The sequence below is a fragment of the Anomaloglossus baeobatrachus genome, chromosome 6, assembly GCF_048569485.1.
Source record: "Anomaloglossus baeobatrachus isolate aAnoBae1 chromosome 6, aAnoBae1.hap1, whole genome shotgun sequence".
In the NCBI taxonomy this organism is placed as follows: Eukaryota; Metazoa; Chordata; class Amphibia; order Anura; family Aromobatidae; genus Anomaloglossus; species Anomaloglossus baeobatrachus.
Window position 1 is genome coordinate 75,819,466 of NC_134358.1, and position 144,179 is coordinate 75,963,644.

A 144,179-nucleotide genomic window follows, 5' to 3' on the forward strand; every position below is an offset into this window, starting at 1 on the left:
AGATGTACTGCCTCCAAGGGGGGTGGATCTTCGCACTCTGCAATTGGTGTTGGCCATGCCAGATTGTGAAGGGATTCTCTATTTCCAAGGAGAAGTGGAGCAGAACAATCTATATAACTGAAACAAACATGGCTTGTGTTCTTGTTTTTATATGAAGAGTTCAATATCTGCTGTGTGGTTTACTGGGGGAATGTATTTGCAGTGCAAAATAAAGTAACTTTTCTTTAAAAAAAAAACCCATAGCCAGTTTTGAAATGCATGAAAATAGTAAAGCTGATATAGCTTGTCTCTAATTTGGTGCAGACTACTCAGTCCACAAAAAACAGAACTTGCATGTGTGACGCCCTGGCGAAACCAGGTAGTCACACATTAGGCCCCCGCATAACACAATCCCTCACCTAGGTGACATACAGCTGACCTGAAACCCTAGTCACCCCCTCAGGGCAAGACAGGCACACCAGTGGATGGGACCAGGCGGTTGGACATGCCCACCTAGGGGGTCTAGACAGCTTGGGGCGGGAAAACAAAGAGTCTAGTCTGTAGTTCAAGTTGAGAGGAGTGTGAGCTGGAGCTAGGTGTAGCTACAGCAGAGGAAGTTCAAGTTGGACGGTGCCAGGGTCGGAGTCCTGGTACATTGGCTAGGTGGCAGACTGGTCTCCGTCAGCAGGAGACGGGAAGACAGATCCAAGACGGACTGGAGCAGGGTTGGAGCCCGCTGGTACAGACACCGGAGACCCGACCGGAAACCGTGCACAGAGGAGGTACCAGGACTGGAACAAACTGCCTAGCTAATCAATTAATTGGTTGGGACAGGACCTGTAATCCTGCCCTCAAAGTCCCAAAAGCAGACAACCACCCACAGATAAGGATAGGGCGACCGCCAGGGCCCATAGATCCCTCAGGTCAGCGGGAACGGCTCCTCAGGCACACAAAGCTGGGAGCGGGCTCCAGTGTTCCACACCGGAAGTACAAACGCACAACCACAACTAGTGCAGAGGAAGAGACGGCGATCACCAGCCCGGGTTTGGGACCAGAGTACAACTGGCTGCGGCGGCTGGCCACCAGCACCTTGGTTTACTAAAAGACTTGTGTGATTCATTCAACTGTGAGTAACCAAACATCCCTTGCTACGTCCGGGCCGTGCAGGCCCCTGCCACTGTCATACACCCCCTCCCTGCCCCACCCACCTTCCCGGGCATCCCACAACAGCAGCGGTGGTGTCCCACTTCACCACACACCGTGGGTGGCGTCACGAACCAAATATGGTCAAGGCCGTACAACGATGTCCCCCTTTTCATTTGGCGTGTCTGCGTGACCCCTGGGTCCGGAGGATCCCTCGAGCCACGCAGCGGGTCTGGATCCGAGCAGCACCGGCTGCTGGCACAGGGGCAGCGCATGTGTGACGTGTGGGGCAGAGGTCTTCTCTGTCTACATCAGTCAAAAAGGTGCTATGGAGAGGCCAGTGCAATAGGGTCTTAACCTATAAACACATTAGAAGTAGGTGCACTCACCTAAAGGGGTTGTGTAACTCCCAACTTCTGTAATAGCGTGTTAGCTGAAATGGAGCAGCCGCAGCCCTGGAGAATCAAGTAAAAATTAGTCTGCGAAAGAATCGGGTATCTTACTGTGCTAGTTGCCATACAGACAGATGTAAATTTTATTCCATGTCTTAAATATTGCCAATTACAGGGCAGATGTTTCCTCTAATGTCTAAATCGCATGCACAATCACTAAGGTAAAATATGCTGCTGTTAACATTTTCACACCCGAGCCTGAATTTTGCCTTCGTAACCATTTCTGACCAGTGTCATTCTGACAGGTTATAACTCTGGAACGCTTAAACGGATCCCAGTGATTCTGTGACAATACAAGCCATTTTGTATGCTAAAGGAACTATCTTGTCTTATAACTGAATGTTATAGGATTCAACTTGGATTGATGGACAGAGAAGTTACACATTTCTGCACACACCCCTGCTGCTTATTGGTGCATGGTAATTTCTTTCTGTAAGGTACTATATATCAGCTGGTCACATGATGTAATAAACCAGAATTGCTCGGTACACCATGCTGTGCTGCATTGATCTCTCACTGCGCTTTTAAAACGAATCTTATTAATTTGAAGTTCCAATGGGTACAGAAGCAGAGTATTTTGCTCACAATTCTGAGGTGTGTGAGTGTGTATGTATTATATATTTATTTTTTAGGTCCTACATGGGATTTTAAGTTAGGTCTTGAACCAAAACAAAGTCCTGGAACCTTGTTATGTGTTAAAGAAATCAGTATATTGTATCTGTTTTATGATCATTCAGGACATGGCTTTTACTTGGTCTTGAAAACTAATGGTATTGAAAATTTTTTTTTCTTTTTCTTTCTATACATTGATTTAAGCCTGTTGGGTAAGGGAGGGATGTAGACTTGTTTTGTGTGAATGGGAGAAAGTCAGATTTCTGGGAAGAACCTGTCCCCAAGAACCTAAGGTTTGATTTTTCAACTTTTGAACTGGTAACTTTGCATAAGGGATGGATTGATTTGAAAGTCTGTTTGGTAGATGGTGCTTCTATCCCACAGTCAACTTGTGTTGTGACATCATGGCCAACCCGAGAAATTCTGACCTGCCTAGTAAAGATGTATTTATTTATCCATTGGAGAACCTGAACGCTGATCCAGACTTCAATCAAGATTTCTGGAGAAAGTCGTACCTCTGCTGAAAGATGCTATTCCATGAGCGATTGTACTCCAAGAAGGAGGTGCTCAAAGAGATTACAGATTGTGACACCTGGAAAGTCCCATCATGCCAGATGTACCCAAGGTCCTGTAGAAGCAAGCTGCAGTAAAAGTAAAGAAATGCTGGCAGGTTAAGGGATGTATAAAATGTGAGCCCTCCTATGGACTGTTAAAGTGAAGCCACTCCAACGTCTGACCAGTCAAGTTTGGAAGAAGACTATTTTGGAATAGGTGGATATCTTTAGACAAGATAGCAGTGAACAGACAACAAAAGCTTCATTCCTGAGCCAAGAAAGAGCAAGAAAATCCAGAAAGACAGACTATATTCTGTGTATAGAATAGATTCCGGTGAACGGCAGGAAAGAGATGCGATAGGTGATGTCTATATACCAAAGTGCGATATTTGAATTCATTCCATCCTGAACTGTTATCAGTGTTAAGTTGAGTAGACAAATATATTCTTACACTTCCCTCATATGATACATTGTTGGGTCACAAATACCAACAGGGGGATTGTAGAGGGAAGTGTCACTCAATAATATTAAAATATATATATATATATATATATATATATATATAATTATAAATTTCATTCAGTACCTTGCAAAAGTATTTGGCCCCCTTTTGAATTTTTCAACCTTTTCCTACATTTCAGGCTTCAAACATAAAGATAAAAATTTTAATGTTATGGTGAAGTGGGACACAATTGTGAAGTTGAACAAAATTTATTGCTTATTTTAAACTTGTTTTTAAAAAAAAAAAAACCCTGAAAATTGGGGTGTGCAATGTTAGTCGTCCCCTAAGTTAATACTTTGCTGCGATTACAACTACAAGTCGCTTGGGGTATGTGTCTCTCAGTTTTGAACATCGAGAGACTGAAATTCTTGCCCATTTTTTTTTCCTTTGCAAACAGCTGGAGCTGAGTGAGGTTGGATGGAGAGCGTTTGTGAACAGCAGTTTTCAGCTCTTTCCACAGATTCTCGATTGGATTCAGGTCTGGACTGTGACTTGGCCATTCTAACACCTGGATACGTTTATTTGTGAACCACTCCATTGTAGATTTTGCTTTATGTTTTGGATCGTTGTCTTGTTGGAAGACAAATCTCCGTCCCAGTCTCAGGTCTTTAGCAGACTCCAACAGGTTTTCTTCAAGAATGGTCCTGTATTTGGCTCCATCCATCTTCCCATCAATTTTAACCACCTTCCCTGTCCCTGTTGAAGAAAAGCAGGCCCAAACCATGATGCTGCCACCACCATGTTTGACAGTGGGGATGGTGTGTTCAGGGTGATGAGCTGTGTTGTTTTTACACCAAACATATCATTTGGCATTGTGCCCAAAAAGTTCGATTTTTGGTTTTATCTGACCAGAGCACCTTCTTCCACATTTGGTGTCTCCCAGGTGGCTTGTGGCAAACTTTAATAGACTCTTTTTATGAATATCTTTGAGAAATGGCTTTCTCCTTGCCACTCTTCCATAAAGGCCAGATTTGTGCAGTGCACAACTGATTGTTGTCCTATGGACAGACTCTCACATCTCAGCTGTAGATCTCTGCAGTTTATCCAGAGTGATCATGGGCCTCTTGGCTGTATCTGTAGCACCCTTGAGGCTTCAGGCGCCACAGGGTACTGCACCCCATTAGGATATAGTACATATCCCTGGTTCTGGGAAGGTCTATGCCGGTATACACCAACATACAGTAACACTGGGTTGCCCTCCCCAATGGGGACTGGGCCAGGGTTGGATCACATTAGGGGGTCACTACAGCGGTGGGTTTACAGGACGCCACTGCACCAGGGGCTCCCCAAATCCACTGGACTGGAGACTCAGGGTCAGGGAGAAGCAACCACCAGGGTGAGTGAGGAGCAAGGAGCACATAGTGGGAACAGCAGGTTGACCTAGTGAGAGTAGTGAACCAGCCGGTTGTAGCGACTGGGGGCAACAGCTCAGAACACACAACACAACTACAACAGGAGAGAACAGCTTCAGACGCAGAGCGGACGTGCCACGAGCGGCTCTGTGGGCCAAGGCGTTCAACACAGTTGCTGGGAAGAAGCAGGGCAGCTGCTTCCACAGGACTGGCGCTATCGTGATACAGAATCCTAAGGTAGGCATACTTCACATTGTCTACTAACTCTGCAAGGGTCGTGGGGAACAGCTAGAACAGTCACCGGACCCGTCCCACGAGCCTGCAGTAAATAGCGCAGTTCCGTTATGGGGCCGGTCCTCAACCCCGGATCCTATATGCTATCAGCATACATAACGGGTACTTTACTGATACCGGGACCCTCAAGTGCTTCACGCCACGGGGGTTCGATACTTAGTGCAACAAAGGAGGAAAGGGCTCACTGGCTGACACACACCGGACTTGACCTTTTCCGGATCTGGGATCAGCTGGAGCCCATCGTGGCGGAGAACGGTACCCTGGACAGAGTCTGAAAGACTTGTAAGTAAAAAGACCTGGAACCGCAGCCCCTGTCTCTGCCTCTCCTTTGCCGGCGGCGTCGCCCAGCGCTAATGGGGTCTACCACCACCCCTGCCATCCTCCAGGGGTAATCCTGCTCCGCCTGTAGATAGCGACACAATCTCGGCTGCACCCCGACATCTGCCTTGGGGAGAGAGCCTGCATCGACTGCCCCTATTTCTGGCTGCATACCACAGGTGGTGTCACAATCACCTTAAGACTTTCCTAAACCTCCAACTACCACCTCCATCCTCCCTGCCAACCTTCTATCGTCCTTCCTGTACGCCTCGGGGCAACGGAACCGGTCCAGGCCACCCCGTGATGACGCAGAGGATCTGCACACCTGGGCTGGCTACGAGTAGGTTAAAACACCTGCCCCGTGGGGCGCTACACATCTCTGATCAGTCTTTTCTTTGTTTGAGAAGAAAGTTTGGATACTTATCTCCTGTGACTGTTCCATCAAATGATATTGGTCCTAAAACACCAAAACTTGAAATACCACCCCAAACATTGACACCAGGCTCATTTAGTTCTTGCTCTAATGTTAAATGCATGTTCTCTTTATACCAGTAAATGCAATTATGCCTGTTGATATGGCCAGATAATTTGAAAGAAACTTCATCACTCCACATAATGTTATCTAAAATTACTGGATTTTCTTCAATTTCGTTAAGCATAATCTCACTAAATTGCAGCCGCGTGTCTGGATCATCCTCCAATAAACCATAAATTAGACGTGGACGATAAGCTTTCCACCCTATAGATTTCAGGATTCGCATGATAGAAGCTCATGAACTTCCCAATTCTAGAGAGACTCTTCTGGTGGAGTTTTTTGGACTCTGAACAAATGTTTCAGGAACAAGTTGGTTATTATTTTCTGTACAGGCTGTTTTTGGTCGACCAGTTTTTGGAGCATTAAGGATTGAGCCAGTGGCATCGAATTTGTCACGAATGCAGTAAATGGTTTGTCTCTTTAGGGCTTGAGCACCAAATGTTTCAACCCAATTTACTCTAACAGTTTCAGCATTTTGAGATTTCCAATACTCTTTTAAAATCCATTTTATTTGATCTGTATTTAAATTATTTGCCATTATGGGTTATCTGAATTATCTGAAAAGAAAACAGATTTGGGGGAGATTTATCTGTGAAACTGACTCAGTTGCCCTTAGCAACCAATGAGATTCCACCTTTCATTTTGCAAAGAGTCTGTGAAGAATGAAAAGTGGAATCTGATTGGCTGCTAAGGGCAAGCGAGTCAGTTTCACTTTACACCATGTTTGATAAATCTCCCCCTTCAAAACCCTATTATACATACTGTCCACCTACGTTTGGACCACCCTGTATGTATATATACAGTTAGGTCCAGAAATATTTGGACAGTGACACAAGTTTTGTTATTTTAGCTGTTTACAAAAACATGTTCAGAAATACAATTATATATATAATATGGGCTGAAAGTGCACACTCCCAGCTGCAATATGAGAGTTTTCACATCCAAATCGGAGAAAGGGTTTAGGAATCATAGCTCTGTAATGCATAGCCTCCTCTTTTTCAAGGGACCAAAAGTAATTGGACAAGGGACTCTAAGGGCTGCAATTAACTCTGAAGGCGTCTCCCTCGTTAACCTGTAATCAATGAAGTAGTTAAAAGGTCTGGGGTTGATTACAGGTGTGTGGTTTTGCATTTGGAAGCTGTTGCTGTGACCAGACAACATGCGGTCTAAGGAACTCTCAATTGAGGTGAAGCAGAACATCCTGAGGCTGAAAAAAAAGAAAAAAATCCATCAGAGAGATAGCAGACATGCTTGGAGTAGCAAAATCAACAGTCGGGTACATTCTGAGAAAAAAGGAATTGACTGGTGAGCTTGGGAACTCAAAAAGGCCTGGGCGTCCACGGATGACAACAGTGGTGGATGATCGCCGCATACTTTCTTTGGTGAAGAAGAACCCGTTCACAACATCAACTGAAGTCCAGAACACTCTCAGTGAAGTAGGTGTATCTGTCTCTAAGTCAACAGTAAAGAGAAGACTCCATGAAAGTAAATACAAAGGGTTCACATCTAGATGCAAACCATTCATCAATTCCAAAAATAGACAGGCCAGAGTTAAATTTGCTGAAAAACACCTCATGAAGCCAGCTCAGTTCTGGAAAAGTATTCTATGGACAGATGAGGCAAAGATCAACCTGTACCAGAATGATGGGAAGAAAAAAGTTTGGAGAAGAAAGGGAACAGCACATGATCCAAGGCACACCACATCCTCTGTAAAACATGGTGGAGGCAACGTGATGGCATGGGCATGCATGGCTTTCAATGGCACTGGGTCACTTGTGTTTATTGATGACATAACAGCAGACAAGAGTAGCCGGATGAATTCTGAAGTGTACCGGGATATACTTTCAGCCCAGATTCAGCCAAATGCCGCAAAGTTGATCGGACGGCGCTTCATAGTACAGATGGACAATGACCCCAAGCATACAGCCAAAGCTACCCAGGAGTTCATGAGTGCAAAAAAGTGGAACATTCTGCAATGGCCAAGTCAATCACCAGATCTTAACCCAATTGAGCATGCATTTCACTTGCTCAAATCCAGACTTAAGACGGAAAGACCCACAAACAAGCAAGACCTGAAGGCTGCGGCTGTAAAGGCCTGGCAAAGCATTAAGAAGGAGGAAACCCAGCGTTTGGTGATGTCCATGGGTTCCAGACTTAAGGCAGTGATTGCCTCCAAAGGATTCGCAACAAAATATTGAAAATAAAAATATTTTGTTTGGGTTTGGTTTATTTGTCCAATTACTTTTGACCTCCTAAAATGTGGAGTGTTTGTAAAGAAATGTGTACAATTCCTACAATTTCTATCAGATATTTTTGTTCAAACCTTCAAATTAAACGTTACAATCTGCACTTGAATTCTGTTGTAGAGGTTTCATTTCAAATCCAATGTGGTGGCATGCAGAGCCCAACTCGCGAAAATTGTGTCACTGTCCAAATATTTCTGGACCTAACTGTATATGTATATGTATATATATATATATATATATATATATATTATTTCAAGGCAAAATTATTATTTCTAACCTCGACAATGTCTGGACTATATTTTCTATTCATTTTGCAACTCATTGGATAAATAAAAGTATGATTTTTCATGGAAAAGACAAAATTGTCTGGGTGACCCCAAACATTTGAACTGTAATGTATATATATATTTTACACATTACAATTTTAAATTTCCAATGGACCCTTATATATATATATATATATATATCTATATATCTACTGTGTATATATATATATATATATATATATATATATATATATATATTTTCTCCTTCAAACTTTGCTTTCGCCACAGAATGCTTGTTGTGTCCCATGAATGGGAACAACCTGTTGTATATAATTCTTGCATTGCATATTTTTCCTCCTATCAGGAAATTCCTTTATTGTTACTAGGTAGATTAGACTGTATGAAGTTTGTCCCTATGTTCCTCCCTTAGTTGGCTTCTGTATAGAAAGCTCCTCCCTTCTCCTTCAGTTTAGTCTAGAGGAACCATTACTGAAGAGACATGTCTGCAACCCTGTACAGATTATTCCTTTTCACCTGCCTTTACTTTGTACTTAATACAAGATTCTAGAAGAAAACTACAGCGTTTCTCCTTGTCTTCCTACAAGTCATCGTTGGGCTGAGTTGAACTATCTGTGGAAGCCGGTAGAGTGAGTAAAACCATACAGTTATCTAAGGGACTGATAATTAGAGCGGTTGGATTCATTGCTACCAGGAAGAGACAGAATAGTGAAAAGGATTAGCTGTGACTGGGATTATTATACATATATCAGTAAAGAACCTGTTTCCAGGAGTGCTATACTGCATACAATCCAGAGAAAGGATTACCCCAAGGGGCTGATAAGCCACAGCATAAAACTTTATAGCAGCTTCAGAGAAAGTGCCCTGTAAAGTATTAACCTGTTATCAGAACTGTGTGCAGCTATAAACCAAGAATCACCCATAAGCTAATTGTAAATTGCAGCCAGAGACTCTGCAAATACATCCTGCAAAACAGACTGCTGGCTGCAGAGATTGCAACATTGTATTGATCTCCCTGACAACCAGTGCAGAGCAACATTCACCCCTCCTGATGGAGTCAAAGAGAGCTCTCTCACTACCTGCTTTAAAGCAACAAGAGGAAGACATGGACTCACACTTACATTACAGTGAAAGATCTAAGCGGTTGACCAAACCAACATGGAAGGTTAAAGAGAACCTAGAAACAGCCAGAAGTGAACTGTTTACCCAGACAGCATTATTATGGCAAAGAGTGCAAAAACAAGTGACTGTTTTATCTGCGCCCGGTGCATGAGCTACCACCAGAGGGAGCCCTGGAACAACTGTACTCAGCATACCAGTCCTACAAAGAGATTTGTAAAAAATATTCCTCTACCCTGCTGAGAGCAAATACGTCCGAGTCTCAAAAAGAACTACAGGACTTCCAACAGCTTAATGCTGAACGAGACCGCACCGTGCGCGACATTGTGAGCAAGACTGAAGCAAAAATGGCGCAAATGTCAGGAGCGGCATCTTACAAATCCAGGTCCATTAAGAGCTCAAGGCACTCACTCAAATCAGGCTCATCAAGGTGCTCAACCCTCAGCGAGCAGCTCATAAAGGCGCGCGCTGAAGCAGAAACAACAAAAGTACACGCCATCTTCGCCCAGAGGGAAGCAGAGATGAAAGCAGAATCTGCACGTAGAGAAGCAGAGATGAAAGCAGAATCTGCTCGCAAGGAAGCAGAGATGAAAGCAGAATCTGCACGCAAGGAAGCAGAGATGAAAGCAGAATCTGCACGCAAGGAAGTAGAGATGAAAGCAGAATCTGCACGCAAGGAAGCAGAAATTGAAGCCCTTCAGAAGGAATGTGAACATGTGGCGGCCATGGCAAGGCTAAAAGTCTTTGAGCAAGCTCTGGGTGGGAGCCAAGAAGGCAGCGCCAGTTTGTGTGATCTCGACACAGAAGACTCACTTAAGCGTACAAGAGATTACGTGCTGAGCCAAGCCGACGAACTGCCAACTACCATCAATATTCCCGTCAGTGCTAACACTTCTCCAGAGCCTCAAGACACTGATCCACCTACAGCTTCCAGCCTTCCAGGTCAGTCCAATGCACCTCAGACTTTCAAGCCTGAACCAGCTTCATATTCCAATGCACAGCCACACCCTGCGCATCAGCAACCTCCGTATGCCCATGTCTACATGCAACCTAACATGCCGGCAAGGCGCTACACTCCCAACAACTGTGTAGTTCCAGCCCCGTATACAACAGAGATTGTACACACCAAACCGATCACTGGTCTAAACGCCTACGCCACTCCATACTTTCCCATGTTACCGAACCAAGAAGCTACGAATCACGCAACCAGCACCACGCAGCCAGCAAATGTGCCCCCAACGTCGGAAAGATCAGACATGTCCGACTTTGCGAGGTACATGATCCGCCGAGAACTCACCAACACCGGTCTCACAAAGTTCGACGACCAGCCTGAAAACTACAGAGGGTGGAAGTGTGCCTTCAAAACCGCAACGCGTGACCTCGGCATTACGGCTGCCGAAGAGCTGGACTTGCTAATCAGGTGGCTAGGGCCACGGTCTACTGAGAGAATCAAGAGACTCAGATCCGTCTACATCAGCGACCCAACAACTGGTCTCGCAACCGCATGGGACAGACTAGAGAAAGGCTTCGGCAGTCCTGAAGCAATTGAAGATGCATTGCTGAAACAACTATACGACCTTCCCAAAATATCTGGCAAGGATGCTTCAAGGTACCAGGAACTCAGCGACCTGCTGTCCGAGCTCCAGCTGGCCAAAACAGACACACACCTACCTGGCCTCAGCTACCTGGACACCGCTCGTGGGGTGAAACCCATAGTCGCCAAGTTGCCTTACAACTTGCAGGAAAGGTGGACTACGGTAGGAACAAACTATAAAAAAGAGCACCAAGTCTCCTTCCCTCCATTCTCCTACTTCTGCGAGTTCATCAACGGCATCGCGGAACGTAAGGCAGACCCCAGCTTCACCTGTGGAGAACCCACCGGCTCCACTTCACCGGCTCCCAGATATGAGAGCCCTCATCAAAACGACAGGAAATGTAGGGGCCCAGTATCAGTCAAAAAGACCGATGTTCTACCACCTACACCATCAGCACCAGACAATGGCACCGAAGGCGGGAAGGCGGAAAATCCGAACCGCCAATGTCCTATTCACAAACTGCCACACCCCCTGAAGAAATGCATTGGCTTCAGGAAGAAACCCCTTCAAGAACGAAAAGAACTGTTGAAAAGGTTTGGGGTATGTTTCAGGTGTTGTGCCTCTACAGAACACCTTGCCAAAGACTGTAATGTTACAATTAACTGTATGGAGTGTGACAGCACAGATCACGTACAAGCGCTGCACCCATCTCAGCCCGATCCTGCACCTACACCTTCTCCTACCACAAGTCATGGCGGGGAGAGTACAGGCCAAGCTGCAAACCACCTCACAGTATCCTCCTCATGCACCGCAGTCTGCGGAGAAGATCTCTGGGACAAGTCTTGTGCGAAAATATGCCTAGTAAGGGTATATCCCAAAGGTCACCCAGAACGAGCCGTGAAGGTGTACAGCATCCTGGACGAACAGAGTAACAGGTCACTTGCCAGGTCTGAACTCTTTGACTTGTTCGGCTTAAAAGGAAATGCCTACCCTCATACACTAGGTACTTGCAGCGGCATCTCAGAAGCTTGCGGAAGAAGAGCCAGCGGTCTCGTGGTAACATCTCTTGAAAATACCGTAGAGATACCTCTACCGACACTCGTCGAGTGCAACCAGATACCGGCTAACCGGGAAGAGATTCCAACACCAGAGGCAGCTCTTCACCACCCTCACCTGAGAACTATCGCCAGCAAGATCCCACCTCTTGATCATAGTGCAAAAATCCTGATTCTGATTGGAAGAGACATCCTCCGGCTACACAAAGTACGCCAACACATCAACGGGCCACACGATGCGCCATTCGCTCAGCGCTACGACTTAGGCTGGGTGATCATAGGAAACGTCTGCGTAGGCAAAATGAAGAGTCCTGACGCGATCTCCTCCTACAAGACGCACATCCTCCCAAACGGTCGCGGCACTCACTTTCAACCATGTCCGCATCACTACGGGGTGAAAGAGAGGCTGAGTGACACCAGGTGGCGACAGCAGCCTCCCGACTGCGCGGACGCATATCATCTCTGGGATGACGACTTCGGGTCAACAGCGTTCGAGTCTACAAACGAAGACAACAAATTGGCTCCGATGAGAGAAGACAAAGAATTCATAAAGATTATGGATAAAGAGTTCTCTCAAAATGATTCTAACAGTTGGGTAGCCCCATTACCCTTTCAGTCTCCAAGGCCAAGGTTGCCAAACAACTCCCAGCAAGCAACTGCAAGGTCCTCCTCTCTAAAACGCACTTTGGAAAGACAACCAGAGATGGAGAAATGCTTTGTCGAGATTACGCAAAATATCCTCGACAGAGATCATGCTGAACAGTGGCACCACATTCCCACCGAACAAAACCCAGCCGACCGAGGAACGAGACTCACTGCTGCATCCAAACTCGGCGACAACATGTGGCTGACACCTCCAAGTATCTTATACGAGGAGACCTGCGATAACTACGCCGGCAACATGTACGAGCTGGTGGAACCAGAATCCGACAAGGAAATTAGACCGGTCGTCTCCGCTCGCTACACTTCAGTGACATCAGAACAGAAGTTGAGACCTCATCGCTTCGAGCGCTTCTCAAGTTGGTCATCTGAGGTACGAAACGTAGCTCGTCTTATTCACATCGTTCACTGTTTCACCGACTACAAGTCTTCAACGTGCCACGGCTGGCACATGTGTGCGATTCGTCCAGTCACCGAACTCGTGCTACTTTTACCAAAGGAGGACGTTACATGAACTAACTTTGTCGTTGGACACTGCCACGGCGGGGAGTGTACCTTTCCTTACCCCTGCTGTACGGAGACACAACTGTCCGTGTCCAATTGAACCTTGAACTTTTCCTTTGGATTAAAACTTTACCGTTGGATTATTGAGTTGGAGGAAGAGTTGGCATGTTTGCGGCTTCCCCAATCTGAAGATGGGTTTGTTGAACTTGGATTCATTTTTTACATTTTTCTACTTTTACATTTTTACGCAAGGACAATGCGTCATCAACAAAGCATGGACTTGAATTCAGTGCATTACTGTTGCGTTTTTTGTGTTTGTCTCTTTTCTCGTTACAGGTTTCGTGACATCAAGGGACAGTATCGACTCCTTACGTCGTAGAAGGACTTGTGAAATCATATGATTTCAGACGGGGAGTGTTGTGTCCCATGAATGGGAACAACCTGTTGTATATAATTCTTGCATTGCATATTTTTCCTCCTATCAGGAAATTCCTTTATTGTTACTAGGTAGATTAGACTGTATGAAGTTTGTCCTATGTTCCTCCCTTAGTTGGCTTCTGTATAGAAAGCTCCTCCCTTCTCCTTCAGTTTAGTCTAGAGGAACCATTACTGAAGAGACATGTCTGCAACCCTGTACAGATTATTCCTTTTCACCTGCCTTTACTTTGTACTTAATACAAGATTCTAGAAGAAAACTACAGCGTTTCTCCTTGTCTTCCTACAAGTCATCGTTGGGCTGAGTTGAACTATCTGTGGAAGCCGGTAGAGTGAGTAAAACCATACAGTTATCTAAGGGACTGATAATTAGAGCGGTTGGATTCATTGCTACCAGGAAGAGACAGAATAATGCTCCTTTGCAGGAATTACAGCTTTGCAGACCTTTGGCATTCTAGCTGTTAATTTGCTGCGGTAATCTGGAGATATTTCCCCCCATGCTTCCCCCCCCCCCCCCACAAGTTGGATTGGCTTGATGGGCACTTTTTGCGCACCATACGGTCAAGCTGCTCCCACAACAGCTCAATAGGGTTGAGATCTGGTGACTGGGCTGGCCACTCCATTACAGATAGAATACCAGCTGCCTGCTTCTTCTCTAAATGTCTGCTCCCCTCTGCTCCTATTGACTTTTCTGTTATGGTATATATCTCTGATTACTGTGACTTATGCTATGTCATCTTTACATTATGTTTAATACTCACTGATGTATGACTGTATCTTCCTCTTTGTAAATCTTATCTGATGGTGAAAGGTGTGATATTCTGTAGACTAGAGTCCGGGCGGGTGTCAAGTGTCCTGTTTCCTTTGATTCCTTCACCATTCCCTGGTGTGATCAGCATTTGTTAATTTCCCCTTACAAGCTGGCCTCCCACAATTCCTCTTACCTATTCCTCTAGTCTGCCCTATATATCTGGGGGTGTCTTAAGGGGTGTTGCATGCGTGCCATCTTATGCAAAGTGCCACTGTTGCTAAGTGCCTGGCAGTTATTTCAATGGCAGTTAGTCAGGGCAGGAGTCAGCAGGTAAACTACTCTTTGACACCTTTTGTGTCAACCATGACCATTTTTTCTATCCTTACCATCCTATTTGCTTTTATCGTCCACTTTCACCGCCCCGTCCCCCCTCCATCACCACTCATCCACATCAGTCCCTCTCTCCTCCCCTCTCCTATGTACAGCTCCCAGGCTCTTTTCACCTATATGAATAATCTCAATCCATCATACTCCAGGGTCTTGCAGAAAAAAACATACCACAACTCCAAACACCATCTGACCTTTCTCCTGTTACTTCTACTTCTCTCAGGCGATATCTCTCCTAATCCCGGGCCACCCCATGCGAACTTTACCCCCTCCCCCACCTCCCATAGAAACCCTGCTAACCTCATTGACATTAGTTGTACACCCTCACTTCCCTCTTTTAATTGTGCTCTTTGGAATCCACGGTCTGTATGTAATAAGCTTTCTTACATCCACAACCTCTTTCTCAATAACTCTCTTAATCTACTAGCCCTCACTGAAACCTGGATTCAGGAGTCTGACACTGCTTCCCCTGCTGCCATTTCTCATGGTGGTTTACACTTTTCACATTCACCAAGACCTGAAAACAGACATGGTGGTGGAGTCGGTTTACTCCTGTCCCCTCAATGCACTTTCCAGGTCATCCCCCCAGCTCCATCACTCTCATTCCCATCCTTTGAGGTACACACCATCAGACTCTTCCATCCCCTTTCCCTTAGAGTTGCTGTCATATACCGTCCACCAGGCTCACCCACCCAGTTCCTTGACCACTTTTCAGCCTGGCTGCCACACTTCATGTCCTCTGAATTACCAACCTTCATCCTAGGAGACTTCAACATCCCCATGAACAGCCCCTCCTCCCCATCAGCATCCCAGCTTCTATCTCTAACCACCTCCCTTGGCCTCTCACAGCTCTCATCCTCTGAGACACATGAAGATGGTAACACCCTTAACCTGGTCTTTATCCGCTTCTGCTGAATCTCTCACTTTGACAACTCACCTCTTCCCCTCTCTGACCAGAACATCCTCTCCTTCAAGCCCACAAACACTCGTCCGCCCCAGTACACTCCCACCTATCACACATTCAGAAACCTACAGGCCATTGACTCTCAGACACTTACAGACTCTCTACACTCATCACTGTCCCCTATCTCCTCACTTTCCTGTCCTGATCTGGCTTAAAATCACTACAATGAAACACTCAGTAGCACCCTGGACCAAGTAGCACCCCTCACTCTCAGAACCTCCAAACACAGAGTAAAACATCCTTGGCTCACATCCCAAACTCGATTTCTTCAGCGATGCTCCAGGAGTGCCGAACGCCTATAGAGGAAAACCTGCACACCAGAAAACTTCATCCACTACAAGATCATGCTAAGGACCTACAACTCTTCCCTTCACCTGGCTAAACAGACCTACTTCACCACCCTTATCTCCTCACTATCCAACAATCCAAAAAAGCTCTTTGACACCTTTCACTCCCTCCTCAGTCCCAAAGCACAGACCCCTGTCACAGACCTTCATGCTGACGACCTGGCCTCGTATTTCACAAAGAAAATAAAAAACATCCGCCAAGAGATCAGCTCCCAGCCACCAAGCCTTGTGAATCCCATCCCTCGCCACATCCCATCCAGCTCACTTTCCACATTTGACCCAGTCACAGAGGAGGAAGTCTCCAGGCTCCTTTCTTCTTCTCGTCCTACCACTTGCCCTACTGATCCCTTTCCCTCACACCTACTCCAGTCTCTCTCTCTAAACTAAAATCTTCAATCTCTCTCTCTTCTGGTATCTTCCCCTGTTCCCTCAAACACTCTATCATTACTCCATTATGAAAAAAACCTTCTCTTGATCCGTCCTGCACAAGCAACTACAGACCAGTCTCCAATCTCCCCTTCATCTCCAAACTCTTGGAGCGCCTGGTCTATTCTCGTCTTACCCGCTACCTTTCCACTCACTCCCTTCTAGATCCTTTACAGTCTGGCTTCTGCCCTTTACACTTAACAGAAACTGCTCTTGTCAAAGTGACCAATGACCTACTGACAGCAAAACATAACGGTGACCACTCTCTGCTTATTCTTCTTGACCTTTCTGCCGCCTTCGACACTGTTGACCACCATCTCCTTCTCTCTATGCTCCATTCTATCGGCCTAAAGGACACTGTTCTTTCCTGGTTCTCTTCCTATCTTTCTGGCCGCTCATTCAGTGTATCATTTGCTGGCTCCACATCTTCTCCTTTTCCTCTCACTGTTGAGGTCCCTCAAGGTTCAGTCCTTGGCCCTCTTCTTTTCTCCCTCTACACTGCCCCAATTGGAATGACCATCAGCAGATTTGGCTTTCAGTACCATCTTTATGCTGATGACACACAGCTATACACCTCATCCCCTGAACTCACCCCCGCTGTACTACAGAACACAAGTGACTGCCTGACTGCAGTTTGCAACATCATGTCTGCTCTCTATCTGAAACTTAACCTTTCCAAAACTGAACTTCTTCTTTTCCCTCCATCTTCCTACCTTTCTCAACCTGACATCTCCCTCTCTGTGTGTGGCACAACGATAAATCCTAGGCAGCAAGCCCGCTGTCTGGGTGTTATACTTGACACTCATCTCTCCTTCACCTCCCACATACAATCTCTTGCCCGCTCTTGCCGCTTGCACCTCAAGAACATCTCTAGAATCCGCCCCTTTCTCACAATGGAAATGACAAAAACCCTCACCGTGGCCCTGATCCACTCTCGCCTTGACTACTGTAACTCTCTATTAATTGGTCTCCCCCTAACTAGACTCTCTCCTCTACAGTCCATCCTTAATGCAGCAGCCAGGGTCACCTATCTGGCTAACCACTACTCGGATGCCTCTGCTCTGTGCCAGTCATTGCACTGGCTGCCCATATATCACATGATCCAATTCAAACTGCTTGTTCTCACCCACAAAGATCTCCACAATGCGGCCCCCCTACATCTCCACCCTCCTCTCTGTCTATCACCCCACCCGTTCTCTACGCTCTGCAAATGACTTTCGACTAACATCCACACTAATCCGAACCTCCCACTCCCGAATCCAAGACTTCTTCCGAGCTGCACCAAACCTCTGGAACGCTCTACCCCAAGAAGTTAGGACGAATCACAACTTACTCAGCTTCAGACGCACCCTAAAAACGCATCTTTTTAGGGCGGCCTATCACAATCCCTAGCCAAACTAATTTCACCTAATCCCTCCACAACTTCTCAGATAAGTACCCCACGTCAAACTCCATGGCACCCAAATGAATCTCAAGGTCCTGGCCAACTGATCCACGAAGCCATTATCTATCCCCCATTTTCTTGAGATGGCTGGATTGTCATTGTAAATAAGCACTTGTACCTTGTCCCCCCCCCCCATCTCACTGTAGATTGTAAGCTCTCACGAGCAGGGTTGTCTTTTTTTTCCCTTTAAATATTGTATTTTCGATAACTGTTACTTGTTTGTATATGATCCTTCTGAATTGTAAAGCGCTGCGGAATATGTTGGCGCTATAGAAATAAAGATTATTATTATTATTTATTATAAATAGTTCATGCATAATTTGGAGGTGTGCTTTGGGTCATTGTCCTGTTGTAGGATGAAATTGGCTCCTATCAAGCACTGTCCACAGGGTATGACATGGCGTTGCAAAATGGAGGGATAGCCTTCCTTATTCAAAATCCCTTTTTTGCATTGTACAAATCTCCCACTTTACCAGCACCAAAGCAACCCCAGACCATCACATTACCTCCACCATGCTTGACAGATGGCGTCAGGCTCTCTTCCAGCATCTTTTCAGTTGTTCTGCATCTTACAAATGTTCTTCTGTGTGATCCTCACCTCAAGAACACCTCAAACTTTGATTCGTCTGTCCATAACCCTTTTTTCCAATTTTCCTCTGTCCAATGTCTGTGTTCTTTTGCCCATATTAATCTTTTTCTTTTATTAGCCAGTCTCAGATATGGCTTTTTCTTTGCCACTCTGCTCTGAAGGCCAGCATCCCGGAGTCACCTCTTCACTGTAGACGTTGACACTGGCGTTTTACGGGTACTATTTAATGAAGCTGCCAGTTGAGGACCTGTGAGGCATCAATTTCTCAAACTAGCGACTCTAATGTACTTGTCTTGTTGCTCAGTTGTGCAGCGCAGCCTCCCACTTCTTTTTCTACTCTGGTTAGAGCCTGTTTGTGCTCTCCTCTGAAGGTAGTAGTAGACACCGTTGTAGAAAATCTTCAGTTTCTTGGCAATTTCTCGCATGGATTATCCTTCATTTCTAAGAACAAGAATAGACTGTCGAGTTTCACATGAAAGTTCTCTTTTTCTGACCCTTTTGAGAGTTTAATGGAACCAACAAATGTAATGATCTAGATTCTCAAGTAGCTCAAAGGAAGGTCAGTTTTATAGTTTCTTTAATCAGCGAAACTGTTTTCAGCTGTGCTAACATACTTGCACAAGGTTTTTCAAGGGATTTCTAAACATCCATTAGCCTTCTAACACAGTTAGCAAACGTAATGTACCATTAGAGCACTGGAGTGGTGGTTGTTGGAAAGGGCCTCTATACACCTAAGTAGATGTTGCATTAAAAACCAGACGTTTGCAGCTAGAATAGTCATTTACCACATTAACAATGTATAGAGAGTATTTCTGTTTAATTTAATGTTAGGTTCATCGAGAAAAAATGTGCTTCTCTTCAAAAAATAAGGAAATATCTAAGTGACCCTAAAATTTTGAACTGTAGTGTACATATCTCAAGATCTGATACAGGTCCATTCAATAATGTCAATTAGAAATTTAAAATTTGAATGTGTAAGAGATATATATATATATATATATATATATATATATATATATATATATATATATATATATATTGCAAATACAATATATATATATATATATATACATATATATATAATACAGTATAATATACAGTACAGTATATATATATATATATATATATATATATATATATATATATATAAAAATACAGTATAATATATAGATATATATATATATATATTACACATTACATTTTTAATGGACCCTTGCACATCATTGAATGGAGTGTATAGAGAATAAGTGTATCACTTATATAGTGTTTTGATAAAATATAATAATTCACCCCAGCCCCCTCTATCCCCCCACCCCCTGCAGTAGTGAGGACCCGGGCAGCCCTTCCAGCTGATCCCCGCTCTCCGGATGGGCCGGGCTCAGTGTTTTCAGAATGAATCCTCCTTTCTCTGCATCGGTAGTTGATTGAGGCTGCCTACTTCCTCCTTTCCCGTGCTGTGTGCGGACTGCACGCTCAGGAGGATCAGGACCTGCAGCTGGTAATGCGGGCTCTGGGCTGTGGGGGGCAGTGCAGGCCCGGGGGGTCGCTCCTCTTCCCGGTGCAGGCACTCTGCCCTGTGTGTGGACCCTGCAGCCCCTGACTCTTCTCTGGGGAGAGGTGTGCTGGAGACTAATGGCGTCTCATCACCTGGAGGCACTGACAGTAGAGGAGTCTTCTTCACTTCTTTTCTCATACTTTGCTCTCACATGTCCTTGTTCTCTCCTCTTCTGAGACTTTGCAGTGGGGTGTTTGTATGTTTTTCTTAAAAAACTTCTTCCATTAAGTACAATAGTGTCTTTCTAGTCAGGAGCTTGTTACAAAACTGCTGTAAAATCCACATGATTCTGCTTCTTTCCCAAATATTCTATTCTCTGCATTGTGGATCTGCAAAATTACACCTTATTGGGCCATAAAAGATGGTCCCTCGCTTCCCAGATGTGCACTAGAAGCGTGAATACATGGCCCATCTCCAGGAACTCCTCAATTCTATGGGAATTGGTCATGCAGGGATCTACCTTAGTAGTGAATGGAAAGAGCCACCTTCATGTCCAGCAATGCAGACAGGACCCCTGATCCCGAGATGTGAAATCCCTCCCTAAGGGCAGAGTCACACTTGCGTATCGCTTCTGATGCGAGAGCATCGGATGTAGTATAGAAACGACCCCCGGCTCAGGCTCTGCTGCGAGTGTAAGCCGAGTCTCATGCGACTGCGACCCGATCCTGAGATCGGCTCACAGCTGCGGAGGAGAGGGAGGGGTTAATCCCCCCATCTCCTCCATTATCAGCTGATGCATATATCGCACTGCACTGGGATAACATTCAAGTGCAGTCTGATGTTTCTCTCGCACCCATAGACTTGTATGGGTGCGAGTGACACAGCTCTCGCCGACAATCGCAGCATGCTGCGATTTTTTTTTTTCCTCTGTCCGTTCAAGGCTGAGGAAAAACTCGGAGATGTGAGCTGTAGTATTGTTTTAGGCTGCTTTCACACTTCCATCTTTTTGTGCGTCTTTTTTTGTCACAATCCGTCACCTTGAGTAAATACGGTAACCTGCAAAATAACTTGCAGGATTCAGTTTTTTCCCCATAGACTTGTATTAACGATGGATTGTGACTGATGGCCCTGCGTTGCATCCGCTGTGCGACGGATCAGTCGTGGAGTGACTGTCAGGCGGAAGCAACGCAGAATGTAACGTTTTTTTCTGTGCAGCGAAAAAAACTGGCAGCGACGGATGCGTCGGCGTCCATCGTGTGTTATAATGGAAGCCTATGGGCGGCGGAATCCGTCAAATGACAGATTCCAGTGACGGTTTCGTCTTTTAGCAACCGAGCATGCTCAGATGTGTAAATTCCTTTCTGGTTAGAATCTCTCTCTCCCCCCTCTCTCCTCTCTCTCTCTCTTCTATCTTCTCTTTCTCTCTCTCGGGATGGCTTCACATAGATTTTCCATACTAAATGACCTTTCACACAGAAAAAAAAAAAAACATACGACGGATCCGTTTTTTTACTGGATCCGTTGCATCAGTGTTAGAACAATCTCCGACGCATCTGTCCCATCAGTCACAAAATAGATTGTGACTGATACAAAAAAACGGAAGTGCGAAAGTAGCCTTAAGCGGGCTTTACACGCTACGATATTGCTAGCAATTTCTAGCGAACATTATCGTTACTGCAGGGTCACACGCACTTACCTGGTCGGCGGCGTCGCTGTGACTGCCGAACAAACCCTCCTTCAAGGGGGAGGGACGTTCGGCGTCACCGTGACGTCACTAAGCGGCCGGCCAATCAAAGCGGAGGGGCGGAGATGAGCGGGACGTAACATCCCGCCCACCTCCTTTCTTCCGCATTGCGGCCGGCGGCAGGTAAGGAGACATTCCTCGCTCCTGCGGTGTCACACATAGCGATGTGTGCTGCCGCAGGAGCGATGAACAACATGGATAAACAACCCTTACCGATTTTTTGAGTTTGGGACGACCTCTCCATGGTGAAAGATTTTCACCACTTTTGAGGTCGCTGGTCAGTGTCACACGCTGCGATATCGTTAATGACGCCGGATGTGCGTCACTAACAACTTGACCCTGACGATAAAACATTAACGATATTGTAGCGTGTAAAGCCCCCTTTAAATGGGGCCGAGTGCAGTGTGACATTTTTATGCAAGTCATACGCAAGGTGGACTCTCCACTAAAGCCGGAGTCACACGTGTGAGTATCTCGCACATCACCCGGCACAGCCGCACATTCTCCTGACAGGCCATGCTGGGTGATGCAATGCAAGACATTCGCAAGTGTCACTTCAGCCTAACTGTAGTGATGTGTCCTGCACTTGAGCAATAAATGTCCATGATGAATGTGGCCCTTTAAATACCTTGCAAAAACAAATATACCCCCCCCCCCCCCCGATTGCTTCTGACATATTCTGAATGGGTGAAGACTCCTTCCTTCCCCCTTTACCCCACTCTTGCCATGGCCTGGCTATCGGACCTATCTGCCGCTTCTCTAATGTATAGAAACAAGAGCAAGTTTAGTGTTGGAGGCAGCTGGGGTCCTGACTACTCCGGCCCTGTATACTGACCATACGGAGGGGGCAGTTTATTAATCTGCTCTTCGCTCCCTCTTACAACAGAGTTTGAAATTCCTCCAACACATGTCCGTTTCTGCCTCTTACACTCATACACCGTGTGCAGAATTATTAGGCAAGTTGTATTTTAGAGGGTTTTTTTTTATTTTTGATCAACAACTATGTTCTCAATCAACCCAAAAGACTCATAAATATCAAAGCTTAATATTTTTGGAAGTTGGAGTGGGGTTTTTTAGATTTGGCTATCTTAGGAGGATATCTGTTTGTGCAGGTAACTATTACTGTGCAGTATTATTAGGCAACTTAATAAAAACCAAACATACTCCCATCTCACTTGTTTATTTTCACCAGGTAAACCAATATAACTGCACAAAATTTAGAGATAAACATTTCTGACATGCAAAAACAAAACCCAAAAAAATTAGTGACCAATATAGCCACCTTTCTTTATGATGACACTCAGCAGCCTACCATCCATAGATTCTGTCAGTTGCTTGATCTGTTTACAATCAACATTGTGTACAGCAGCCACCACAGCCTCCAGACACTGTTCCGAGAGGTGTACTGTTTTCCTTCCCTGTAGATCTTACATTTTATTAGGGACCACAGGTTCTCTATGGGGTTCAGATCAGGTGAACAAGGGGGCCCATGTCATTATTTTTTCATCTTTTAGAGCTTTACTAGCCTGCTACGCTGTGGAGTAGTTGGATGCATGTGATGGAGCATTGTCCTGCATGAAAATCATGTTTTTCTTGAAAGATACCAACTTCTTCCCGTACCACTGCTTGAAGAAGTTGTCTTCCAGAAACTGGTAGTAGGTCTGGGAGTTGAGCTTCACTCCATCCTCAACCCGAAAAGGTTCCACAAGTTCATCTTTGATGATACCAGCCCATACCAGTACCCCACCTCCACCTTGCTGGCGTCTGAGTCAGAGTGGAGCTCTCTGCCCATTACTGATCCAGCCTCTGGCCCATCCATCTGGCCCATCAAGAGTCACTCTCATTTCATCAGTCCATAAAACCTTTGAAAAATCAGTCTTAAGATATTTCTTTGCCCAGTCTTGACGTTTTATCTTATGTTTCTTGTTCAGAGGTGGTGGTTTTTCAGCCTTCCTTACCTTGGCCATGTCCCTGAGTATGGCACACCTTGTGCTTTTTGATACTCCAGTAATGTTGCAGCTCTGAAATATGGCCAAACTGGTGGGAAATGGCATCTGGCAGCTTCACGCTTGATTTTCCTCAATTCATGGGCAGTTATTTTGGGTCTTTTTTGCCCAACACGCTTCCTGCGACCCTGTTGGCTATTTGCCATGAAACGCTTGATTGTTCGGTGATCACGCTTCAAACATTTGGCAATTTCAAGACTGCTGCATCCCTCTGCAAGACATCTCACAATTTTGGACTTTTCAGAGCTCGTCAAATCTCTCTTCTGACCCATTTTGCCAAAGGAAAGGAAGTTGCCTAATTATTAAGCACACCTTATATAGGGTGTTGATGTCATTACACCGCACCCCTCCTCATTACAGAGATGCACATCACCTGATTTACTTAACTGGTAGTTGGCTCTCAAGCCTATACAGCTTGGGGTAGGACGACATGTATAAAAAGTATCATGTGATCAAAATACTCATTTGCCTAATAATTCTGCACATAGTGTATTTGCTGTCTTGTCTACATATCTGTGTATAATGCATTACTTGTCCCTACTCAGGTCTGCTAGGGCTGATCGTCTTGGATTACCCCTTGTATCCTCCGGCCGGTGTCCCTGTATACTGAGCGCAGTGTCTGCTAATACTGAGCTTGAGGCAGAACCTCTCCATCCATCTGTAGGACACGCACTGACCGGACATTACAATGGAGGATGCAGGTGAGTACAGGCCAGGAGGAAAATGGGAATTGGGCTAGGTCTCGTGCCATGACAGGTGAGATAGATGCATAAGATATAAATATTGGAGTGGTGCATGCTCGGATTAGGCACATAGGTGACTATTGGTCCTTGTGCACGCTACAACCGGTCAGATTAGTGTGTGAAAAATCTGTAGCCTGCTGTGGACGAGCACATGGAGCTGTGGGTATAATTTACCTGATAAGCAGCAGTCTGAACACTGAACGTGGGTCATGGCGCCTGTCTGGCTCTACACCAGTTTAAGGAAACATGAGTATCTTATTATTTCAAACTTTTTTAACACAATACTGCAATTTGGTTTCAGTAGAAACAGGTCTGTGATCGCTTCTGCCCCTCCTTATATGTCAATCCCCTCCAATGGGAGCCCTCTACATCCATTGACCCCAGTGTTGGCCTGGGCCCAAGCTCCCCAACTGATGGCTGAGGTACAAGACCAGAGGAGCTGCTGCAATGGTGCTTCACTATAGATCCATCTGCCATGGGTGCTTGATCAGTGGGGCAGACGTATCCAAGTCCCAGAAACCCCCTTTTAGACTGACAGTAATGAGCTTGGCAAGCCTTAAGGCTGGTTTCACACAGCCTTCATTAATGGATCTGCTACACGCTGATGTCCAGACTGGCCGCAGGTCTCCAGCGTCCTGTGATGGTCAAGACAGGAGACCTCTTGGGCCGGTTCAGATGTCAGTTTCACACTTCTAGTATAGACTATCTAAAGCCTTCCAAAATGTGTATAAATTGTAAATATAGATATTCTCTTCTTCCCTTTAAGGTTTACATGGGGAGCTGAGGCAGAGGGCAAGGGCTTGTTCACCAGAATCACAGGACAGCACAAGGCCTGAAGAAGGCAATAACAATGAAGTACACAATGGTAAGTTTGTATATAAAACCAGTGCTCTGTGCTGGACCTCAGACTGTCAAGGCCCTGTCACACACAGAGATAAATCTTTGGCAGATCAGTGGTTGCAGTGAAATCATGGACATATTGTTCCATTTGTACACAGCCACAAACCTGGCACTGATTGTCCACGATTTCACTGCAACCACAGATCTGCCGCAGATTTATCTCTGTGTGTGACAGGGCCTTCAGTCTCGCTGCTTGTTAAATGATGGTCTTCCTCCTGCTTTCACCCTGCACCACATCCATCTGGATCCATATTATGTCTGGAGTGAGGCTATAATTTAGTGGTGTCTTCAACAGGGTGACACTTCATGTAGAGACAAGTCTGTGGTACACTTTTTTTTTTTTTTTTTTATAGGATTGTTAATAAAAATCCCCCCCCCCCTCCAACCCTTTCAGCTGTCCTATAGATGCTTAATTTCCCAGGTGTCTCCCTATAAGGCCTAAGCCACACGGCGAGAAAAACAGTGCGAGTAGAGTGCGATAAAACATCGCATTCCCCTCGGACCAATTCTAGCCTGTGTGTCAGCACACATGAGCGATTATTTTCTCAGCCCTAATCGGACTGAGAAAACAATCGCAGCATGCTGCGATTGTAATGCGAGACTCTCTCTCTCGCACCCAATCAAGTGAATGGGGTGAGAGAAAAATCGCACTGCACTCGCGGTACACCGGTGTGGATCGTGCGAGCACGATCGGACCTCAGTTGCAAGGACACACGCATGACACTCGGCTCTGCTGTACTGCCAGCACGAGCCGAGTGTCATACAAGTGGATCGCAGTAGTCCCCGTGTGGCCCCGGCCTAACTGTATACATTCAGCCACTCGTACAGCTGTATATCACCCCCCTCTGCCGTATGCATGTATTACTTGTAGCTGATGTTACGTGCAGCCTTTCTCTGCGGATACAGACCACTTATTGTATTTTGAGTGCACACTGGACTTGTCTGACCTGTAGATATTCAGCTTTTTGTGCTCCAGCAATTTCTGTGAAGCTATTGCTTTAAGAGACAGACCTCTGTATTAGGATGTCTATTAAATGACTTTGCTCCCATTGATCAGTCCCTAGAATCCTGTATGCAGTCTTCTATGACCATTTAATCCTCTAAATAAACAGTTTACCAGCGTCCAGCACATGGTTCCCACACACTTAAATTTGGTCCACCTTGTACTACCTGCATTAATCCTCCATCCCGGAGATCTGTGCAGATGGAGGAGGCCAGGTATTGAGTGACTTTCTCTATGGGGCTGGTCTCTACTCTCATACATTGGATAAAGTGTCTGGTAGATGAGTCAGAATCCTGCAGCGTTCCAGCTGTTAATCTACAGACTGTCTGGGCATGCTGGGAATTGTAGTTTTAGTTTTATGTAGCCTCACCCTTTTTATTACAAGATATTATTCACACCCTACATAGTCAGCTCCTGTCTAAACACAACACGTCTCTTCCCTAGGTTTTGACCTTCAGTGGTATCTGAAGATCTTGGTTGGTTGCCTCTTAATGCTTATCATTGGCATAATGTATGTAGTCTACCTTTCCATCTTTCATGAGCGCAAGTTCTGGTTTTCCAGCCGCAAGGTAAGTCATCAAACGTTGGGGCCCTTGGTTCACAAGTTAAAGCGCATAAGTCACCAGGATTTCTTTGTCGCTCCATTGGGAGACCCAGACAATTGGGTGTATAGCTATTGCCTCTGGAGGCCACACAAAGTATTACACTTAAAAGTGTAAGGCCCCTCCCCTTCTGGCTATACACCCCCAGTGGGATCACTGGCTCACCAGTTTTGTGCTTTGTGCGAAGGAGGCAACACATCCACGCATAGCTCCACTTTTTAGTCAGCAGCAGCTGCTGACTATGTCGGATGGAAGAAAAGAGGACACATATAGTGTCCCCAGCATGCTCCCTTCTCACCCCACTGTATGTCGGAGGTGTTTGTAAGGTTGAGGTACCCATTGCGGGTACGGCGGCAGGAGCCCACATGCTGATTCCTTCCCCATCCCTTTTTACAGGGCTCTGGGTGAAGTGGGATTTACCGGTCTCCAGGCACTGAGACCGTGCTCCATCTACAGCCCCTGGAGAAGATGCTGGATGGAGCGGAGTACATCAGGGACATGGCCCTGCTTCCTCAAGGTACTCTGTGTCCCCGTGCATTTGGCGCTCACACCGCAGCATGCTGGGTGTTGTAGTGCGCCGGGGGACATCAGCGCTGCGGCGCCTGTGCCATGGCCTCATTCAGCTTTGCTGAAGCAGGCTCACTTATGGGAATTGGTCGCGCCGGCCGCTGGGACTGCGGCGCGGCTGGCACTTGTAGTGCGCCGGGGACTTCAGCGCGGCCTGCGCTTTTACGGCGGCCGCGCTGATAACTAGAGTCCCCGGCTTTTGCGGCCTGCTTCCGTTCGTTCCCGCCCCCAGACCTGCCAGTCAGGAGAGGGGCGGGACGCTGGCCACTTCCAGGAATCGGTCGCGCCGGCCGCTGGCAGCGGCGCGGCTGGCACTTGTGGTGCGCCGGGGACTTCAGCGCGGCCCGCGCTTTTACGGCGGCCGCGCTGATAACTAGAGTCCCCGGCTTTTGCGGCCTGCTTCCGTTCGTTCCCGCCCCCAGACCTGCCAGTCAGGAGAGGGGCGGGACGCTGGCCACTTCTATGAATCGGTCGCGCCGGCCGCTGGAACTGCGGCGCGGCTGGCACTTGTGGTGCGCCGGGGACTTCAGCGCGGCCCGCGCTTTTACGGCGGCCGCGCTGTTAACTCGAGTCCCCGGCTTCTGGGCCTAGTCTCCCTTCGTTACCGCCCACAGCCCTGACAGTCAGGGTAGGGGCGTGACGCTGCATAGAGCAGAGCTGAGAGCTGGAGTATGTTTTGCATACTCCACCCCTCTCACTGTGTGCACTGTGAATCCGGATTCCCGCACTTTCTCAGGCACGCCCACGGCTTCCTTCTCTACAAGGACACCGGCAGCCATTAGTGTCAGTTTCTGTACGATACAGAGACAAGTGTGGAAGACCCTGGCATTCTGATAGTCACACAATCGCTGCAACAGGCGTTAAGCAGCACCTGTGGTGCTAACCCCACTAGTGCAGAAGTGCACTTATAGATATGCTTGTACTATATACATTGCACTGTTTGGTCGCACGTTGTATATACCCTCCTGGATTATGCGGAGGAGTTATCAGCATATTCTCTGTGTAAAACAAAGGTGCAGAACCACATGTTTTTCTATACAGCTGGTACAGCATGTACGGCTATACGGCCGGCAGGTACATAGACTCCCATTGTATGCACTAATGGCCAGGGGATGAGGACGGTGTCTGCAGTATTTACTGACAGTTTTTCTGAGACTATGGCTATGATACTAGAAGCCTAGCAGTCCGGACATGTCTCTCACAATATGGGCACTGTTGAATCATTGATCCATGGCCCCCCTCAGTGTGAATAACTAACAGCTCCGGGAATGTCACACGCATCCCAGAGTCACGGCTCTGCACGGACGTCAGTCCCAGACAGCCTAAGTGGGCTCGCTATGAGCGGCCTCGGTTTCATCAGGGTCCTAACAGAAGGACTCGCTGTGTAATGAGGCGGAAGTAGCGGCTCAGGATTCTGATCCTGAGACCGCTCTCAATCTGGATACACCTGATTGTGACGCCATAGTAAATAATCTTATAGCGTCCATCTATAGAATGTGGGTTATTTCTCACAGCTCCTCCAGTGGAGGAGTCAGCTTCACGTATTTTTCTGGACCACTCTGCCTTCAGAGAGGCAGTCCAGGAACACCACGCTTATCCAGATATGCGCTTCTCCAAACGGCTTAGGATACACGTTATCCCTGTCCCCTGACTTGGTCAAGGACTGGACCCAATGTCCCGAGCGGCATCCTCCAATCTCCAGGCTTGTAGCTAGATCCATAGTTGCAGTGGGAGATGGAACTGCAAACTCAAAGATGCCACTGACAGACAGATGGATCTCTGGTCGAAAGCCATCTATGAGGCTGTCGGCGCACCGTTGGCTCCGGCATTCTCTCCCTTGGGGCACTCCAAGCTATTTCAGCTTGTCTTACACAGATTGACACGGTTACACGTACATCTGTGCCGCAGGTGGCATCCTTAACCTCTCAAATGTCTGCATTTGTTTCTTACGCGATTCAGGTTGTCCTGGACTCTGCGAACCGTGCGGCGGTAGCCTCCGCTACTCCGTGTTTTTAAGCAGAGCCTGGTCTGCTCGTTAAGTGAATGGAAGGCAGATTCTGCTTCCAAAAAAGGTTGCCTAACCAGTTGCCTTTTTCTGCTGACCGACTGTTTGGTGAGCGTTGGATGTAACCATCAAACAGTCCAGGGGTAAGGATTCATCCTTTCCTCAGCCCGGACACAACAAACCCCAACAGAGCAAGAGGCAGTCGGGGTTTTCGGCCTTTTCGAGGCTCGGGCAGGTCCCATTTTTCCTCGTCCAATGTGGACTCAAAAGGATCAGAGGAGCTAAGATTCTTAGCGGGCTCAGTCTCGCCCAAAAAAGCGACAGTCTGAAAACCCGCTTCCAAGGCGGCTTCCTCATGACTTGCGGCCTCGGTCGGTAGCAGGCTCTCCCGCCTTGGCGATATTTAGCTGCCATAGGTCAATGACCATTGAGTGTGAGACATTCTGTCTCACGGGTACAGGATAGAGCTCACTTCTCGTCCTCCAACTCGATTCTTCAGAATTTCTCCACCTCCCGGCCGGGCCGCTGCTCTTATGCAAACAGGGTGCACTCTATAGGCAGAAAGAGTGATGACCCCCGTTCCTCTTCAGGAACAAGGTCACGGTTTTTACCCCAAATTCTTTGCGGTACCTATAACAACGGGCCGTTCCGTCCCGTTCTGGATCTAAAAATGCTCAGCAAGCTCGTGGACACCAGGCGGTTCCGGATGGAATCCCTCCGCCATGTCATCGCCTCAAGGTCCCAAGGATATTTCCTAGCATCATTAGGCATCAAGGATGCTTATCCACACGTGCCGATTGATCCAGAGCACTAGCGTTTCTACGCTTCGTTATAGGAGACGAACACCCTCTGTTCGTAGCTCTACCTTCCGGCTAGCGACAGTCCAACTGGTCTTCGCCAAGGTCAGGGCAGCAGTAGTCACAGTCCTGCACTCTCAGGGTCACTCTGTGGTCCCGTATTTAGACGATCTACTTGTCAAGGCACTCTCTTAGGAAACATGCCAACACTGCCCGAACGTTGCGCTGGAGACTCTCTAGAGTTTTGGGTGGATCATCAACTTTTTAAAGTCAGATCCGACCCCGACCCTATCGATAACATATCTAGGCATAGAGTTTCTTACTCTCTCAGCGATAGTGAAGCTGCCGCTAGACAAACAGCATTCACTACGGGCTGCAAGCTCTTCTTTAAGAACCAGTCGCACACATTGAGACGCCTCATGCACTTCCTACGTAAGATGGTAGCAATGGAGGCAGTTCCTTTCGCGCAGTTTTACTGCGTCCACTACAATGGGACATTCTCCGCCAATGGGACGAGGAGTCGACGTCCCTCAACAGAGTCGTCGTTCTTTCTCAGGCGGCCAAGGAATCTCTACGGTGGTGGCTTCTTCTCACCTCTTGGTCAAAAAGAAGGTCCTTCCTATCCCCGTCCTGGGCGATAGTTACGACAGACGCGAGTCTATCAGGGTGGGGAGCAGTTTTTCTCCACTACAGCGCTCAGGGTACGTGGACTCAGCAAGAGTCCACTCTTCAGATCAATGTTCTTGAACACAGAGCAGTGTACCTTGCCCTACAATCCTTCCAACAGCGGCTGGAAAGCAAGCATATCCGACTTCAGTCGGACAGCTCCACAGCGGTGGCATACATCAACCACCAAGGAAGAACGCGCAACCGGCAAGCCTTCCAGGAAGTCCGGCAGGTTCTGATGTGGGTGGAAGACACGGCATCCACCATATCCACAATTCACATCCCAAGTGTGGAAACTAGGAAGCTGACTTCCTAAGTCGCTGAGGTGTGGCCGAAAGAGTATGGTCTCCTCACCCGGACGGGTTTCAGGAGATCTGGCGCCGCTGACAGAGGCCGGACGTCGATCTAATGGCGTCACGGCACAACAACAATGTGCCAGCTTCATGGCACGGTTTCACAATCATCGAGCTCTGGCGGCAAACGCCTTAGTTCAGCATTGGTCGCAGTTCCAGCTACCTTAGGTGCCACCTCTGGCATTGTTGCCCAGAGTACTGCGCTAGATCAAGACCGACTGCGGCCGCGCCATCCTCGTCGCTACAAATTGGCCGAGGATGTTGTGGTACTCGGTTCTGTGGTGCCTCACGGTAGGCTAACCGGGGGCACTACCAGACCAATCAGACTGGCTGTCTCAAGGGCCATTCTTCCATTTGAATTCTACGGCCCTCAACCGGATGGTGTGGCATTGAGTCCTGGAACCTAGTGTCGTCAGGATTACCTCAGGACGTGGTTGCCACCATGAGACAGGCTAGCATACCAACGTCCGCCAAGATTGACCACAGGACGTGGAAGATGTTCTTATCTCGGTGCTCGGCGCAGGGTGTTTCTCCCTGGCCGGTTGCATCGTCTATGTTTCCTTCCTTCCTGCAATCTAGGTAGGAAAATGGGTTGTCGCTCAGTTCCCTTTAGGGACAAGTCTCAGCGCTATCTGTATTTTTTCAGAAACGACGACTTCCTCAGGTACGCACGTTCCTACGGGGAGTTTGTCTTCTCAGCACTCCGTACAAGCGGCCGTTAGAGCCCTGAGATCTGAACAAGGTTCTAATTGCTCTCCAGATGCCGCCTTTCGAGCCTTTGAAGGATGTCTCCCTTCCCGTTTTTCACGGGAAGTGGCCTTCTAGTAACGGTCTCGTCTCTTAGGAGAGTTTCCGAGCTAGCAACGCTCTCATACAAACTCCCTTCCTGGTCCTTCACCAGGACAGGGTAGTTCTGCGTCCGGTTCCGGAATTTCTCCCTAAGGTGGTATCCCATTTTCATATCAATCAGGATATCACCTCACCTTCTTTGTGTCCTCGTCCAGTCCATCAATTTCAGAAAGATTTGCATCTGTTGGTTCTGGTGAGAGCACTCAGGTTCTACTTCCCGCATGGCGCTCCTGCGCCACCCGGATGCACTCTTTGTCCTTGTCGCTGGTCGGCGTAAACAGTCGCAAGCTTCCAGATCCACCCTTGCTCGGGGGCTCGAGGAACCAATTCTTGAAACCTACAGTTCTACTGGGCTTCTGGTTCTCTCAAGGCCGAAGGCCCATTCTACCAGAGCCGTGGGTGCATCCTGGGCATTACGGCACCAGGCTACGGCTCAGCAGGTGTGTCAGGCACCCACCTGGTCGAGTCTACTTACTTTTACCAAGCATTATCAGATGCATACCTACGCTTCGGCAGACGCCAGCCTAGGTAGATAAGTCATTCAGGCGGCGGTTGGCCACCTGTAGGAGAGGGCCGTTTGACGGCCCTATCATGAGGTATTCTTTTACCCACCCAGGGATTGCTTTTGGACATCCCAATTGTCTGGGTCTCCCAATGGAGCGACAAAGAAGAAGGGAATTTTGTTTACTTACCGTAAATTCCTTTTCTTCTAGCTCCAATTGGGAGACCCAGCACCCGCCCTGTTTTCTCGGGGTTTTTCTGTTTTTTCGGGTACACATGTTGTTCATGTGGTATGGTTCAGTTCTCCGATGTTTCCTCGGATTGAATTGGTCTTTAAACCAGTTATTGGCTTTCCTCCTTCTTGCTTTGGCACTAAAACTGGTGAGCCAGTGATCCCACTGGGGGTGTATAGCCAGAAGGGGAGGGGCCTTACACTTTTAAGTGTAATACTTTGTGTGGCCTCCAGAGGCAATAGCTATACACCCAATTGTCTGGGTCTCCCAATTGGAGCTAGAAGAAAAGGAATTTACGGTAAGTAAACAAAATTCCCTTCTTTCCTATATAACTTAAGGCCAGAGCTATACTGGCACTATCAGGCTGATTCTATACATAACACTAGTTGTCAGCTAGTATGTATAGGTTTGGAAACACAAGAAAGTAAAGTTTGAAAAATTAGCAGCTTGTTGAGTGACAGCAGCTGCCGATCAGCTAATAACTGGGAGGAGAATTCATAGTTATCCCCTCCCCCTGGTACTTATGCTAATTCTATTATACAATCATTTTAGTTTGTGACTGAAAGGACCTGTGCTGATGTCGTACCCATGTGACCAGAAGGGGTGGGGCCTCAGCCAACAGAAAAATGTTCCTTTCTGGTATCAGCTATGTTGGCTGAGCCCCCACCCCTTGTCACATGGGTATGACATCAGCACAGGTCCTTTCAGTCACAAACTAAAACGATTGTATAATAGAATTAGCCTATGTAACAGGGGGAGGGGATAACTATGAATACTCCCCCTCTCCCAGCTATTAGCTGATCCTCAGCTGCTGTCACTCAACAAGCTACTAATTTTACAAACTTTACTTTCTTGTGTTTTCAAACCGATACATCCTAGCTAACACCTCAATGTATGTATAAAATCAGCCTGATAGTGCCAGTACAGGACTGGCTTTAGGTTATATAGGAAAATCCTGGTGATTGGTGTGCTTTAAGTGGTTTCAGGACTGTGCCGCTGCTGTGACCACCAGCACATGGCTGTAATCTCTGCGGCCAGCCCTGCTGTGGGTCTTCGGCGTTTATGCAGCACCCCAATGGGGGACGTGAAGGACTAGTCATAGCTTAAACCAATAGGCTTTTCCTGTAAGAGTCCTCCATGAATGATGGGTGGTGCTGCGCAGGTGAAAGTCAATGGTCCCTTCAGTAATGGAAATGCAGCCTGGTTTAGTTTATTTGCATACTGCTAGGATCTGTCTTCATTCATATGTCAGGATTATTTATTTTTAAAAACCCACAACTAGACTAAAATTCTTCTTTATAGAAGTAAAATATTAATATGCAAATGAGTCCTTAATTAGCATATAATGCTGATTGTATCATACAGCAGGTAATGTAAAGAGCCCCCAGGATATGGAGGAAGTGGTCTCTCTGCTTCTGGACAACCCCTTTAAGTGACTGCACACATATGAATATGCAATTGTGTGATATGCATGTTCCCAGACACAACCTGACTAGTGGGCACAGTCTCACTAAAGGCCACACTCACTAGACGGCTGCGCCTACTAGTCGGACACATCCACTCCATACACTTGTATTGAGTGAGGCTGTGCCCACTAGTCAGGCAACAAGCATATTACAGTTCTGTGACTGCCATTCACGGTTACCAGCAAATCCTCGAAGTTCGCTGTGTGCGATTCCGGCAGCTAAATAGGAAAGGGTTCTTTACAGTTAGAGCAGTCAGACTGTGGAATGCCGACCACAAGAGGTAGTAATGGCAGATACTATAACAGCTTTCAAAAAAGGGCTGGATGATTTCCTCAGTACACAACATTGTTGGTTATAAGTGACTTAGGGACAAAATGTAGAACTGGTGGAGGAAGGTTGAACTAGATGGACCGAGGGCTTTTTTTAACCTGAGTAACTATGATTCTTAGGTCTGCAGTCACATAGAGCGCCTGCACACAGACAATCTCTTTGACTGCAGTGCAGCTTGGTATGAGAAGATGTGGTGCAGCATGCAACTAGCTAAAAAATGGAAAATGTAGACATGTTGCACATACAATAACAAAGTAAACTTTGTAAAAAAAAAAAAAAAAAAAAAGTTGCATTAACCTCCCACTGTCTGCCAACTGCTGTAAATAATGTGACGTGTTGAAAGGTAATTGTGAGAAAACCTTTAGAAGTTGCTAAAGCTAGGGTCACACGTAGCGACGCAGCAGCGATCATGACTGACGACCTGACCTTATCAGGATCGCTGCTGCGTCGTTACATGGTCGCTGGTGAGCTGTCAAACAGGCAGATCTCACCAGCGACCAGTGACCAGCCCCCAGCGATGCGTGGAAGCGATGCTGCGCTTGGTAACTAAGGTAAATATCAGGTAACCAAGCAAAATGCTTCGCTGGTTACCCGATATTTACCTTGGTTACCAGCGCACACCGCTTAGCGCTGGCTCCCTGCACTCCTAGCCAGAGTACACATCGGGTTAATAAGCAAACCTTTGCTTATTTACCCGATGTGTACTCTGGCTACGTGTGCAGGGAGCAGGGAGCCGGCATTTGCAGCCTGAGAGCGGCGAACGCTAATAACTAAGGTAAATATCGGGTAACCAGCGAAGCACTTCGCTTGGTTACCCGATGTTTACCTTGGTTACAGCTTACCGCAGGCTGCCAGAAGCCGTATCCCTGCTCGCTTCAGTTCGTCGCTCTCTCGCTGTCACACACAGCGATGTGTGCTTCACAGCGGGAGAGCAACGTCCAAAGAATGAAGAAGGACATTCAGCAACGACCGGCGACCTCACAGCAGGGGCCAGGTCGTTGCTGGATGTCACACACAGCGACAGTGACAGGACGTCGCTGCTACGTCACAGAAAATGGTGACTTAGCAACGACGTCGGTGTCGCTGTGTGTGACACCACCTTAAGCCTTGAGTCTCACTATACGTGTTGAGGCATTATGGCTGGTTTCTTTTTCTGTAGCTGCTCCGTAATGGAGAATGTAGCAGAGCACATGTTATCTGTTTGCATAATTACCATGCACCACCATCTCGACAGTTGTGTAACTTCCTACCTCTGAATTTGGAGACTGGCTCCCTCTACATAGTACGAGGCAGGAAGTCTTACACAGCTGTAAAAATGGTAAGGCTGTGGAGAACCTGGACTCCACCTTTTTTTTTTTTTTTTTATAAATACTTAAATTTACAAGGTGTCCATAATGGATTATCTAACCCATAGCCCTAATTCCCTTACCCCTCTATTTAGCAATGACTGTCAAAGATCAAGATTCTTGTCATTATTTTCTCTTCTAGGACATTGATCGAGAAATCACCTTCCAGGGAGATGGAGCAATTTACTATTCGTTCTATAAGGACATGCTCCGGGCACCAACATTTGAAAGAGGTACAGAGTTAAAGTGAACTGGTCAGGTGCAGTATGTATCCAGAACCACGAGCAGTTCTGGGTGCATATTACTAACCCCTGCCTAACTGTCCCTGTATCTAGTAGCAAACATAAAGAGATCTTTAGAAAAAGTATTTCTAAAGATCTTTTGTCATACGCTAATGAGGCTAGCGACTAGTTGCAAGGGTGTTACTTCTCTTGGCTAGTCGGCCCCCTTAGCATATTAGCGCGTCCCTGTGGGATTACGAGCATGTTAATGAACCGGATTAAGTTAGACAAAGGGCACCACCCATTGGGATCTCCCAGTATACATAATAACAATAAAAACTCCTAAGGGCGTGCCTCCTTCTGGAACAGTGTCAAGAACACCAAACAAATGGACCGTATTAAGTTAGACGAAGGGCACCACCCATTGGGATCTCCCAGTATACATATATTCAGAGCATGTTAATGAATGCGCAGCGTCAGAGGCATGGGCGTTCTCACCTCTCGGCTGTCACTGCTGGATTTCGGCTTAGTGTGCATGATCAGAAGTCCAGGACTTCCAGTGATGCGTACTATGACGCCGGGTGTACGGGTCCCGGTTTCAAACAGGTGTAGTGCATATGACCAGAAGTCCTCTGACTTTCTGGGGGGTGTCGCAGTGGGGGTGCGGTAATCACAGCGCGACTTCCACAGCACAACACCAGGATCAGCCGCAGTTCACCGCCACCGTGCTCAGGGGAACAGTGATGCACACAGCATACGCTTTGGTCTTCACAGAGATGGTGAAGTCTCCTCCCAGAGCTGTGATCTGGACAACCCAGGTGGCGTGTCCAGGTCACAGCAGGGAGCAGCTACAGTGTAAGAGGTATGGTAGTCGGCCACTGACCTCTTATACACAGGGACTGTCGTATTTGAGGTAACTGTCATTACACACAGCAAATCCAAGATGGCAGCCCCCAGTGTTTCAGTAAAAATAGAATTAAATAAAAGCTAAATAAACAATGAATTTTAATTTTGTATTAAAAATAATTGATTCCATAATCACTATTAATACAAAAGTTAAAATACACGGCTCCTTCCCTTTTAAAGGGATGAGCTGCGGCCACCAGCAGTGATCCCTTATATAACGCATTCCAGAATCTATATATATAATTGCCTTATTCTGTCTGTCTGTCTGTCTGTCTTGCTCCAAAATTGTGTCCTTACGGTGACACAAAGCTGATTGGCCGCTGGGCTCGTCATGGCCCCGCCCCCCGCACGGATTGGCCGCTCGCCCAGGCTGTGCCCCCACACGGATTGGCCGGCCGCTCGCCCAGGCTCCGCCCCCCCCCCCCACAGATTGGCCTCTCGCCCCGGCACCCTGCAGGCATTGGCAACTCGGCCACGCCCCGCCCCCCCTCACGCAATGCACGCTAGCTCTGGCCCCGCCCCCCCCACGCATTCCCCGAACCGACACGGTCACGGAGCCACGACTACCAGGTGAGTACTGTACCCCTGGGAGCCCACATCAGCGTACGCCGCCAAACCAGCCGACACATACCCTCGTATTGCTGGGGCTGGCCGGCGTATGCTGGTGTGGGCTCCCGTGCGAGCGGGGGACGAGATACGCTGGTAACCATGGTAGCATAGTTACCAGCGCATCAAGGTCCTGCAGCGGCGGAAAATACACACACGCACACACATAACAGCACACACACACACATACACACACACATACACACACACATCAGATCACACTCACTCTCACACACACATCACATCGCATCCACACATCAAGGTCCTGCAGCGGCGGAACATACACACATGCACACACATAACAGCACACACACACACACACATCAGATCACACTCACTCTCACACACACCTCACATCGCATCCACATACTCACAGCATCCTGGGATATCGCTTGCTTCTCGGCGGCGATACTGTGCTGTGAGCTTCCAGGACCTGCCGGAGGATCACATGGCCTGAAGCATGTGGTATCTCCGGATGTTGTGAGTATGAGCGCGTATGTGCAATATCGTCAATGCGTGTGTGCGTGAGTGTATGCGATCGGGTGTGTGTGAGTGTATGCGATCGGGTGTGTGTGAGTGTATGCGATCGGGTGTGTGTGAGTGTATGCGATCGGGTGTGTGTGAGTGTATGCGATCGGATCTGTGAGTGTCGGCAGAGGAGCACGGCGTGCTGGAGGAGGCTGGGTGGAGAGAAGCTGATCCTGGGGAAGGCTGGGATGGGGAGGCTGAGAGAAGAGAGGCTGATGCTGGGGGAGGCTGAGGCTGGGGTAGGCTGGGAGGAGAGAGGCTGATGCTGGGGACCGAAAAGGCTGATGCTGGGAGGAGAGAGGCTGATGCTGGGGGAGGCTGAGGCTGGGGTAGGCTGGGAGGAGAGAGGCTGATGCTGGGAAGAGTGAGGCTGATGCTGGGAAGAGAGGCTGATGCTGGGAAGAGAGAGGCTGATGCTGGGAAGAGAGAGGCTGATGCTGGGAGGAGAGAGGCTGATGCTGGGGGAGGCTGGGAGGAGAGAGGCTGATGCTGGGGATAGAAAAGGCTGATGCTGGGAGGAGAGGCTGATGCTGGGGACAGAGAGGCTGATGCTGGGGACAGAGAGGCTGATGCTGGGGACAGAGGCTGATGCTGGGAGGAGAGAGGCTGATGCTGGGGACAGAGAGGCTGATGCTGGGGACAGAGAGGCTGATGCTGGGGACAGAGAGGCTGATGCTGGGGACAGAGAGGCTGATGCTGGGGACAGAGAGGCTGATGCTGGGGACAGAGAGGCTGATGCTGGGGACAGAGAGGCTGATGCTGAGGACAGAGAGGCTGATGCTGGGAGGAGAGAGGCTGATGCTGCGGGCAGAGAGGCTGATGCTGCGGGTAGAGAGGCTGATGCTGGTGCAGCATGGGGGATGGAGCACGATGCGGGGTGCGCAGCATGGGGGATGGAGCACGTTTGGGAGTGCGCAGCATGGCGGATGGAGCACGTTTGGGAGTGCGCAGCATGGCGGATGGAGCACGTTTGGGAGTGCGCAGCATGGCGGATGGACCACGTTTGGGAGTGCGCAGCATGGCGGATGGACCACGTTTGGGAGTGCGCAGCATGGCGGATGGACCACGTTTGGGAGTGCGCAGCATGGCGGATGGAGCACGTTTGGGAGTGCGCAGCATGGCGGATGGAGCACGTTTGGGAGTGCGCAGCATGGCGGATGGAGCACGTTTGGGAGTGCGCAGCATGGCGGATGCAGCACGTTTGGGAGTGCGCAGCATGGGGGATGCAGCACGTTTGGGAGTGCGGAGCATGGCGGATGGACCACGTTTGGGAGTGCGCAGCATGGCGGATGGACCACGTTTGGGAGTGCGCAGCATGGCGGATGGAGCACGTTTGGGAGTGCGCAGCATGGCGGATGGAGCACGTTTGGGAGTGCGCAGCATGGCGGATGGAGCACGTTTGGGAGTGCGCAGCATGGCGGATGGAGCACGTTTGGGAGTGCGCAGCATGGCGGATGGAGCACGTTTGGGAGTGCGCAGCATGGGAGATGGAGCACGATGGGGGGTGCGCAGCATAGGGGATGGAGCACGATGGGGAGTGCGCTGCATGGGGAATGGAGCACGATGGGGAGTGCGCTGCATGGGGGATGGAGCACGTTTGGGAGTGCGCACCTCCCCCCAACACACACGCACGCACGCGCGCGCACTGCACAACACACCACACACACACACTGGGAACCACAAACAACTGCCCTACACAGACACCCACACACACAGACAACGCTGCACACACACAACACCCAACATACAAACACCGCGGCACACACAAATATACGCACATACCGCACAACACACACATTGCACAAAACATACCTCCCCCAAAACACACCACACACACACAAACCGCGCAACACACACACAACGCTACAGACACACAGCGCTCCACAACGCAACACACGCAACACACATACAACACCGCTCTCACCCCCCGTTACACCCAGACAACACCCAGAACATGTACAGCGTCCTACACAAACACTTGGTAACTACACACAACAACATCTATATATATATAACAAAAATCATACATGAACTACACAATAAATTCTAGAATACCCGATGCGTAGAATCGGGCCACCTTCTAGTACTATATATAAGAGCTCAGGCCGCTCTGTATAACCTTAAAAAACAACTTAAGGCCCTGTGCGCACACTGCGTTTTTTGCCTCAGTTTTTGCTGCAGAAAAGCTGCAGAAAATGTTCATAACCTTTCTGCAGTCCTTCCCCAGCAAAATTTATGAGAAAAACAAAATGCTGTGCGCACACTACGATTTTTTTTTTTTACCTACAGGTTTTTGCTGCAGAATTTCTGCAGCAAAAAGTAGCATGTCTTCTTTTTGCCATAGATAATGGTAAAATAACTGCAGGGACCAACCCATGGAAGCAAGTCATTTATCAGTGCGCACAAGGCCTAATAATACTCGGGGAGGTGGGGGGCGGTCCAATCCGATGGGTGTCGCTGCTCTCGGTCCATCACCTCCTCTACAGCTATTGACATCCTTCTGCCCAGCCTCATGTGCATGATGCGTCATTCACAGTGAGGCTTACATTGCACTCCTATGCATGCGCACTTTGATCTTCCTTGCTGAGGGCAGAGCAAAGTAATGTGCAGGCGCGAGGAAAGGTCATAGACCACCCGTACTCTACAGTACTTTGAGCTGGGCAGAGCAAAGTGCGTAGGAGCGTAATGGTAACTTCTGTGTGAATGATGCAGGACACGTCATGTGCATGGGGCTGAGCAGGAGATCGGCAGCAGAACCCGGACCGCCCCCCCCCCCAGGTGAGTATTATAAAGTTGTTTTTTACGTTTTACAGAGCGTCCTGGGCTCTTATACAGCATTCTAGAATACTGTATATATAAGAGCTTACTGGTGGTGGCTGCAGCTCATAAGGGGAGACGCCTGGTGATGGGTTCCCTTTAAGAGATGCTTAGACAACCCCCCATCATTAGAGCAGAGAGCCATAGAAAAGAGCAGCACACGCTGGTGCACTTTTGCATGACAATCCACAAAGGGTGACCACTTGCAGCTTTCCCTGGCAACATGGCTGAGCACCAAAGGTTTCAGCAGCCAGACCTGCAGCATTGAGGGGCTCAGAGTAACATGGGGTACATCGCTGAGCGGCTCCTAGGCAGGTATGGGCCATTGTACATGTAACTGCTTTATATTCTATTCTTTGCAGGAATAATTGAGCTGCTCTACAACAATAAGACTGTCCCCATGAGAACTCTGAATATCATTCGGCAGCTGGCGCTGTACCCAGAAGTGTTTGCTGCTTTGTTGTACAAGCTTCTGGGAAGACAGGTAAACCATAGCCACCATCAGTCCTACACAACTATCTACTGTCCATAACCAGACTTGTGTGCTTTCCTGACGGTGAAACATGTGGTTCTCCTATCTCTACCTGATCATCTAATGGATCAGTATCTGGTGGTCTCAGTTTCACTGTAACATCCAGTGCTTAATATGAATGCTCTTGACGTCTTAACAACCCTCATATCAGCACTTGATTTGTTCTAGAACCACCAGATTACCAGGGATATAATCTACAATTTAGAAGTTTAATCAATCTGATACATCCAACTAACCACTATCTGAGGTGATAAATGTCAGTGTTTAACCCCTTCACGACCATGGACGGATATATCCGTCATGGAGCGTGTCCCGTTAAGCCCCGCCCCCTGCCGCGGGCAGGCGGCGGTCAGCACACATATCAGCTGTTTTCAACAGCTGACATGTGTGCCTGCTAGCCGCGGGTGGAATCGCTTCCACCCGCGGCCATTAACCCCTTAAATCTTGCTGCCAAAGTCTGGCAGCAAGATCTACATGCGCGCGGCCATGTGTTTTACTTACCGCCGCCCCCACCGGAAGTCACGTGCGTGATCACGTGACTATCGGTGGTTGCCATCGTAGCACAGGGTCATGTGATGACGACTGCAGCTATGATGTTTCACTTTCGTTTTCCCTCGGCACGGAGCAGAGGGAAACAGAAAGTGACTGTATCTGCTGTTTACAGCTGTATAGCTGTGATCAGCAGATAGTGCAGAGCGATCGGATTGTTGATCGCTATAGCCCCCTAGGGGGACTAGTAAAATAAAAAAAAAAGTTTAAAAAAAAGTTTAAAAAAACCCCCAAACACCTAAAAGTTCAAATCACCCTCCTTTCCCCCCATTGAAAATTAAAGGGTTAGAAAATAAATAAATATACACATATTTGGTATCGCCACGTTCAGAAATGCCCGATTTATCAAAATATAAAATCAACTAATCTGATTGCTAAACGGCTGAGTGGCAAAAAAATTCCAAACGCCAAAATTACGTTTTTTGGTCGCCACAAGTTTTACGCAAAATGCAATAACAGGCGATCAAAACATAGCATCTGCGCAAAAATGGTACCATTAGAAACGTCAGCTCGAGACGCAAAAAATAAGCCGTCACTGAGCCATAGATCCCAAAAAATAAGAACGCTACGTGTTTCGGAAAATGGCGCAAAACGTGCGCCACTTTTATTGGACACACTTGGGAATTTTTTTTAACCCCTTAGATACAAGTAAACCTATACATGTTTGGTATTCACAAACTCGCACCGACCTCAGGCATCATAACCACACATCAGTTTTACCATATAGTGAACACCGTGAATAAAACATCCCAAAAACTATTGTGCCATCACACTTTTTTTGCAATTTTTCCACATTTGGAATTTTTTTGCTGTTTTCCAGTACACCATATAGTAAAACTTATGGTTTCATTTAAAAGTACAACTTGTCTCGCAAAAAACAAGCCCTCATATGGCAAGATTGACGGAAAAATAAAAAAGTTACGGCTCTCGGAAGAAGGGGAGCAAAAAACAAAAACGGAAAGTGCCCCGGGGCTAAAGGGGTTAAAAAGATTCTTAAGGCCCAGTTACACACAACGACTTACCAGCGATCCCGAAAACGATGCGACCTGATAGGGATCGCAGGTAAGTCGCTGGGAGGTCGCTGGTGAGATGTCACACAGTCAGATCTTACCAGCGATGCAGGAACAATACAGGTCGCAGTAGCGACCTCTATAACGATCTCAGCAGTCACTGTGACCCTGTCACACAGTGTCAAACACAGCGATGCGTCCTGCCCAGCAGGACATCGCCTTTGAAGAAAATGGCTTAGACCATTCTGCAACGACTAGAGATCTCACAGCAGGGGCTTGATCGCTGGTAGATGTCATACATAGCAAGATCGCTAACGGGATCGCTACTGCGTCACAGAAACCGTGACTAAGCTGCGATCTCGCTAGCGATCTCGTTATGTGTGACGGTACCTTTTTGTTTCTCCTCCTGTAGAGCGGTAAATATCCCTGGTATCTAGTGGTTGCGTAAATGGTCTGTCAGTCTGAGCTGCTCTCTGTGATGGAGCCTAATGTCAATGTCAGTCGGCTGATATTTGTTTCCTCTTTTTGGATTCATAGAATTGTCTGCACCCATGTAGTGCCCCGGTAGAGCAGCTCTCATGGTAGATTTATCATCTATTGGAAACCTGCACTGATGTGAGCGCTCTGTACAGCCCTATGTGGGGGGGGACGACAAAATGTGGGTGCTAAAAACTCTTTGGGGTCCTGTATATTTACACCTATGGATATGCTGTGACTTTCTGTCCAGAGTGACGGGTAGAAATGCTCCAGCAGATTTTGAAAGCAGCAGAGTGGATGAGACGTTACCAATAATTGTTCTGTGGAAATTGTATTTTAAATCTGCACTGACAGTCACAGCATAAATGTAATAAGTCCGTTTTGCCGCATACTTGGGGCACATTCAGACGAACATATTATGCAAATGTGCAGACCACACCAGCCCAATGTACCACTGCATGTGGCAGACTTGTATCTCGCCTATATAATCGGTGAGTGGTTTAACGCTCAGTATTTGTAAGCCACAACCAGGAGAGGGTATTCAAAGTGGTGCCCGTGTATCTATATACTTTTCCTCGGATTGTTCCACTCCTGGTTTTGACTCATGAACATTGAAATAAAAAAAAACTTGCCAAATACCGTACATGGCCTTATAGTATAACTGCTATGAATATTAGGAATACAAGAGATGTTTAGCCATTGTATTGATCAATGCAAAAGAGCCCCAAAACCACGCCAAGGTAATCTCTATTTTTGGAGTCCCTAACTTATGTGTAACCTCACCTGCAGTTAAAAAACTTGCTCTGTATGTTATTGAGTTTTGCACCTTGTTCACACCATTGGAGTTCCAGACATACACTCTTTAGGGCCTTTCACACATGCGCCATTTCGCTGGATTGCTGGATCCGGCACACTCCAGTACAGTGTTAATACTGTACAATGGCATCGCGGGAAGTTCTGGTCACATGACAGCATGTGACCGGAGGTTGCCGTGAAGCCATTGTACTGTATACATTGTACTGAAGTGTGACGGATCCGCAAATCCGGCAAAATGCCGGATGTGTGAAACAGCCCTTAATTAGTATGCACTTTCTGTCTACCCATAGCCATGTGTTTCATTTCACATATATAGCTTGGTCCTTTGCTTCCCATACACATAAGTTAGGGACCACAAAAATAGAGATTACTTTGGCATGGTTTTGGGGCTCTTTTGCATTGATCAATACAATGGCTAAACATCTCTTGTGTTCCTATTATTCATAGCAGTTATGCATATTCCATTTTCATGGCCTTATAGTCAGTCTCCTGTTCACATTGCCATTTTTCTGTTCTATAGGATATGGATCCTGCTTATTTCTACCTCGGAATGGTATTTGGATTGCAAGGAATTTATATAGGTTCCTTGTTTGTGACCAGCTGGATAATGAGTGGGACCTGGCTGGCGGGGCTGCTGACCACTGCCTGGTTTATTATCAACAGGTATGGACATTAAAGCACTCACAGCTAGATCAAATACTAGACTCCTTCTTCCTGTTCACCTAAATATTAGCAGCATTAGACTAATACACCCAAATTGGGACGGTGTCAGAGTAATAATAATAATCTTTATATAGCGCCAACATATTCCGCAGCGCTTTACAATTCAGGAGGATCATATACAAGCAAGTAACAGTTATAGAAGATACATTATTTAGATGGGGAAAAAAAGACAACCCTGCTCGTGAGCGCTTACAATCTACAATGAGATGGAGGGGGTGGGGGGGGGGCAAGGTACAAGTAGTGCTTATTTACAATGGCAATCCAGCCATCTCAAGGAAATGGGGGATAGATAATGGTTTCCTGGACCAGTTGCCCAGAACCTTGAGATGCATTTGGGTGCCATGGAGTTTGACGTGGAGTTATGTTGTGAGAAGTTGTAGAGGGACTATGTGAATTTAGTTTGGCTAGGGAGTGTGATAGGCCGCCCTAAAAAGATGCGTTTTTAGGGTGCGTCTGAAGCAGAGTAAGTTGTGATTTTTCCTAACTTCTTGAGGTAGAGCGTTCCAGAGGATTGGTGCAGCTCGGGAGAAGTCTTGGATCCGGTAGTGGGAGGTTCGAATTAGTGTAATGAGTAGGTAACCCTGTCTGATTAGACTTCTGTAAAGCCATCTGTATAGTACATGAGTACAGTTTAAGGTCTAATGACCTGTGTGGAGTTTCTTCTTTAAGTTATTTAAGCTTTAATTCTGTGCAAAAACAATCCTGCAAAGCCAGAATTGCTTTTTCACTCTCAGCACCTTTCCATAATATTAAACTTGCCTAGCAGGACACCTTGCACAGGTCAATCCATGTAGGGAGGGCGAAGTTTAATTGGTTTTGCAATTTTCTGAAATCAATAACATACATGAATGTGTATATTAGGGCTTAACACTTTAGCTATTTGATTTATTTCAATTTTTACAATATTTTGCTATTACAATAGCCTGGCTTACATATTAGACCATGTGCTGGTGACACATTCCCTCTTAATTGCACGTCTGGTGTGTAATGCAGGACAGATACCACACGGATAGCGGACTCTATTCCACTGCGGGAGAATTGGGCGCTCCCATGTTTTGCAGCTCAAGTTGCGGGGTTCACCGGATTCATACGGCACAACCGTAGCCAAAATGTAAAGGTAAGTTAAAGGGACATCCAGATAATAATCCTAAATGAAAGTGTCTCATCCCTAATTGCTGAATTTGATCTTTTCAGAGATTCTATTACATGATTTTCTGTGCCGCCTCCTATTTTTTAATAATGATGTGGGAGTACAGCCATTACCTGATTTTTGTTCAAGCCCTTACCTTGTGCCTGCTGGACGGGCTCGCTCTCATTAATAAAGACAAGGTAAAAATTTAATATTGACACTTGTAACTTAAATGTGTTAAAGGAGTTATCCGACATACACTCCAAAAAAAATTGTAAGCTACTCTGTGCTGTACTGTCATATAAATCACCCCTACATTGTTATTTTTAGTTTTCTAACTTTTGTTCCTCTTGAATTCACCCTTTATTCTCTGCAGCACCTTGTTTACATTCAGATCCAGCAAACATGACAATTTCCTGTATTCTTGGTTGCCAAACCTCAGTCAGAGCTGGCACCGCCCAGCCTCACTGTCCAGAAACGCCCCCTGCCCAGCCTCACTGTCCAGAAACGCCCCCTGCCCAGCCTCACTGTCCAGAAACGCCCCCTGCCCAGCCTCACTGTCCAGAAACGCCCCCTGCCCAGCCTCACTGTCCAGAAACGCCCCCTGCCCGGCCTCACTGTCCAGAAACGCCCCCTGCCCGGCCTCAGTGTCCAGAAACGCCCCCTGCCCTCCCTCTGCACATTCAATGGCTGTCAGTATTCTGCCCAGCACCTGACCTCTCAGCATGTGACAGAGCAGAGATCCAGCTTCTCTCATCTGTGACAGCGCAATCAGCTCACATCCCATCCACAATGGTAACAGAAAGAGTTGTTACATGTTCCTCACCCCTTAGGCTACTTTCACACCTCCGGTTTTTGCTCTGCGGCACAATACGGCGCTCTGCAGAAAAACCGCAACCGTTTTTTATTACGCCGGTTGCGGTTTTTTTTGCATAGACTTACATTAGTGCCGTATTGTTCCGCAGGGGCTTGTGTTCGGTCCGGTTTTTGCCGCATGCGGCAGATTTAGCCGATGCCGCGGCCGGATAGAACGTTCCCTGCAACGTTTTTTGCTCCGGCAATAAAAACCGCATCCGGCCGCTGCAGCGCATTTTTCAATGCATGCCTATGGACGCCGGATGCGGCGCGATGCGGAAAAAAACGCATCCGGTCGCCGCATGCGTTTTTTTCCACTGCGCATGCTCAGTAGCGTGCCGCAACTGGAAAAAAACGGACGGGCCGCATGTAAAAACTTATGCAAAGGATGCGGTGTTTTCGCCGCATCCGTTGCATAGGTTTCACAGCCGGATTGAGCCGCACTGCTCAAGCCGGATGTGTGAAAGTAGCCTTATAGATAAATGAATACTGTGTAAGGCCCCCTTCACACATCCGTGATACACGTGCGTGTTTGGTCCGTTTCCGTATATACCGGAGACACGGCCAAACGTGCACCAATGTTAATCTATGATTGTGGTCACACGTGCGTTATTTCATTATGTCCGTGTGTGCGTGTCCGTGATCCGTATGTGTTTGCGTTTTGCACGGATGCATGTCTGTTATCTGCACGGAGCACGCTCACGTGGACACAATGAAAGTCTATGGGTATGTGCACACACGTTAGTAAACACGTATGCATCTACCTATAGTCCGTGTCCGTTTGGTGTTTTTATTTCTAGTGATGTCGGCTATTCTTTCTATTTCTGTGTATGTCGGTCAATCTCCCTGAGTCCGTCGGTCGGTCTCTCTGTCGGTCTCTCTGTCTGTCTGTCCCTCTCTCACAGTCTGTCGGTCAGTTTCCCCCCCTCTCTCATACTTACCGTTCCCCGATCACCGGCGCGGCGCTGCACGGCAGTCACACTGCTGCGGCGGCTTTTACTATTTTGAAAAAGCCGGCCGCTCATTAAACAATCTCCTATTCCCTGCTTTCCCCGCCCACCGGCGCCTATGATTGGTTACAGTGAGACACGCCCCCACACTGAGTGACAGGTGCCTCACTGCACCCAATCACAGCAGCCGGTGGGCGTGTCTATACTGTGCAGTAAAATAAATAAATAATTAAAAAAAAACGGCGTGCGGTCCCCCCAATTTTAATGCCAGCCAGATAAAGCCATACGACTGAAGGCTGGTATTCTCAGGATGGGGAGCTCCACGTTATGGGGAGCCCCCCACCCTAACAATATCAGTCAGCAGCCGCCCAGAATTGCCGCATACATTATATGCGACAGTTCTGGGGCTGTACCCGGCTCTTCCCGATTTGCCCTGGTGCTTTGGCAAATCGGGGTAATAAGGAGTTAATGGCAGCCCATAGCTGCCACTAAATCCTAGATTAATCATGTCAGGCGTCTCCCCGAGATACCCTCCATGATTAATCTGTAAATTACAGTAAATAAACACACACACCAGAAAAAATCCTTTATTAGAAATAAAAAACACACACATATACCCTGGTTCACCACTTTAATCAGCCCCAAAAAAGCCCTCCATGTCCGGCGTCATCCAGGATGGTCCAGCGTCGCATCCAGCTCTGCTGCATGGAGGTGACCGGAGCTGCAGCAGACACAGCCGCTCCTGTCACCTCCACGCAGCTAATGAAGACAGCCGCGCAATCAGCTGAGCTGTCACTGAGGTTACCCGCTGTTACTGGATCCAGTGACAGCGGGTAACCTCAGTGACAGCTCAGCTGATCACGCTACTCACCTCATTTGCTGCGTGGAAGTGACCGGAGCGGCGGTGTCTTCTGCAGCTCCGGTCACCTCCATGTAGCAGCGCTGGATGCGACGCTGGAGCATCCTGGATTCCGGCGGACATGGAGGGCTTTTTGGGGCTGATTAAAGTGGTGAACCAGGGTATATGTGTGTGTTTTTTATTTCTAATAAAGGATTTTTTTCTGGTGTGTGTGTTTATTTACTGTAATTTACAGATTAATCATGGAGGGTGTCTCGGTGAGACGCCTGACATGATTAATCTAGGATTTAGTGGCAGCTATGGGCTGCCATTAACTCCTTATTACCCCGATTTGCCAAAGCACCAGGGCAAATCGGGAAGAGCCGGGTACAGCCCCAGAACTGTCGCATATAATGTATGCGGCAATTCTGGGCGGCTGCTGACTGATATTGTTAGGGTGGGGGGCTCCCCATAACGTGGAGCTCCCCATCCTGAGAATACCAGCCTTCAGCCGTATGGCTTTATCTGGCTGGCATTAAAATTGAGGGGGACCGCACGCCGTTTTTTTTTAATTATTTATTTATTTATTTTACTGCACAGTATAGACACGCCCACCGGCTGCTGTGATTGGGTGCAGTGAGGCACCTGTCACTCAGTGTGGGGGCGTGTCTCACTGTAACCAATCATAGGCGCCGGTTGGCGGGGAAAGCAGGGAATAGGAGATTGTTTAATGAGCGGCCGGCTTTTTCAAAATAGTAAAAGCCGCCGCAGCAGTGTGAATGCCGTGCAGCGCCGGGGATCGGTGAGTATGAGAGAGGGGGGGAAACTTCAGTCACTCGGGGGATTAGCGGTCATCGGTGAATCCTTCACAGGTGACCGCTAATCAGTACTCGACACAGACAGAGCCGCGGTATGAGGATGAAGTCGGGTGAAGTTCACCCGAGTTCATTCTCATCGCGCAACTCTGTCTGCTGTCAGCCGACATTTATAAACGACATTGTGCATCACACACACGGACATTCCACACGGACATTCCACACGGACATTCCACGTACACATACACGTTAATTCCACACGCACACACGGACGTTCTACACACAAACACGGCTAGCATATGCAATTCACACAGGTGCCACACGGACCATAAAAACGGACACAAAAACGGGACACGGACCCGAAAAACGGCCCGTAACACACGTGCGTGTTTTTCACGGACGTGTGAAGGGGGCCTAAGGCAGACTATATATAGCACCCAATGTGAGTCTATAGTAGATATATACGCCATGTATGTATGGTACATGTGTGTGTGTGCATGGTTTGTGTCATATAGTTATGTGTATATGTATGTATATATATGTATATATATATATACATATATACATATGCATATGTATATATATTTTTATATATATATATATATATATATATATATATATATATAAAATATATGCGCACATAGATTCTCCAGGCTTATCCCTCTATGTGTCACTATATGAATTGACACATTGGGCTCCGAATGTGGAGTGTGCAGATTGCGTACGAGTGGTCACATGACCATTCATTCTGACTGTCGACAACTGTGTCTGCTGCATGTGATGTGAGGATTCACATATCTACACTGTGTAGCAGCAAGCAAGAAATAGTGCGATAATAATAATAATAATCATCATCTGCAATAAAATATAGTTACTGCAGATTTTTGTGAAAAATCTTGACCACTATTTTTTCCTTGGGCTCCATGATATTTTGGTCATGCTGTCATACGTCACAGCATGCCTATGTCACTACTAGCATGATGCAGGTCTGTGAGGTGGCTTTCATTTCCGCACTGTCTCGTTCACCGTCTGTCTCTGTCTGTCTCTAGCTTTCCGTCGCTTTTCTTTCCCTGTCTGTCTCTCTCTATCCGTCTCCCCACTGACATCTTATTACCTCTTATACGAACACTGTCCTTTGTTACTATAGTAGCCAATCACAGCTGAGATTAATAAACTGTAGTTCCAGGCTCCATTCACTTTAATGGAGTCATGTTTTTTGGAGAGTAACTGTAAAGCGCAGGGTTAAATTTTCCTGTGAAACCGTAGTCTACAACGTTCCCTGGGTCACATGGGTCATCTGTGCAAAAAAATGTTATTGTAAATGAGAGTGCGGATTCCTTTAGCGGACATACACACACACTCAGCTTTATATATTAGATATATATTTAAAATTGAAAGATATATACAGTTGTGTACCGCTCATGGCGGCACACCACGTTGCTACTAAGGGACCTGTGAATCAGGGGCCCAGTTCCAGGGCCTGCACTGGACCCTCCTCCGTCCTGTATTGCACGTTCAACTGAACGATAAATGCCAATATAATTGAAAGCAATGATCTGACGGCTCCCTCCTCCATTATTCTCCCTGTGCTTATGAGCTTTGATGTCTCAGTGCAGAGGGCACAATGATGTCACTTCAACGCACGCTCTGCAGACCAGTGCCGAACATTCAGGACACCTGCTGCGAAGATTGGAGCAGCGGGAGAATGGGGAGAGATGAGTAATTTTTCTTTGGCGCTCCATTGGGAGACCCAGACAATTGGGTGTATAGCTATGCCTCCGGAGGCCACACAAAGTATTACACTAAAAGTGTAAAGCCCCTCCCCTTCAGCCTATACACCTCCCGTGCTGCCATGGGCTCCTCAGTTTTTATGCTTTGTGCGAAGGAGGCAGACATCCACGCATAGCTCCACAGCTTAGTCAGCAGCAGCTGCTGACTATGTCGGATGGAAGAAAAGAGGGCCCATAACAGGGCCCCCAGCATGCTCCCTTCTCACCCCACTCTTGTCGGCGGTGTTGTTAAGGTTGAGGTATCCATTGCGGGTACGGAGGCTGGAGCCCACATGCTGCTTTCCTTCCCCATCCCTCAATTAGGGCTCTGGGTGAAGTGGGATCCTATCGGTCTCCAGGCACATGAGACCGTGCTCCATCCACAGCTCCTGAGGACCATGCTGGATAGGAGCCGAGTATCGTTCAGGGACATGGCCCTGCTACTTTGAGGTACTCTGTGTCCCCGTGGGGACCGCGCACAGCAACACTCCAGCATTGCTGGGTGTGCTAGTGCACCGGGGACCGCGGCGCTGACTGCGTTTGTGCCTTTACACACTGCAGCGTCGCTGAGTGTGCTAGTGTATGGGGACTGCCGCGCTGACCGCCGCTGCCATTGTTATCACTGTGGCGCGGCTGGGACTGTTAGTGCGCCGGGGACTTCCGCGCCGACTGCGCTTGTACGGCGGCCGCGCTTATAACTTTAGTCCCCGGCTTTTGCGGCCTAGTCTCATTCTTTTCCCGCCCCCAGGCCTGCCAGTCAGGGGAAGGGCGGGACGCTGTAAAGGACGTCAGCACTGGGGCTGGAACATGCTTTGCATACTCCACCCCCCTCACTCTGCACAGTGGGGCACCAGTTCCCGCACTTTTCTGGGTCACGCCCACGGCTCCCTCCTCTCCTCAGGACGCCGGCAGCCATTCCTCTCAGCTCTGCTAACGCTGGAGGGGAGAGACAAGCTCAGGGAGACCCAGGCAGGATTTCTGGTGCCCACACAACCGCATTGCGCGGGCGGTAAGCAGCACCTAGGTGCTGGCCCCACTGGTGCAGAAGTGTACTTATAGATTATATGATTATAGACTATACTTTACACTGTATGGTGCACGGTTGTTTTTGGCTATATACCCTCCTGTTTTGCTCAGAGGAGACAACAGCATGTCGTCCACAAATAGCAAGGGTGCCAAAGCACAGACTTACTATGCTGCCTGTGCAGCATGTACGGCTATACTGCCGGCAGGTTCCACTGACCCTCATTGTGTGCAATGCTCGGCCCCTGTGGCACTTACTCAGCCGGAGCCTCTGCTAAGGGTGGCCCAGGGAGAACCACCTGCTAACACTGTCCAGGTGACAGGGACGGAGTTTGCAGTTTTTACTGAAAGACTTTCTGAGACTATGGCTAAGATATTAGAAGCCTTGCAGTCCAGGCCGGCATCTCAAGCCATGGGCACTGTGGAATCATTGCCCCCTCGTTCCCCTCAGTTGGAACAACAATGTTCTCCCGGGGTGTCTCATAGATCCCAGGGTGAGGTCTCTGACATGGAATGCAGTCCCAGACCGACTAAGCGAGCTCGCTATGAAATTCCCTCGACATCATCACATTGTTCAGGGTCTCAGCGAGAGGACTCTCTGTATGATGAAGCGGAGGTAGCTGATCAGGATTCTGATCCTGAGGCCGCTCTCATCCTTGATACTCCTGATGGGGACGCCATAGTGAATGATCTTATTGCGTCAATCAATCAAATGTTGGATATTTCTCCCTCAGCTCCTCCAGTGGAGGAGTCAGCTTCTCAGCAGGAGAAATTCCGTTTCAGGTTTCCCAAGCGTACAATGAGTATGTTTCTGGACCACTCTGACTTCAGAGAGGCAGTCCAGAAACACCGAGCTTGTCCAGATAAGCGTTTTTCCAAGCGCCTTAAGGATACACATTACCCCTTCCCCCCTGACGTGGTCAAGGGCTGGACTCAGCGTCCCAAGGTGGATCCTCCAATCTCCAGACTGGCGGCTAGATCCATAGTGGCAGTGGAAGATGGAGCTTCACTCAAGGATGCCACTGACAGATGGAGCTCTGGTTGAAATCCATCTATGAAGCTATCGGCGCGTCTTTTGCTCCAGCATTCGCAGCATTGACGCACTCACACGTACGTCTGCGCCGCAGGTGGCGTCCATAACCTCTCAAACGTCGGCATTTGCGTCCTACGCTATTAATGCTGTCCTGGACTCTGCGAGCCGTACGGCGGTTGCAGCCGACAATTCGGTGGCAATACGCAGGGCCTTGTGGCTACGGGAATGGAAGGCAGATTCGGCTTCCAAAAAGTGCTTAACTGGTTTGCCATTTTCTGGCGACCGCTTGTTTGGTGAGAGATTGGATGAAATAAGGCCTCAGAAGGATCAGAGGAACTCCGACGCATGGCGGTCCAAATCACGCCCTAAAAAGACCGCCGGAGGTGCCGCTACCAAGGCGGCTTCCTCATGACTTACGGCCTCCTCACACCGCATCCTCGGTCGGTGGCAGGCTCTCCCGCTTTTGCGACACCTGGCTGCCACAAGTAAAAGACCGTTGGGTGAGAGACATTTTGTCTCACGGTTACAGGATAGAGTTCAGCTCTCGTCCTCCGACTCGATTCTTCAGAACATCTCCGCCTCCCGAGCGAGCCGAGGCTCTTCTGCAGGCGGTGGGCATTCTGAAGGCAGAAGGAGTGGTGGTCCCGGTTCCTCTTCAGCAACAGGGTCACGGTTTCTACTCCAACCTGTTTGTGGTTCCAAAGAAGGACGGGTCTTTCCGTCCCATTTTGGATCTAAAACTGCTCAACAAACACGTAATGACCAGGCGGTTCCGGATGGAATCCCTCCGCTCCGTCATCGCCTCAATGTCCCAAGGAGATTTCCTAGCATCGATCGATATCAAAGATGCTTATCTCCACGTACCGATTGCTCCAGAGCATCAGCGCTTCCTGCGCTTCGCCATAGGAGACGAACACCTTCAGTTCGCGGCACTGCCGTTCGGCCTGGCGACAGCCCCAAGGGTTTTCACCAAGGTCATGGCTACAGTAGTTGCGGTCCTCCACTCTCAGGGTCACTCGGTGATACCTTACTTAGACGATCTGCTGGTCAAGGCACCCTCTCAAGAGGCATGCCAACACAGCCTCAACGTTACTCTGGAGACTCTCCAGAGTTTCGGGTGGATCATCAATTTTCCAAAGTCAAATCTGACACCGGTCCAATCGCTGACATATCTTGGCATGGAGTTTCATACTCTTCCAGCGATAGTGAAGCTTCCGCTGGACAAACAGCGTTCACTACAGACAGGGGTGCAATCTCTCCTTCAAGGTCGGTCACACCCCTTGAGGCGCCTCATGCACTTCCTGGGGAAGATGGTGGCAGCAATGGAGGCAGTTCCTTTCGCGCAGTTTCACCTGCGTCCTCTTCAATGGGACATCCTACGCAAATGGGACAGGATGCCGACGTCCCTAGACAGGAACGTCTCCCTCTCTCAGGCAACCAAAGCTTCCCTTCGGTGGTGGCTTCTTCCCACCTCATTATCGAAGGGGAAATCCTTCCTACCCCCATCCTGGGCGGTGGTCACGACGGACGCGAGTCTGTCAGGGTGGGGAGCAGTTTTTCTCCACCACAGGGCTCAGGGTACGTGGACTCAGTAAGAGTCCTCACTTCAGATCAATGTTCTGGAGATCAGGGCAGTGTATCTTGCCCTAAAAGCGTTCCAGCAGTGGCTGGAAGGCAAGCAGATCCGAATTCAGTCGGACAACTCCACAGCGGTGGCTTACATCAACCACCAAGGTGGAACACGCAGTCGGCAAGCCTTCCAAGAAGTCCGGCGGATTTTGATGTGGGTGGAAGCCACGGCCTCCACCATCTCCGCAGTTCACATCCCGGGCGTAGAAAACTGGGAAGCAGACTTTCTCAGTCGCCAGGGCATGGACGCAGGGGAATGGTCCCTTCACCCGGACGTGTTTCAGGAGATCTGTTGCCGCTGGGGGATGCCGGACGTCGACCTAATGGCATCACGGCACAACAACAAGGTCCCAACATTCATGGCTCGATCTCAAGATCACAGAGCCCTGGCGGCAGACGCCTTAGTTCAGGATTGGTCGCAGTTTCAGCTTCCTTATGTGTTTCCCCCTCTGGCACTGTTGCCCAGAGTGTTACGCAAGATCAGGGCCGACTGCCGCCGCGCCATCCTCGTCGCTCCAGACTGGCCGAGGAGGTCGTGGTACCCGGATCTGTGGCATCTCACGGTAGGCCAACCGTGGGCACTGCCAGACCGACCAGACTTGCTGTCTCAAGGGCCGTTTTTCCATCTGAATTCTGCGGCCCTCAACCTGACTGTGTGGCCATTGAGTCCTGGATCTTAGCGTCTTCAGGATTATCTCAAGAGGTCATTGCCACCATGAGACAGGCTAGGAAACCAACGTCCGTCAAGATCTACCACAGGACGTGGAAAATATTCCTGTCGTGGTGCTCTGCTCAGGGTTTCTCTCCCTGGCCATTTGCCTTGCCCACTTTTCTGTCCTTTCTTCAATCCGGATTGGAAAAGGGTTTGTCGCTCGGCTCCCTTAAGGGACAAGTCTCTGCGCTCTCTGTGTTTTTTCAGAAGCGCCTGGCCAGACTCCCACAGGTACGCACGTTCCTGCAAGGGGTTTGTCACATCGTCCCTCCTTACAAGCGTCCGTTAGAACCCTGGGATCTGAACAGGGTGCTGATGGTTCTTCAGAAACCACCGTTCGAGCCGATAAGGGATATTTCGCTCGCACGCCTTTCGCAGAAAGTGGTTTTTCTAGTAGCAGTCACTTCACTTCGGAGAGTGTCTGAGCTAGCAGCGTTGTCATGCAAAGCTCCTTTCCTGGTGTTTTACCAGGACAAGGTGGTTCTGCGTCCGGTTCCGGAATTCCTCCCCAAGGTGGTATCCCCCTTTCATCTCAATCAGGATATCTCCTTACCTTCTTTTTGCCCTCATCCAGTTCACCAGTGTGAAAAGGATTTGCACTTGTTAGATCTGGTGAGAGCACTCAGACTCTACATTTCTCGTACGGCGCCCCTGCGCCGCTCGGATGCACTCTTTGTCCTTGTCGCTGGCCAGCGTAAAGGGACACAAGCTTCCAAATCAACCCTGGCTCGGTGGATCAAGGAACCAATTCTCGAAGCTTATCGTTCCTCGGGGCTTCCGGTTCCCTCAGGGCTGAAGGCCCATTCTACCAGGGCCGTGGGAGCGTCCTGGGCCTTGCGACACCAGGCTACGGCTCAGCAGGTGTGTCAGGCGGCTACCTGGTCGAGCCTGCACACTTTCACGAAACACTATCAGGTGCATACCTATGCTTCGGCAGATGCCAGCCTAGGTAGGCAAGTCCTTCAGGCGGCGGTTGCCCACCTGTAGGACGGAGCCGTTACGGCTCTATTATGAGGTATTATTTACCCACCCAGGGACTGCTTTTGGACGTCCCAATTGTCTGGGTCTCCCAATGGAGCGCCAAAGAAGAAGGGAATTTTGTTTACTTACCGTAAATTCCTTTTCTTCTAGCTCCAATTGGGAGACCCAGCACCCGCCCCTGTTTTTGTGTACACATGTTGTTCACGTTGAATGGTTTCAGTTCTCCGATATTCCTTCGGATTGAATTTACTTTAAACCAGTTTATAATTTTTTCCTCCTTCTTGCTTTTGCACCAAAACTGAGGAGCCCGTGGCAGCACGGGGGGTGTATAGGCTGAAGGGGAGGGGCTTTACACTTTTAGTGTAATACTTTGTGTGGCCTCCGGAGGCATAGCTATACACCCAATTGTCTGGGTCTCCCAATTGGAGCTAGAAGAAAAGGAATTTACGGTAAGTAAACAAAATTCCCTTCTTTTTAATCATTAGGTGGGGCAGCCATTATACTGTTTTGATCTGTGTAGGGGCCAAAATATAGTTTGCTGGGCTGTATGAGGGGGACATTATAGTATTTGGATGTCTATGTGAAGCGCATTATACTGTGTGTGAGCCATTATAAAATGTGGTGGGTTGTGTCGGGGCTATCATACTGTTTTGATGAAACTGTACTTTGTGGGTTGTTGAAAATGGAGGTTCACGAAACTTTGCGTCATCTTTTCAGAGTAGCTACTGAAAAAACTCGTTCTATCAGTCAGTGTAGGGGTAAACAGCCCTCTTTTCAGAGTATCAGAGGCTATTGTTGGGCAGAACCAGGACCTGGATTCCGGATGTGTGATCAGGATCAGGCACTTGTGAAATTAAAAATTAATAGTAAAGTAAAAAAAAAAAAAGAAGAAAGCGCTTCATACTGACCGAGTCTCCGTTGCAGCTGTACACTGCTCCCGTGGCTTCTCCTTCACTTGCTGGGCCGCTAATTACTGCTCATTCATATGCACTGCTTTCCCCGTCCTCCGGCTGTCCTGTCTCCTGTGATTGGTTGCAGTCAGACGCACCCATAGCGTATGTGACAGCATCTGCCTACAACCAATCATGGGCGCCAAGACGGTTGATGAGCGGGAAAGCAATTCAACTCTGCGGATCATTAGTGGGATGTTACACGCATAAAATTTTTCACTGTGTTTTTCTCCCATATTATGACACCAAGAACAGAAAAAGCATATGGCTACAGTATGCAGCCCCCAGCCGTGCGCTTATCTTGGCTGTGTATCCAAATAAGAGGAACTGCATGTGGCTTTTTTCTTGATTTACAAAAATAATTTAAAAATAAACGAAATTCAGTCCCCCCGAATTTTGGTACCCAGGCATGATAAACCACAAAAGCTGGGGGCTGGTATTGTCAGGCTGGGGAGACCCCTATTTATTGAGCCGCCCCGTGCCTAAAAATAGCAGCCTGCAGCCACTCAGGATTGTCACATCCATTAGATGTGACAATCCCAGCACTTTACCTGGCTCTTCCTGGTTGCTCTGGGGCGGTGGCAATCAGGCTAATATGAAGTTAATCACAGCCCACAGCTGCCTCTAAGCCAGATATTAATCGTCAGGGTCTATGAGACACCCCCCCCCTTAGTAATCTGTAAGTGACAGTAAATAAACACATACACCAAGAAAAAACAGTTTTTTGTAATTAAATACATCACCCTCATAAGCCTCTTGATTAGGCTACATTCACAGGACTGCCCCGTTTTTGCGGTCCGCAAAAAAATGGTCATGTTTTTTCACGGATGCAACTGTGCGGCATCCGTTCCGTTCCGTATATGGTCCGTGTGTCATCTGCGTACCTTCCCATTTTTTTCATACTGCAAAAAAACGGAAGCAGCTAGATAGATAGAGGGATAGATAGAGACAGATAGCTAGAGGGATAAATAGAGGGATGGATGAATGAATCAAGGGATAGATAATAGATGAGAAAGACCAATATAATGTCCTACCCCCCCGCATATTCTATGCTGGCACCCTTTAGTGCCTTTCATGTGGCACTAAAGGGTGCTTAGCCTTGTATTTAGCCAATAAATAAATAAATAATTAAAAAAAAAACGACGTGAGGTCCCCCCTATCTTTTGTAGCCAGCTAGGGTAAAGCAGACGGCTGCAGCCTGCAGACCACAGCTGGCAGCTTCACCTTGGCTGGTAATCCAAAACAGAGGGCACCCCACGCTGTTATTTAAAATTAAATCATAGTATCATAGTTTTTAAGGTTGAAGGGAGACTCTAAGTCCATCTAGTTCAACCCGTAGCCTAACATGTTGATCCAGAGGAAGGCAAAAAAAAACCAATGTGGCAAACAAGTTCCAATGGGGAAAAAATTTCCTTCCTGACTCCACATCCGGCAATCAGACTAGTTCCCTGGATCAATACCCTGTCATAAAATCTAATATACATAACTGGTAATATTAAATTTTTCAAGAAAGGCGTCCAGGCTCTGCTTAACTGTTAGTAGTGAATCACTCATTACAACATCATGCGGCAGAGAGTTCCATAGTCTCACTGCTCGTACAGTAAAGAATCCTCGTCTGTGATTATGATTAAACCTTCTTTCCTCAAGACGTAGCGGATGCCCCCGTGTTCCAGTCGCAGGCCTAGGTGTAAAAAGATCTCTGGAAAGGTCTCTGTACTGTTCCCTCATATATTTATACATTGTGATTAGATCCCCCTAAGCCTTCGTTTTTCCAGACTAAATAACCCCAAGTTTAATAACCTGTCTTGGTATTGCAGCCCCCCCTTTCCTCTAATAATCTTGGTCGCTCTTCTCTGCACCCTCTCCAGTTCAGCTCTGTCCTTCTTATATATCGGTGACCAGAATTGTACACAGTATTCTAAGTGCGGTCGCACTAGTGACTTGTACAGAGGTAGAACTATATTTTTTTCATGAACACTTATACCTCTTTTAATACATCCCATTATTTTATTAGCCCTGGCAGCAGGTGCCTGACACTGTCCACTAAAGTGAAGTTTACCATCCACCCATACACCCAAGTCTTTTTCTGTGTCTGTTTTACCCAGTGTTCTACAATTAAGTACATAATTATAAATTTTATTTCCTCTACCCAAGTGCATGACCTTACATTTATCTACATTAAACTTCAATTGCCACTTCTCAGCCCAATCCTCCAATTTACATAAATCTCCCTGTAATATAAAATTATCCTCCTCTGTATTGATTACCCTGCAGAGTTTAGTATCATCTGCAAATATTGAAATTCTACTCCGCATGCCCCCAACAAGGTCATTTATAAATATGTTGAAAAGAAGCGGGCCCAATACTGACCCCTGTGGTACCCCACTATGAACTGAGACCCAGTCCGAGTACGTACCATTAATAACCACCCTTTGTTTCCTATCACTGAGCCAGTTTTTAACCCAGTTACACATATTTTCCCCTATCCCCATTATTCTCATTTTATGTACCAACCTTTTGTGTGGCACCGTATCAAAAGCTTTTTAAAAAATTAAATAATTAATTTAAAACAAAAAACGTGGGGTCCCCCCCAAATTGCATCACCAGCCAAGGTAAAGCGGACAGCTGTGGTCTGGTATTCTCAGACTAGGGAGGTCCACCGCTATTGGACACTCCCCAGCCTAAAAATAGCAGGCTACAGCTGCCCCAGAAGTGGCACATCCATTGGATGTGCCAATCCTGGCGCTTTGCCCCAACTCATCCCGTTGCCCTGGTGCGTTGGCAAACGGGGTAATATATGGGGTTGATGCCAGATGTGTAATGTCACCTGGCATCAAGCCCTGGGGTTGGTGAGGTCAGGCGTCTATTAGATACCCAACATCACCAACCCAGTCAGTAAGAAATAAAAAATAGACAACAAAAAAAGTTTTATTTGAAAAAACACTCCCCACATTCCCTCTTTCAACAATTTATTGACAAGAACAATCAAATCCGGGTCCGGCGTAATCCAATAAGGGGGTCGCACTGCGATCCATACCATAGTCAATGAGACTCCCAGTCAATGAAGAACAAAATGTTCCCCATTGGCTGGAAGAGCCGTGCAGTGACCTGAGCTAACATCAATAGGTCAGCCCAGGTCACTGCAGGGGATGCCGAGCGCTGCCGTCAGGAGGTTAGATGAGATCATTACCTGCAGTAACGATCTCCTGCTCTGCTGACGTCAGCGCTGTCACTGACTTCTATGCCCGCCGCGTTCTACGCAGTATCGCGAGAGCCCGTGACGTCACTGCTAGTGACAGTCTCGGGCCACCCGCGAGACGGGCAGAGAAGGCAGTGACCGCGGTGACGTCAGGAGGCAGGAGATCGTCACAGCAGGTAATTATCTCATCTAACCTTAGCAGTCAGTGTCCCGCTCCCTGCCAGCCCCGCGGCGTGAGAAGCTGCTGATACTGGGGGCAGACACTGACATTGCAGTGCGGGCAGCTGCGGGGCTGGCAGGGAGTGGGACACAGACTGCACGGGCAGTGATGACAAGCAGCGCTCGTCATCCCCGCGGATGCACGCACTGCAGGGTGAGAAGCAGCTTATACTGCAGAGGGGGGCAAACACTGACACGCTGCAGTGCGGGCATCCACGGGGCTGGCGCGGGACACAGACTGATGCACACACACAGGTGACCCATGATGACACAGACAGCGCGCACGGGGGAGGGGGGGGGAATAGTTCCCAGGGCGTCAGGCAGTAAACATGATAAAGCGCTGGGGACACAGCGCTGACAGTGTATCTGACAGCAAGTGTTCCTTGCCTTATTGAACTGGACACTGAATCGGCTGGAATTCAGGGCGCACGTAGCTGGGTACAGGAGGCGGGGAGGGAGACTACGGAGTGTGTGGGAGGTTGTGGGCAGAGTACGGGGTGCTGGGCAATGTGTGGGAGGGTGCAGGGAAGGGGGGGCGGTTACTCCACGCACTGTACAGCCCAGCAGGGAGGCGACATGCTGTTCCAGATTTGCATGTCAACATAGCCCTGCCCATGTAGACATGAAATGACCGGAAGCAGCAAAATCGCGGCAGGAGCGGTCACATGACCACTCTGAGCCGGGGGAGAGGGGCTGACAGCAGGGCAGGTAAGTGCTCACTATCTACTTACCTACCCCAATTTAGCCCAATAGTGTAATAATGAAAAAAAGTCAAAAGAAGCCGGATAACCCCTTTAAATGACACTGACAGACCCTTCCCCATAGTCAGTGATTCTCTTAAAGGGAACCTGTCACCAGATTTGGCAACTATAAGCTGCGGCCACCACCAGTGAGCCCTTATGTACAGCATTCTAGAATAGTGTATATAAGAGCCCAGGCTGCTCTGTATAATGTAAAAAAAACCTGTTATTATACTCACCTATAGGGCGGTCCGGTCCGATGGGTGTCGTTGCTCTACCGTGCGGCACCCCCTCTCTGCTGTGATCGCCGTTCTCCTTCTACCCAGCCCAGTGTGCTTGACGCGTCCTACGTCATCCATACTTGCCGGCATTGAGGTACTATAATGCGCAGGCGTAAGGAAAGGTTAAAGACTGCATGCGCAGTACAATATATTGATCTGCCCTGAGCAGAGCAGATTAAAGTGCACCTGCGCAGGACCTCCATGCCAGCAAGTGTGGATGATGTAGGATGCTTCATGCATACGGGCCTCAGAAAAAGGAGGACTGCAATCCCCGCAGAGAGGAGGCACCGGACCGGAGAGCAGTGACACCCATTGGACCAGATCACCCCTTAGGTACCAGATCACCCCTTAGGTGAGTGTTTTTTTATGTTCTACAGAGCAGTCTGAGCATAATAATGTGGATGCTGTACATAAGAGCTCCCTGGTGGTGGCTGTGGCTTATAGTCACCATATCTGGTGACAGGTTCCCTTTAAAGAGGTCTACAGAAACAAAAGCCATCAAATCAGCTAATAAGCTTGGGGAGCTCAGCATACTGGTGGAGACCACAAAGCTGGCATATGGAAACCTTTATGACAGTGCGCTTTGGTGAAATATGTAATTACTTACCGGTAATGTGTTTTTTTTCGGAACCCATGAGGGTACCATGAGAGAGAGGTATCTGCCCTTCAAGGACAGGAAACCTACAGGATAAAAAGACGGTACCTCTCCCCGAATCAGTTGGTTACATAGCTAGGATCTTCCCTCCTTGAAGAAGCACTAGTACCCTCGCAAAACGCGCGTTGGTGGTTCTTAGATCCGTTCCTGGGGGTCTTGTCATGCTGTGTGAATAGGATTCTGCTCTGGTTCCTCTGCACTTGCACTTTAGGTAATCATGGCCTTTTATGCCATTCTTCTCTTATGTATGTCTATCCACAACCCATAAATTATGATGGTTTACATGCAAATTGTTTTTTCCTTCCCTTAACTATAACATTGTGTATGATTATTTGGTTGTGAGGGGTTGGATACATATAATGAATTACTAACAGGGGACCCTGCCATTCTCCTTCTATTTATCTGGCATCCCTTATGTCTCCAAGTAGCTGTTTTTAATGATTTTTACCACTATTTGTGATTTTCAAATAAAATTGTATCTTTTGCACTATTAGTCTGTTTTCTCTTGTTTTGATGCATTTTCGAGTAGTGCAGACACTGGCTTGGCGGCACCAAGGCTGACCCAGTATTTATCCATATGGCTCATAGTTAGAGAATTGTTTTGTTTACATGAAAGGACCTCCAATAGAAAATGTTAATGCAACATATGACCACCACCATAACACTACTCTGTGGGGAAAAAAACCAAGGGTGAAAGCTGAATAATAAAAAAAAGAAACAACCCAGTGCAGGGAGGGAACATAAGGGTGCCGTCATGGGTTCTGATAAAAACACATTACCGGTAATTTATTACGTATTTTTTCTTCACCCCATGACGGCACCACGAGAGAATTACAGCGAAAAAGAAAACTCTAGGGACTAGAGCCTGCAGAACCCTTCTCACAAAGGTGAGGTCAGAAAAGTATAGACCTAACCTACAATGTAGAAGGTCAAGGGCAATGACTACGTAGCCGCCTTGCAGATCTGCTCAATGGCTCTTTCTGCCCATGAAGATGTCACCGCCCCCGTGGAGTGAGCTTCAGGCCTACTGGTACTTCCTTACCACATGCTGAAAAAGCCAAAGCTTTATGGATGGCTTCCCTGATCCACCTTGCTAGAGTTGATTTTGAGGCCCTAACCCCCTTTTTGCTACTCTGAAAGGAGACGAAAAAATACTTATTCTTCCTCCTTCCTTCCTTGTTAAAAATCCACATTTAACTTTTAGGATCGCTACTTCCAATAGGTGGCGCTGCGCTAGAGTTTGTCTCCAGTCCTGGAGAGACAATTTGAATATTTTGCAGAGGGGCATGGCAGCTATAAGTCCCCTTACTTGAAAGCAGCCAGACTGGCTTGCAAAGTCTCCATAAGAAGAATAGTGTTTCCCCGTGATCCCCACATAGCTTTCTCATGAGCCAGATCAGACACCCCATACTTTGCACTGACAAGGGGCAAGCAGCCCGAAACACCGTGTCTGCAAATTGGGATTCTGATCTGGCATATATATCCTAAGTTATATGTAAAGGGTTATTAAGAATCCACATTTAACTTTTAGGATCGCTACTTCCAATAGGTGGCGCTGCGCTAGAGTTTGTCTCCAGTCCTGGAGAGACAATTTGAATATTCTTCCTCCAAGCACTAGTGACTGATAGGTACTGCATCAAACACCGTCAAACATCCAGACAGTGTCACCTCTCCTTCTCAATATTTTTGGCCTATCACAGAATAATAGAGGCAAAACCTCCTGGGATGTATGAAATTTAGACACTACTTTAGGGAGATACACCGGGTCAGGTCTTGCTACCCTGTCTGGGTTATGCTACTTTCACACTTCTGTTTTTTGCATCAGTCACAATGAGAGAGAGATGCAAATCAAAAGGGTCCATGGAACCTCTGTTAGAAGTCTCAACATGGAAAATAGTGACTAAAAGGGCCACTTAAAATGGTGTTTATGGTGGTCTAAAAAGAGCCACTCCTTGGCTTGGTCCTTCCCGGAAGGATATCTGGCTATTTTCTGTGTCGAGGCTCCTAACAGAGGCTCCACGGACCCTTTTGATTTGCATACTTCCCAGGGGGCAATGCACCTAGGATCACTGTGTTGAGCGCCTTTGCTGGCTGCCGGCGTGTTTTCTCTGGCTGGTCTCCCCGAGATCAATGATTGTTTTCTAATAAGAGAGAGAGAGTTTAGCCAGAAAGCAATTTACACATCTGAGCATGCTTGGTTGCTAAAAGAGGATTCCGTCGCCCATAGGCTTCCATTATAACACATGACAGACGCCGCCGCATCTGTCGCTGTCAGTTTTTTAGCCGTACACAAAAAAGTTACATTCTACCTTGCTTCTACCCGACGTTCAGTCACTACACAACTGATCCATCGCAAAACAGATGCAACGCAAGGCCGTCAGTCACAATCCGTCATTAATACAAGTCTATGGGAAAAAACTGAATCCTGCAAAATATTTTTTCTTCTCAAAGTGACAGATTGTGACTGAGGGAAAAAAAACGGAAGTGTGAAAGCAGCCTTAATTGATAGGGCCTGAATGTCACTATTCCTGCGTGCCTATGTTAGGACTGTCAGGAGGACCGTCTTTAGAGATAGGCACTTAACCGAAACCGAATATAAAGGCTCGAACGGGGGACCTGTTAGGGCTACCATACTCTTAGGGTTTAGTCTACAATTTGCTCTAATAAATCTGGCAACCCAGCGGTCCTAATGAGGGGAGGAGGTGCCTTTTTAAAGTGTAGGTTTCCTATCCTCAAAGAGCAGATCCCGCTCTTTCTTGTGGTGCCTTCATGGGGTGAAGGAAAAAGGGGTATGCAGGAGGGTGAAGGCTGGCCTATATTGGGGAGAATTGCCTGCCAATGAAGCTTCCATATGCAAGTTTAATAGTCTCTGCTTGTCAATACCATGCTTCTGCAACACGGTCAGAGGCCTCTCATCCAGCTTCCTCTGCACAACTCCATGCCGGATGGGTACCTTCCTATGTGACAAAACTATTCCCCCCCGCCATTGATTGCATGGGCTAAATATGCTGGGTCTCTTTACGTCTTGAAGTATTGTAATCCATCTATATTTGGTAATTGTGTCTTGCAGGTGAATGAAATACATAAAATGTACTTGGCCGCGTTATCTTTCGGCTATTTACTTCAGTTTCAAAATTCGAAGCTGCTGACCTCCCCTCTACTGAGCCTTATATTGGCCTCCATGCTCGCTAAAAGCCTGCAGGTAACTTGTGAAATATCTGGTACTTATGCTTAAAAGCCATTGACTTGAGTCTCCTTCAGGCAATGTGTGTGTTGGTTTATATATATATATATATATATATATATATATATATATATATATACATATATACATATATATATATATATATATATATATATATATATATATATAATTATATATATATATATATATATATATTATATATATAAAAAAGCATCTGCAATTAGATGTTTTCATATTTGACATTACTTTACCGTTTCCACATCTAAAAAAAGTTGATAAATACCCAACTTAAGGTTATGTGCGCACAGTGCGTTTTTTGCAGCATTTTTGCACGTCTCTCGGGTGCGTTTTTGGGCTCAAAACTGTATGACTTTGCTTCCCCAGCAAAGTCTAAGAGTTTTCATTTTTGCTGTCCGCAGACAACTTTTTATTTAAGGCCCCTTTCACACGTCAGTGATTCTGGTACGTTTGTGCTTTTTTTTAAACGTACCAGAATCACTGACATACGCAGACCCATTATAATGAATGGGTCTGCTCACACGTCAGTGATTTGTCACTGCACGTGTCTCCGTGCAGCGTACCCGCGTGTGCGTGATTGCTGCACGGAGACATGTCCATTTTTTTCTGGCATCACTGATGTTCCACGGACCACGCAGTGGTGTGGTCCGTGAAACACGTGCCAGAAAAAAACGTGCTTTTAAAATAATAAACATTTTAACTCACCCGGCGTCCAGCGATGTCTTCTGCAGCCCGTTCTCCCTGCTCCTTCTGTGCCGGCTGATTACTGTCGCGCATATTCATTATGCGCGACACAGCCGACCTGGAAGCAGCTCCTGCAGGGGTCACCGCCGGCTGGATGCTGCGTCACGGGAGGATTCAGCACCACGGACAGCGGGAGCGGGCACAGGTGAGTGAATCTCTAAGTGCAATCACGGGCCACGGAGAACGGAGCCCGGATTGCACTTAGACAACCCACGTGTGCCGTGATTTTCGGCACACGCAGGGACATGTGCGTGTTTTACACGCCAGTGAAAAACGTCTGTATTTTTCACTGACGTGTGAAACGGGCCTAAGCTGCATTTTTGAGCTTAAAAAAAAAAATGGACATGTCAATTCTTTCCTGCATTTTTCTGCGTTTCCCCCCCCATGCAATGCATTGGAAAAACGCAGAAAAACGCAGAGATCAAAAATGCAGCAAAACAAGCCGCCCAAAAAGCGGTCAAAACGCATGCGTTTTTACCGGTACGTCTTTTGCTCGTTTTTGCCGCGGGTGCGTTTTTATGAGTTTTTAGCGGTTAAAAACGCAGCATCAAAAAAACACAGCATTCGCACATAGCCTAAGGCAGTTGTCCACTAATCATATCTGAGATGCACTCCTACCTCTGGGACCTGCAGCTCCACAATGGGGGTTCCACAGTGGCTCAGTGGTTAGCACTGCAGCCCTGCAGCGCTGGGGTCCTGGGTTCAAATCCCACCAAGGACACTATCTGCAAGGAGTTTGTATGTTCTCTCCGTGTTTGCGTGGGTTTCCCCCGGGTACTCCGTTTTCCTCCCACACTCCAAAGACATACAGATAGGGACTCTAGATTGTGAGCCCCAGTGGGGACAGTATTGCTGATGTATGTAAAGCGCTGTGGAATTAATAGCGCTATATAAATGAATAAAATTATTATAATAATTATTATTATTATTCCCATTCTGACTGGCATCGTTGAGATAGTGCTGCAGTGGTCTCCAATACATTTGACACTCCCATTGCAGTGAATGAGGACCCCCTGTACTGTTTAGCTGCTATGTAATGCTTGATTTCCTCTAGTAAGCACAAGGGATTGGTCTAACATTGTGCTGTATAGGAGCCTGGATATCTCCTGTACATAGGGTAGTGCCTCATCTGTCTTAATTCCTACAGAGCACACAGCTTTCCTTTTAGTCTTTTACCGCTCCTGTAATTGGCTTTGAGATATGGCCAGTGAGCAGAAGAGGTTGGAGAGGGAGTAAAGATCATACTGTATTGCTGGGAGGGGAAGCCCTGAACATGGAAGTGCTGTCTTAATTTCCTTCTAGTGAGGAATAAGCAGTTTCATGCTTGGATGGGCACAACTCAAGTACCCAACAACAAGACAATGGGGTAACTTAAAGGGACTCAATCACCAGGATTTTCTTATTTAAGCTAAAGCCAGTGCTATACTGGCACTATCAGGTTGATTCTATACATACCTGTAGTGGTCAGCTCGGATGTTTAGGCTTTCAAATCCAAGAAAGTAAACTTTAAAAAATCAGCAGCTTCTTGATTGGCATTTGCAACTGAGCAGATAATATATGGGTGGGTATTCATATGGATTTACGCCCCCCCCCTGCTGTTGTTCCTCCCTCTCTGTTCTATATGGTATTATACAAACGACTCACTTTGTTGAAGGACCTGTGGTGAGGTCATACCTTTGTGACCTGGTATCCAGCTTTGTTGGCTGAGGCCCCGCACCTTCTGGTCACATGGGAATGACCTCACCACAGGTCCTTAAGCAAAGTGATTTGTTTGTATAATACCATAGTGAACAGAAGAGGGAGGAACAACAGTCAGGGGGGTGGGAATCCATATCAATACCCACCCATATATTATCTGCTCAGTTGCGAATGTCACTCAAGAAGCTGCTGATTTTTTTAAAGTTTACTTTCTTGGATTTGACAGCCTAAACATCCGAGCTGACCACTAATGATATGTAGAGAATCAGCCTGATGGTGCCAGTTTAGCACTGGGTTTAGGTTATGTACGAAAATCCTCGTGATTGGTTCCCTTTAAACATATTTCCAGGAAAAATGCTCAAGTTCCCAATCGACTTCCATTATACTTAAAGGGAACCTGTCACCAGATTTAGCGGCTATAAGCTGCGGACACCACCAGTGGGCTTTTATGTACAGGATTCTAATATGCTGTATATAAGTGCCCAGGCCGCTGTGTAGAACGTAATAATCACTTTATGATACTCACCTAAGGGGCAGTGCAGTCTGGTCGGATGGGTGTCTCCGTTCTCTGGGTCCGGTGCCTCCTCTTTCGACCATCTTTGTCCTACTTCTTCTGAAGCTGGGGTGCATGACATGTCCTACATCTTCCACACTAGCCGGCATTGAGGTCCCGCACAGGCACACTATAATACTTTGATCTGCCCTGCTAAGGGGATATCAAAGTGCACCTGCGCAGGACCCCAATGCCAGCTAGCGTGGATGACTTAGCACACATCATGCACCCCGGCTTCAGAAGAAGGAGGACAAAGATGGCCAAAAGAGAAGACTCCGGAGAACGGAGACACCCATCCGACCGGACTGCACTGCACCACCCCTTCGAGTACTAGTAGAGTAGTACCAGTCCGCGGCCACTGTCACAAGACAAAGCGGCTCCGAAACTGAGCATTTCCTGCCACCGGCACCGAGAACAGCTGATCAACGGAGGTTTGAGGTTTCAGGCCCTGGCCAATCAGACATTGATGACCTAGCCTGAGGGTAGAAAGACAAAAAAGGAGACAGCTGCACTCTTATATGCTAATACATGAAAACCATGAATGCAAGAATATAGACATGCATTACTGCTAAAGAAAATCTTGATATATTTAGCATGCAAAAAACGACCATTTTTATATATTTTTTTTTTCTTAATTTCCTTTAGCGGTAATACATATCTATATTCTTGCATTCATGGTTTTCATGTTTTATCATTTCATAATGTAACTTTTTTTTTTTTGTCATGTTCAGTTATGCACTTGTTCACATTGCAATTTTGGGAGTGACGTCAATCTTTTTGTCTAGCTTAATGCTAGCCTAAGGATAGGCCAGCAATGTAAAGGTACGAGACAACCTCTTTAAGTACTTGCGTCACACCCATCCAAGCACCTCAACTGCTCATTACAAGCACTGAGCATGGTAGTGCTTGCTCATCCTGACGTCCTACAATCTGTCCTTGGACAACTATTTTGTAGGATTTGCATAGATTGGCTTGACTTGCTCCTGCTGGACAAGTCATGCCTGGATTTAGTTTTCTTATTTAGTATGCATTAGTCTCTATCTTATTGTAAAGGGAGAACTACAAAATCTGCCAGGGAAAGGCCAACAAAAATTCTGGGATGTATCAAGACAAGCATTGAATCTAGATCAAGAGAGGTAATTATTCCCCTATACTCTGCCCTGGTCAGACCCCACCTGGGATACTGTGTACAGTTCTGAGCCCCCAATTCAAGAAATAGATCAATATATTGGAGCAAGTCCAGAGAAGAGCCACCAAATGGTAGAAGATCTGCAAACCATGTCATATGAAGAATGGCTAAAAGAACTAGGGATGTTTAGTTTGAAAAAGAGAAGGCTGAGAGGAGACTTAATAGTGGTCCACAAATATCTCAAAGGCAGTCACAGTGCAGCGGGAACCACCGTATTTTCATTAGCACAACCAAGTACAAGAAGCAATGGAATGAAACTTAAAGGAAGGAGATTCAGATTAGAGATTAGGAAAAGCTGTCTGACAGTGAGGGCAGTCAGGGAGTGGAACAGGCTACCACGGGAGGTGGTGAGGGCAGTCAGAAAGTGCAACAGGCTACCACAGGAGGTAGTGAGCTCTCCATCAATGGAAATGTTCAAGCAGAAACTGGATAAACATATAGCTGGGATGATTTAAGGAAAGCCTGTACTCTCAGGGGGTTGGACCCGATGGCCCAGGAGGTCCCTTCCAACTCTACCATTCTATGATTTTATCAAGAGGATGTTGCCTCCAAAGCATCAGTGTCAGTTGCCTTATGGGTTGTAGAAGATAGTCCAGGAATGCAGTTGTGCTAATACATGACAGCTAGGGAAGATTGCAGGATCCTGGGCACAGAGTTCACATCTAGCTTATTACTGATTAACTGGTCATTTTTAATAGACATGAGATGTCTGTGCTGCACCTCTTCATTTCCAGTGTGGATTGTATCACTGTGACCTTGTATATTAGCTGGTGCTGCCGGCTACACTGTACAGAACAAGGTCAATGGAGACTGTAAATTAACTCTCTGCTCCTGTGCACAAATGTAGATGCAATTTTGTTTTCATGAGTATTCATTTGTTTTTCTTAGGCCATTGTAAGACCGGGGACCTTCAAAGCCAAAGTGGGGAAGATGATGTATTTTTGTCTAATCTTTACATTTTCATTATCCATTCACTTTTTAATAGGGGTAAGTACTGTGGAAGGGTTTTCTAGGATTTGGCCAAAATTTGCTAATTTACTGTCATAATTAAAAAAAAAAAAACGCAACCCACGGGCGGTGTCCTGCAGTTGATATCAACTGTAAACTCTTGTTTCTCAGGCTCTAGTTACTAAAACAGGCGACGATCAAATCCTGAAGTCTCTGGAAGTTAAATTTGGACTGAAAATGAACAAGTAAGTTTATCTAATAGTCGAAAATATAAGTTGAAGAATCCAATGTAACAAATTTGATATAGAATATAAACTTTTTTTTTTTAGTAGGAACTTCACAGTGAACTGGCTGTTATGTCATGAATCATTTCAGCCACTTTCTCAGGACTGCCTCTTAAGACTCACACAGTCTTCACTTTTACCATTTTACATCCTGGTCTCCATTGTATGCCTGGTCTCCATGTGTCGGGGATTACTTAAAGAATTTCGGTGAGTATTCATCCCCCCCACCCATAATGCCAGCTCGTATTACTCATGTTCATGTATATTCTTTTGCAATCATTAAGTGATGGCATATTACTAGGATGTCATCAGTTGCATCCTTAAAGGATCCTTCCATCTTCAGAAGTGACCATCCGTGTATGCTATAACTAATTGGTCAACATGTGAAACTTCCACCACCCCTCCCCCCCACCTCTACCCTGATTTTAAGAATACAGCAGCTGAATGAGCCCTCTTATTCTAAGGATTAGTATATACCCCTAATGGCATTTCCCTCCCCCCCTCCCCGATCAATAAGTTGACATCTAAAGATCACTTACTAAGATGAGCATACCTCGTTACCTATGGCCTTCAGATCCACGGAAGCCTGTTTTCTTAAATTAGGGTTTACACCACACAAATGTTGTGGGCAACTTTTTTTTTTTTATGAAGGTCATGATTCGGTTTGTTATTGCCTTTAGTGGTGATCCAGTCAGTCATAATACATCTGAGGACGGCAGTGTTGGGCAAAGGCCAGAAGTCGTCTATCATGTCGTCCAGAGTCTTATCCTTGGTGTATTGGCCATGACCTTTGAGGGGTAAGTAACTTCAAAATCTCCTAAGCTATGGGCTGAATGTTGTATACAACTCCAAATTGAGATGTGGTTGCTTTCTCTTAGACTGAAGTACCTGTGGACTCCTTATGTCTGTGTCCTCGCAGCTTCTGGTGTCTGTTCTCCAGCACTTTGGCTAACAGTCTTCAAGTGGAGTCGTCTGAGAGCTGTAAATGCAGTTGTGCTGGTGAGTATGAAACGTTACCTGTGCAATGTAACCGGACCAGCACTACTATCACTATTGGTAGATCATAAGTAGCCCCTACATTAATGGCCATACTTGTATCTGTGTAAGCAACTTAGATTATAGGATCCTCTGTATACACTACACTGTGTGCAGAATTATTAGGCAGATGAGTATTTTGATCACATGATACTTTTTATACATGTCGTCCTACTCCAAGCTGTATAGGCTGAGAGCCAACTAACAATTAAGTAAATCAGGTGATGTGCATCTCTGTAATGAGGAGGGGTGTGGTGTAATGACATCAACACCCTATGTAAGGTGTGATTAATTATTAGGCAACTTCCTTTCCTTTGGCAAAATGGGTCAGAAGAGAGATTTGACGGGCTCTGAAAACTCCAAAATTGTGAGATGTCTTGCAGAGGGATGCAGCAGTCTTGAAATTGCCAAACTTTTGAAGCGTGATCACCGAACAATCAAGCGTTTCATGGCAAATAGCCAACAGGGTCACAAGAAGCGTGTTGGGCAAACAAAGCGCAAAATAACTGCCCATGATTTGAGGAAAATCAAGCGTGAAGCTGCCAAGATGTCATTTGCCACCAGTTTGGCCATATTTCAGAGCTGCAACGTTACTGGAGTATCAAAAAGCACAAGGTGTGCCATACTCAGGGACATGGCCAAGATAAGGAAGGCTCAAAAACCACCACCTCTGAACAAGAAACATAAGATAAAACGTCAAGACTGGGCCAAGAAATATCTTAAGACTGATTTTTCAAAGGTTTTATGGACTGATTAAATGAGAGTGACTCTTGATGGGCCAGATGGATGGACCAGAGGCTGGATCAGTAAAGGGCAGAGAGCTCCACTCCGACTCAGATGCCAGCAAGGTGGAGGTAGGGTACTGGTATGGGCTGGTATCATCAAAGATGAACTTGTGGGACCTTTTCGGGTTGAGGATGGAGTGAAGCTCAACTCCCAGACCTACTGCCAGTTTCTGGAAGACAACTTCTTCAAGCAGTGGTACAGGAAGAAGTCGGTATCGTTCAAGAAAAACATGATTTTCATGCAGGACAATGCTTCATTACATGCATCCAACTACTCCACAGCGTGGCTGGCCAGTAAAGGTCTAAAAGATGAAAAAATAATGACATGACCCCCTTGTTTACCTCATCTGAACCCCATAGAGAACCTGTGGTCCCTCATAAAATGTAAGATCTACAGGGAAGGAAAACAGTACACCTCGTGGATCAGTGTCTGGAGGCTGTGGTGGCTGCTGCATGCAATGTTGATCGTAAACAGAACAAGCAACTGACAGAATCTATGGATGGTAGGCCGTTGTGTGTCATCATAAAGAAAGATGGCTATATTGGTCACTCATTTTTTGGGGTTTTGATTTGGCATGTCAGAAATGTTTATTTCTAACTTTTGTGCAGTCATATTGGTTTACCTGGTGAAAATAAACAAGTGAGATGGGAGTATGTTTGGTTTTTATTAAGTTGCCTAATAATTCTGCACAGTAATAGTTACCGGCAAAACAGATATCCTCCTAAGATAGCCAAATCTAAAAAAAAAAAACACTCCAACTTCCAAAAATATTAAGCTTTGATATTTATGAGTCTTTTGGGTTGATTGAGAAGATAGTTGTTGATCAATAATAAAAATCCCCCCTCTAAAATACAACTTGCCTAATAATTCTGCACACGGTGTAATTAGCCCTAATAATAAGCAGGTCCACTATCATTTTTATTCTAAATCCTAAAATATCTTGTATAGTTTGGAGATATCACTGAGCTGCTTTCCCTGTAAACTTCTATTTTGCTTTTCCTCATAGGCCTTATTGTTAAGTGCTATTGTCCCAGCTGTGATTGGCTTCAGTTTATGGAGGGAGGTAAGAACCCAAAAATGTCAGTGGACCTTGTATAGAAACTGTTCATTCTGCTCATTGTTTCATTTTTGCATTTTTGTAGTGGGGGTGGTGGGCTTTCTTGTTCCAGCCCTCTGATTACAGGGGCTGGGGGAAATTATCTTTATTAGCACCAGCATTATTTATATATATATATACAGTGTGTCCACCTATATCCTGTCCACCGCCATTAACTTGAGAACGGCGGCAGCTATAGGCATAGAAGTGGTGTCTAGGTATAGTAAAGTAGCCATGCGCTACGCAATGAAACCACCTATAGCGCCACCTGGTGGAAAACAACCGAGTTAGCATTTTTATTTCGAAAACGGAACGAGATAGAGAAAAAAAAGTGAATTAAAAAATTGTAGGGCATCATCATTTCAATACGAATCGACACCTTGCATACAGAAATGCTATGATATGAAACCCATGACACCCCCCCCCCCCCACCCAAAACATTGAATGCTGGTCACGCATGTGGCGCTCATTTAACTTTGATGCTCAAAGTGGCCAACGTCAGCTGCAATGCACATCTGGACTCTGGACAGCATATTGTATCTTGCTGCATGTTGTGCAATATGGTAGGTGACACGTTTGCACAAGCATCTGTGATACGTCGTCGTAGGTCCTGCAATGTTGGTGGAGGGGTCGCATACACCTGCTATTTGATGTGACCTCACAGAAAGAAGTCTAGTGGGGTCAGGTCAGCGTGGAGGCCACTCCATGCAGCCACCACACCCAATGACTTGTAGGAAGGTCTCCATGAGGTATTGCTTCACGTCCGCAGCCTTGTGAGTTATCCATATTCTAATCATAGCATTTCTGTATGCAAGGTGTCGATTCGTATTGAATTGATGATGCCCTACAACTTTGAATTCACTTTTTCTTTATCGTTCCTTATGGGAGACCCAAACCATGGGTGTATAGCTTCTGCCTCCGGAGGACACACAAAGTACTACACTCAAACGTGTAGCTCCTCCCTCCGGGCTATATACACCCCCTGGATGACAATCTACCCAGTTCAATGCTTTGTGTTTCAGGAGGATCACACACTTGCATTCTCTGATATTTTTTTTTTTTCATTTTTATTTTAATTTTAAAGATTTGGAAGAAAAGCGGGTCCAGTCTGGACTCCCGGCATGTCCCTTCACACCCCACTCTGTCGGGGTGCTGTTAAGGTTGACTTTATAAGGCTGGAGCCTTCACATGCCGCGCTCCTTCACATCCTCTGTCGAGGCTCTGGTTTGAAGTGGGAGCTTCCACGGTTCTCTCTGCTTGCAGAAGACCGGTCTCCATCCGCAGCCCTGTCTGGTCCCTGCTGGAAGGAGCGTTTAACCCTCACTCAGGGACATGGCCCTGCGTCTCAAAAGCTAAGTATTGAGACGTTTTTCAGGGGTCCCGGGTACTTTTATTGGGGGGACAGTATGTGTTTTAGCGTTACTGTAAATTCCGGCCGGTTCTGGGGGTTTCCCCTGAGAACCGCGCCGAAGGTGCCTGCTCGTCGGCCGCATTTTAAAATCTAGGCCCCGGCTTCAGTTTGGGCCTAGTTTCGGTTTCGGCTTCTCTGCATGTTTTGCATACAGCGCCGCCCACCGCCCGACCAGCAGAGGGGAGGGCACTCCTCTCTGGGGAGATGTTCCCTCCCCTGTATCTCTCCCTGTATCTCTCTGCCCTCCGTTTTTACAGCTCTTGGGCTTATACACGCCCCCCCTCCTTCTCCCAGCGCCATTTTCTCAGCGTTCTTACACTGGAAGGCGCTGGATGCTGCATACTGTTAGGAAGGCTGACGCTTCACAGGGTCTTTGAGCGGTGGAATCCGGAGGGCACACAGAGAGCGGGCTGGTAAGCCACAACCTTCGGTTGTGGACTTTTATTACACTGTCAGGGCATTCTACAGGAGTGTATTCGTGCTGCAGAGCTTCCACCTCAGCAGCATGTCTGTCACCCGAAGCAAGGCTGCAAACATGTACGCTATATGCACTGCATGTAAGCTCATTCTGCCAGAGCCAAGCACATACCCACATTGTGATGCCTGTGCTAACATGTTTGTGTCTCAGCCTGGAGCCTCCTCAGGGGTCCCTCCGGCTGCTCCGGCCCCGGTGGCTGAACCCCCGGCTTGGGTAGCTTCCTTTTCACAAGCTATTTCCCAGTCCTTTGCCGACTCCATGGGGCTGTCCATGCATCAGCCCCCTTCTCAGGGTGCCTCTGCGGCTCCGAGCTCTGCAGAGCCCTCAGAGCATGTCCTAGGACCCCGTCCCCCTAAACGGAGACGCAGGGAACCTTCTCCTTCCTCGTCCCACGGCTCTGATTCACAAGCCGAGGTGCAGGGCGAGGAGGATTCGTTTACTGTGGGCTCAGACGCTGCCTCTATGTACCCCATTGACTTGTCTGAGGGTGATGCGGATGTTAGTGACTTGATTGCGTCCATTAACTCCGTACTGAACCTCAACCCACAAGAGTCAGAGGAACAACCCTCTCTGGTAGAGGTACACCAGTTTACCTCTCCTAAGAAACCTAGGAGTATGTTTTTTAACCACTCCAGCTTTCACACCACTGTTAACAAGCCCAGGGCCTGTCCTGACAAACGTTTTCCGAAGCGTAGTTCAGATGACCGTTTTCCTTTTCCACCAGAGGTGGTTAAGGACTGGGCCCAGTCCCCAAAGGTAGACCCTCCGGTGTCCAGAATCTCAGCCCGCACAGTCGTAGCTGTGGCTGATGGCACTTCTCTTAAGGATCCCACTGACCGCCAGGTTGACCTTCTGGCCAAGTCTGTATATGAGGCGGCAGGAGCCTCGTTCTCCCCGTCTTTTGCGGCAGTGTGGGCTCTTAAGGCAGTCTCTGCCTCTCTGGCGGAGATTCATTCCCTCTCCAGGGACTCTATTCCTGAGACGGATGCCTTAACTTCTCAAGCTTCGGCTTTTGCATCCTACGCCATGTCTGCCATCCTGGAGGCTTCTCACCGCACGGCGTTGGCCTCCGCTAACTCCCTCGCGATCCGCAGGATCTTGTGGCTTCGAGAGTGGAAAGCAGACGCTTCCTCTAAGAAGTACCTTGCGAGTCTCCCTTTTGCTGGGTCCCGGCTGTTTGGGGAACAGGTGGATGACATAATTAAGGAAGCTACTGGCGGGAAGAGTACTTCCTTGCCACAAACTAAAGCCAAGAAACCTGTCCAGGGCAGGAACCAATCGAGGTTTCGTTCCTTTCATTCCTCTAACTGGTCATCCTCTAAGCCATCGGCCTCGTCCACTACCGCAGCCAAGGATCGTAAATCCCACGATCCTCAAGCCTTCGCAGCAGACGCACTGGTTCAAGATTGGTCTCAGTTCCGTCTGGCCTATGTGTTTCCCCCTCTAGCGCTCTTGCCCAGGGTTCTGCGCAAGATCAGAATGGAGGGCCGTCGAGTCATACTCATTGCTCCGGACTGGCCCAGGCGAGCTTGGTACCCAGACCTGCTCCGTCTGTCCGTAGAGGTGCCGTGGCATCTCCCGGACCGCCCAGACCTTCTCTCTCAAGGTCCGTTCTTCCGCCAGAATTCTGCGGTTCTCAGATTGACGGCGTGGCTCTTGAGTCCTGGATCCTGACGGCTTCAGGCATTCCCTCTGAGGTCATCTCCACCATGACTCAGGCTCGGAAGTCTTCCTCGGCCAAGATTTACCACAGGACTTGGAGGATTTTCCTGTCCTGGTGTCGCTCTTCCGACCATGCTCCTTGGCCGTTCTCCTTGCCGACCATCCTGTCTTTTCTACAGTCCGGTCTACAGCTAGGACTGTCCCTCAATTCCCTCAAGGGACAGGTGTCGGCTCTGTCGGTATTGTTCCAGCGGCGTATCGCCCGACTGGCTCAGGTGCGCACCTTCATGCAGGGCGCATCTCACATCATTCCTCCTTACCGGCGGCCCTTGGATCCCTGGGACCTTAATCTGGTCCTCACGGCCTTACAGAAACCCCCCTTTGAGCCTCTCAGGGAGGTTCCCTTGTTTAGACTTTCACAGAAAGTTGTTTTTCTAGTAGCCATAACTTCTCTCAGGAGAGTTTCTGATTTGGCTGCGCTCTCTTCGGAATCCCCCTTTTTGGTGTTTCACCAAGACAAGGTGGTTCTTCGTCCGTCTCCGGACTTTCTCCCTAAGGTGGTGTCTCCTTTCCACCTTAACCAGGACATTTCATTGCCTTCTCTTTGTCCGGCCCCTGTGCATCGCTTTGAAAAGGCGTTGCATACCTTGGATTTGGTGCGGGCGCTCCGAATCTATGTGTCACGCACCGCCGTTTTTAGGCGGTGCACCTCACTTTTTGTGCTAACCACTGGTCAGCGCAAGGGTCTCGCTGCTTCTAAACCGACCCTAGCTCGTTGGATCAGGTCGGCTATCACCGATGCCTACCAGTGTTCTCAGGTGCCTCCCCCGCCAGGGATTAAGGCGCACTCGACCAGAGCTGTCGGTGCCTCCTGGGCTTTCAGGCACCAGGCTACGGCTCAGCAGGTTTGTCAGGCTGCCACGTGGTCCAGTCTGCACACTTTTTCGAAGCACTACCAAGTGCATGCTCATGCTTCGGCAGATGCGAGCTTGGGCAGACGCATTCTTCAGGCGGCTGTCGCCCATTTGTGAAGTTAGGTTTTGCCTACTTCTCAGTTTGGTTTATTCCCACCCATGGACTGCTTTGGAACGTCCCATGGTTTGGGTCTCCCATAAGGAACGATAAAGAAAAAGAGAATTTTGTTTACTTACCGTAAATTCTTTTTCTTATAGTTCCGACATGGGAGACCCAGCACCCTCCCTGTTGCCTGTTGGCAGTTTTTTTGTTCCGTGTGTTTCACCGGCTGTTGTTAGTAGTCAGAGTTCCGGTTATTCCGAGTTTTACTCTATCTCTACTTATGGGTGGATGTCCTCCTTCAGCTTTTGCACTGAACTGGGTAGATTGTCATCCAGGGGGTGTATATAGCCCGGAGGGAGGAGCTACACGTTTGAGTGTAGTACTTTGTGTGTCCTCCGGAGGCAGAAGCTATACACCCATGGTTTGGGTCTCCCATGTCGGAACTATAAGAAAAAGAATTTACGGTAAGTAAACAAAATTCTCTTTTTTTCTCTCTCGTTCTGTTTTCGAGATCAAAATGCTAACTCCATTGTTTTCTACAAGGTGGCGCTATAGGTGGTTTCATTGCGTAGCGCATGGCTACTTTACTATACCTAGACACCACTTCTATGCCTATAGCTGCCGCCGTTCTCAAGTTAATGGCGGTGGCCAGGATATGGGTGGACACACTATATATACTGTATGTATATTATTGGTTTGGTTTTTTTTAATCTGCTTTTTGCACAAGTTACCAGCCACCTCTGTAGTTTGCCTAGGCAATCGGTCACTATTGTGTGAGTGCAGGGGTTTCAAGCTCTACACGCTGCTCTAAAGTTGGCAGGTTCTGGCCAGATTGAGTCCTCTGCTGCAGGGCTTCATCTTGCAGGATGGGAAATTAAAAGTGCAGATCTCTGTAATTACACTGGTCAGACCTGTGCAGTTGTTCAGGAGCGTACTACCTCCTTTCCCAGGAAGCTGGGAGGTGAGAACTGAGCGCTCCTGAGAATGAGTTTTCATAATCTTTGCCATTGATCTTGCCCTCTGACTTCAGGGTAAATAACAGATCTAAAGCCCCTGTCACATTTAACGACTTTCCAGCGATCCCGACAACGATACGACCTGATAAGGATCGCTGGAAAGTCGCTACGTGGTCGCTGGTGAGATGTCACACAGTCAGACAGTCAGATCTTCCCAACAACACAGCAACGATAAATGGACCATCGCAACCTATATAACGATCTTGGTGGTTGTTGGGACCCCGAGCTCTGAGTCGTCAACGAGGTTGTTGGTAAGGCGTCAAACACACCGATGCATCCTGCCCAGCAGGACCTCAACGATCAAAAAATGGTCCAGGCCATTCCGACACAACCAGCGATCTCACAGCTGGGGCCTGGTCGCTGCTATGTGTCAAACGTAGCAAGATCGCTGGCAAGGTCGTTGTTGCCTCACAGAATCTGTGACTTTGTAATCAGCCCATGTAATCAGATCTGGGGGGGGGGGGGGTTCACACTGATAGAGCCATGATGTGCAGTGTTTGTCTAAGCTTTCTATGTTGCCCCTCTTGTTTGGGACCATCGGATCTTCTGCCATTTTTTGTGTTCTGCAGTTTTTACCCAGGATAGTTGATGAACTGACAGATCTGGAGGAGCGCTACGAGTCTGACACAGTGGAGGTCATGAACTGGATACAGTAAGTTGGTAACGTGCTGCAAGTCTGATCTTCATGTTATATCAGTCACCGGCTACTGAAGGCATGAGAACGGGAGAAGTGCTGAGCGAGCACTACTGTACTTAAGAGCAGTTGGATGGACACAACTCGAGCAGCTGAGTATAATTGGTGTTAGGCAGTTCCTGAACCTGACACATCTCTCCTTCTCTAGGACTCAGGCCCCTGCTACAGCGGTGTTTGCTGGAAGCCCTGCACTGATGGGAGCTATAAAACTCTGCACTGGACGGATGGTGACCAGCTTACCAGTTTATAATGATGAAGAGATGATGAAGAGAAATGAAGATGTAATTAGAATTTTCCAGTTGTTAATCTCAATCTTACAAAATCTAATATATAAAGCTTAGTATATGTGTGTGTGTGTGTGTGTGTGTGTGTGTGTGTGTATGTCCGCTAAAGGAATCTGCACCGTCGCATTTACAATCACAAAATTTTGCACAGATGCCTCATGTGACTCAGGGAATGTCATAGACTATGTTTTAACAAGAAAATTTAAACCCGCGCTTTACACATTACTCTCCAAAAATCCTGCCTCCATTAAAGTGAATGGAGCTGCGAGCTACAGGCTATTAATAGGACCTGTGGTGGGTTGCTATAGGAACAAAGGACATTCATAGTATAAGAAGCTTATGTGTGAGGTAATAAGATGTCGATGGAGAGACACCCAGACAGACACAGACCGAGAGACAGACAGACAGGCACAGACAGAGAAAGAGGCACACAGGGAAAGAAACAGAGACAAACAGAGACAGCTAGGAAAAGAAAGCCAGAAAGACACACGGGGAAAGAGGCAGACCAGGAAAGAGGCAGACCAGGAAAGAGGCAGACCAGGAAAGAGGCAGACCAGGAAAGAGGCAGACCAGGAAAGAGGCAGACCAGGAAAGAGGCAGACCAGGAAAGAGGCAGACCAGGAAAGAGGCAGACCAGGAAAGAGGCAGACCTGGAAAGAGGCAGACCTGGAAAGAGGCAGACCTGGAAAGAGGCAGACCTGGAAAGAGGCAGACCTGGAAAGGGACAGACAGCTACGGGGACAGACTGGGAAAAGGGACAGACAGCTACGGGGACAGACTGGGGAAAGGGACAGACAGCTATGGGGACAAACTGGGGAAAGGGACAGACAGCTATGGGGACAAACTGGGGAAAGGGACAGACAGCTATGGGGACAGACTGGGGAAAGGGACAGACAGCTACGGGGACAGACTGGGGAAAGGGACAGACAGCTACGGGGACAGACTGGGGAAAGGGACAGACAGCTACGGGGACAGACTGGGGAAAGGGACAGACATCTATGGGGAGAGACTGGGGAAAGGGACAGACAGCTACGGGGACAGACTGGGGAAAGGGACAGACATCTATGGGGAGAGACTGGGGAAAGGGACAGACAGCTACGGGGACAGACTGGGGAGAGAGACAGATGGGGAAAGAGACCGAGTCGGACCGGGGAAAAAGTCAGACCAAGAGATAGGAGAGACAGACACAGAGAAATACAGAGACTGATACAGAGTCTGATAGAGACAGACAGGGAAAGAGACAGATATAGACTGATAAAGAGACAGACAGGGAAAGAGACAGATATAGACTGATACAGAGACAGACAGGGAAAGAGACAGACAGTAAATGATACAAAGACAGACAGAGACTGATACAGAGACAGAGAGACAGTTACTATCCCGACCAACGCCCGGGTACTACAGCTAGTCTCTACATATAAAACCTTAAGGCTCAAACATTAAACTGTCAGTCAAACCCACCAGTACTGACACTTGCCAACAGTCTTTGGTGTATGGGGGGGACTCAAATCTCCCTGCACGGATGCTGTTGAGGATCCATCCTACTGCTTCCAGGGTGCTGATCATTATCTAGAGATGTCTGCCAGCAGCTCTCAGCATGAGCAATTGGCAAAGTGAGCACTCCTGTGTATGGGAAGCTCAGGCAAGATGGCTGGGTTGACACAACAGCCAACACTAAGGTGTATAAGGACTTTAGACCACAACCTGGAACTTTAAGACTTTTTACCAAAATGGTTTCAAACTCTCTCCCTGCTGTGCACACACCTCTGCTGCATATGAGATTGCACTTATCCACTTAAAAATGTAAATGGCCCTAAGTCTTGGTCTATATGCTGTGGGCGTACTAACGTGCTAATGAATGAGCAGCGACGACGCACATACCAACGTCTTGATGATGGACGGTGCAGTATGGATGTGCACTGCGCATGATCTTGAGACCCCAGGACTTTCAGTCATGCGCACTATATCTCACTGAAGCCGTGTAGCTTACACCCGGCATCAATTTAGTGTGCATGATCGGAAGTCCCAGGGACTCTGGATCATGTGCACTGTGCATACATCCTCCGCTGGCCACCATGAAGAGTTAGGTATGTGCACGTTGCTACTAGAGTTGAGCCATAATCAGGGTCCGGCGGAATCCGCAGCCATGTAAACGAATGGGGAACCGGATCCGGGACGAGAGAGGAAGAGAGAGAGAGAGGGAAAAAAAAAAAAAAAATAATAATAATCACTGATCCGGATCGTGCACCTTGAATCCCGGGTACTGGTCGGACTCGGATCGGGCACTCAAACCGTGCGGATCCGGGTCCGCTCAACACTAGTTGCTACACATTCATTAGCATTTTAGTTCACCCACAGGGGCGTGCTAACTTGCTATGTGGGCAGTATAGCCAAGGAAATTCTCGCTCTTGTGACTAGTCCATGAGCTCATTAGTATATAATTGATCTTTACAAATACGTTTTGTAAAGATCTGTGCATTTATTCTACTGTATACAGGGACGCTTAGGCAGGGATTAGCAATATGTACTCAGAACTGCTATGAGTTCTGGGTGCATATTGCTCCTGACAGGTTCCCTTTAATACCACTTATTTTGTAATCAAGAACGACTATTTCTTTTCAATTGCTCAACACTTTCTAGACTTCTTGCTTCCTGTCGGTGACTTGACACTTGCAGACGCTGTTCTCCTTGGCAGCCAGACCAGGTGGTGTTAACCTCAGTCAACACTCAAGCGCTGGCATCAAGGGTGCCTCATGCAATTACAAAGCCAAGCGTCTGAATGACTTTAGTGAGCTTTGTAATTGCAAGACTCGCGTAGCACGTTGGTATAGATGTCAGCTGAGCAAGTTTTGCAGTGCCCTCATACAGCTGCTATGGAAAACCAAACTTTCTGGTGGATTAGGCTAATGCAAATCTTTGGGCTTATCTCTAGAGATGAGGTGAAGCTTACCTGTAAAAACTTGTGGTTCGCACCATACATTGGGTGTCCAGGGCTTGAACATGGTCTCTTAAGAAAACCTCCCTCCCCAGAAATGATCTTATGGCTGGCTTAACTGCCCAATCATTGACTTCCATTCTACTAGAATCGAGCCCTTAAAGGGAATCTGTCACCAGGTTTTTGCCACATAATCAGAGAAGAATAATGTAGAGGCAGAGATTACTTGCAGCCTATTAATGTTCAATGCCTAGGGTTAATAACCGCGCTGCCGTAGAAAGGAGGGTCCATGTAGAAGGAATGATTTTATTTGTCTACGCGTTTCAAAGCCTTATGGCTTCTTTCTCAGGACAAATCATATATGAGGTATATGATTTGTGCTGAGGAAAAAGCCATAAGGCTTTGAAACGCGTAGACAAAATCATTCCTTGTTCATGGATCCTCCTTTCTACGGCAGCGCGGTTTATTAACCCTTTTGTCTCCAACATTGAACTGCATCTCCACTTGGGTTCTGCTGCAGCCGTATTTATATTATTACAGTGATTGTGACTTTTACAACCACAACAGGTGAGTCTACCCTTACAGCACCTTTGCTGACAGTGTTTTAGGATAAGACCCTATTTGCGCTTACTGTCTCTTCCAACACTTTTAGGCTTTTTCGCGTCGTTTTTGCGCGTTTTCGGGTGTCTTTTTGTGCGTTTTTGGGCTCAAAACTGCATGAGTTTGCTTCCCCAGCAAAGTCTATGAGTTTTCATTTTTGCTGTCCACACACAACTTTTTTTTTTTTTTTTAAGCTGCGTTTTTGAGCTTAAAAAAAAATGGACATGTCAATTCTTTCCTGCGTTTTTCTGCATTTTTCCCCCATGCAATGCATTGGAAAAACAAAGAAATACGCAGAGATCAAGAACGCAATAAAAATACATGCGTTTTTTGTGCGTTTTTGCCGCGGGTGCGTTTTTATACATTTTAGCGTCCAAAAACGCAGCGTCAAAGAAACACAGTGTGTACACATAGCCTTAACCAATGTTTAGTGCCTTGCAGGAACCCACTGCGCACACCACCATAGGATTTAATGCAAGCGCACCCCCACCCCACCAACATTAAGTAAATGAGAACCTGTATTATACAGTCACCCAAGTTATCAAGAAAATAAGACGTTCCTACGGCTCTCCTTTATTTTTGACTTATTGTGTTGACCCCTCTTCCCTATTGGTATGCCTAATAAAATGGTAAAAAATTGTTTAAAAGAACTGAAGTCCTCACTGGTTGATACCTTTTAATGGCTAAATGAAAAGATGGTAATAATAGCAAGCTTTTGAGACTACTCAGGTCTCTTCATCAGGCTCAGTATAACACAAAATCTGAGGAGTCACATATCCAGATTTTGTATTATACTGAGCCTGATGAAGAGACCGGAGTAGTCTCGAAAGCTAGCTACTATTACCATCGTTTCAGTTAGCCATTAAAAGGTATCAACCACTGAGGACTTCAGTTCTTTTAAACAATTTTTTTTATCTCTACTGGCTAACACGGTACAAATATATATTTTACCTGTATCATAAAATGGTTTCATATTTACAAAACAGTCACTTTTAATACTTTTTTTTTTCTTTGTTTGTTTTCCTTCCCCCTCATACAGATGTATCAGCTCTATAGTATGAGGTCTGCAGAGGACATCTACAAGATCCTGACCACCTACAAAGCCAGCTACGTGGTGCTCGAAGAGTCCATCTGCAATGAGCTGTTTAAAATGAACAACTGCATAGTAAAAGATCTTCTGGACATTGGAAATGGCCATGTAAGTGTTAAAGTGTGTGGGGTTTTTTGTTTTTGGGGGGGGGGGTCCAATTGCTACAAAAAAGTTTAAATTTGAGGCTGTACTCATTCACAATTTCTCTGTTCTGACAGGTGGTGATTGAAGATGACAACATCTTTGCTTCCTCGAAATATGGACGATTCTGCCAAGAAATCAAAATGAACTATTCGCCGTATGTGAACTACTTCACCCGGGTGTATTGGAGCAGATCCTACTTCATATATAAAATCAACACCGTCATATCGTTCCAGTCCTGACACTCGGACTGAGGACTCCTGCGTTACTTTCAGCACCAATCCTCCCCTACCTGCAGAACGGACAGGTTTAATCCCTGATGTTATCGGATATATGACAGCCCTGTTTCAGGAGCCCGACCTACAAAAGCCCAAAGATGCTCCTGATGATGGAATTCATTTAACTTTACATCAGTTTTTTTTTAACTTGTGCAAAAAACTTTTTTTTTTTCTTTTTTCTTTTTACAATGTTTTTTTTACATTGCCTATGAAACTGTAAACCAGTGTTTTCTTAAATCTGTGCCTTATTCGGTTCTGGTATTCCTCCTGGAAATGTATTACCTACACAACTGTACTGCCTTATCTATGAGGAGTCTCCGCACACTGCAGTTGGTGTTGACCGTGCCACATTGTGTAGGGACGCTCCATATGCCCAAGGAAAATGGGAGCAGAATCGTCAATGTAACTGAAACATGATTTGTTTTTATATGAAGCGTTCAATATCTACTCTGTGGTTTACCGGGTGAATGTATTTGCTGTGCAAAATAAAGTTCATCTTTTTATAAAATGTTTAGTTTGGTTTTTTTTTCTTCTTCTTTAAACCCCATAGCAACCAGTTTAGTAATGCAAGGTCAGTTTACAAAGATAAGCCGGAGTTCCACTTCCATATGACACTCACGAGTCTCGCACCGGTATCACCCGTCACGGCCGCACAGTCTCCTGACAGGAGCGGGTCAGCTGCATGTATTTCTTTGCAGCTGAGATGCCCGTGTCTGGAGTGCGTCAGGCCGTGCTGGGTGATGTGATGCGAGACTCGCGCGTGTCATACGCAAGTGGAACTCCGGACCGTAGGAGTTCACACGGATACCGTTCACCACATAGGAGTTCCTCCATTTCCAGGAGTCTGATCTCCCCACTATCATTATCTTGATTTATGACTACTTAGCTTCATTATCAAACAAGACAAGGACTATACCATTGGGTACTTCACACCCTCAGGGTGTCTGTCCAGACCGAGACTTAAGCTGGTGTCACACATAACGACAACGACTTCGCTGCTACGTCACCATATTCTGTGACGTAGCAGCGACCTCAACAGCGACGTCTCTGTGTGTGACACATAACAATGATCAGACCCCTGCTGCGAAATCGTTGCTCGCTCCTGAATGTTCCAGGTCATTTTTTGATCGCTGCTATCCTGCTGCGCCATGCTGATAAGCTGATAATCCTTGTGTTTGACACCGCAGCAGCGACTATCGCTACGCTACGTCTGAAACCACACAACGACCGTCGACGTCGCTATGATCGGTGCTCCGTCGCTGCTTTATATAACATGTTTGACAGCTTACTAACGATCATCTATGGTCGCTGCTACGTCACAGAATATGGTGACGTAGCAGCGACGTCGTTGTCATTGTCGTTATGTGTGACACCAGCTTTACCATATAGTATTCCTACTGAATGTACTTCAGAGTGGATTCCACTATTCTAGCATTACCTTTGAACTGCCCTGTCTGGTATATGATATATCATTGATGTCAACAAAGGCATTCATTTTCTCTCATGGAAACCTCACACATTTGAATACGTATTTTTTCTCTACGACCATATAGACTTTCTCTGACGAAGGCCTGTATGTTAAGGCCAAAACGTTAGAATTATTATTTTTTTGGACCTTTGCATCAATAAAAACAAGCAAACTGAATTTCAAGCATCATCCTGTTTCAGACTCTTACCTTTTTGTGTGCCCGAGTTATTGTTTTTGTTATACTGTGGTATTTTCTCGGAGGCACCTACTATCCAGATAGTGACCCAGACTTTATTTTATACTGATTTAGAAAAATTACACAACCTGCAGGTGAGATTTTGAAAACTCAATCAGCCAACGCATCCAGGGCTCTAAATTTGCACAATCTGCTATGTACTATGGTGTTTTCATCTTTTTAAGGACTTGTTCACTCTCTGTGAATTTGCATTCAGAACTTGCACCAATTTACAGTAGCAGCAAAGTGACCATTTAATCTACCTGCTGTGGATATCTTTTAAGGGGGCTTTACACGGTAGCGATATCGCTAGCAATTTGTAGCGATAACGAGCGTGTAAGTACCCGCCCCCGTCGTGCATGCGATTGTTTGTGATCGCTGCCGTAGCGAACATTATCGCTTATTATCATCGCTACGGCAGCGTCACACATACCTGGTCGGCGGCGTCGCTGTGACTGCCGAACAATCCCTCCTTCAAGGGGGAGGGACGTTCGGCATCACAGCGACGTCACCGCAACGTCACTAAGCGGCTGGCCAATCAAAGCGGAGGGGCAGAGATGAGCAGGACGTAACATCCCGCCCACCTCCTTCCTTCCGCATTGTGGCTGGCGGCAGGTAAGGAGACGTTCCTCGCTCCTGCGGTGTCACACATAGCGATGTGTGCTGCCGCAGGAGCGATGAACCACCTGGATAAACAACCCTTACCGATTTTTGAGTTTGGGACGACCTCTCCATGGTGAACGATTTTAACCATTTTTGAGGTCGCTTAAGGTCGCTGGTCAGTGTCACACGCTGTGATATCGTTAATGACGCAGGATGTGCGTCACTAACAACTTGACCCCGTCGACAAAACATTAACAATATCGTAGCGTGTAAAGCCCCCTTTAGGCCATGTTCCCACAGGGCTTTTTTTTTTTTGCATTTTTTTTTTCATTGGTTTTATGCTAATAACATTAAAAAAACACATGGGCAAAAATGCACCGAAACGAGGCAAAAACACACTAAAAACACTGAAACGTGGCAAAATTGCACATAAAACACCGAAACACGGCAAAAACGCATGCATTTTTTGGTCAAAGGTGCATTTTTCATTGAAGGAACAAAATTGCAGCGTGCGCACATAGTCTAAGTGCAGGGAAAAACTGCACCAAAACCGCAGGTCATTTCCTGCCAAGAGATGAGGTTATTTCTGCAGAAAGAAGGGAATTTTGTTTACTTACCGTAAATTCCTTTTCTTCTAGCTCCAATTGGGAGACCCAGACAGTGGTGTATAGCTACTGCCTCTGGAGGCCGCACAAAGAACTACACTTAAAAGTGTAAGGCCCCTCCCCTTCTGGCTATACACCCTCCCGTAGGAGTACGGATTCCTCAGTTTTAGTACCAAAGCAAGAAGGAGGAAAGCCAATAACAGTTTCAAAAACAAATTCAATCCGATAACAAGATCGGAGAACTTAAGAAACAACATGAACAACATGTGCACCCGAAAAACGAAACCCTAAGAACAAATAGGGCGGGTGCTGGGTCTCCCAATTGGAGCTAGAAGAAAAGGAATTTACGGTAAGTAAACAAAATTCCCTTCTTCTTTTTCGCTCCTAATTGGGAGACCCAGACAGTGGGACGTCCAAAAGCAGTCCCTGGGTGGGTAAAAAGATACCACATGAACGGGCTGTCAGACAGCCTCTTCCTACAGGTGGGCCACCGCCGCCTGAAGGACCTGTCTACCTAGGCTGGCATCTGCCGAAGCGTAGGTATGCACTTGATAGTGTTTGGTAAACGTGTGCAGACTCGACCAGGTAGCCGCCTGGCACACTTGCTGAGCCGTAGCCTGATGCCGCAATGCCCAGGACGCACCCACGGCTCTGGTAGAATGGGCCTTCAGTCCAGATGGAATCGGAAGCCCAGCAGAACGGTATGTGTGAAGAATTGGTTCCTTGATCCACCGCGCCAGGGTGGATTTGGAAGCTTGCGATCCCTTATGCTGACCAGCGACTAGGACAAAGAGCGCATCAGAACGGCGTAGAGACGCCGTGCGAGAAATGTAAATCCTGAGTGCTCTCACCAGGTCCAACAGATGTAAACCCTTTTCAAATTGGTGAACTGGATGCGGACACAAAGATGGCAAAGTGATATCCTGATTGAGATGAAAGGAAGAAACCACCTTGGGAGAAAACTCTGGAATTGGACGCAGTACTACCTTGTCTTGGTGAAACACCAGGAAGGGAGATTTGCAAGATAACGCCGCTAGCTCGGACACTCTTCGAAGAGACGTGACCGCCACAAGAAAAACTACCTTTTGTGAAAGCCGAGAAAGGGGAACCTCTTTCAAAGGCTCGAAAGGCGGCTTCTGGAGAGCAATGAGAACCTTGTTCAGATCCCAGGGTTCCAATGGCCGTCTGTAAGGAGGAACGATATGACAAACTCCTTGGAGAAACGTGCGTACTTTAGAAAGCCGTGCCAAGCGCTTCTGAAAGAATACGGATAGCGCGGAGACTTGACCCTTAAGCGAGCTAAGCGACAAACCTTTTTCCAACCCAGACTGCAGGAAGGAAAGAAAAATTGGCAATGCAAATGGCCAGGGAGAAAACCCTTGAGCCAAGCACCACGCTAAGAATATCTTCCACGTCCTGTGATAGATCTTAGCTGAGGATGGTTTTCTAGCCTGTCTCATTGTGGCAACAACTTTATGAGATAAACCTGAGGCCGCTAGGATCCAGGACTCAATGGCCACACAGTCAGGTTCAGGGCCGCAGAATTCAGATGGAAAAACGGCCCTTGAGACAGCAAATCTGGACGGTTTGGTAGTGTCCACGGTTGGTCTACCGTGAGATGCCACAGATCCGGGTACCACGACCTTCTTGGCCAATCTGGAGCGACGAGTATGGCTCGATGGCAGTCGGACTTGATTTTCCGGAGAACTCTGGGTAACAATGCTAGAGGTGGGAACACATAGGGGAGTCGGAATTGCGACCAATCCTGAACCAAGGCGTCTGCCGCCAGCGCTCGGTGATCGTGAGACCGTGCCATGAAAACTGGGACCTTGTTGTTGTGCCGTGACGCCATCAGATCGACGTCCGGCATCCCCCAGCGGCAACAGATCTGCTGAAACACGTCCGGGTGAAGGGACCATTCTCCTGCGTCCATGCCCTGGCGACTGAGAAAGTCTGCTTCCCAGTTTTCCACGCCTGGGATGTGAACTGCGGATATGGTGGACGCTCTGCTTTCCACCCACGTCAAAATCCGCTGGACTTCTTGAAAAGCTTGGCGACTGCGTGTTCCCCCTTGGTGGTTGATGTACGCCACCGCCGTGGAATTGTCCGACTGAATCCGAATCTGCTTGCCTTCCAGCCATTGTTGGAAGGCTCGCAGGGCAAGATAGATTGCTCTGATTTCCAGAACATTGATCTGCAGGGTGGACTCTTCCTGAGTCCACGTCCCCTGAGCCCTGTGGTGGAGAAACACCGCTCCCCACCCTGATAGGCTTGCACATTGTAGAGGGCGCAGATGAAACTGCGCGAACGGGACTGCCTCCATTGCTGCTACCATCTTTCCTAGGAAATGCATGAGGCGCCTCAGTGAGTGCGACTGGCTCTGAAGGAGAGATTGCACTCCAGTCCGTAGCGAGCACTGCTTGTTCAGTGGAAGCCTCACTATCGCTGAGAGAGTATGAAACTCCATGCCAAGATAAGTCAGAGATTGGGTCGGGGTTAGATGAGACTTTGGAAAGTTGATAATCCACCCGAAACTCTGGAGAGTGTCTAGTGCCACCTTCAGACTGTGTTGGCATGCCTCTTGAGAGGGTGCCTTTATAAGCAGGTCGTCTAGATACGGGATGACCGAGTGACCCTGCGAGTGCAGAACAGCTACTACTGCTGCCATGACTTTGGTGAAGACCCGGGGGGCTGTTGCCAGACCGAAAGGTAACGCTACGAACTGTAGGTGTTCGTCGTGTATGACGAAGCGTAGGAAACGCTGATGCTCTGGTGCAATCGGCACGTGGAGATACGCATCTTTGATATCTATTGATGCTAGAAAATCTCCTTGAGACATTGAGGCTATGACGGAGCGTAGGGATTCCATCCGGAACCTCCTGACTTTTACGTGTCTGTTGAGCAACTTTAGATCCAGGACGGGTCGATACGATCCGTCCTTTTTTGGGACCACAAACAGATTGGAGTAAAAACCGTGACCTTGTTCCTGAAGAGGGACGGAGGTCACCACTCCTTCCGCCTTTAGAGCGGCCACCGCCTGCAACAGAGCATCGGCTCGGTCTGGTGGTGGAGAAGTTCTGAAGAAACGAGTTGGCGGACGAGAACTGAACTCTATCCTGTACCCGTGAGACAGAATATCCCTCACCCAACGGTCTTTGACGCGTGACAGCCAAATGTCGCCAAAGTGGGAAAGCCTCCCACCGACCGCGGGTGTGGGAATCGGAGACCGCAAGTCAGGAGGACGCCGTCTTGGCAACGGTTCCTCCGGCTGTCCTTTTTGGGCGTGACTGAGACCTCCAAGAATCTGAGCGTCTCTGGTCTTTTTGAGTCTTTTTTGACGAGGCGAATTGGGACCTGCCCGGTCCTCGAAAGGACCGATAACCAGACTGACCCTTCCTCTGTTGGGGTTTGTTTTGTCTGTGTTGCGGTAAGGATGAGTCCTTACCCTTGGAGTGTTTGATGATTTCATCCAAACGCTCTCCAAACAATCGGTCACGAGAAAAAGGCAAATTGGTTAAGCACTTCTTGGAATGAGAATCTGCTTTCCAATGTCTCAACCACAGGGCCCTACGCAAAACAACGGAGTTGGCTGACGCCACTGCCGTGCGGCTTGTAGCGTCAAGAACAGCATTAATCGCGTACGACGCGAATGCCGCCATTTGCGAGGTCAATGGTGCTACCTGCGGGGCAAATGCACGTGTGACTGAGTCGACTCGCGCAAGCCCGGCTGAGATAGCTTGGAGTGCCCATACGGCCGCAAAAGAAGGCGCTAATGACGCTCCAATCGCTTCATAGATGGATTTCAGCCAGAGCTCCATCTGCCTGTCAGTGGCATCTTTAAGTGCCGCTCCATCTTCAACTGCAACCAAGGATCTAGCTGCAAGCCTGGAAATTGGAGGATCCACTTTTGGACACTGGGTCCAACCCTTGACCACCTCAGGGGGAAAAGGGTAGCGTGTATCTTTAATCCGTTTAGGAAAACGCCTTTCAGGATAAGCGTGGGGTTTCTGGATTGCGTCTCTAAAGTCAGCGTGGTCCAGAAAAGTGCTTAATGTACGCTTAGGGTATCTGAAATGGATTCTCTCGTGCTGCGAAGCTGACTCCTCTACAAGAGGAGCTGGTGGGGAAATATTTAACATCTTATTGATGTTAAATATAAGATCATTAACTATGGCGTCACCATCTGGTGTATCTAGATTGAGAGCGGTCCCAGGATCAGAATCCTGATCAGTTACGTCCGCCTCATCACCCATAGATTCATCTCGCTGGGATCCTGACCATTGAGATGAATGTGAAGGCCCGTCATAGCGAGCCCGCTTAGGCTGCCCGGGGCCATCGTCCGAGTCAGAGTCTTCACCCTGAGGTGTAGATGCCCGTCCCGGAGCTTGGAGCTGAGGGGGACCAGGGGGCAATGATTGCACAGTGTCCGTGGCCTGAAGTACAGGCCTAGCTCGCAATGTGTCAAGAATTTGTGACATAGTGAGAGACATTCTGTCAGCAAAAGCTGCAAACTCAGTTCCTGTCACCTGGACAGCATTCACAGGTGGTACACCCTGGGTCACGTCCAGCAGAGGTCCCGACTGTGCAAGCGCCGCAGGGGCCGAGCACTGCACACAATGGGGGTCCGTGGAGCCTGCCGGTAGAAAAGTCCCACATGCGGTGCAGGAAGCATATAATGTCTGTGCCTTGGCACCCTTGCGTTTTACGGACGACATGCTGCTGGCTCTCTGCAATGTGAGAGAGTCTATAGCCAAAGGGCGACCAGCGCTATGTAATACCAAGTATTTGTAGAAACAAAATACTAAGAATACTACTGGCACAAGAGGGGGTGAGCCCTGAGGGCTGCTTACCGCCCGCTGAATAGCGGGTAAGAGGCGCAGAATTCCTTGTCTGGGTCTCCCCGGCTCCCCTCTGCAGCTCAGCGTGTCAGCAGGAATGGCTGCCGGCGTCTGTGGAGAGGGGCGGTCCGTGGGAGTTCCCAAACAAAAGTGCGGGAAACAGTGTCCCCTCTGTGCCTATTGTGAGGGCTGGAGTATGTAAAAACGACTCCAGCCCTCAGCGCTGATGCACTGACCAGCGTCCCGCCCCTCTCCTGACTGGCAGGTCTGGGGGCGGGAACGAACGGAAGCAGACCGCAAAAGCCGGGGACTCGAGTTATCAGCGCGGCCGCCGTAAAAGCGCGGGCCGCGCTGAAGTCCCCGGCGCACCACAAGTGCCAGCCGCGCCGCAGTCCCAGCGGCCGGCGTGACCGTTCCCAGAAGTGGCCAGCGTCCCGCCCCTCTCCTGACTGGCAGGTCTGGGGGCGGGAACGAACGGAAGCAGGCCGCAAAAGCCGGGGACTCGAGTTATCAGCGCGGCCGCCATAAAAGCGCGGGCCGCGCTGAAGTCCCCGGCGCACCACAAGTGCCAGCCGCGCCGCAGTCCCAGCGGCCGGCGTGACCGTTCCCAGAAGTGGCCAGCGTCCCGCCCCTCTCCTGACTGGCAGGTCTGGGGGCGGGAACGAACGGAAGCAGGCCGCAAAAGCCGGGGACTCGAGTTATCAGCGCGGCCGCCGTAAAAGCGCGGGCCGCGCTGAAGTCCCCGGCGCACCACAAGTGCCAGCCGCGCCGCAGTCCCAGCGGCCGGCGCGACCGATTCCTAGAAGTGTGCCTGCTTCAGCGAAGCTGAATGAGGCCATGGCACAAGCGCCGTAGCGCTGATGTCCCCCGGCGCACTACAACACCCAGCATGCTGCGGTGTGAGCGCCAAATGCACGGGGACACAGAGTACCTTGAGGAAGCAGGGCCATGTCCCTGATGTACTCCGCTCCATCCAGCATCTTCTCCAGGGGCTGTAGATGGAGCACGGTCTCAGTGCCTGGAGACCAGTAAATCCCACTTCACCCAGAGCCCTGTAAAAAGGGATGGGGAAGGAATCAGCATGTGGGCTCCTGCCGCCGTACCCGCAATGGGTACCTCAACCTTACAAACACCTCCGACATACAGTGGGGTGAGAAGGGAGCATGCTGGGAGCCCTGTATGGGCCCTCTTTTCTTCCATCCGACATAGTCAGCAGCTGCTGCTGACTAAAAACAATGGAGCTATGCGTGCGTGTCTGACCTCCTGCGCACAAAGCTAAAACTGAGGAATCCGTACTCCTACGGGAGGGTGTATAGCCAGAAGGGGAGGGGCCTTACACTTTTAAGTGTAGTTCTTTGTGCGGCCTCCAGAGGCAGTAGCTATACACCACTGTCTGGGTCTCCCAATTAGGAGCGAAAAAGAAAACACAATGTGTGAACAAAGCCTTATGCAGTAAGTGACCTACTAATGCAAATTTTAAATCCCCTCCCAGCATTTCCATGCTTTCTATGGATATTAATATTTATTGCCAAATGTGATATTTGCACAAATGTGTGTTTTGGTTTGGGTTTTTTTTGTTGTTTTTTTTTAGGGGGGGTTTAAACACTGCTGCTAAACAATTACGCCTCCTCTATAGGGAATAATATACGGAGGTAAAAATGGCTTTATAGATATACCTCTGGTACTGCCATGAATGTGGGAGTGCCCCTCACTCCTATCCTTACTAATGGGAGCCAGAGATTAGATGGAGCAACATTGTCCATGTTACATCAGCACCGTAGACTTTGGACCAAGTCACGCTACATTCAATCACTGATCTCCAGTCTGATGCATGGGGGCTTCTAGTGAACAGACACCAGTCAATAATTTGATGCCATGTTTGGTAAAACAAATCACATTGTGGCAGGGCTTTATTCGTGGATGGCCATATGACCAGTGCTCCACCCACAGTGAAAACAATCATGGACATGTGAGTCATTCCCTCACATGTCCATGATTGTTAATCTAATATACAGGTATATTACAATGCTGTAAAGCAATGCAGTTGTGCTCAAAAGTTTACATACCCCAGCAGATTTTTTTGTTTTCTTGGCCTTTTTCAGAGAATATGAATGATAACACAAAATCTTTTTTTCCACTCATGGTTAGTGATTGGATGACTCTTGCATCTTTCATCCAGCCACTGATGTTTCTGGATTGTGAGTCATGGGGAAAGCCAAAGAATTATCAACGGATCTACAGGAAAAGATAGTTGAACTGTATAAAACAGGAAAGGGATACAAAAAGATATCCAAGGAATTGATAATGACAGTCAGCAGTGTTCAAACTGTGATTAACAAATGAAAAATCGGGCTCGGTAAAAACCAATCCACAATCCATTAGACCAACAAAAATTTCAGCCACAACTGCCAGGAAAATTGATCGGGATGCAAAGAAAAAACCACAACTAACATCAGCTGAAATACAGGACTCACTGAAAACTAGCGATGTGGCTGTTTCAAGATGCACAATAAGGAGACACTAGAACAGAGGTCTCAAACACGCGGGCCGCATGCGGCCCCTTCAGGCTGCTTCGTGCGGCCCGCAGGCCCGTGCCACTGTTCACTATCGCAGCCGGGGCAGGGGCCGCAGCCAATGTCTGCGCTTTATGTCAGATGATTGGTTGACAGGGGCTGCGGCCCCAGCACCGGCCGCGATAGTCACCAGGGGCACGGGCCTGTAGACAGGAAGAAGCAGAGATGAGGCAGCCGAGGGAACGCAGGACATGTGAGAAGAATGGTGTGTGTACCCAGTACGTCATGGCGAAATCTAAGCCCCGGTGGCTGCGATCGCTGCAAATACCTTAGATTCGGGGAGGAGGGGACCTCTGTCTGACCTCAGGAGGGGTGGTGTCTCCTCACCGGACCTACGGAGGCTGTGATTGGCTGACGAACGCCGCTCAGCCAATCACAGCCACTGCAATGTTTCAGCCATTGAAAATGGCTGAAACATTGAAATCCAGCCATGATCAGTGCAGCTATAGCCCTGATCATTGGCTGGAGCTGGGTGACCTCTGTTTCACCCGCCCCCAGCTCTGATTGGAGAGACCGGCCTTGTGACCGATCTCTTCAATCACTGTGGATCTGGGGCTGTAGACCGCTCCCCTCAGCTTCACTCCGGCGTCTGTGGAAGCTGAGGAGAGCGATCGGTAAATTATAGTCACTGCCCCCTTTCAGCCGCCACCACTGCCCCCCACCCCACCCATTACTACAGCATGGACACATTACTATAGGATGGGGATAAGGCTGGGGACATTACTAAAGGATGGGGACATTACAAAGATGGGCCCAATACTATAGACTCGGGACATTACTATAGGATGGGGACAAGGCTGGGGACATTACTATAGGATGGAGACTAAGATGGGGACATTACTATAGAATGGGGACAAGGCTGGGGACATTACTATAGGATGGGGACTAGGATGGGGACATTACTATAGAATGGGGACAAGGCTGGGGACATTACTATAGACTGGGGACATTACTATAGGATGGGGACATTACTGTAGAATGGGGACAAGGCTCTGGACATTACTACAGGATGAGGACTAGGATGGGGCACAGTACTACAGCATAGGGACATTACTACAAGGGGACAAGGATGGGAAACATTACTATAGGATGGGGACTAGGATGGGGACATTACTATAGAATGGGGACAAGGCTGGGGACATTACTATAGAATGGGGACAAGGCTGGGAACATTACTATAGGATGGGGACTAGGATGGAGACATTACTATAGAATGGGGACAAGGCTGGGGACATTACTATAGAATGGGGACAAGGCTGGGGACATTACTATAGAATGGGGACAAGGCTGGGGACATTACTATAGGATGGGGACTAGGATGGGGACATTACTATAGAATGGGAACAAGGCTGGGGACATTACTATAGGATGGGGACTAGGATAGGGACATTACTATAGAATGGGGACAAGGCTGGGGACATTACTATAGAATGGGGACAAGGCTGGGGACATTACTATAGGATGGGGACTAGGATGGGGACATTACTATAGAATGGGGACAAGGCTGGGGACATTACTATAGGATGGGGACTAGGATGGGGCACAGTACTACAGTATAGGGACATTACTACAAGGGGACAAGGATAGGAAACATTACTATAGGATGGGGATAAGGCTGGGGACATTACTATAGGATAGGGACATTACTATAGGATGGGGACATTACTACAGAATGTGACAACTATATGATGGGGACAGTACTACAGGATAGGGAGATTGCTACAAGGGGAAAAAGGATGGGAAAACATTACTATAAGATGGTGACAAGGATGAGACACATTACTGTAGGATGGGGACTAGGATGGGGCACAATACTACAAGGGGACAAGGATGGGCAAATTACAACAACATGGGGAACATTACTAAAAGATGTTGGTCAAAATTCCTATATAGTGCTAATTGTAACACTATTAGTTACAAGAAAGGATAAAATGTAAAAAAAAAAACAACTCAAAATAAGGCATGACATTTTTTTTTTTACCATCAGAATTATTTTTTCTTTGTCGCTCCATTGGGAGACCCAGACAATTGGGTGTATAGCTTCTGCCTCCGGAGGCCACACAAAGTATTACACTTAAAAGTGTAAAGCCCCTCCCCTTCTGCCTATACACCCCCCGTGCATCACGGGCTTCTCAGTTTTTATGCTTTGTGCGAAGGAGGCACACATGCACGCATAGCTCCACATCTTAGTCAGCAGCAGCTGCTGACTATGTCGGATGGAAGAAAAGAGGGCCCATATAGGGCCCCCAGCATGCTCCCTTCTCACCCCACTCTGGTCGGCGGTGCTGTTAAGGTTGAGGTACCCATTGCGGGTACATAGGCAGGAGCCACATGCTGTTTTCCTTCCCCATCCCTTATTGGGCTCTGGGTGAAGTGGGATCCTAATCGGTCTCCAGGCACTGAGGCCGTGCTCCCTCCGCAGCCCCTGGGGAATCTGCTGGACAGGAGCCGAGTATCGTCAGGGACAAGGCCCTGCTACTATGAGGTACTCTGTGTCCCCGTGGGGACCGCGCATGGAGCGCTGGTGCCATATACACTGCAGCACTGCTGGGTGTGTTAGTGCGCCGGGGACTACCTCGCAGGCCACGCTGTGAGGTACTCTGTGTCCCCGTGGGGACCGCGCATGGAGCGCTGGTGCCATATACACTGCAGCACTGCTGGGTGTGTTAGTGCGCCGGGGACTACCGCGCCGGCCGCGCTTATATGCCGGCCGCGCTTATAACTTTAGTCCCCGGCTTTTGCGGCCTAGTATCGCATATTCCCGCCCCCAGGCCTGTCAGTCAGGGGAAGGGAGGGACGCTGCACAGGACGTCAGCGCTGAGGGCTGGAGCATACTTTGTATCCTCCTCCCCCCTCATTCAGCACAGTGGGGCTCCAGATTCCCGCACTTTCTAGGGCACGCCCACGGCCCCCTCCTCTCCACAGAACGCCGGCAGCCATTCCTGTCAGCACTTCTGACGCTGGAGAGGAGAGACAACAGGCTCTGGGAGGCCCAGGCAGGGATTCTGGTGATCACACAACCGCTTTGAGCGGTCGGTAAGCAGCACCTGAGGTGCTGGCCCCACTGAGTGCCGGAGTGTACATATATATATATGCTTATATGCTATACATTTACACTATACTGTCGCACTGTTGATTTTTGGCTATATACCCTCCTGGATTGTACTCAGAGGAGACAACAGCATGTCGTCCGCAAATAGCAAGGGTGCCAAAGCACAGGCTTACTTTGCAACCTGTACCTCATGTGCGGCTATACTACCGGCAGGTTCCACTGACCCTCATTGTGTGCAATGCTCGGCCCCTGTGGCACTTGCTCAGCCGGAGCCTCTGCTACTGGTGGCCCAGGTGGAACCACCTGCTACCACTGTCCAGGTGACAGGGACGGAGTTTGCAGTATTTGCTGACAAACTGTCTGAGACTATGGATAAATGGTCTGCTAGGATACTAGAAGCCTTACAGTCCAGACCGGTAACTCAGGCCCCGGGCACTGTTCAATCATTGACCCCAGGCCCCCCTCAATTGGAGCTGCAGAGTGCTCCTGGGGTGACCCATGAGTCCCAGGGTGAGGTCTCTGACATGGACCGCAGTCCCAGGCCGCTTAAGCGGGCTCGCTGGGAAATTCCCTCGACTTCATCACACTGTTCAGGGTCTCAGCAGGAGGACTCTCTGGATGATGAAGCGGAGGTAGCAGATCAGGATTCTGATCCTGAGACCGCGCTTAACCTGGATACACCTGATGGTGACGCCATAGTGAATGACCTTATAGCAACCATCAATCAGGTGTTGGATATTTCTCCACCAGCTCCTACAATTGAGGAGTCAGCTTCTCAGCAGGAGAAATTCCGTTTCAGGTCTCCCAAGCGTCCATTGAGTATGTTTCTGGATCACTCTGACTTCAGAGAGGCAGTCCAGAAACACCGAGCTTGTCCAGATAAGCGTTTTTCCAAGCGCCTTAAGGATACACGTTATCCCTTCCCCCCTGACGTTGTCAAGGGCTGGGCTCAGTGTCCTAAGGTGGATCCTCCTGTCTCCAGACTGGCGGCTAGATCCATAGTTGCAGTGGAAGATGGGGCTTCACTCAAAGATGCCACTGACAGACAGATGGAGCTCTGGTTGAAATCCATCTATGAAGCTATCGGCGCGTCTTTTGCTCCAGCATTCGCAGCCGTATGGGCACTCCAAGCTATCTCAGCTTGTCATGCGCAGATTAACGCAGTCACACGTACATCTGCTCCGCAAGTGGTGTCCTTAACCTCTCAGGCGTCGGCGTTTGCGTCCTACGCCATTAATGCGGTCCTGGACTCTACGAGCCGTACAGCGGTAGCATCCGCCAATTCGGTGGCAGTCCCCAGGGCCATGTGGTTACGTGAATGGAAGGCAGACTCCGCTTCCAAAAAGTTCTTAACCGGTTTGCCATTTTCTGGCGACCGCCTGTTTGGTGAACGATTGGATGAAATCATTAAACAATCCAAGGGAAAGGACTCTTCCTTACCCCAGTCCAAACCAAACAGACCTCAACCACGGAAGGTACAATCGAGGTTTCGGTCCTTTCGGCCCGCGGGAAGGTCTCAGTTCTCCTCGTCCAAAAGGCCTCAAAAGGATCAGAGGAACTCCGATGCATGGCGGTCTAAGTCACGTCCTAAAAAGACCGCCGGAGGAACCGCTCCCAAGGCGGCCTCCTCATGACTTTCGGCCTCCTCACACCGCATCCTCGGTCGGTGGCAGGCTTTCCCGCTTTTGCGACGCCTGGCTGCCACACGTAAAAGACCGATGGGTGAGAGACATTCTATCCCACGGTTACAGGATAGAGTTCAGATCTCGTCCTCCGACTCGATTTTTCAGAACATCTCCGCCCCCCGAGAGAGCCGATGCTCTTCTTCAGGCGGTGTGCACTCTGAAGGCGGAAGGAGTGGTGATCCCTGTTCCTCTTCAGCAACAGGGTCACGGTTTTTACTCCAACTTGTTTGTGGTACCGAAAAAGGACGGATCCTTCCGTCCTGTTCTGGATCTAAAACTGCTCAACAAACACGTAAAAACCAGGCGGTTCCGGATGGAATCGCTCCGCTCCGTCATCGCCTCAATGTCCCAAGGAGACTTCCTGGCATCAATCGACATCAAAGATGCTTATCTCCACGTACCGATTGCACCAGAGCATCAGCGCTTCCTGCGTTTCGCCATAGGGGACGAACACCTTCAGTTCGTGGCACTGCCTTTCGGCCTGGCGACAGCCCCACGGGTCTTCACCAAGGTCATGGCAGCAGTGGTAGCAGTCCTACACTCTCAGGGACACTCGGTGATCCCTTACTTAGACGATCTGCTGGTCAAGGCACCCTCTCAAGTGGCATGCCAACACAGCCTGAACATTGCTCTGGAGACTCTCCAGAGTTTCGGGTGGATCATCAATTTTCCAAAGTCAAATCTGACACCGGCCCAATCATTGACATATCTTGGCATGGAGTTTCATACTCTCTCAGCGATAGTGAAGCTTCCGCTGGACAAACAGCGTTCACTACAGACAGGGGTGCAATCTCTCCTTCAAGGCCAGGCGCACCCCCTGAGGCGCCTCATGCACTTCCTAGGGAAGATGGTAGCAGCAATTGAGGCAGTTCCTTTTGCGCAGTTTCATCTGCGTCCACTTCAATGGGACATTCTCCGCAAATGGGACAGAAAGTCGACGTCCCTCGACAGGAACGTCTCCCTTTCACGGGCAGCCAAGGCTTCCCTTCAGTGGTGGCTTCTCCCCACTTCTCTGTCGAAGGGGAAATCCTTCCTTCCCCCATCATGGGCTGTGGTCACGACGGACGCGAGCCTGTCAGGGTGGGGAGCGGTTTTTCTCCACCACAGGGCTCAGGGAACCTGGACTCCGACAGAGTCCTCCCTTCAGATCAATGTTCTGGAGATAAGGGCAGTGTATCTCGCCCTAAAAGCGTTCCAGCCGTGGCTGGAAGGCAAGCAGATCCGAATTCAGTCGGACAACTCCACAGCGGTGGCATACATCAACCACCAAGGGGGAACACGCAGTCGGCAAGCCTTCCAGGAAGTCAGGCGGATTCTGATGTGGGTGGAAGCCACGGCCTCCACCATATCCGCAGTTCACATCCCGGGCATAGAAAACTGGGAAGCAGACTTTCTCAGTCGCCAGGGCATGGACGCAGGGGAATGGTCCCTTCATCCGGACGTGTTTCAGGAGATCTGTTGCCGCTGGGGGATGCCGGACATCGACCTAATGGCGTCCCGGCACAACAACAAGGTCCCAACATTCATGGCACGGTCTCAAGATCACAGAGCTCTGGCGGAGACGCCTTAGTTCAGGATTGGTCGCAGTTTCGACTCCCTTATGTGTTTCCTCCTCTGGCACTGTTGCCCAGAGTGTTACGCAAGATCAGGTCCGACTGCCGCCGCGCCATCCTCGTCGCTCCAGACTGGCCGAGGAGGTCGTGGTACCCGGATCTGTGGCATCTCACGGTGGGCCAACCGTGGGCACTACCAGACCGACCAGACTTGCTGTCTCAAGGGCCGTTTTTCCATCTGAATTCTGCGGCCCTCAACCTGACTGTGTGGCCATTGAGTCCTGGATCCTAGCGTCTTCAGGGTTATCTCAAGAGGTCATTGCCACTATGAGACAGGCTAGGAAACCAACGTCCGCCAAGATCTACCACAGGACGTGGAGGATATTCCTATCTTGGTGCTCTGATCAGGGTTTTTCTCCCTGGCCATTTGCCTTGCCCACTTTTCTTTCCTTCCTTCAATCCGGATTGGAAAAAGGGTTGTCGCTCGGCTCTCTTAAGGGACAAGTCTCAGCGCTCTCTGTGTTTTTTCAGAAGCGCCTGGCCAGACTTCCACAGGTACGCACGTTCCTGCAGGGGGTTTGTCACATAGTCCCTCCTTACAAGCGGCCGTTAGAACCCTGGGATCTGAACAGGGTGCTGATGGCTCTTCAGAAACCACCTTTCGAGCCAATGAGGGATGTTTCTCTCTCACGCCTTTCGCAGAAAGTGGCCTTCCTAGTAGCAGTCACATCACTTCGGAGAGTGTCTGAGCTGGCGGCGCTGTCATGCAAAGCCCCTTTCCTGGTGTTTCACCAGGACAAGATGGTTCTGCGTCTGGTTCCGGAATTTCTCCCTAAGGTGGTATCCCCCTTTCATCTCAATCAGGATATCTCCTTACCCTCTTTTTGTCCTCATCCAGTTCATCAGTGAGAAAAGGATTTGCACTCGTTAGATCTGGTGAGAGCACTCAGACTCTACATTTCTCGTACGGCGCCCCTGCGCCGCTCAGATGCACTCTTTGTCCTTGTCGCTGGCCAGCGTAAAGGGTCACAAGCTTCCAAATCAACCCTGGCTCGGTGGATCAAGGAACCAATTCTCGAAGCTTACCGATCTTCTGGGCTTCCGGTTCCCTCAGGGCTGAAAGCCCATTCTACCAGAGCCGTGGGTGCGTCCTGGGCTTTGCGGCACCAGGCTACGGCTCAGCAGGTGTGTCAGGCGGCTACCTGGTCGAGCCTGCACACTTTCACGAAACACTATCAGGTGCATACCTATGCTTCGGCGGATGCCAGCCTAGGTAGACAAGTCCTTCAGGCGGCGGTTGCTCACCTGTAGGAAACGGCCGTTTTACGGCTCTATTACGAGGTATTATTTTACCCACCCAGGGACTGCTTTTGGACGTCCCAATTGTCTGGGTCTCCCAATGGAGCGACAAAGAAGAAGGGAATTTTGTTTACTTACCGTAAATTCCTTTTCTTCTAGCTCCAATTGGGAGACCCAGCACCCGCCCCTGTTCCCTTCGGGCTGTTGTTTTTTGTGTACACATGTTGTTCATGTTGAATGGTTTCAGTTCTCCGAAATTCCTTCGGATTGAATTTACTTTAAACCAATTTATAACTTTTCCTCCTTCTTGCTTTTGCACCAAAACTGAGAAGCCCGTGATGCACAGGGGGTGTATAGGCAGAAGGGGAGGGGCTTTACACTTTTAAGTGTAATACTTTGTGTGGCCTCCGGAGGCAGAAGCTATACACCCAATTGTCTGGGTCTCCCAATTGGAGCTAGAAGAAAAGGAATTTACGGTAAGTAAACAAAATTCCCTTCTTTTTATATTTAAACAAAGAATGTGTGCATTTGTTATAATAAACAAGTGAAAAATGTTCAAAATCAGTGATCCAAAGGTGTGTAAAAAAATATATATATATATATATGGTACCAATAAAAATGTCACTTTGTCCTGCAAAGAATGCGACCCCCCAAATTATTTTTTTTCCTCTGTGCGGCCCATACACCCAGCCGAGTTTGAGACCCCTGCACTAGAAGAAAAATGGGCTGCATGGTCGAGTTTCCAGAAGAAAGCTATTATTGTGCAAATGCCACAAAGTATCTACCCTACAATACACCAAACAGCACAGAGACAAGCCTCCAAACTTCTGGAACAAGGTAAGGCTGGTTTCAGATATCCGTGTTTCAGGTACGTGTGACATTCGTTTTTAACACGGATGCCACACGTACCCATGTTATTCTCTACTGTTACCGTGTGACCCCTCATGGCCTCGCACGCACACACGGAGACATATCCGTTTTTTCTCCGGCAGCACAGGTGTCACACGGATTGCATACTGATGTGATCCGTGTGACATCAGTGTGACAAGTACCGGCGAAAATATGGGTCTTTTAAATAAAAAGACATTCTATATTTACCTGTATCCAGGGCTGTTTTCTTCAGCTCTGCTGCCTCCCGCTTCTGATCCCCGCTCATTATATTCATTGATTATTCACTCCACTGAGGAGCTGGAAGCTGGAGCATCGCCGTAGACTTCAGTGCTGGGGAAAGGTGAGTATCCAGGTGTGTGTGTGTGTGTGTGTGTCTGTGTGTGTGTGTGTGTGCGCACGCACAGTGTGGATCTGGAAGCTGGAGCATTGCCGGGGACAGTGCCAGGGACAGCATCCTGAAGGACAGCATCGCCGGTGACAGGTGAGTATTCAGCAACCAAGCAGTGTGTGTGCAGTGATGTACAGGAGGTCATCAGAGTTCCCAATGAACTGTGATGAACCCGTGAAGTCACCGTCCTGACACCCACTGTAGCGTGGGTGTTGCGGGGATGTCATCAGGTTGTCATCAGAGTTCATTGTGAACTCCAATGACCTCCTGGACGTCACTGCACACACACTGCTTGCTGAATACTCACCTGTCCCCGATTCTGTCCTCGGCAGTGCTGTACCCAGAGCTGTCCCTGCAATGCTCCGGCTTCCAGCTCCTCAGTACGGTGAATAATCAATGAATATAATGAGCGGCGGTCAGAAGTGGGAGACAGCAGAGCCGAAAAACACAGCGCTGGATACAAGTGAATATAAAATATCTTTTTATTTTAAAGACCCGTGTTTTCTCTGTTACGTGTCACACGTATGCAAACACAGATGTCACACGTGTGACATGCGCATGACACATGTATGACCATAACCATGTGTATGGCTTGTACCTGATTAAACATGGACGTCTAAAACCAGCCTAATTTGGAGTGATGAGACCAAAATTGCTGTAAAGCATGGAGGTGGATCGTTGATGATGGGGGGATGAGTGAGCTACAAAGGAACAGGAAACTTGGTCAAAATTGAAGGCAAGATGAATGCAGCATGTTATCAGCAAATACTGGAGGCAAATTTGCACTCATCAGCCCTGAAGCTGCGCATGGGATGTACTTGAACATTTCAACATGACAATGATCCAAAACACAAGACCAAGTCGACCTGTCATTGGCTACAGCGGAACAAAGTGAAGGTTCTGGAGTGGACATCTCAGTCTCTTGACCTCAATATCATTGAGCCACTCTGGGGAAATCTCAAGCACACAGTTCATGTAAAAAAGCCCAGGAATTTACAGGAACTGGAGGCTTTTTGCCAAGAAGAATAGGCAGCTTTACCATTGTAGAAAATAAAGAGCCTCATCCACAACTACCACAAAAGACTTCAAGCTGTCATTGATGTTAGAGGGGGCAATACACGGTATTAACAACTGGGGTTTGAGGACTTTTGATCAAGGTCATTTGGATGTTTTTGGTTGTCACTATGATTTCAAAAGAGAAAACACAGTAGTTTGACAATAAATGGCTTCACCCAACCAATAACCATGAGTGGAAAAAAAAGATTTTGTGTTATCATTCATATTCTCTGAAAAAAGGCCAAGAAAGCAAAAAAATCTGCCGGGGTATGTAAATTTTTGAGCAAAACTGTAAATCTACATACCTGTAAATGAGGGTTTGTTGTGTTCTTTTCTATATCCGCAGGTATGTCCGCAGGTTTCCCGCAGCTGCTCCCCGGAATCCGCAGCTATACATAGCTGTGGATTTCCCGCGAAATAGCTGCGGAAAACCTGCGGACATTCATACGACTTACCCGCGGAAGTCCCATCCTTTATCTCCATAGTGAAGGGCCAGGATTTCCGCAGGTATTTCAATAGGAATAATTGAAATGCAATTACGTGCGGCTGCGAGACATCCGCAGCATGTTCCGCAGCTGCACATACCGCAGCATGGACACAGCACTCCCCATGTCCCATAGGATAACATGGGGAGTGTCTGTACTTGCTGAAACCTGCAAATTCATGTAGAAAATCCAGATAAATCCGCAGGTGCGAGCTCCCGTGGGCACATAGCCTTATGGTAAAAACTGGCACCCGCACTAAAACCTTGATGAAACTTGGATCGAGAACACTGACACTTGGACCGTATTTGTGGTACATTTTGACTTTTGGATTCAGACTTGTGTAATAAAACGCTATGCATCCTATATACTATATGTTGACTTTGGGTGCATATAAGGCCAAGTTCACACAAACATTTTCTGTCCAAGTACTATCTGTATGAAAAAAAAAAAAAAGCAAACAAACCACATTCTGATCAATTTTATTCAATGGGGCAGTACAGATGAGCACATTTTTATAAAACAAACTGTGAGAAAATATTTGCAGCACAGGTGAACACAAAACTGCAGCATGTGGACATAAATACCTTTAGGCCCTGTGCGCACTTACCGTTTTTTCCCGCGGATTTCCTGCATGTTTCGCTGCAGAAAATGTTCATAACATCTCTGCAGTGAATCACCAGCAAAACCTATGGAGAAAAAAGATGCTGTGCGCACTATGCGGAATTTGACAGCTGCATGTTTTGTTGTGGGAATCCCGCAGCAAAAACAAGTGCATGTCACTTCTTTTCCGCACGTCGCTGCGGGATTTCACTCCATTGACTGCCATGTAATCGTGAAATCCCGCAAGGAATAACACAGGCAGCAAATTCTGTGTGGTTCATTGCGTTTTCCTGCGTTATTCCCTCCGGTATTTCGTGGTTTACCTGCGGTAATGTACATCGCTGCCTGCGGTTTGCAGGGAAGTGATGTCATTATGACAGGAAGAGGAAGCGGAGCAGCGAAAACACACACATCACAGACACAGACAGATCACACTCACACAGAGACATAGAATACACACATCGCACTCACACACAGACATATAGAATACACATAGAAAGCAAACGGACATATAGAAAAAAAAACACGTGTGCTCCGCTGTATTTTTACCTTCCAGCCGAGGTAAGCACACACAGCGGCGGCCCGGTATTCTCAGGCTGGGGAGGGCGAGGGGCAGGGTTAATGTCCCCCGCCACCCTCCCACCTCCCAAAGCCGAGAATATCAGCCGCAGCTGCCCCGGGACTGTCGCATGCATTATGCAACAGTCCCGGAGTGTCCCCGGCTCTTCTTGTTGCCGTGATGCGGTGGCAATCAAGGTAATGTAAGGAGTTAATGGCGGCGGATCGCCGCCACTAAGTCTAGGCTTGATCATGGCAGTGTCTATGAGACAGCTGACATGATCAACCCGTAAGTAAAGTAAAAAAACACACACACCTAAAAATCCTTTATTTTAAATAAAACATAAAAAAAGCTCCTGGTTCACCATTTTATTAACCCCTCCCAAACACACAGCTCCGGCGTAATCCACGTCCTGCGCTGCTTGCATCCAGCCGCGACTGACACACAACGCTGATTGCAGCCTCGCAACGAGACAGCAGAGGTAACCACAGGGCATTTCCCACGGCCGGTAATGTAAACACACTGCCGACCGTGAGAAATGCAGCGTGTGCTCACAGGGACTCTATCTATCTATCTATCTATCTATCTATCCCTCTATCTAGCTATCTATCTATCTATTTCTCTATCTATCTATCTCAGAATGAAATGACTTTTTTTTCAATGTGCTTTATTGCATTGAATGCAATAAACCACATGTACCAACCCGCACGCGGCAAAACCACGGCAATACCGCGAACAATACCGCTGTAAAACCGCAGCAAACCGCATGCGGTTTTCGGGTGCGGTTTGCCACGTTTTTTTTACCACGGGTGCGGTAATCTTTCAATGCCTGCGGAATTTTCTTGAGAAAATTCCATTTTCCAATGCGCACAAAGCCTTAAATAAGAATCCATAGGGATGCAAAAAGTGAAGGAATTGGTGATTAATTGATGTCAAAAATAGTATTTTTATTAAATTATTAAAATAGACATATTTTACACATTCCTAGTAAATACAAGGCAGTGGAGGATAGCACCCCCTAAGGAAAAGATCGCTTGAAATGCGCGTTGGGGTATAGCAGTACGCTGTATTTTTGTGACCATCTGGAAGGTATATTTACCCTTTATTGATCAGCACTTTATAACTCACCGACACAAAGGGCATATACACTATATCTTATTTATATATAACTATTTATCACTTTGATATTAATTTTTGCACATTGCACTTTGTTATATATAAATAATTGATAACTATATAATATTGGTCATTGCATTAAGCACTTTATTATCTAGTAAACCGCTGCTATAATTTATGGGAATCTCTCCTGCCTTGTATTTACTATGAATATGTAACATATGTCTATTTTAATAAATTAATAAAAATACTATTTTTAACATCAATTGATCACCAATTCCTTCACTTTTTGCATCCCTATGGATTCTTATTTAAAGGTATTTTGATATTTATTAATATTTAATGGTGATTTTATAAGGATTTTTTTTATTATTTAGCATGTGGACATAGCCTAGTTTTCTGTTTCTTGGTGCCATCTTGGGAACAAATAAATAACATTTCTGTCCAAAACTGATGTAAAAAATTTTTTTTTACATAGCGCTAACATATTCCACAGCACTTTACATACTATCATGCACACTGTCTCCACAATCTAAATTCCCTATCACTATGTCTTTGGAGTGTGGGAGGAAACCACAGAACCCAGAGGAAACACACGCAAACACGGGGAGAACATACAGACTCCTTGCAGATGTTGTCCTTAGTGGGATTTGAACCCAAGACCCCAGCGCTGCAAGTCTGCAGTGCTAACCACTGAGCCACTCATGTTATGTGTTACATAATTGCTGCAATCTGAAGCAAAAAGATCCTCTTGACTACAATAAGGTGTAACTGATTTACATTATATGTCCTTTATTTATGATGGTACAAAAAAAAAAAGTGCTGCACGCTGGGAACTAATATTTTATTATTCCAATCTGCAATGAAAACCAGCATGTAAAGGTGTGGAACCAAGACGACTCGTCACAACCTTTACCAATAAGGCCTCCTTCACACGTCCTTGTTTCCGGTAAGTGTCACATCCGATTTCATATGTACTGGAGAGACGTTCACTTGGATCCTCATTACAATCTATAGAGATCTTCAAACCTCCATGTTTTCACACGGACTCACAGATGGACTCACAGCACAGACTCACAGATGGTTGGAGCCCTACAAGTCAATGGGGCCCTGGAAAACACGTATGACATCCGTTTTCACACATACCGGAGAGACATTGCAAAATATAGGAGAAGCTTTGTAATGTCGTTCTTCCTTTTATCATACTGGAAAAACACGGATACATACGGATGGGCACACAGATCACACACATGATACAAGCGTATAGATGGACGGCACACGGATGACACACGTATACATACAGACGGCCACACGGATGGACAAGACGGACCGTGCAATATGTGCATTTTTTAAACGGACGTGTGAAGGAGGCCTAAGACATGTCGCAGCCACTTGTACTTTTCCTCTGATTGTTCCACTCCTGGTTTTATCTAAGGCTGGTTTCACATCAGCGTTTTTCTGCCGGTCGGCAGAAAAACGCAAAACGCATGTTGCCGGATCCTGTTGAATTGGACTTGAACGCATGCAAACACAAGTATAATTTACTGGATCCTGTGACTTGCATTTTGTGAGTCTTGTGGTCGGGAAGAGAGAGAGAGATATAGATAGATAGATAGATAGATAGATAGATAGAGGGATAGAGGGATAGATAGATAGATAGAGGGATAGAGGGATAGAGGGATAGATAGATAGATAGATAGATAGAGGGAAGGATAGATAGATATATATATATATATATATATATGTGTGTGTTTCAGGCGATGTTTTGTACTGCAAAACGGATCCTTCAAGCCGCATACAACCGCTACTGTGAAAACCGGATCCGGTGCCCATTGAAATACATTGCAGCTACTGCCACAATGTACAGGATCCGGTGAGATGCAGTTTTTCAACAGAGGCGAAAAACGCAACATGTTGCATTTTTGCTACAAGGTAAAAAACTGCAGCTCACTGGATCCTGACATAGCCGCATGCAAACGCATGTTGCCGCAAGTCCATTGACATTGCATTGAGCTGACAACGGATCCGGCAACATGCGTTTTGCGTTTTTCTGCTGACCGGCAGAAAAACGCTGATGTGAAAGCAGCAGGCTAGTTTCACACTTGCGCTATTTTGACGCAAACGGAATCCGTCACTAATGTAGTACAGTTCATTTATTTACATTGGAAGCGCGTTACTATGGCGCGTGTGTCATGCAGTACCCGCTTGTGTCCACATGATGTCGCGCTTCCACTGTAAATAAATGAACTGTACTACATTACTGACGGATTCCGTTTGTGTCAAAATAGCGCAAGTGTGAAACTAGCCTAAGCATCCAGCCCTCCCCCATAGATGAGAGCTGAGTGGTTGGCCATCAGTGATTGCACCTGTGCTGCTCCTATATACCTGGGGCCGGGATCTCCTCCTTTATGCAGTAGTGTTGTGGCTGAGTCATTGGTAAGTGGTCCTGGAGTGTGGTTATGGGGGCAGTGTTAGCTTTGGGTGTGATGTCCTTACTGTGACTCCCTATTATCTTTAGTGTGATGATATTTGTGCTCCTGCTGTGTAGTTTTTGTGGGGTGCAGAAAGCCCCTCTGATTAAGTAGTCTGGGGGTGTGTCACATTGGTTCTTCTGTGAAGAGCATTGGTTTAAATATTGCAGTATATAACTCAAGCAACTGGACAAATCCTCTAGAGACAAAAAAAATGAAGCTGAACAATGGCCTCTACTAAGTACAATGGTAGATATTTCTAGTTACACAAGTGGAATCCACACAATTCTGTTTATTTCCCAAATATTCTGCTTCTGCATTGTGGATCTGTAAAATGAGACCTCAGTGGGTCCATAAGAGGTGGTTTCCCCCAGATATGCTCTACTGTAGATATGTTCATGCCTACGGCTCCTCACTTCTATGGGAATTAGTCATGCAGGTATTTCCCATAGAAATGAGTGGGAAAACTGCCTCCATGCACAGCAATGCAGACTGGGCCCCCTGATCCTGAGATGTGGGGTCTCCCCAGACACTAGTGATGTCTTCTGAACATAAGCAATGTCCATGATGGATGTGCCACTCTAAATATCTAGCAAAAATATCCTGAGCTCAGATGTATTGGAAATATATTGAGTTTTTTTTTTTTTTTTGTTTTTTTCTCCCCCCCCCCCCCCCCACCCCCCTTCTTGGGCCATGGCCCGGTTGGACCTGTTATTTATTGCTTCTCTACTATATAAAAACCAGTTCAGTGTTTGAGGCAGCTGGGGTCAGTTTCCTATAGTGCAATTCCCCAAAACATGAATGGTTCGGCCTTACTCATATTTGCTGTCTTGTCTACATACTGCATCTGTGTACAATGCATTACTTGTCCCTATTCAGGTCTGCTAGGGCTGATTGTCTTGGATTACCCCCTGTATCCTCCGGCCGGTGTTCCTGTATACTGAGCACAGTGTCTGCTAATACTGAGCTCGAAGCAGAAAATCTTCCTTCATCTGTAGGACCCGCACTGACCGGATATTACAATGGGGGATGCAGGTGAGTACAGGCCAGGAGGAAAATGGGGAATTGGGCTAGGTCTCACAGCAACAGGTGAGATGGATAAATATCAGAGTGGTACATGCTCAGACAAGTCACATAGGTGACTATTGGTCCTTGTGCCTGTGTCTCCCAGGGAAGGGGGTACTCTGTCCCGGGCAGTTGCAAATGGGAATGTCACTCTGGTGGCCGTTGCCCGGTCCCGAACCCTGGAGCTTCTCTTGTAAAAATGGATGATTTAAAATAGGGATGGAAGTTGGTGTACGTGATGCCACTTGTGGTTAAAGGTGTAGAGCTGCTGCTGCTGAATGTGGGTACTCCCAGGGCTGGTGGTGGTTGCAGCAATGATGTTGTGCCTTCTGCAGATAGAGCCATGCCTGGGAGATATGAAGGGCAATAATGGAGACCACACAATGTTGTAATGAACAGTCTCTAATCATTCAGACCCTAGGATTACTAGTTCAGGTCCTGTGGAGTATCAGTGCCAATGTAGTGACCCAGGTTGCTCTGTCCCCAACACTCTGTTGGTTGGGTCCCCCGGAGCGTGTGGGGCCCGACTGTCCCTTTTTTTTGAGGGTATTAGTCTCCTTCTCTGTACGGCGGGCAGTGCAGACCCTGTGGGGAGGTAAGAGTCCGAACCCCAGTCCAAGCTTACTGCTGGTGCCCTCGGATTATTTAGTTCGGTGAAGTCCATGAAGGTGTCCTCACCGTGCAGGTGATTATCAAGCAGTCTAGAATTATCAAAGTTCTAGAAAACACCCAAAACATGATGATCACGGGCCAGTAATGAGACTGGCATTCCAATGGCAAGGTTAAGGCTGGCTTCACATGGTCCTCATTCATGAATCTGTTACACACTGATGTCCAGACTGGCTGCAGGTCTCCAGCGTCCTGTGATGGTCAAGACAGAAGACTCATAGGCCAATTCATGTCAGTCTGTACTAGGAGTGCAAAACTACCTAAAACCTCAAATGTGTGTGATTATATAATATTTATTCCTCTTTAAGGTGCACGAAGGAGGCGGAGAGCAAGGGCTCCTCCACCAGAATTGCAGGATGCCGCAAGGCCTGAAGAAGGCAATAACACTGAAGAAAATGGTACGTTTGTATACAAACCCAGTGCTCTGTGCTGGACCTCAGACTGTCAGTCTGTTTGCTTGTTAGAAGATGATCTTTCTCCTGCTTTCACACTGTGCCTACATCCATATGTCTGGAGTTGAGCTGGAACTTAATGGTGCCTTCATGTAGGGACAAGTCTATAGGAGGTTGAAGGGGAGGGGGGGGGGGGGGGGAGTTTATATAGGATACTTTCTAAAAAAGTTTCTTAGGATGTCTATTAAATGACTTGGCTCCTATTGATCAGTGCCCTGAAATTCTGTATAAGTGTTGTCTTTGAATTTTTAGTCATCTGAATAAAGGGCGTACCAGTGCCCAACACACGTTCCCTGTGCCAGCAGCCACTGCTGCTCGGATCCGAACCTCCTAAGGGGGTGGCTCGAGGGTCTCCGGACCCGTGGGTCTCAAGGACACATCGACTAAAAGGGGAGACGTAGATGTATGGGCTAAGCCGTATTAAGTTCGTGACGCCACCAACTGTGTGGTGAGGTGGGACACCACCGCTACTGTTATGGGGCACCTGGGGGAAATGTAGCTGAATGTTAACCCCCTCCGTGGGTAGGGATGGTTGCCCCGGGGGTCCAGTGTCTTTGTGCAGGGCATAGCAACAGGGGAACGTTTTGGTTACTCACAATAAATGAACCACACGAGTCTTTGGTAAACCAAGGTGCTGGTGGCCGGCCGGTTGCATTCAGGTCCCCCACTCAGGCTGGTGATCTGACCTTTTCCTAAAAAATTATTCCCACCCCAAATAGTAATTTCCTGTCTAAACACAAAATATCTCTTCCCTAGGTTTGGACATTCAGTGGCTTATGAAGAGCTGGATTGGCTTGTCTTTCACGGTTGCCATTGGCATGATGTATGCAATCTACCTTGCAAACTTGCATGAGCACAAGTTCTTTTCTAGCCACACAGTAAGTGATCAAACTTTAGGGCTCTTGGTTCCAGGACTGTGATGCTGCTGTGACCACCAGCACATGGCTATAATCTTCAGCCAGCCCTGCCTTGGGTCTTCACTGCTCATGCAGCACCCCAACAGGGATGTTGAGTATTAGGGTACCTTCACACTTAGCGATGCAGCAGCGATCCGACCAGCGATCTGACCTGGTCAGGATCGCTGCTGCATCGCTACATGGTCGCTGGTGAGCTGTCAAACAGGCAGATCTCACCAGCGACCAGTGAACAGCCCCCAGCCAGCAGCGACGTGCAAGCGACGCTGCGCTTGCACGGAGCCGCCGTCTGGAAGCTGCGGAGACTGGTAACTAAGGTAAACATCGGGTATGGTTACCCGATGTTTACATTAGTTACCAGTGTGAGCAGGGAGCCGCGCACACTGAGCGCTGGCTCCTTGCTCTCCTAGCTACAGTACACATCGGGTTAATTAACCCGATGTGTAATGCAGCTACATGTGCAGAGAGCAGGGAGCCGCGCACACTGCTTAGCGCTGGCTCCTTGCTCTCCTAGCTGCTGTACACATCGGGTTAATTAACCCGATGTGTACAGCAGCTACATGTGCAGAGAGCCGGAGCCGGCAGCACAGGCAGCGTGAGAGCTGCAGAGGCTGGTAACTAAGGTAAATATCGGGTAACCACCTTGGTTACCCGATGTTTATCTTGGATACAGCTTACCTCAGCTGTCAGACGCCGGCTCCTGCTCCCTGCTCGCTTCATTTGTCGCTCTCTTGCTGTCACACACAGCGATCTGTGTGTCACAGCAGGAGAGCGGCTTTGAAGAAAACGAACCAGGGCTGTGTGTAACGAGCAGCGATCTCGCAGCAGGGGCCAGATCGCTGCTCATTGTCACACACAGCGAGATCGCTAATGAGGTCACTGCTGCGTCACAAAAAGCGTGACTCAGCAGCGATCTCGGCAGTGAGCTCGCTGTGTGTGAAGCACCCCATAGTCCTAACTTAAACCAATAGGCTGCAAAGATCTCATGGCTTCTGAGCCAGGAATAGCAGTCATGTGACTGTAACTGCACAATATACCTGTTCCCAGCCACAACCAGACTAGTGGGCAGGCACAGCCTCACTCGATGTAAGGCTGCAACTACTAGTCGGATGCATACATTTGCATGAGTCAGGCTCTGGCAGGGGACATGCATATTGCAGTTGTGCGAGTGACAGGCTTTTGTAATGGGGGTGAGAAACAGTTTGTAATGCCAGTTGGGACATTTGGTGCAGTATGGCTGGGCACTGCTGGAGGTCCCCAGGAGTTAGGTGATTTACAGTGCCAGAGGGTTGTGCCCCCTTCAACTAGGGCTGGGTCCTGGGGGATGTTGAGGTAGGGATGGTGCAGCAGAGAATAAGGCTATGTGCGCACGTTGCATATTTGCATGCAGTTACGCTGCGATTTGCACCGCAGCATAACTATGCTGGGGACACAGGATGCATGCAATCTATGAAGATCATGCAGGAGACGTGCGCACGTGGCCTATTAGAGTGCAGCGCTTCGGCTACTGCCCGAAGCGCGCGTTCTAAGAAGTGACATGTCACTTATTCCGTGCGCTCTGCATGCATCCCCTGGTCTGTCTATGGGAGGGGCTGCATCCAGAGCGCATGGAATCGGCTTTTTTTTTTTTTTCCCCATTATGGACTTTCTGCAGCTATTTGAAGCGCACGTGTGCTGTTCAAATCGCTGCAGAAATGTCTGCAGGGACAGACTCTACGTGTGCACATAGCCTTATAATCAGACAGGACAGGGAGCATTTACTTCTTACTGGAGCTCTGCAGATATTTCTCACAGCATTCATAACAATGGTGGTTCTTCCTGCCCTAATGAACATTTTGGCTTCTCTGCTGTGTGGTGGTGTAGTCCTCCTGCTGCTACTTCCCTACCTGGGAATGACTATTTTGGTATCCTGGGATTTTCAAGACAAGAACACTCTTAATATCTTCTGGTGAGCAGGTGACTTGAACCCTGAAGGAAAATTCACTTTCTTCTAGAAGTTTCCAGACTTGAGTGTCACTGCTCCCAGGTAATTCAGTGCTTATTAAAAAAAAAAAAAAAAACTAATAGCAGTCTGTTTACCACTGACCTTGGAAGACCTGGTGACCTAGGGACTGATACCCTGCCGATGTGTAGCTGGCCCCTCCAGAGGTTTTAGCAGTTACCTCAGGACATTTCCCTGTTACACTCCTCACTTCACCTCACACTGACTTCAACTCCAACAGTCACTCTGAATTTACCTCAGACCTAAGCTCCTCCCACTTCTCCTTTCCAGGGCACACAAGTTGTTGTTTCAAGTGCACAGCCCCAGTAAGTGAACAAATGTGTGTATGTAGCAAACAGCAGAGAAAACAGAATTCATTTAAGCTAATACGTTAGGCTGGTTTCAGATGTCTGTTTCAGGTACGTGTGGCGTCCATTTTTAACAGATGCCACACGTAGCAATGTTTTCTGGAGTGGCTCGCACATGTTTTCACATGGCTCATGTGGCCCCGCATGTAGACATGTAGTTAGTTGTTTTTTTGTTTTTTTTTTGTTTTTTTTTTTTTCAGCATCATGGGTGTCACACAGATTGCACTCTCTGACATGTACCAGAGAACGCATGTCTTCGGCGCTGCTGTCTCTTGCTTCCGACCCCTGCTAACTATGCTAATTGAATATTCACTGCACCTCAGACCTGGAAGGAGGAGAATCACCAGGGACTGCATCGCAGTGGGACAGGTGAGTATCCAGCAAGCAGTGTGCATGCAGTGACATCCAGGAGGTAATCAAAAGTTCCCAATTAACTCTGAAGTCACCATCGTGACACACGTGGAGGGGTGGGGGGGTCAGGGTTCAATGGGAACTCCAATGACCTCCTGGACGTCACTGTACACTGCTTGCTGGATACTCTCCTGTCCCCGGCAATGCTCCTGGTTCGAGGTGCAGTGAATATTCAATGAGCATAATTAGCGGGGATCACAAGCAGGAGACAGCAGCCCTCAATATAGGTGAATATAGAAAATCTTTATTTCAAAGACACATGTCTTCTCCAGTACGTGTCGCACATATGCAAGAAGATGTCACACGTGACCATAAACCATGGCTTCTACCTGATTAAAAACAGACATCTGAAACTGGCATTGTACAGACTGAAATACACATGTAGCTATTTGTAGTGACTAGGCACAGGGCACCACATCTGCAACTGTCTAAAATGGAGAATGTAGACAAACTGCACATACAATGACAAAGTAAGCTATGCATATGAAAGATATAGAAAGGTAATTCTAAAACACAAAGTTGCTAAGCCTTGAGTCTCACACACATGCAGAGGCATTATGGCTGGCTTCTTACTCTGTAGCTGCTCCATAATGGAGGCAGCACCTCCTGCATGTAGCAGAGCATATCTAATCTGTGTGCATAATTCCCATGCACCACTGTTACTGACAGCTGTGCAAACCCTTCCTACCTCAAGTGGAAGGCTGGCTCCCTCCACATAGGATGATATTCAAAGCAAGAAGGCCTGCGGAGACACCATCACATGTTTCTCAACGCTGGCAGGAAACTAGCCAGGTCTTTCACCGGGAAGGAACAACCACGGGAAGGGCAGTCTCCAGTCAAGGAGACCACCTATGCCAAACATGGTATCCATCCACAGACAGCCGTTTCGGGGTATTTGCCCCTCATCAGTGTGGAGTAGGAATCTGGCTAGTGGGACATTGCCTAGTAAAAGACTATGTGAGCGTTGAGAAACATGTGATGGTGTCTCCGCAGGCCTTCTTGCTTTGAATATTTTCTAGGGGGCATTGCTCTAGAATCACTGCGTTGAGAAACACGTGATGGTGTCTCCGCAGTGGTGGATGTTGATCTCCCTAAGGTCAACCATCCTTGCTCACATCCACATAGGATGAGGCAGGAAGTCTTGCACAGCTGTAAGAAATGGTAAGGCAGTGGAGAGCCTGGACTTCAGCATTTTGTGGCTTTTAACTAGGTACAGTTACAAGGTTGAAAAAAACAAAAAAATGTAAAAATGATCCTGCACTACTTGGCTTTACCTTCACAATTTTGGTGGCAGTAGAAAAGCAGCTCCAATCCCTTTAAACAGCATGGGCACTGTGGTTCACATTCAGTAAAGCAAATGTCCAGAGGATTATCCACAAAGGAAACGGTTCAACTCCAAGGTGTCTGTAATGGTAAATCTACCCCAGTAGCTCTAGTTCCCTTCCTCCTCTATTTGGCAATTGCTGTCAAAGATGCATGTCTTTTTCTCATCTAGGGCACTGATCAAGAAATCATCTTCCAGGGAGATGGAGCAATTTACTACTCCTTTTATAAGGACATGATCCAGGCACCAACAATTGGAAAAGGTACAGGACCTCAATTTTCTAAGGGTGGGGTTTCTGTATGTATTTTATCTTCTCCTCCTTCTTGCCTGGTGCAGCATCTCTAGTTGAGGTGCAACAATATCCTGTGACCACTGCAGCCACTTGTTGGCTGCAGCCTTCATTACTCCAAGTGGAAGAACTGAGTCTTTAGCTGAGCTGTGTCCTGTCTATAGTGGACATTGTCAGATGTTAAGGGAACTAGTGGAGATGTAAGAGGGGACTGGAGAGCGGTTCTGCTACCACATGTCCTTTTCTAGTGCCCTTTAAAGGTAACCAGTCACCTGGTCCTTCCCCCCCCCCCCCCCCAAAGTTGCAGCCACCAAGTGAGCCCGCCCAGCTCAAAGTACTATAATGCACAGGTATGGGGAAAGGTCAGACCATATGCAAACTATAGTACTTTCATTTGTCCAGCTGATGGCAGATAAGTGCACAATGGCAGCCTCTGAATGACACAGGCAAAGTCATCCACACAGAGCTGGGCAAGGGGACGACTATCCATAAAGATAAAGGAGGTACAGAGCAGTGACAACCACTGGACCACCCTTTGAGTATTATAAAGGCATTTTTACATTATACAGGGCACTAACACAGTATTCTAGAACACTGTATATAAGGCTCTGTGCGCACTAGAAAAGTGATTTTTCTTGAGAAACTTCTGGGAGTTGAATATTTCCACACCTGTGGAAAAATCTGCGGGAAAAACGCATGCAGATCTGCCGCAGGTTGGTCCCTGCGGTTTTGCAATAAATAATATAGATAATCGATAGACAATGGATAGTGAAAGATGGATAGATGAATAGATAGATGAGAGAGACCTATATAATGTCCCACCCCCTGCATATTCTAAGCTGGCACCCTTTAGTGACTTTCATGTGGCACTAAAGGCTGCTTAGCCTTGTATTTAGCCATAAAACAAATAATTAAAAAAAAACTGACGTGAGGTCCCCCATCTTTTGTAGCCAGCTAGGCTAAAGCAGACTGCTGCAGCCTGCAAACCACAGCTGGCAGCTTCACCTTGGCTGGTAATCCAAAATAGAGGGCACCTCACGCTGTTTTTAAATTATTTATTTAATGTAAAACAAAAAACGTGGGGGTCGTTCTCCCCCCCCCCCCCCCCCCAATTGGATCACCAGCCAAGGTAAAGCGGACAGCTGTGGTCTGGTATTCTCAGACTAGGGAGGTCCACTGTTATTGGACACTCCCCAGCCTAAAAATAGCAGGCCGCAGCCACCCCAGAAGTGGCACATCCATTAGACGTGCCAATCATGGCGCTTCACCCCAACTCATCCCGTTGCCCTGGTGCGTTGGCAAATGAGGTAATATATGGGGTTGATGCCAGATGTGTAATGTCACCTGGCATCAAGCCCTGGGGTTGGTGAGGTCAGGCGTCTATCAGATACCCGACATCACAACCCAGTCAGTAAGAAATAAAAAATGGATAACAAAAAAAGTTTTATTTGAAAAAACACTCCCCACATTCCCTCTTTCACCAATTTATTGAAAAGAACAATCCATTCCATGTCCGGCATAATCCAATAAGGGGGGGGGGGGGGGTGCACGGCGATCCATACCATAGTCGCTGTCCCAGTCAATGAACAGAATGTTCCCCATTGGCTGGGAGAGCAATGCAGTGACCTGAGCTAACATCAATAGCCCAGGTCACTGCAGGGGATGCCGAGCGCTGCCATCAGGAGCATAGATGAGATCATTACCTGCTGTGGTGATCTCCTGTACTGCTGACGTCACTGACTTCTCTGCCCGCCGCGTTGTCAGAAGTATCGCGAGAGCCCGTGACGTCACCGCTAGTGAGTCTCGGGCCGCCCGCGAGACGGGCATAGACAGCGGTGACGTCAGGAGGCAGGAGATCGTCACAGCAGGTAATCTCACCTCCTGACAGCAGCGATCGTCATCCCGAGGCTGCCAGCACTGCAGGGTCAGTGTCTGCCTGCGCTGCCGCGTGACAGGCTGCTGACACTGCGGGCAGACACTGACACCGTGCAGTGTCAGTGTCTGCCTGTGTCAGTGTCTGCCTGCGCTGCAGCGTGACAAGCTGCCGATACTGCGGGCACACACTGACACTGCAGGGTGACAAGCTGCTGACACTGCGGGCAGACACCCTGCAGTGCAGGCAGCCGCGAGGCTGGAGCGGGACAGACTGCACGGGCACCTGGAGGTCGCACGGAAGTGCTTCTGTGCGGCGCCCAGGGAGTGTAACGTCTGTGTTTACTCTGCTCCGCTTCCTCTTCCTGGCATAATGACATCGCTTCCTGCAAAACCGCAGGCAGCGATGAGCATTACCGCAGGTAAATCGCGGTTATACCGGGGGTATACCACACATCATTTGCTACTTGCGGTATACCCCCGGAATTTCGCAATTGCATTACAGTGAATGGAGTGAAATTCCGGGGGTATTCCGCAGGTACCTGCGGAGAATAATGGACATGCTCATTTTCTCAGTTTCTCAAATTTTCTAAAGGAAATTTCTTGAGAAAAATCTGCAGCGTGTGCACAGCTTTTTTTTTTTTTTCATAGGATTTGCTGGGAAATGTCTGCACAAAGATTGCAGACATTTCTCAAGAAATGTCCGCAGCAAATCCGTGGGTAAATCTGCGGGCAAAACGGCCTAGTGCACACAGAGCCTAAGGGCTTACTTGCTGTGGCCATAGCTCATAAGGAAAACCTGGTGACAGCAACCCGTTAGATGCTTAGACACCCCTCTTGTGGGCCATAGAAAAAAAGCAGCCACACTGATGCATGATTCACAAAGGGTGACCACTGGCAACATGGCTGAGCATCAAAGGTTTCAGCAGCCAGACCTGCAGCATTGTGGACAGTGGTTCAAAATAGCATGGGGTATCTGGCTGAGCAGCTCCTAGGCAGGTATGGGCCATTGTACATGTCATTGCTTTATATTCTATTCTTTGCAGGAATAACTGAGCTGATCTACAACAATAAGACTGTCCCCATGAGAACTATAAACTTCATTAAGCAGCTGTCACTGTACCCAGAAGTCTCTGCTGCTGTGCTGTACAAGATTGTGGACATACCGGTAAATGTCCATAAACAGTCCTACACAACTGCTGTCTAATGTGGTTCTATTGTCTTTACCTGATCATGTAATTGGTCAGTATCTAGTGGTCTCGGGTTCACTAACATCCAGTTTCTTAATATCAGCACTTGATTTATTATTGAACCACCAGATTACCAGGGATATAATCTCCAATTAGTAGTTTCATTAATCTGATACATCCAATTAATCACTATCCTTGGAGATTCTGAGATGCCTGATTGCTTGAAAGGTTCAGTTTCTCCTCCTGTAGAGCAGTAAATATCCCTGGTATCTAGTGGTTGGGTAAATGGTCTATCAGACTGAGCTGCTCTATGATAGAGCCTAATGTCAGGAGGTTTGTTAATCCAAGAGGAAACAAATATCAGCTGACTGTCTGCCCACTTATTCCCCTGGTATGTGGTATATTGATCAGTGAAGTGGCCAAATAAAAAATGAGAACCTTTTATTTGCCTGTAAGGCTATGTACACACTTTTTTTTTTTTCTTTTTTTTTTTTTTTTGGAAGGAAAAGCATTAAAGGGAACCTGTCAAGTTCAACAGGCACCAGAACAACAAGGAGTTCTGAGTACATATTAGTGATCCCTGCCTAACTTTCCCTGCATACACCAGCATAGATGGAGAACTTTAGAAAAGTATTAAAGGTCTTATGCTAACGAGTGCAGGGACTAGTCCAAAAGGTGTTATATCCCAAACTAACTGACCTCTTACCATTTTAGTACACTCCTCTGGGTGTACTAACATGCTATTCAATTCAGCATCACCAGCTGTGACGAGCATACCTGTGTTCACTGTTACCGTGCTTCTGAATGCTGGGCACTTCCACTCATGCGCCGTATGAAGCTGGGTGTACACGTGCCAGAACTTCAGAACAGTGTTCACCGCGGACACAGGTACACACAGAACCGCTGGTGTGGCTGAACTGAAAAGCATATTAGTACACCCCTGTGGGCGTGCTAAGAGGGCAGACTAGTCGGGGGATATAATGCCCCGTGCTCACTAGCATAAGTATCTATAAATTTTAATTTTTTTTTTTTTTTTTTTTTTAAAAATCCCTTTATGCTACTAGATGGCAGATTAGCAATAGGCACCTAGTCACCACAAAACTGCAGCATGTGCATGGGACCTAATTCATGCCATGTTCCACTTTCACATTGCCACAAGTAGAGCTTTTGTAAAACCACTTCATTCTGGTGTGTGGTATAGTTTTAGTATTTTGTCACCAAAACCAGAAGTGGTGCCCGTGTTATACCTTTTTTTTTTTTTCTGTTCTACTTCTGTTTTTTTTGTTTGTTTTTTTGCCTTACAAATACTAATGTAAAATTACAAACCTAATGATGGCCTTATAGTATTCAGTCTGTCATCTGCTCACATGAATTCTTTCTGTTCTGTAGGAACTGGCTCCTGCTTATTTCTACCTCGCAATAATGCTTTCATTGCAAGCAATCTATATAGGTTCCTTGTTTCTGATCAGCCGGATACTGAGTGGGACCTGGCTGGCAGGGCTGCTGACCACTGCCTGGTTTATTGTTAACGGGTATGAACTACATGTACACTGCCAACTACTATAGATCAAATACTAGACTCGCTCTTCCTGCACGCGCACACACACTCTTTTTAGACTGTTAAAAAGCCATCTGTTAAGGTCTGGTTCCCCCACCCACTTTGCAACACCTCCCATAATATAATTGAAAATTTGCCTAGAAAAACACTTTGCACAGGTCTATCCATTTGGAAGGGGGAGTTTGTTGTAAAATAAAAAAACAAAAAACATCTTACAAATTTCTGAAACTAATCACTTTAGCAATTGACTCATTGCAATTCCTGCAACACTTTGCTACTACAATAGCCCATGTAACATAATCTGGCTTACCCATGTTCTGGTGACACATTCCCTCACAACTATAAATCTGCTTGGTGTGTATTGCAGGATAGATACCACACGGATAGCGGACTCTCTTCCACTGCGTGAGAATTGGGCACTCCCCTATTTTGCAGTTCACGTAGCCACACTCACCGGATTCTTGCGGCACAACAGTGACCGGAACATAGAGGTAAGTGTGCGGGACATCCAGATAATCCTAAATTAAGCAATCTCATCCCTAATGACTGAATTTGATCTTTTCAGAGATTCTGTTTGACAGCTTCATGTGTCACAGTCCATACTTTAATAACGATGTGGGAGTACAGCCATTACCTGCTTTTTGTACAAGCCCTTACCTTGTGCCTGCTGGAGGGGCTCGCTCTAATTGATAAAGTCAAGGTAAATATTTAGTCTTAACACTGACATTACAAGACACTGGCGTCAAAAGATTAAATAGAAGGTAACTCCCACGCTGTCAAAGATGGACCATCTTCTTACAACAGCGCGGGAGTCCACTTTTATTTGATCTTTGACACAAACTCCTGGTGGTGCTACAGCCGTAACCCACTTTCAACAGTTGTGATCATTCTCCCAAGTGCATCAGGTGAGCACTTCCCTGGGGGGGGTGAAGGCTGGTATATCAGGGAGCACAGCCCTGTAATAGTCTCTCTATGCCAGCTTGATGGTCTCTAAATGTAGAAACAATTCCCCTTAGAATATGGTCAGACCTCTCTTCTAGCTTACCCTGCACCACTCCATGCCAGATACCTTCTCATATAAAAAAAAAAAATATATCATTTTAGTGGAACCTTGGATTATTAACTTGGTTTGAGCGTTTTTGCAAGACAAGCAAAGCTTTTTAAAAAAAAAATTGTAACTTGGTTTAAGAGCAATGATTTGCATTGCTCACCATGCACACTCCTAGTTCTGTCCTTTCACCGCACTCTGACCCGCTCTGGAGGCAACTTTCTGTACATATTTACAGTATATAGCATGTCTATAAATTTGCACTTGTAGATGCAGTACTGTACTTTCTGCTAACCAGTACAGCCCATTGCTTGTACTGTAACCTGGGCAGTATTCTTGCCCAACATTTGGCTTAGTTCTGCCCTTATTTTAGGAGAATAATTTATTGTAGGTACAATACAAACCAAAAAAAACACAAGTTGTCATATTTATACTACCTTTTCTCTATAGTGCACCTCCTGCACACAAACACTTCTATTGTAAGCTAATATGCAGTTTTATGTTTTTTACTGTACAATAGTTTGTATTGTAAAGTTATATGAATACAGTAAATTTTATATTGTAAGAAGTTTGTATAAATACAGCAGATATTTTTGGGTTGTAGAAAGTTGAAACGCAGAGAATTCTATTTCCTATGGGGAAAACTCACTCTAATATAAGTAACTTGGGTTAAATGCAGTCCCAGAACAAATTATGCTCGTAATCCAAGGTTCCACTGTATATGGTACTAACTTGTTGGGTGTAACAAATAGGTGGCCCTTGAAAGCTTCCAGTGTGTAGTTTTGGTCCCCTGGCCTCTCAAAGCATTGTTACCTACAATGTGTGCCAGTTCTGAGTGTTGATTTTTTGTCTTGCAGGTGTATGAACTACGTGTTGTGTACATGGCCTCAGCATCCCTCGGCTATATACTTCAGTTTCAAAATTCTAAGCTGATGACCTCTCCTCTGCTAATCCTTGTATTGGCCTCCATGATTGCTGCTAAGCTGATGGTAACCTATTGGGGTTTTTTTTTTTTTTGCTAACATGAACTTGGGTTCTCCTTCAAATCAATGTGGATCATTATATATGCATGCGAAGAGCATCTGCAGTTAATGTTTTTCTATAACAAATCAGTTGATAAATACTGAAATAACCTAAGACACATCTGAAATGCAGCAATATCTGGATTTTGGATTCTTTACAGGGTATGCTTTAGTTTGTATCCTTGTAAAGAGGGGAGAATCAGGGAACAGCAGTCAGAGGACCTGTGTCATGGTTTGTAGAAGTTAGTCCACATATGCAGTTTGATACATGAGAGCTAGGGAAGACTGCAGAATCCTGGGCACAGACCTCGCATCTTGGTCCTTATTTCAGGCTGCCAGTTCCTTCTAGTTATGAGATGTCTGAACTGCACCTTCATTTTCAGTGTGGATTGTATCACTGATCTTGTAGATTAGCTGGTGCTGCCGGCCACACTGTACAGAACGTCAGTGCAGACTGCAAATCATTAACGCTGTTTCTGTGCAAAAATATAAATGCAATAGATGGATAGATAAAGAGATATGATAGATCTCATAAATATTCATTTATTTTTCTCAGGCTACTGTGAGACCAGGGACCTTCCAACCTAAAGTGATGACTATGATTTATTTTTGGCTAACAATTACACTCTCGTTAATCATTCGCTTTTTGCTAAGGGTAAGTAGTACTGTGGAAGGGTTTCCAGGATTTGGCTCAAATGCTCTTTTACTGTAAATAAAAAATAGCTGCAACATTGACCACAGCCCATGGACAGGCTCCCACAGTCTGCCATCAACTGTAAACTTTTGTTTTCAGTGTCTGGCTAATCCAAAAGATGACGATCAAATCCTGAAGTCTGTGGAAGTTAAACTTGGACTGAAAACTAACAAGTAAGTTTATGCAATAGTCAAAGAATTATCCAATGTAACAAATTTAATTTTTTTTTTTTTTTTTTCCTTGAGCAGGGACTTCACAGTGAATTGGCTGCTATGTCATGAATCATTTCAGCCACTTTCTCAGGACTGCCTCTCAAGGCTCATACAGTCTTCACTTCTACCATTTTACATCCTGGTCTCAATTATATGCCTGGTCTCAATGTGGCAAGGACTGTTTAAAAATCGGTGAGTGGTTCAAAATTATAATTTTTTTTTTTTCTTTTTTTTTTTTTGTCTAGCCATGTTTATCGGACCTCCATCATATGAATGGCTGACATGTAAAGTGGGCCTTTCCTGGATCCACAGTGAAGACAGTGTCCCTCTGATTTTAACTTCTAATGGGTTGTTTGCATGAAGAAATGCATGCAAATTCCTTGCACATGTTCATGCAGCAGATATTGCTAAAGCACCAATCAAGTGACGGCATATTACGGTCGTCACTTGCATCCTTAAAGGGTCCTTCCCATGGTCAGAAGTGACCACAGCAGGATATGCTATCACTATTTGCTTAACATGGGGAACTTCCCACCCCAATCCTATCCTAGGAATAAAGCAGCTGAATGAGCTTTGCAGCCCCTTTATTCTAAGTATTAGTAGACATTTTAAATGGTAGATTCCTCCCAACAAGTAGACATGACATCACAATCACTTGCTAAGATGGAAATACCCCCATTAACTACAGACTTCAGTTTAGTGAAGCTTGTAAAGATTAAAAGGTGGTTTGGTTTTTTGTTTTTTTTTTAGTGGTAATCTGGTCCATGCTAATACACCTGAGGACAGCAGAATTGGAGAGAAGCCAGAAGTCATGTATCATGTCTTCCAGAGTCTTATCTTTGGTGTATTGGCCATGAACTTTGAGGGGTAAGAAACTTCACAAATCTCCTAGGCTATGGGCTGAATGTTGTATACACCTCACATTGAGATGAGATTTCTTTTGCTATAGACTGAAGTACATATGGATTCCTTACGTCTGTGTCCTCGCTGCTTCTGGTGTCTGTTCTCCTGCACTTTGGCTAACAGTCTTCAGGTGGATTCGTCTGAGAGCTGTAAATCCAGTTGTACTGGTGAGTATGGAGTTACCTATACTACTGTAGGAGGGTGACCAGTGCCCTGCAGCCCCACTGAAGATGTCATGGTTATTTTGTGTTATGTATGGGAAATGTTTGTGCGCTCAGGTGCACTGTTTTTAAGCACCACTAATGTCACTGCTCCTGGATGTCTTAGCTTGGGGTTGGGATGGAATGGAGAACAGAGCTGAAGCAGGTAAAGGTTAAATCTGCCCAGTAACAGTTAGTTGACAGGTGGGATTAGGCTGGGCTCACATCAGCAGTAGTTTGCTGCAAAACCGATCTGTCACAAATGTTTCAGTTCCATTCATTTCCAATACAATCTCAGCAAGATCCTGCCTCTCAGCACAATGTTATTCCTAGCAGTGGTGGGATGTTACTGGTGTATATGGCAAACAGTGCAGCTCTCTTCACAATCTAATGGCGGCTGCTGGGTCCTTGAGCTCTCATCAGCTTCACTGAGTGGGGTGTTTGTTTTTTTTTTGTTTGTTTTTTTTGACAAAGCTATAGTCTTTAAATGTACAGGGCTGTGGTGTTCTGCTGCATTCATTGACCCAGTATCATTTAGCAATCTTCTGTTGATGGGCCAGGGCCATCAGTATCATGGTGGACCACCTTTGAGTAAGGTCACACAGCACCAAGCAAACTTTTTTTATTTTTTTATTTTTTTTCTCCCTCCCTTGCATGATTTTTACACAAATGATTTTATTCAAATCCTAATCTTACAGATATTGAGATGTCGCTGAGATGCTGTTCCATCTTTTACTGAATACTTGTTCATTCTCTTGCTCTTCCTCATAGACCCTATTGTGTGCTGTCATCCCTGCCTTGATTGGCTTCAGTTTTTGGAGGCAGGTAAGAACCCCATAAGTGTAATTAGAACTTGTATAGGTACTGCTTTGCTGCTTTTTTTTTTTTTTTTTTTTTTTTTTTTTTTTTTTTTTTTTTCTAATGGAGGGGGGAGTGGTAAAAATACTCTTAAATATATTTTTCTTCAAATACACAATAAGACACATGAAAAATGGACTACAAAATGTGTAAAAAAAAAAAAAAAAAAAAAAAAAAAAAATGTAATATCGGATAAAAATGATTGCTAAATTATAAAGTTGCAGTTCAGTTACAGAAAAGGAAAAATGTACTGCATTAGCTTATGTAAAAGAGTTCAATGAGTCCATACTGATCAATAGAAAATCTTCATCCATCTCTCCTTGGATCCTGAATGGTAAGGCAGGGGTGATATACTGTAGGCTTTTCAGCATGTGTTCATCTTGCAGCCTGGAAGGATTCTGGGACAGTTGGCGACGTGCAGGAGAGTAGCCATCGTCTTGGGTGAAAAGGGCTGGGATCAGCCTCACCCCCCCCCCCCCCCTTCCCCTTATGACTTTTCTCCTTCCCACCACTGTTTTGCAGGTATAGCCCTGTATCTGTAGACCCAAAGGATATCAAGCTCATAATTTTGGGATTTATGAGCACCCTTATGCAGTACTCTGCCTCTCCCCAAATTACCTCAGGGCACCTACTACAGGTGCCTACTAATTCATGGTGGTTCACGGTCCCCAGGTTCAGCTGCCTGGACTGTGACCAGTGACTCTAAATTTAGAGTCTAAAATTGGATATAATTTACCATGACCAATTTGGCAAGTTCTTGGGTAGAAGCCACAACTAGGTGTAAATGCTTTTCAATGGCACCTCAATGCCGCAAAATTGAAATGATGCAAAATTATGAAATGTTGTTCATTGTCCTTGGTGGATCTGACACTAATCTGAATGTTGTAGCTATTGATCTCCCTTCTACACTCCTGGCCAAAAGATGATTGTTACTTAGAATTTGTAAATGGCACAGAAGGTAGAGCTGCAATCTGAGCAGATACCACATTAGGTTCAAACCTTCGCCCAAGTACCTGTATAAATCACTGGAGAAACATGTTTAACACTTACAGTATTGCTTAATATCCTACTTTACTGTTCCTCAGCCTAGCCACTAACCCAGTGACCCAGTGAGTTTTCAGGAGCAAAAGGATGGATGTCAGCCACCTTGTAACTTCAGTAGTGGCCAAATTCCTAGGCAATGAGTGCAGGGCTTTCAAGCTCTGCTATAAAACATGAATGCGCTGCTCCAGCCAGTTTGAGTCCTCTGCTGCAGGGCTTCCTTAAAGGTACCGTCACACTAAGCAACTTACCAGCGATCCCAACAACGATATGGATCGCTGGTAAGTTGCTAGGAGGTTGCTGGTGAGATGTCACACTGCGACGCTCCAGCGATTCCCACCAGCAACCTGACCTGGCAGGGATCGCTGGAGCGTCGCTACACAAGTTGCTGGTGAGCTCACCAGCAACCAGTGACCAGCCCCCAGCGCCGCGTGGAAGATGCTGCGCTTGGTAACTAAGGTAAATATCGGTAACCAACCCGATATTTACCTTGGTTACCACCGCACGGAGCTACACGTGCAGAGAGCAGGGAGCAGCGCACACTGAGCGCTGGCTCCTTGCTCTCCTAGTTACAGCACACATCAGGTTAATTACCCGATGTGTGCTGCAGCTAAATGTGCACAGAGCAGGGAGCAGCGCACACTGCTTAGCGCTGGCTCCCTGCACTCCTAGCTACAGCACACATCGGGTTAATTAACCCGATGTGTCCTGCACCTAGCTACATGTGCACAGAGCAGGAGCCGGCACTGACAGTGAGAGCGGCGGAGGCTGGTAACAAAGGTAAATATCGGGTAACCAAGGACAGGGCTTCTTGGTTACCCGATGTTTACATTGGTTACCAGCCTCTGCAGAAGCCGGCTCCTGCTGCCTGCACATTTAGTTGTTGCTGTCACACACAGCGATCTGTGCTTCACAGCGGGACAGCAACAACTAAAAAATGTCCCATGACATTCAGCAACAACCAACGACCTCACAGCAGGGGCCAGGTTGTTGCTGGATGTCACACACAGCAACATCGCTAGCAACGTCACAAAAGTTGTTCGTTAGCAGCGATGTTGCTAGCGATGTTGCTTAGTGTGACGGGGCCTTAAGTTGCAGCATGGGAACTTGGATTTCAGACCCAATTAATTCAACTGGTCAGATCTGTGCAGTCATTTAGGAGTGCACTGCCTCCTTTCTCAGGAAGCTGGGATGCAAGAGTAGAGTGCTCCTGAGAATTACTGGGAGTCATAATCTCTGGCCTTGAGCTTTCCCTCCTGACTTCAGGGTGAATTGCAGATCTAATAGTCTTGTTATCCACCCATGTGATCAGACTTGTGGCTTTCTCATACTGCTAGAGCCATGGTGTGCAATGTTAGTCTGCTATGCTTTACCACCCCCCCCCCTTGTTTGAGACCACAGTACCATCAGGTCTTCTACCAATTGTGTTCTGCAGTCCTTACCCAAGATGGCTAGTGAATTGACAGATCTGGAGGCGCGCTACGAGTCTGACACAGTGGCGGTCATGAACTGGATAAAGTAAGTTGGTAACGTGCTGCAAGTCTGAACTTGATATGCCAATCACTGGCTACTGAAGAAATGTCTGCATGGGACTCCTTGGCAGCCAGAATAGGGTTAAGTGATGAACAAGCACTATAGACTATTGGATGGCCACAACTCAATCACCTAAGTGCAATGGAAGCCAATGGGGGTCTCCAGCATCTTTACAGAAAACGTCCAAGTTTCCCACTGACTTCACTCATACTCCCTACACAAGTCAAGTCCATCTAAGCAGTTACTGACACATCTTCTTCTCCCTAGGACTCGGGCCCCTGCTACAGCTGTGTTTGCTGGAAGCCCTGCACTGATGGGAGCTATAAAACTCTGCACTGGACGGATGGTGACCAGTTTACCAGTTTACAATGACGAAGAGCTGATTAGGAGAAATGAAGAGGTAAGTAGTTTTTGTGTTCTCTTTTCCTTACAACGGCATATAACTTTAAAGCCCACAAACATTAAACAGTCAGTCAAACCCACATTTGGTCAATAGGTTTTTGTGTATGCAGTGGGGGAGGGTAACTAACTGTCCCCAAACAGATGCTGGGTAGGATCCACCCTGCCAAATTCCAGACTGATCGTTATCTGGAGATCTGGCATTGACTCTCATAAAGCACATGAGCAATTGGCAAAACAAGCTCTCCTGTGCATGGGAAGGTCAGGCAAGATGGCTGGGTTGACCACATGAGCCAACACGAAGGGGCATCCAGACTTAAGACTACAACCTGGAACCTTTTTAAGACTTAAATGATGCACACCTAAGCTGCATGTGAGATTGCACTTGACTCATATGGGTCTGGATTGAAAAGCATTGTTTATGTAAATGAGAACATATATTGCACAGTCACAAGTCCTCAAGAAAAGATGTTCCTGCAGAGCACCTCTCCATTTTGGCTTATTGTATTGACCCCCCCCCCACCCCCTCCCCTATTTTTATGCCTTAAGATCTCAAATGGCTTTATATTCACAAAATAACCACTTAAAAAAATGATCTTCCAGATGTATCAGCTCTATAGTATGAGGGCTCCTGAGGACATCTACAAGATCCTGACTGCCTACAAAGCCAGCTACGTGGTGCTCGAAGAGTCCATCTGCAATGAGCTGTTTAAACTGAACAACTGCAGGGTAAAAGATCTGCTGGACATAGGAAATGGCCATGTAAGTGTTACAGTGTGGGGGTCTTTAATTTTTTTTTTTAAAATTGCTAAAAAGGGAAAACCAAAGTTTAAAGTTGTGGTTGTTCTCACTCACATGTTCTCTGTACTGACAGGTGATTGACGATAAGGACGTCTCTGCCTCCTCAGAATATGGACGATTCTGCCAAGAAATCAAAATGAACTATCCACCGTATGTGAACTACTTCACCCGGGTGTATTGGAACAGGTCCTACTTCATATATAAAATCAACACTGTCGTAATGTTCCAGTCCTGACACTTGGACTGAGGACTCCTGCGTGACTTTCTGCACCAATCCTCCCCTACCTGCAGAATGGACTTTTTTTTTTTAAATTTGATTTTTTTTTATTTTTTTTAATTTGATATCAAATGACAATCCTGTTTCAGGAGCCCAACCTACAAAAGCCCAAAGTCTTTTAATGGCATTATTTGACTTCACATGTTTTAACTTGTGCAAAACTTATTTTTAAAACTCTTTAATTTTTTTTTTTTTTTATGTAGTCTATGAAACTGTAAACCAGTGTTTTTAAGCTCTAAATGATTCTGTTCCTCCTGGAAATGTTACATTCACAAATGTACTGCCTCCTGTATGGGGTGTCTCCACACACTGGTGTTGACCATGACAGATTGTGTAGGGATGCTCCATATTTGCAAGGAAAATGGGAGCTGAACGATCAATGTAACAAAGATTAAATATATTTCATTCTAGATCTGCTCTGTGTGTTGACAGGGAGAATGTGCAAAATAAAGTTCACCTTTTTAAACTGCTCGGTTTTTTGTGTTTTACAACTCCAGGCTCTGACAAAATGCAGTTTCGGTTGCATTTTGACTACAGAATGTGCATATATCCTTACTGTGAGTTCACAGATCATACAATTCCTTGGTTTATCATTCACCAAGAACAGTCTGGGTGGTGCAGTCTGACAATTATGAGGCCCCAGACAATCCTTAACCCATTACTTGCTAAATTAGAAATGTTCATTTTTTATTTTTTTTTTATTAAATGAAATATTTTTAATGAGTAATTTAAAAATAAGCAAAATTAATGAATTTAATGTATAAATTGAATGAATTTTAAGCAAAAGATTAGGCATCCCCAAAAAAGGACATTGGTAGATAATAGGTTGAGCAAGGAGCCATGCTAGAAAAATATACAATGTATATTGGAGTTGTTGCTGATGATGGCTACAGCCATGGTTTCCATTATTGATAGAATAGGCAGGACACACTTGGCACTTACTGTTACAGGTTTCATAAACAGAGTGGAACTTTTACTCCACATAACCTGCGGTAATGACAAACGCTATAAGCCGGGCCATATAAGTTTCCACAGCCTATATGATAGTTCTTTATCAGATTTACCTCTCCATCTGAACTCTTGAGAGGATCTTGGAATCAGGCATCTATACTGGTTTTACTTTGAGCGGTTTGTGGGCTTTCTGGATCTTGTTGGTTTCGGGGTCCACTGTATTTTAGAATAAATGGCAGTCAGGATTTTCCCTTTCAGAATTGAATTCTCCTTACCAGGCAGTCACTAGAGGATATGTGACTGGAAGTAGGCCCGCTGACTCCAGTGTTGAGGCCTCACCTCCTGAGTTCTTAGCCACAGACATGTCGGGTTTTTTTTTTTTTTTTTTTTTTTTTTTGTCAAACCCAGACATGTCCCCACTGCTGCTTCACTTTCACCATATAAGACAAAGGTAGTTTTGAGAGGTCAGTATAGGATGAGATGCCAACTCTCAGCGCAAGGCTTCAGAAGGCACAGATAATGTGGAACATTATAGCAAAACACAGCTCATCAGGGGACATTCTAGTATTGTCTACACTGGGTCACTACATGACAGTGATCTGTAACTTTAAAGTTTTTTTTTGTTGTTTTTTTTTTGGGGTTTGGCACAAACTTGACAAAAAAAACAAAGATGAAGCATGTAACAGTTTCTAATGCTGAAGGAAGACCTTGTCCCTCTAGTTCAGCATATTTTAGTGCCACTGTTCTCCAGTATTGAACCTGTGAAATGCAAAACCCCACAGTAGAAGCCAGTTTTTTAATGGGAGGGGGGGGGAATATTTCCAAACTCCTAAGCTGGGTCAACTATCTACCTGTAATGTTATTCCTAACCTTCTATACTGTTATCAAGAAAAGCATCCATCCCTGTCTTAAATTCAGTCAGTGAATGTTTTGTTTTTTTGTTTTTTAACATTTGTCACAAATGCATGCTGTCAAAAAATGCACATACATTACAAGGGTTTTGGTTTTTTTACATTTCCAGGCTCTCTGACAACGTGCAGTTTGTAAGCAGAAACTGCAGCGTGCGCATGTAGCCTTAGATGAGCAGTATGAACTGTGACATGGCTTTATCCACATTTTCAGTAATCCAGAGAAATCTATCGTTAAGCTTGTTTTGTAATGTCTTTGTCATTAGCCCAGTAATTATCATCCGACAATGTTTTCGTGGCCTTTACTTCCATTTCTCCACTAATATGTCCTCGTCGTCATGATTGTTGTTTTGACATTCATAATCCCATTTGCTGGACATGATCCTTCTGAGCTCCTCTGTACATTGGACATAATGAGCTTATTTTGGTAACTGAGAATTTAATTCCATTCCATCAAATTTCCAGTAATGGATAACTGAGTCGGTTATTATGTACATTGTGGAGCGGGATTGTGCCAATTCTTTATTAGTGCTAACTCATTTTAGGTCAAAGGAATTACTGGTGTTTGGTTCATCCATGGTTAATTGTTGGCTTTCATTGTGTTTTAGGAATAAAAAGTTCGAAGTTGGAGCTGCAATTCCAGGCCTGGCCATTAACAGGAGTGGCACGGTTTATAGAATGTAAACTTTCTGATCCTAGACTACTCCTTTTAAATCCTCAGACGTTATGTCTATGTACTACTAACCACTCATCACTCTGTATGGCAACTTATTAACTAGAGCTATTTTAATAGAAATCAGTGGCTGGCTCTAAATGCACAGTATGTTTATGCAATATACAAGTGCACCTCAAAAAAAATAGAATATCAACGGTTTTCAGTAATTCAATACAAAAAAGGGAAAATCATGTATAGTCATTACACAGGGATCTATTCCTATATATTATAGTAATTACAGAGGGATCTATTTCAAGTCTTTATTTCTGTTAATGTTGATGATTATGACTTGCAGCTAATGAACTCAAAAGTCATTATCTCAGAAAATTAAAATATTATACAGGGTGGGCCATCTATATGGATACACCTAAATAAAATGGGAATGGTTAGTGATAGCAACTTCCTGTTTGTGGCTCAATAGTATATGGAAGGGGAAACTTTTCAAGATGGGTGGTGACCATGGTGTCAATTTTAAAGTCAGACATTTTGGATCCAACCTTATTTTTTTCCAATGGGAAGAGGGTCATGTAACACAAACCTATTGAGCTTTTCACAAGAAACAATGGTGTTTGGTTTTAATGTAACTTCATTCGTTATTTACAATTTTATGACCTTATAAAATGTGTTCAAAGTGCTGCCAATTGTGTTGGATTGTCAATGTCTTCTCCCACTCTTGACACACTGATGGCAACACCACAGAAATACTAGCAGAGGCTTCCAGTATCCGTTGTTTCAGATGCTGCACATCTTGTCTTCACAGCTTAGACAATTGCCTTCAGATGACCCCAAAGATAAGTCTAAGGGGGTCAGATCAGGAAACCGTGGTGGCCATTCAACTGGCCCACGATGATCAATCCACTTACCAGGACACTGCTCATGTAGGAATGCTCGGACCTGACACCCATAATGTGGTGGTGCACCATTCCCATTTTATTTAGGTGTATCCATAGAAATGGCCCGAGGAGTCCAAAATGTCTGCGGTCGGGGGCAGACGTACATGAGGGAGCTCCAGACCATCTGACACCATCCTGCTCCCCTGCCATCAATACTCAGGCCGAGACTCTCTACCTAAATCCCGAAGACTCTACGAAAAGAGGGCGACCCTGAGTTTGCCAGCAACACCTGTGCTGGGACCCCCAAAAAGCTCCTTGAGACTGAGGCCGGGACGCACACAGTAGGCCACAGGGCCCGAACAACGTGACCCCCAGAGACATAGAACTCCCGCTGGGATGAACCGGACAACGGCAAAGGGCCCAGACAGAGCCGGCTGGGATTGAACAGATCCGTGTCCCCCCAGGCTCGACCTCACGAATCAGCGAGCCCGGCGATCCAGGAGGAGAGGAGAAGGGCCGCCGCCATCTTGAGGACCTGATTCTCCGGATTCTCCAGGCCAGAAGCCGGAGCGGCAACCCCACAGACACAGGGCACAAGCCAGATGGCCGACAAGGAGAGAGGACGCCGTCACTTACCCGCCCCTGAGTCAGACAGAGCCGGAGCAAAAGAGGCTGCGGGACACGTCGGGCCTTCGGGAGTTCCTGAGATCCGTCCGGAAGTCTCTAGACGGCTGCGGGTGGCACTCTGGGAGACCCCACCGGGACTGGAGAGGGGATCGGGTGGTAAGTGAAAGCCCCCGGACACCCTATCACTCCCCTGCATCCACCCCGCGAGACCCAGGGGAATCCAGGGCATATCCCGCCGCGACACCCACACCTGAGTACGGACATCCACCGGGACGGCGTCCCCCCCCCCCCCCCCTCCTCACAGCTGAACAACGCACGCTGATCCAGGAGCTGGAGGGCTGCCAGACCCGCACCCGCTGAGAGGCCGTACGCAGGTACCAGACGGGGGATCCTGAGGGAGCCACATGAAAAGAGGCCCCCCTTTATAAACTAAGGGCTGCGAGCACAAAACCACAGGGGACACCCCACACCTCTCCCCACTACCTGGGGCCCTGCCGGGGATAAGACCCTCACATTCAGGGTCACAGGAAGGGCACTTTGGCAATATTCCAAAATCCTGATCCACATATCTTCTTGGACCCTGAGGCTACTGACAGGACCACACAGAGGAGTGGACATAGAGATCGACCACGCAGACCCACACTCTATATAAAGGCACTGTCCATCCGACCCCCCCCCCCAGGGGCATGTAAAGCGGTAAACTCCATGCTGCTCAGAGGGAGCAGAGGGGCCAGACTCCCACTCTACTCATTACAGCATAATACCATAAGGACTGACTTCGACATGGTCAAATTTGGCAATAAAATGACCAGCGCTTTGCCCAGACCAGCTGCGACCATGACCCAGGCAGACGTCAACAAGTTTCTCAAAAAACACCTCTTGCCAGCCGAAGTGGGGGCTGACAGCCTTCAAAACTCATCTACTAATGCCACACAAGAAATGGAAGATGACGCAAGCGATGCAGAGGACATGGACACCAACAAGAGCCTCCCCATCTCCAGATCCTTTATCAAACGGATTCTCAACAAAGCCTTAGAACCGGTAGTGAAAGAACTTTCTAACATTGAACAAGATATCGGCCAGATAGGCCACAGAGTGGAAACCCTGGAAGCTTCCCAGGCCACGATCACCACCACCTCCAATGCCATCATCTCTTTTCTCCACCAACAGGAAGACAGTGTCAATCAAATACATGCCATTCTGGAGGACCATGAAAATAGAGAAAGGCGAAACAACCTCAGATTAAAAGGCCTCCCAGAATCGGTAGCAAACGAAGCCCTGATCCCGGCTCTACAAAGCATCTTCTCTGACCTGATAGACTCTGATCCTACACCACCAATAGAGCTGGTCAGAGCCCACAGATCACTGAGACCCCGACCCAGGCAGGGGGAACCACCAAGGGATGTCATCTGCCGCTTCATGGACTACTGAATTAAGGAGCTCATTCTTAAAAAAGCAAGAGAAGCTGACACCATAAGATATGAAGACTCCGAAATCCGGATATTTCAAGACCTTGCAGCCACCACTCTGACCAAGAGGCGATTACTAAAATCCTTTACAGAAGAGTTACGCCAACGCCAATTTCCATACCGGTGGATATACCCATTTGGCATTGCAATAACAGCAAAAGGGAAACACTACCAAGGAAAAACATCAGCTGAAATAAGACGAATCTGTGAAGACCTGGGGATCACTTTGGAGAAATATCCCGAATTGGAAATCCACAGTTCGACGTCTGCGCTACAGCAACTCCCAGAGCCGTCACCATGGCACAGCGTCACTCCGAAGACCCACAGGTCCAGACGCAAATCGGCAAAGAAGTTCCAGATGAACTCAGAAAGCGAGCCCCCTGAAAGGACCTAGGCTCAGGCCTACCATTGCCTGCCATTGTTTATGCATGCTAAAAGCATGAAGTCACTATAGGGGTACTGCACTTTCTGCTCCCTCTCGATGCATACCCATCCCTATTCCGAAGTTGAAAATGTTGTTATTGTTGAAATTAACACCCTGTTCCCTTTCTGATCCTTTCTCTACCCTACATCCCATCTGCTCTTTCTTTTTCCATTCTGGTCATAGGTCTGGTCCATTCATCCTACCGGAAAAAGAGACCACCCACCCGCAACTGCCACTATGCCAACACATCATAAGGTATTTAATGTGATAAGTCTTAATGCGCACGGGCTGAACTCCCCCATACCAAGGGCACAGACTCTATCTAGCCTTCATAAGAAACATATCGACATAATCGTTTTGCAGGAAACACACTTCTGTGAAGGCAAAATTCCATGCTTCAAAAAAGCACACTACAACACCTGGTTTCATGCCCCCTCCCCAAATAAACGCTCTAAAGGAGTTTCAATAGCACTCGCCAAAGACATACCCTTCCTACCCCAACATGAAGTCATTGACCCTAAAGCGGGCTTTACACGCTACGACATCGCTAATGCGGAGTCGTTGGGGTCACGGAATTCGTGACGCACATCCGGCCGCATTAGCGATGCCGTTGCGTGTGACATCGATTAGCGATTTTGCATCGTTGCAAAACAGTGAAAAATCGCTAATCGGCGACACGGGGGTCCATTCCCAATTATCGTTACTTCAGCAGTAACGAGGTTGTTCCTCGTTCCTGCGGCATCACACATCGCTGCGTGTGACACCGCAGGAGCGAGGAACGTCTCCCTACCTGCCTCCCGGCCGCTATGAGGAAGGAAGGAGGTGGGCGGGATGTTACGTCCCGCTCATCTCCACCCCTCCGCTGCGATTGGGCGGCGGTTCAGTGACGTCGCTGTGACGCCGCACGGACCGCCCCCTTAGAAAGGAGGCGGTTCGCCGGTCACAGCGACGTCGCCGGACAGGTAAGTATGTGTGACGGCTCTGGGCGATGTTGTGCGGCACGGGCAGCGATATGCCCGTGTCGCGCAACAGATGGGGGCGGGTACCCACACTAGCGATATCGGGACCGATATCGCAGTGTGTAAAGTAGCCTTAAAGGCCGGTTCATATTTATCAAAGGCCTACTGGCTGGCTCAATGGTAACCTTGGGAAATATATATGCTCCAAATGTCAAACAGGTTCGATGGCTACTGTCCACATTCAAAAAATTCCGAACTTTTTCGGAAGGCACTCCAATACTCTGTGGAGACTTTAATGTAGCCTTGGAGCCAAAATTAGACTCAACCTCAAAAAAGAGCCACATCTCACTCAGGGACCTCTCCCGGATCAAAAGTTCTCTCCTCTCTCTTTCCCTGATTGATATCTGGCGATTACAACACCCGACAACCAAACAAAAATTTCACCTTCTTCTCCCATCCTCATAAATCATACCACAGGCTAGACTACATTTTCATACCTAGGCATCTACTACCTAACGTCATTGACACAGCAATCCAATCCACGCCATACTCTGATCACGCTTATATCACGGCAAGTTTCACGTTGCAGAGGCCATATCTGATCCACCGCACATGGAGGTTAAATGAGTCAGTCCTCTCCTCAGAAGACAATAAGAAACGCATTTATGAACGTCTCCGCAATTACTTTGCGGAGAATATGACACAGGACATCAATGCACCAATCCTATGGGAAGCACATAAAGCGGTCATAAGGGGAGAACTGATTTCCATTTCCTCACACCTTAATAAACAAAGGAAACTAAATTTACAAAGTTTATATGAAGAGATAGCTACTTTGGAAACCCAACACAAAAAATCCCTGTCCCAACAGACTTTAGAACTATTGACTGCCAAGCGGGTGGCACTGAGAGACATACTCAATAAACAGTCAGCCAAATTACATCTAAGCTGGAAAAACCGCATATTTCTTCATGGGGACAAAGCCTCCAAACTCATGATGCCATTAATAAAAAAAAGGCAGGCTCGCACGTTTATACACACACTTAAAACACCCCAGGGCCATCGCACCCAGGACTATTCCCAAATCTCAAACGAATTACTACAATTTTATAAAACCCTCTACCAATCTCGACCAGAAGAGTCAGCAACAGAAAGAGACAGGAGAAAATGCGGCATACATAACTATTTAGCCAAATTAAACCTCCCGAAACTCTCCAAAACACAACAAGAATCCCTGACAAAAACGTTTTCTCGTGCTGAGGTTCAGTCCATCCTATCCAAAAGCCCCCTGGGAAGAGCACCAGGCCCGGACGGCCTACCCACCATATATTACAAAAAATTCTCTGATATCTTAGGGGATCACCTCCTGGCAACATGCAACGCTCTACTTCTCGGCGATCCTATTCCCAAACAAGCCCTGGAAGCCCACATACCATTAATATACAAGGAAGGGAAAGACCCGGAATGCTGTGGAAGCTATAGGCCCATTTCACTCCTGAATGTGGACCTAAAAATTTATGCTAGCTTAATTGCCAACCGGGTTGCGGCAATCCTCCCTGACCTCATCTCCCCGGAGCAATCTGGATTTGTACGAGGAAGAGAAGGGAAAGATAATGCGCTACGCTTACTAAACTTAATGCAATATGCTAGAGCCCAGAACTTGCCTCTTGTGCTTTTGGGAACGGACGCCGAGAAGGCATTTGACAGGGTGGACTGGGCTTTTTTGCGGGGCACGTTGGACGCCTTTCACTTCCCTCCGACTGTCATACATGCAATACTACAGATGTACACATCCCCCACAGCCAGAATCAAAATAAATAATACGCTGACTGACCCCTTCGATATCAAAAATGGAACCAGGCAGGGCTGCCCCTTGTCCCCCCTACTCTTTGTCATGGTAATGGAACCATTAATATGCTCCATCCAGCGAAACCAGGAAATTGAGGGGATTAACCTACAGGGGATTCACCACAAGTCCGCCGCCTTTGCGGACGACCTGTTGGTAGTAATGTCTAGACCAGAAAGAGGCTTCCCTGCCTTCATGAACACACTAGAAGATTACAGCCAATGGTCCAACTTCAAAATCAACCTTTCCAAATCTGAAGCGCTGAGTCTAAACATCCCGGGAAATGTCACTAAACTTCTCCAAAAGTCGTTCCCATTCAGGTGGCCAAAAAGTCACATTACTTATCTCAGCATCAAGATAGGGAAGGCCCCCAAGTTCCTTTTTGACCTAAATTACAAGTCTCTCCTTCCCAAACTTACCACGCAAATAGCCTCTTGGAAAGCACCCTTCATCTCTTGGATAGGCCGGAAAAATTTAATCAAAAGCATCATACTCCCAAAATTCATATACCTCTTTCAAATGTTACCTATACCAGTCCCCAAATCATTCCTCTCTCAATGCAATTCTCTAATTTCCAACTACATCTGGAACAAACATAAACCAAGAATTAACTTTTACACACTGAGCCTCCCAAAGGGCAAAGGGGGTATGGGGCTCCCCAATATATCCATATACTATAAAGCCGCCGTCCTCTCTAGAGCAGTAGACTGGGTCAGACGCCCTCCGAATAAGTTATAGACGACAATAGAGGAACACTTGGCCCCCACCCCCCTACGATCCCTCTTACTCGCCCCCTCCTGCCAGGGAAATAAAAGAACCTTTACCAATGAACTGACAAGAACACTTCTGGAAAATGGAACCATAACGTTGAGATCCTGGCCCCTCCTCTCTCCCCACTAACCCTAATCTTCGACATTCTAGACACCAGCTTGAACCTTGCCAACACCACAAAATCCACGCACCTGAGAAACGCAAAGATCCCGGCAACGGATCTTTTGGTGGATAGTTCTCTGGATTCGAGGCAGGAGATGTGCAAGATTCCCCCCCTCTCTAAACTCACATTTCTTCACTACATGAAAATAAAACACACAATCCAACCACTACTGCCACAATCCAACCTTGCCAGACCCCCAACCACATTTGAATCATTTTGCTTGCAAACAAGGACCCCAAAAAAATCCTATCTCATTTATACAACACTTTACTTACAAAAGAATTAGCAGTAAAGAAAGCATACATACTGAAATGGGAAAAAGATCTGAACATCACATTTACCGACACTCAAACGAGTCAAATATACAGAGCCTCACATGGACCATCGTGCTGTGTGAGAGTCCAAGAGAATTCTTTCAAAGTAGTTGCGAGATGGTACATAGTCCCTACCACGGCTGGCACATGGAACTCCGCCTCTTCAGATCACTGCTGGAGATGCGAGGGGGATAAGGGAACGTACCTCCACATATGGTGGACATGCCCACGCCTCCAGATATTCTGGAGGACAGCAACTCAGCTGATATCTGACCTCACAGTCAAACAGGGGGACCCAGAACCCAGGCATCTGCTCCTAAATTTCCCACTGTGGCCTAATGATACAGCTAACTCGAGACTAGTGTCATTTGTGAGCTCAGCCTGTAAACTTCTTATTGCCCAACTGTGGCGCACAACAATGATACCCACCATCTCGCAGCTCCTGCTGAAAATTGCCCAATTATACTACGCGGAAGAACTCTCAGCCCTCTCACGTCAGAATATGCTCTCTTTCATGCAAGTCTGGAACGCCTGGAAGGTTTACAAGTCTAAACCCCCTTTTCTGGCAGCTATTGCGCAGAAGATGCCATAAAGGATCCTAAGTCATCTCCTCCCCCCCATTAGGGGACTGAACGAGCTGATGACTTGGCACCGATCATTATGGGCATATGATGAATGGACCCTAGACCAACACCCCCTCCCTACTCCACCTCTCCCCGTCTCTCCCCCCCTTCTCCAACCTCTTGGACCCCCTATCTTTCCTACTAAAACTGAGTTTCATGTGCTATGAGGCTGGTCTCATGAGTTTCAGCTACCCCCCCCCCCCATACCCTAGTTTCTCTTATTTGTTTTTCGGATAAAAAAGAAAAAAATAGTTTTTATAATATTCCAGAGGGCGAGATTATAATCCCGCTCACCTTCCACCCCCCGTCTGGTATAAAGATTATTATTTGACTTAAACATGTCTCTCCACAGACGGCTTTGGAACTGGAAGGCGGCTCGACATAATTTAGTTCAATTGTGATAATATTAGATCTGACTATGCTCTCCGATGATTGTATATTTTTTATAACTGTTCAATAAAAAAAAACATTAAAACAAACATATAAATGGCCCACCCTGTATAAGACCAACTGAAATTATATTAAACTCAAATGTTGGTGTCTACTGAAAAGTATGTACAGTAAATGCACTCAGTACTTGGTCAGGGCTCCTTTTGCATGAATTACTTCTTCAATGCGGCGTGGCATGGAGGCGATCAGCCTGTGGCACTGCTGAGGTGGTATGAAAGCCCAGGTTTCTTAGCAGCCTTCAGCTTGTCTGCATTGTTGGGTCTAATGTGTCTCATCTTCCTCTTGACAATATCCTATAGATTCTCCATGGGGTTTAGGCCAGACGAGTTTGCTGGCCAATCAAGCACAGT

At 47.2% G+C, this 144,179-nt stretch overlaps 1 protein-coding gene and 1 pseudogene across 3 annotated transcripts; both read left to right on the top strand.

Moving 5' to 3' along the window:
• The first annotated feature begins 19,924 nt into the window (after nt 1-19,924).
• LOC142317076 (putative C-mannosyltransferase DPY19L4) lies at nt 19,925-86,695 on the top strand. 3 transcript variants are annotated; one of them, XM_075353050.1, is made up of 20 exons: nt 19,925-19,985; nt 24,278-24,433; nt 25,242-25,340; nt 26,823-26,947; nt 36,236-36,326; nt 41,534-41,655; nt 45,076-45,218; nt 46,272-46,395; nt 46,473-46,607; nt 66,127-66,258; nt 71,352-71,450; nt 71,583-71,656; nt 71,741-71,902; nt 72,376-72,492; nt 72,574-72,694; nt 74,523-74,579; nt 80,766-80,848; nt 81,039-81,171; nt 85,749-85,907; nt 86,018-86,695. In XM_075353050.1, exons 2-20 carry the CDS (start codon nt 24,421-24,423, stop codon nt 86,180-86,182), a joined length of 2,154 nt encoding a protein of 717 aa, XP_075209165.1. In that variant the 5' UTR covers nt 19,925-19,985; nt 24,278-24,420; the 3' UTR covers nt 86,183-86,695. The 3 variants fall into 3 exon arrangements, with proteins under 3 accessions (XP_075209165.1, XP_075209166.1, XP_075209167.1); XM_075353051.1 differs by having other exon boundaries at nt 71,744-71,902; XM_075353052.1 differs by lacking the exon at nt 46,473-46,607.
• Nucleotides 86,696-112,717: 26,022 nt separating this feature from the next.
• Nucleotides 112,718-133,082, top strand: LOC142243819 (putative C-mannosyltransferase DPY19L4; annotated as a pseudogene).
• The last annotated feature ends 11,097 nt before the right edge of the window (nt 133,083-144,179 follow it).

What these genes read in the sequence shown, in the direction of transcription:
- LOC142317076 (XM_075353050.1), top strand. An exon ending in TAACAATGAAGTACACAATG is followed by an intron (nt 25,341 to 26,822) that starts GTAAGTTTGTAT and finishes TCTCTTCCCTAG; the next exon opens with GTTTTGACCTTCAGTGGTAT. An exon ending in CTGTAAATGCAGTTGTGCTG is followed by an intron (nt 72,695 to 74,522) that starts GTGAGTATGAAA and finishes TTTTCCTCATAG; the next exon opens with GCCTTATTGTTAAGTGCTAT.